General features: G+C 48.7%; 6 protein-coding genes and 1 long non-coding RNA gene across 12 annotated transcripts; 2 read left to right on the top strand and 5 right to left on the bottom strand.

Moving 5' to 3' along the window:
- The first annotated feature begins 52 nt into the window (after positions 1-52).
- PRC1 (protein regulator of cytokinesis 1) lies at positions 53-7301 on the top strand. 2 transcript variants are annotated; one of them, XM_072982172.2, is made up of 14 exons: positions 53-220; positions 366-498; positions 682-804; positions 907-1140; positions 1217-1387; positions 1500-1649; positions 2064-2211; positions 2298-2434; positions 2609-2704; positions 2810-2956; positions 3387-3497; positions 3755-3856; positions 5085-5187; positions 6211-7301. In XM_072982172.2, exons 1-14 carry the CDS (start codon positions 210-212, stop codon positions 6237-6239), a joined length of 1695 nt encoding a protein of 564 aa, XP_072838273.2. In that variant the 5' UTR covers positions 53-209; the 3' UTR covers positions 6240-7301. The 2 variants fall into 2 exon arrangements, with proteins under 2 accessions (XP_072838273.2, XP_072838272.2); XM_072982171.2 differs by having other exon boundaries at positions 5085-5264.
- Positions 4272-10510, bottom strand: RCCD1 (RCC1 domain containing 1). Its single transcript, XM_072982174.2, has 7 exons — positions 10086-10510; positions 9474-9885; positions 9252-9373; positions 8492-8602; positions 8162-8320; positions 7747-7776; positions 4272-7654 (listed from the first exon to the last, which is right to left on the bottom strand). The coding sequence occupies exons 1-7, from the start codon at positions 10342-10344 to the stop codon at positions 7512-7514; spliced, it is 1236 nt and encodes a 411-aa protein (XP_072838275.2). The 5' UTR covers positions 10345-10510; the 3' UTR covers positions 4272-7511.
- Positions 10511-10769: 259 nt separating this feature from the next.
- Positions 10770-25569, bottom strand: UNC45A (unc-45 myosin chaperone A). The gene is made up of 19 exons (XM_072982170.2): positions 25305-25569; positions 24437-24473; positions 24162-24337; positions 23113-23205; positions 22418-22585; positions 21195-21363; positions 19440-19610; positions 19190-19361; positions 18512-18812; positions 18326-18420; positions 17804-17945; positions 15889-16029; positions 15617-15744; positions 14382-14448; positions 14122-14235; positions 13866-13981; positions 13664-13781; positions 13411-13566; positions 10770-13114 (listed from the first exon to the last, which is right to left on the bottom strand). The coding sequence occupies exons 1-19, from the start codon at positions 25554-25556 to the stop codon at positions 12848-12850; spliced, it is 2883 nt and encodes a 960-aa protein (XP_072838271.2). The 5' UTR covers positions 25557-25569; the 3' UTR covers positions 10770-12847.
- A 4956-nt stretch (positions 25570-30525) lies between these two features.
- MAN2A2 (mannosidase alpha class 2A member 2) lies at positions 30526-49296 on the bottom strand. Of its 3 annotated transcripts, XM_020803791.3 has the most exons (23): positions 49060-49292; positions 48496-48762; positions 48094-48238; positions 44956-45127; positions 43069-43196; positions 39534-39707; positions 39000-39186; positions 38643-38820; positions 38068-38270; positions 37764-37946; positions 37536-37650; positions 37278-37345; positions 36939-37104; positions 36094-36330; positions 35886-36008; positions 34439-34553; positions 34196-34329; positions 33968-34109; positions 33473-33606; positions 32052-32129; positions 31648-31842; positions 31370-31480; positions 30526-31143 (listed from the first exon to the last, which is right to left on the bottom strand). In XM_020803791.3, exons 1-23 carry the CDS (start codon positions 49189-49191, stop codon positions 30988-30990), a joined length of 3543 nt encoding a protein of 1180 aa, XP_020659450.3. In that variant the 5' UTR covers positions 49192-49292; the 3' UTR covers positions 30526-30987. The 3 variants fall into 3 exon arrangements, with proteins under 3 accessions (XP_020659450.3, XP_020659447.3, XP_078237241.1); XM_020803788.3 differs by lacking the exon at positions 32052-32129 and having other exon boundaries at positions 49060-49296; XM_078381115.1 differs by lacking the exon at positions 32052-32129 and having other exon boundaries at positions 30526-31045; positions 49060-49293.
- A 4026-nt stretch (positions 49297-53322) lies between these two features.
- FES (FES proto-oncogene, tyrosine kinase) lies at positions 53323-76672 on the bottom strand. 2 transcript variants are annotated; one of them, XM_072982121.2, is made up of 18 exons: positions 76289-76672; positions 69357-69530; positions 69046-69142; positions 67649-67835; positions 67372-67509; positions 67118-67243; positions 66819-66941; positions 66092-66278; positions 65522-65605; positions 64754-64963; positions 60088-60210; positions 59929-59982; positions 58529-58647; positions 57758-57852; positions 57251-57374; positions 56760-56917; positions 56435-56557; positions 53323-53731 (listed from the first exon to the last, which is right to left on the bottom strand). In XM_072982121.2, the coding sequence occupies exons 1-18, from the start codon at positions 76499-76501 to the stop codon at positions 53592-53594; spliced, it is 2475 nt and encodes an 824-aa protein (XP_072838222.2). In that variant the 5' UTR covers positions 76502-76672; the 3' UTR covers positions 53323-53591. The 2 variants fall into 2 exon arrangements, with proteins under 2 accessions (XP_072838222.2, XP_072838223.2); XM_072982122.2 differs by having other exon boundaries at positions 67649-67832; positions 76289-76643.
- A 2655-nt stretch (positions 76673-79327) lies between these two features.
- Positions 79328-108090, bottom strand: FURIN (furin, paired basic amino acid cleaving enzyme). 2 transcript variants are annotated; one of them, XM_072982269.2, is made up of 16 exons: positions 107659-108090; positions 103565-103915; positions 101335-101433; positions 100246-100341; positions 88191-88319; positions 87099-87175; positions 86766-86854; positions 86464-86636; positions 86159-86371; positions 84552-84652; positions 84296-84399; positions 84043-84160; positions 82678-82857; positions 82469-82593; positions 81753-81869; positions 79328-81009 (listed from the first exon to the last, which is right to left on the bottom strand). In XM_072982269.2, exons 2-16 carry the CDS (start codon positions 103745-103747, stop codon positions 80459-80461), a joined length of 2355 nt encoding a protein of 784 aa, XP_072838370.1. In that variant the 5' UTR covers positions 103748-103915; positions 107659-108090; the 3' UTR covers positions 79328-80458. The 2 variants fall into 2 exon arrangements, with proteins under 2 accessions (XP_072838370.1, XP_072838371.1); XM_072982270.2 differs by lacking the exon at positions 107659-108090 and adding an exon at positions 106600-107056.
- A 22418-nt stretch (positions 108091-130508) lies between these two features.
- On the top strand, positions 130509-132501 carry LOC144584628 (uncharacterized). The gene is made up of 2 exons (XR_013538997.1): positions 130509-130647; positions 132379-132501. It is a non-coding gene; the product is annotated as an uncharacterized LOC144584628 (long non-coding RNA).
- Positions 132502-139204: the final 6703 nt, after the last annotated feature.

The following is a 139204-nucleotide window of genomic DNA, read 5'->3' as shown; positions in this document are numbered from 1 at the left end:
CGTTCCTGTACGGAGGGGGGATGTGGGCGGGGCCTGCGCGGCGGCGTCTTACGGAAAAGCCAATCAGGTGGCGGCGGGGTGAGTTTGAATTTGAGCAGCCGCAGAAGGGAGGAAAGAAACGGACCGGCGGCTGTCGTTGAGGTCGCGCGGACGGGAGGAGAAGCCGCCGCGGATCCTGAAGGGCGAAGAAGCGCGGGCCTCGGGGAGCCATGAGGAAGAGGTAGGTGGCGAGCGGGACGGGGGGGGGGGGCGGCGGGCCTATATGGCGGCCGGCGGCGGCTCTGTCCAGGGGGACCCCCCCGCTGCCCCCTCTGCCGCCGCCGCCGCCCTGACGCTCCTCTCCCTTCCCTTCCCTTCCCCGGCAGCGACGTCTTGGCCAACGAGTCGGTGGCCTGCCTGAACCGGGCGCTGAGCCACCTGCGGGAGATCTGGGAGGAGATCGGGATTCCCGAAGATCAGCGCCTCCAGCGCACCGAGGTGGTGAAGAAACACGTCAAGGTGAGTTTTGGGGGGTCTCCGGCCGGGCCCGCCTGTCGGTCTCTGGTGGAAGCTCCGGGGGTTGGACCCCGTCCTGCTCCTTCGGGAGGAAGGGGGGGAGCGGCCGGTGCGGGGCCTAGGCGGGTCTTGCCTTCCTCCTCCGCCCCCCCCCCCGCCAGTAGGGCCTCGGTGTTGTCCCCTCAGGGCCTGCTGGAGATGATGATAGCAGAGGAGGAGAACCTCAAGGAGCGCCTCCTGCAGAGCATCGCCCTGTGTCGCAAGGAGCTGGCCGTCCTCTGTCGGGAACTGCAGCTGCCTCCTTTTCAGGTGAGAGATGGGCTGGGAGTTAGGGGGAAGGACGCCGGGCGTGGCCCCCAAGCATCTTCTTGGACTGCAGGGGGTAATTGATGGGTTTCTTTCTTTCCCCAGGAGGATGAGGAGAGCACTATCCTGCAGCTGGAGAAAGATCTGCGCACCAGAGTGGAAGTTATGCTCAAGCAGAAGCGGGAGAGGAAGCAGGAGCTGAAAGGGCTGCAGGAGCGGGACCAGGACCTGTGTGATCTCCTGTGCGAGGCCCCGTATGCCATTGACAGCGAGGCCGTGCCCAGCCTGGCCCAACTGGATGCCTTTCGCCGCCACTTGGCAGCCCGGACGGCAGAGAAGGTCGGCATCTGCACACGGGAGGGGAGGGGGTTGGCAGAGCAGAGCTGGGGAGCTAATGCCTTCCTTTGCTCACCAGGAACGCCGGCGCATGCAGTTCCTGGACACAAAGCAGCAGATTGTGCATTGCATGGAGGAGCTGGAGCGCAGCCCGGACACAAGCTTTGAGAGGGATGTGGTCTGCGAGGATGAGGAGGCTTTCTGCCTCTCCACGGAGAACATTGCTGCTCTGAAGAGTCTGCTGCAGCAGGTTGGAGGGGGGGAGATACCTTGGGAGAGAGGGGAGGAGGGGGGGCTTGCCTCCAGAAGAGGAGCTCTTGCCTGCCTTTTGCTTTCCTGATGCCAGTCTTTATGTATCCAAGCTGGAGGATGAGAGAGTTCGGAAGGAAGCTTCGTGTGAAGAGCTGCGTTCTAGAATCCTGACGCTCTGGGATCGACTGCAGGTGCCTGCAGAGGAGAGAGAGGCATTTGCCCCCAACATGGTGGGATCCACAGCCAGAACCATGAAATCTGTAAGGAACACTGGAGACCATCATTCCTTGATTCTGGGTGGGATCAATGCTGCTTTGGACTGCCTGACGTTTTCGACACTGTATCAAGTGGATAACAAGGGCCGCTTAGTTCCCAGATAGGTTTTTGCAAGGCTACTCCCAAGTTTTCTGCCTTCAAATCCTAGAGCAGCAATGTGAGCAATCACCCTCTCCTTGTCTCCTTACCAAGGGAAAGGAGAAGGGAGGCTTTATGTCATACTGTGGAGCAAACAGAAACTGCCAGGAAAAATGGGCTTCTGCACATCTCTGTGTGTGCTCTGAGCGTTCCCTATGCCACATTATTTGGCAAATGAAGGAAGAGGTTTGTGGCCAGGAGATGAAGCGTGTTGCCCACCTTTGACCCTCCCATGTTCTTACCCCTTGTTCCTCTTGTAGCTACAGTCAGAAGTGGATCGTTTGGAGGAGCTGAAGCTCCAGAACCTACGGAACGTGATTGAGGCTGTCCGGGCTGAGTTGGCGGATTTCTGGGACAAGTGTTTCTATGGTGAGGAGCAGAAGCGCTCCTTCAGCCCCTACTATCAGGGTGAGTGGAGGTCAGCTGGTGGCTGTTGGCGCCTCATGACTGCATTTTCTCTGTCCTATTCCGTGATAGTGTTTTAATTTTCCTAGATGACTTCAATGAAAATCTCCTTCGGGAACATGATGATGAAGCCGAGCGGATCAAGCAGTATTATGAGCAGCACCGAGAGCTGTTTGAAGCAATTCACAAATGGGAAGAGAACTGGCACCTCTTTCAGGAGCTTGAAGTGAGTCATTAGGGTGGGGTGGGAGCCCTGTAGCTGAGGCACTGCCTTTGGTAGTCCACTGGGGCACAGCGTGGGATGGAGGAGAACTGTGGTTGCCCTCTCCAGGTAGGAGGGGTGGCAGCATCTCCCCTAGCTTTCTGCAGAGATTGCTTAAGCCATTTCTCCCCTCATTAGAGAAAAGCAACAGATCCGAGTCGATTCGCTAACCGAGGGGGCAACCTCCTGAAAGAGGAGAAACTGCGAGTGAAACTTCAGAAAACTCTTCCAAAGGTAGGTGTTCCTTCCGTTTGTCTCTGCCTGCAAAAGAGGCAAGCTTGCAAGGCTGGGGCCTCTAGAACAGCTTAGTTGAAGCTTAAATCTTTGTTCTCGTTCCAGCTGGAAGAGGAGCTAAAGGGCCGCGTGGAGCTCTGGGAGCAAGAGCATGGGCAGGCTTTCCTGGTGAGGGGACAGCGCTTTCTGGAGTATGTGGCGGAACAGTGGCATGTGTACCATCTGGAGAAGGAGAGGGAAAGGCAGGAACGAGTGAGTTATTGGTAGCTGGAGCATTGCAAGCACAAGTGAACAAAAGTGGCTTTTGTTATTTGCCACATCCATGGGAGCTGCCCATGCAGTGGAGAAGGCATCCTGGGGTCCTTTCCTGGCCTTTGTTACTGACCAGGGTGGAATGCCTTTTGCATGAAGATGTGCAGGTTCTCCTCCATCTCCACCACCTGGATTATGCCAAGGAAGTTAAGCTAGACCTGGGAACCAGCCTGGAGCTGAATCCTGCTGCTGAGCTGTCGTAAGCTGAGTTGCCTGTGCATGCCCCCCCCCCAAAGCTGGAAAGGCCACCCACCCCACCCATCCTTTGGGGCTGGCTCACTCAAAAGCTCAAAGGGCGTACACAGTTGCCATCCTCTTTCAAGGTTGTGCCAAGCTTCTATTTCAACTACTCAGCAGTTTTTCTTTTCAGCAACTCAAGAAATCTCGCCAGATGGAGGAAGAAATGAGGTACGGCACCAGCCCTCGAACCCCCAGTAAAAGGCGGGCATTGGGCCTTACCACGCCAAGCAAAGCACGAAGGGTGAGCATGGCAAACTGGGATCATTGCTGTTGTATACAAATGGTGCCCTTCCGAGATCCATGGCAGAGCTGGGAATGAATGGGAGGAGGGGAACGAAAGGGACTGAGGCAGGAACAGCTCTACTGTGACTAAGTGACTTCCACCTGAGATGTGAGGCGACTGCTGCAGTTCCCCAGCTGGAGCAGAAAAAGAACCTTTGTTCTCTCCACCCAAAAAATCTTGGGGAGGTTTCTCTCATGGATGTTTTTCCCTTGCAGTTCAATATCACAGCTAGCACCCCGAACAGCACCATCCGCTCCGTCTTGGGAGGCTCCGTGTTCAGCTCTCCAGCATCCCATCCACCCCTTTCTGGAAGGAAGGTAAGCCGCTGTGGCTTCATTTCCTGCCCAAGGCAGAGGGTCTGCTGATCCTCACAGCAGCATCCTTGGATATGCGCTTGGATATTTAAGTGCTGTCACTTACAAAGCAACATTGTGTATCCAAAACTTAGGAGCAACACAAGGTTGTTTGAAAGGGAAAGCTCACAGTTCGGTGAACGTGTCAAGGAGAGAAAACAAAGATATGTGAATGGAATGGTGTGCCCATTTTTAAAAAAAGAGGATGAACTAAATCACTAGATAATGAGATAATACTTTCTATCTGGCACCATCGTTTTCTGGTTCTCACCAAAAAAAGACTATCATTAAATAGCAGGAAGAACCATTACTGTAGATGATTGGAGAGAGAGAGATAATATCTTATCATATAACAACCACCACCTTAGAACTGCACAGCTAATTGCATTTAATTTATTTACTTAATTTCAAATGATAAAAATATACAATATAGAACAAATATGTACAATGCATAATGTTAGGGATTAAATGTGTGGTACTTGAACTAACACTGGATTCCCAGTGTGGTGTAGAGGACAGAGTGACAGACCAGGACTCTGGAGAGCAGGGTTCAAATCCCCATTCAGCCATGGAAACTGACTGGCAGAGCAGAGCTCGTAAAACTACTCTTTAAATATTTCACTTACCTTGAAAGCCCTGTTAGGGTTGCTATGTCAGTTCTGACTTGATGGCACAGAACACACAAACACACACACAACTAAGTGAGAGAGATGGCTATGTATGGATATCTCTTCAGCATGTACCTGAAAATAAAAATTGTAGGTAAATGGTGTACAAGAACTCTGCAGCGTTGTCCAAAAGCATAAAGCTTGTTATCACTGGATAGTGTTATTTCCTTAGTCCTAAATGTACGTGTTATTCATTGCGGTCTATCCTAGAGCAACAGGCTGGACTGATAATTGCATACAGCATTCCTGCAGTGCAGGAACCATCAAGAGGTGTGCAGGCAGGCTCGCAGTAATAGTGAACATTTTGAGCAGGCCTGTTTGCTACCCCACCTCCATTTCTCCCATGCTTATTATGAGGCCAGCAAGAAACCTGCCAGGTTTATGTCTCTCTCCCAATGGTTGAAGCTACACCTTAGTCTAATAGTCTTAAGTCTTAGTCATTTCTGACCAGTCCATACACTTGGATTCCAGACAGTCACCATAGGCTCTTAACTCATTGGCTGCTCTTCCCTTTGACTCTGCAGCCCCTCCGGACTCCTAGCCGAACGGCCACCAAACCCCCTCACCAAGGGCGCCTAGAGCACAACAAGGAGAACGTCTCTCAGCTCAATGGAACAGCTCTGAGCGGTGGGTGCACCTCCACAGCCCCTCTCCAGCGTCCCTGCGGCATTAATTCTGTTGCCAGCACCTATTCAGAGTTTGCGGTAATTCCCTTCTCTCACCTCATTTGCCTCTCCTTTCCTCCCAGATGAGATATTCAGCTCTGCCAGTTGCCCTGTTCCTCTGTTAATAGCTGTGCTACATAGGGTTAGTTGGCACCAGGGGGGGCATTTTTAAAATTATTGCTGAGGATCAAGTATGCCGGGGTAGGGTCCAGCCTTCAGTGGGCAGAGAAGGCAGTGTATTCCCCAGGTTACTAATTCTGGAGGCCAACAGTCTTGATAGGGTTGAAATAGAAAATGCCTGGAGAAGGGTTTGCTGGTCTTCAACCCCTTTTATTTAGCAGCAGGCCTATGCTGTCTCTCCACCCAACTGTAGGTTGCAGATCTGGCACCGAACGCCATCAGCTGACTGCCCTTGCCTGCTGAGGAAGACATTGCCTTCACCTTCCAGCAGGGTGGATAAAAAGCAATGCTTTTTTAAATAATCAAATTATTTTAAATCAAAATTTCAATTTAAATATTTTTAAATTTTAAATGTCAGAAAACCTGATTTTTAAAAATACTTAAATCATGATTTAAATAAATTTGATTTAAATCAGATCCACCCTGCTTTCCAGCTATATGACACTGACAGTTCTATACACAAACTCCACTTATGTCCAGACCTGCATAATTGTGCGCCTTCTGTGGAACAGGAGAGGAGAGGTAGAGAGACAGGAATAGGGTATCTGAAACCAGGATGTGATTAGAATTATCGGGCACTTCATTTTCAAAACTGCACATTAACGTGGGGTGGGTGTGGGTGGGGAGGGTCCTTTGCATGTGCACGTGCAACAGATCTGCTGCTTTTTCTCCTCCAACAGCTGCGAGAGCGAGGGGGCGCTTGTCGTGTAACTCCCCCCCGAATGCATTTGCTCCGAGGTTCCCTGTGCCCATTTGGTTCACTGTTTGGTGGTGACATGATGTGATTTTCTCCCTCTTTTCACAGCGCGAACTTTCAAAGGCTTCCAAATCTGAGCCCAGATCTGGCATCCTTAACTCCACCGCTTCAAACATTGAGAGCTGAAAGGGAGCCGCTGGCGTGCTGCAGGAAAGAGCCGCCCCTGCCTGCCTGTCCCCATCTTGGTCCTCCTCCTTGCTCAAGTGGGAGGGAGTTGGGAAACATTCCCGGACCAGCCCTCCTAATGCGTAGCCACCTCTGGAGCAGAGGTGGGAAAGCACTTTTAACAGTTACTTGTTTTTAATGGGATAAATTTTTGCAAACATTGTATTTTAAAGCAAATTAAAGGAGCAGAGGGATTCTGAACACTGGTGTACAGTGCACAGCAGCACCGGGTGTGGTCAGCTTGGCCTGTCCCTCTGCTATGCTCAGAACACATGCAGCATCATTCCCCTGGACAGCAGCTCTCTTCATCTTCTGCCTGTCCCATTTCCATAGAAACTGCCCTATAGTTCTCATGCACATGCATAAGGAGGGGTGGAAGGCTTTAGCTGTCTGGGAGTAGTACTGAGATAGTGTAGTTACAGGGAAGAGGGCAAGGAGGCTACGAGGGCTGGCCACTGAGGAGGGAGTGCCCCGACAGGTGGCTTTTGTAACCCTAATAATATCCCCACCACCGCATGTGCAACTGAGTTAGCACCCTTTATTCTTGGGACAAAAAGAGAGAGGAGAATGGACCTCTGCCATCCATACTTATTCATCATGATTGCATTTTTACCTTGTGTTCACTACAGCCCCCCCATTATTTATTTCTGCGAATACATGTCCACCCTTTGTTGTACTATATATTGAAAAATCAACTGTATTGTTCTAATCTGAGGCTTGGATTGAAACAGACATGTGGAGGTGGGGTGGGGTAAATGTCTTCATTGCAGGAGCAGCCCCCTAACCAATCAGCCTCCCATCTGTCCAGGCTTGAATGCCTCCTGACTGCTTGTCAGCAAGGGTGATGGCAGCAATTATTTTCTTAATGAAATGACTGTTAAACCTGTTTTGTCTGTCTTGTGCAATTTAATGCTGTATATGAGTATACTAAGATTCTGTGTTCATCAGACCAAAATATATATTATGATTCTGCAGTGGTTGTGTGAATGGTGATTAAACACTGCTTTCTTCCCATTGATGCAATGGCTGCAGTGCTCCAGTGCAAGGGTGAAGAAGCAACTGCAAGCAAAATATAAAACCTGATGTACGGGAAGGCCTTGTGGCATTCTTGAGCAAAGTTGAAGGTAGCTCGCGCTGCTAAGGAAGATGTTATCAAAGACATGGTTTTGCTGTCATTCCAGCTGTTATCGGTCCACAGCCAGTGCATAGGTGGTCCATGGTCCGCATACCACATCAACTATACAAAGGTTTCGGTCCACAAAGTAGCAAACCCTCCTTGGCTCATCAGAGCTGGCTGTTTCTTGGTGTCCCAGTTGCCCATATTTACCTATAACCAAGATGAGATTTCAGCACCATAGATACAACCTCAGAGAGGCGACATTCGTCCAAGGAGAGGCATGTAGGAATCTTTCTACTTACCCCATCCCCAGGTGTAAAGATGTCCAGTGCCTGAAAATCAAAGGAAAGGGACAGGTGAAGTGCCAGCAGGGCTCTGAGCTTTCAAAAGGCAAGAATCAGGTCTAGGCTTATAAATTGCCTGACCCCACCCCCAAACAGGAAGCACATTTGAAAAGGTGCTTATGGCACTTCTGTTATTTTTAGATGTCCTTTTGCATGTCTTGCCTCTAGTGGGTTTGCTGTGACCCAAGTGTTCATCAGTGTCTCCTGCAATTTTTTTTCTTCTGGACAGGGCATTTGGCAGAAGGTGATACTAGATGGTATAACAAATATTTAGATTCTTTTGCCTAACATAGATGGCAGAGAGGAGCTCCCAGTGATTAGCCTTCTTCCCTCACTACAACCTTGTTTTGCAAGACCAGAATTGCTGTCTTACATGTCACCGCAGCAGTATGTCGTGATCCACAGCTGATCTTGCTGATTTCTTCCCCATGAGGCATCTCTACCAAAGCAGGGAAGGCTTGGATGGAAATGAAGGTGGCTTGGTGGGTATCTTGCACCACTTCCTGCTGGTCCAAATTCTGTTCTGAGTCACCTAGGAATAATCTTATAATTAAAAGACCAACAAAGAACTCCTTTCCCCCCCCCCCCAGCATGATCCTGGAAAAATGAAGGTAAAAAACCCCTCTGTGTGTGTGTATGTGTAGGGGGAGGATAAGTGTGCATATTAGATCACAAATGGCTTTATAGACTAGTGATGTCTCACCTCTGCCAGCCTCTGCTGTCCTGGTGGCTGCTTGATCCTCAGACAAGGTTTTGGAAGGCAGAGCAAGCTGTCCAGACTCATTCCATCCCCACAGGTACAAGTCACCTGTCTCTGAAAAGCAAGGGAGGAGTGGGAATTAACAAGCTAGAAATAAGGTGGGTTTCTTCCTCCCAAAACTACAGAGGGGGGACATGCCTGGGGGGCTAGGGGCTGTGTCTTTCTAGGCAGGGTGCATTTCACCTTGAAGGAGGGGAAAGCTTTAAAGAAGAGAGCAGTGGCCTTACAAAACAATATAGAGGGGAATAAAAGCATCCCTGCAAAAGCTACCTCATCCCAAATGTAGCAGGAAATGGTACTAAGCCTGTTGTAGCAAAAGAGAAACCAGAAGCCATGCAGCACCTCTAGGCCTCTTTTCATAAGCTTTTGCTTGCCAAACACCTGTACTTGTTTGAAAAAGTGCCCTTGGAGACTGGAAAGGCTATGAAACAGAAGTAGTAGGAAGCCTTACAGCTGCTGCATGGCCTTTGGGGTCTCTATTCGCCCAATCCTCATGTCCGGAATGTGTGACATGACGGGGGAGGGGAGGGATCCCCTTTAGGCCAAGCTGACCAGGACCCTCTTCTGTGGCTCGAAACCGAGTCCTCTGCCCCCAAAGGCCGCCCTAATCTTGACGGAGCCCCTTCTAGGAGAGACCCCAGGAGGCGCCACGCAGCCCCGTCCGCCGACCCAGCTTCTCCCGCCCCAGCCCGCGCCCCCTTACCGCCCAGGGCCGCGGAATGCCAGCCCCCCGCGGCCACCTCCACCGAGGGCACGCCTTGCAACGCCTCCACCGGCTGCGGCTCCGGCCTGCTTTCCAGGTCCCCGTGGCCCAGCTGCCCGTGCCTGTCCGGGGGGGGGGGAAGGAAGGACACAGGAGGAGGTCGCGGTCCTGTCAACGCTCACACGCCCCCCCTCCGCCCGGCCCGGGGGGCCCCCTCCTCACCTGCCGCCGCCCCACGAGAAGAGCGCGCCCCCGGCGGAGAGCAGCAGCGCGTGCTCGTGGCCCAGGGCCAGCTGGCGCGCCTGCAGGGTGGCCGGCAGCGGGGTGAAGAAAGGCGGCCGGGGAGCCGCGAAGCCGCCGGGCACCAAGGGCAGGCCAGGCGGGTGCCCACGCGGGCCGTCGGAGGCCGCCGCCGCCGCCGCGTCTTCGGGCCGGAGCTCCCGCCGCCAAGCCGGCTCGCCCTCCAGAAGGGCCCCGGAGGAGGAGGAGGAGGAGGAGCAGCCCGGCACCGGCCAGCCTTCCAGCGCCGCCTCCCGCAGCACCAGCAGGTGGGTCTCCGAGGGCAGCACGTCCAGGCAGTCCTTGGGCAGCGCCGCCTCCTCCGTCGCGCCCCGAAGCAGCAGCTGCACCGAGCCTGCAAAGGGGAGGGAGATTGGGGGCGAGAAGAGGCGCGCGCGCGGTCGAGCCGGGCCTTAGTCGGAGCCTGCAGACCCGGGGGCAGAAGAGGCGCCCCGAAACCTCCCGCTTCGCTCCCCGGCCTCGATTTCCAGGCTCGGTGCCCACCCTCCTCTGCCCGGGGCCGCCCTCTGCACGCGCACAGGAGCCGCCGCTCACCGTCCGTCAGGATCCCGACGAAGCTCCAGCTGGGCCGGACCCCGCGGACGGTCCCGGCCTCGCCCAGCGGCGCCGGCTCCAGCCCGCTCTCCGTCGGGGCCCCCAAACGGAACCCGAACTGGAACCAGCGCCCCGGCCGCCCCCTCCCGCCGCCCGCCGCCGCCATCGCTCCCGGCCCGCCCTTTCCGCCCCGGAGGACGGGCGCCAACCCGGGAGCGAGCAGCGCCCGGCGCCCCCTCCTGGCACCGGGGGAGGCCATCGCCCCTCTAGAGGCCCGCTTCGAACGAGGCCAAGCAAGAAAGGGATCCTCCCTTGGCTTCCATCCCCCGCCCCGCCTGCTCCTTCCCTCTCTTCTTCTGCCAGGCCGCCCCTTGCGCTCCTTCTCTCCTAGCCCTCCCAAGCTCGGACCCTTCCAGCTGCGGGGGGGGGGGGGGAGAGAGAGAGACACCTCCCGGCCCCCCTTACCAGAAGCCCAGCTGGAAGAGGCTCTTGGGAGCTGGGGGGGGGGGTTTTCCATCATCACCGGGTCTCTTCCACAGTTAGTAATGATCTCTCTGCGTGCAATTGATTTTTCTACAGCCCCTCACGTGTGTTACTCTTGGGCAAGGGAAGTAACAATTGATCATTTTTAATGAAAAGGCGTTGCAATCCACAAGAGGTCATGCCAAATAAAAACAACTAGGCTTTTAGATAGTACAATGTATTATTGTTGCCAAAAGATGGACATAACACACACATCCCTTTCCAAACTCCCTATTTAGAATTCTATAGGGAGTTGCAGTTCATCTCTATCCCCATTCACCAAGACCATGTCCAAAAGGAGCACAAGCAACAGTAAAATTGCAGCACACGCCATACTGTATGTATATATATATAAGCACAGGCAGAAGACAACAGCAATTTCCGATGACAATATGGAATGTAACTACATTCAAAGAGCAAGAGTGATCACTAGCTTCTCATCAAAATCCACTCTCTTCAGCCGCAGTGCAGCCATGTAAACATAAAGGTAGTGCTCCCTTACAACCCATACTGTGGAAAACAAGCTATTGTACAGTTATGTCGGCAAAAGGTAAACAGCTAACTCACAAAAGCTTTTTATTGGTAATTAATGGATTACTGCTTGGATTTTCAGGCATGCAGGTTGGCATGTTGCCCAGACATTTAAGTGGGAAACCAGTAACTGCCAACAAAATGCTGCTGTGAGTTACGCTGTTTGCCTTCTCAAGGCGTAACTACGTAGCAAGATTTTGGCCACTGCCAGATAACCCAAGGACAAGTTTCAAGAAAGACTAACATAGGTAAATGGAAACTGCAAGGACAGACACATTGGGCCATTGCCTTGTAGATGCCAGGAGGCACAACTACTCTAACAGAGAAGTTACAAGAGAATAGTTCTGCTTAAAAGCAAGCACCTTTTGTTTAACAGCAAGCTCCTAATGGGCTTGCTAACTGGAAACAAGGAACCTATTGCTATTTAAAATGTATTAAGCTGAGGTCCAACAGCCGGGCTTATTCTAGGCAACCCATTCACCAAATGGTGACCTGGATCCAAAAACCCAATAATTAGTGCAACAGCTAAAGCCAAATCCTAGCTCGTATTTTAAGGGCACCTGCCCAAACACAGGTGGGTGTTCCATCCTGAAAGAAACTCAAAACAATAAAAGGCAAAAGTGCTTGCTAGTTTTTGTGCAAGTCCAGCCTTTTGGAAACCTATGCAGTTGTTGTGTGCCACCATGCCACTTTCAACTTACAGCAACCTTAGTAGAGTTTCCTTGAGTGAGAAAGAATCTGAATCCAGATCTCTAGAACGTTAGTCCAAAATTTTATCCACTCCACCACACTGGCTCTCACATTAACTGTACATATTGTTACAAATGAATAGTCTGTTATATAAACTTTTAATATATTAAAATTTTAAATAAAAACTCATATCTTAAAGTACTAGGGAGAATTATGAATGCAATGTAGTTTATTAGCCTACCATACTTTGTGCTTTCTATCTTAAGTAGCCTTATAAAACTAATATACACTTTCATGATTTAGACAGCTTCTGAAGAAGGAATTTAATGCCACAACAGCTTGCACAAAAAGAAACAGGCACTTTGTCCCAGTGTCACTTTCCAACCCACATGCAAACCCCTTTGCAATAGTTGGGGGTCGGGTGCTGAATGTCTTGTGCTTTTTGAGAACTATTGTTCATTTGCATTTTTCCCAGATTCATTGAATATGATGACTCACATTACATCCCATATATCTTTGGTTATAACGGCCACCCTCTTTGCCATAAGGAATGCTAATATAATTGAATGCAAGAAGTAGGAATGAAACAGAAAAGAGCAGTGTGGCAGTTTAAAGCTATTTCCCCTGCCCTGAAGTCATAGGCCACTGAGCAGGTACTAAGGCAGTGGAAGGCTGTGACTTTCAGCAGCAATAAAAGGCAGGCCATGCAGCTCAAGGGACCTCCAGGCCTCCCAGGTCTGTGTCAGCTCACTCCCACTGTGTTTCCAGCGAGAACATAAAGAGACGAGGAAGAGCAGCAACCCATTGCACTGGAAGGGCCTGCTGTGCAAAAGTCAGAAGATCAGAAAGTGGCACCTGGAGCTACCAGGAGTGCTTCCAGTGAGCTCACAGTGGGTCGCTTGCTCCCTCCTTCCTTGGTCCCAGAAGCCATAGTACCACGCGTCCCCCCACAGACCCCACCCGGGTGCCCACCAGCAGCAGCAGCGTGTCCACCAAGCAGAGAAGCAGCAGTCTGGCTCTCACTCCCCACGAGCTGAGTTGGGCTTGATCAAGTTGTAGGCTTCAGCTTGAGCCAGGCACTCCTTGGCGATCTGGGCCACCTGGGGCCTGTCCTTCACACCAGCCATGACAGAAGACAGGATCTCCAGCATCTCACTCTCCATGAGCTTGGCTGCCAGCTCCTTGTCGACGGCCACCATGTTCCTCACCACCACAACGCCACGGTGCTGAAGTTCTGGGCTGGGGCTGAGTAGCAGAGCCTGCAAGATCTCCAGCCAAGCAGCCGTCTGGGGGCAGGTAGAAGGTTAGTCAGCAAATGAGGGCAAAGGCAACTAGGACAACTGCTAAGAGAAATACTGTTTCTCATGGGCAAGAGTTGGTGAACTCTGGCATTTACGGCCAGCAGCACAGGTGCAAAAACAAAAAAACATGAGCAGGAGGATCCTGCCTGTGGGTCTCCCCTCGGGGGCTGCTGTTGGGGCAGCAGAAGGTCTTAGTATTCGGCCTCGGCTCACCTTCAGGAGTGTGCGAAATAAAACAGAAACGAAAAAAGGCAGGCACGGAGTTTTCTCACACGACTCACCACTTGAGGAATCCGGACACAGATCTCGGGCAGCAGTGACGTTAACACGGCCAGCATCCCTGAAGCGGCCTGCCGGAGCCGCTCATCCTCCTCCCCGCTATACAGAACTATCAGCTTGAGCCGGTCACTGCCTTCAGCAAGAAACAACTTGGCTACCTGTGTGGAAGTCAGATCTGGATGTCAGGAGGTCCTTTTCCTTCCAGATGGATACATAACATATATATCAGCCACACAACCATTGGTCTCTGCTCACCTCTAGGCTCAGGGCCATGTTGCACATGCACTCTGTGGCTGCCACACGGATCATTTCATGCTCCTCAAACATGTAGCCCTCAATCAACGGTACAGCCTTTTCCTTGACAATCTTCTGCCTGCAAAAGGAGAAATATTGAGCAGGTGGAATTCCACCTATTTCCCAGAGAAAGGAGGAGGGCCTTTTTGCAAACCAGCTGTACCTGAGGCGTTCACTAGTCCCGGCCAGGTTTGTGAGAGCCATCAGAGCCTCGAAGTTCTGCAGGCTGGTGCAGTTCAAATGCAGGAGACTCACCAGCGGCCGGACCACCTCATAGACCTGCAAAACGAAGAAGAACCTGGGAGCCTGGACTGACAGCACCCACTCAGCCACAGTATTGCAAAGCCAAGTTCTTGGGGGGGGGGAGACAGCCAGAAGCTTTTGGGGAGCTACCCAGTCGCACACTACCCTGTACTGACCCTCTCGCCCGGGAAGGCCATCTCTGGAGCCGTCGTGATGGTGATCTTGGCTAGAGCTTGCGCTGCCTTGGTCTGCCCTGTTTCAGTGCCTTCCAGGGCCAAAGGGATGAGAGCCTGCAAAGCAGGAAAACAGGAGTCAGTGCTGTGCAGTGGGACAGGTAGGGCAAGGCAAAATGTTTAAAATATTTATTTAAAATATTTCTATCCTGCCTTTCTCCCCAAAAGGACCCAAGGCAAAATACTGGAGTAATTGTGCTCACCTTTCCCCCTCCGGCAGCCACCACTGCGCCTCTGTCATCTGAATCTTCCACTAGAGCTAAGAAAACCCTACAACAGAGACCAGACAGTGAAGTGGAGTCTCCAGAGTGCCCCACACCCTCACGCCCCTGAAATTATTCATCCATGTTTACATGTGCTCCTGGATCCATTACTTATTAATGATAAAGTTCATGAAAACATTCATCCCTATTCTGTTTTCTCTGGTATGAAATGTTACAAAGGAAAACACTGTATTTTGAAAATGCTGCCATAAATGTAACTTCCGCACAATGTATTATTTATTTTTATTAAGTTCCAATACCATAGGGAGCAGCAAATTAATAAGATGGGGAGTATTAAACCAAAAAATGGAAGGGAAAGTCAGCTTTGACAAACATCAAGGAAGATACCTGAGAGCATCGCAGCATCAATGCTCCATTGTGGAAAGGACTGGGGCACCAAGACCACCCCCACAGACACATCTGCAAGTGGACTAAAATCTACCCACTCCATTCACCTGGAGAAAAGCTCTTTTTAATTTTTATTAATTTTTTCCTTTTACTACAGAAAAAAATAAAAACCACAACATTACAATACACAACATTAAATCAACTAGAGTTTACCTAGTTGATAATTTATCACAACCTCATATCTCCACCCTGTGTTAACTTCCTCCCCTTGGGACTAGATTCATACTTTTTATCCTTGCATTTCAAACTGCCCCATTTCTCTCCAGAAACACATTGATTCTTCTCCTGGTATATACTCTTTCTCTTTCCAAAACACATATTCTAAAAATCCATTCCATATTGCTTCAAATTTGTTACATTCTGATATTCCTCTTCTAATTCTCATTTCACTAGTCATTTTGTCATTTTCACATTCCACATTTCTCTATACCACTCCTCAATGTTAACTTGGTTATCACTTTTCCAGTTCTTTGCAAATATTAACCTTGCCACGGTCACCACTATAACAATTGATTCTTTTTCTTATCTCTTCCTTTGATTAATATTAACCATATTCAATACATCAATCATTGGAAGACATTTGTATATTCACTCCAATTACTTTAAAATCATCATCCATTCCTTCCTCCTCCACCACATACATAAATACATCCTTTTTCTTTCTCGCACCTCCAGAGCAGAAATGATACGTTTTTATTTAATATGTTTAACTTCACCATGTTAAGTATTATCTCCATACTATTTTATAACGATTTTCTTTAACCCACCTGGAGATAAGCTCACGGCAGGCTGGGCTGAGGGAAGGGCTCTCGTTCTTCACCATGCAAGTGAGTGCTGAAACCACACCAGCAGCTAGCAGCTTCTGCACCCGCTGGCGCACAAATTCTGGCTTGTCCTGTGCAAAATGAGAGTAGTAAAAGATAAGCCAAGGAAGCTTGGTGGGAGACCCAGCAGGAGCGGCAGGCCCAGCCATGTCCTTGGGAAAGGTCTGCAATCCTGGCACCCACGAGGGTGATCTCCTTACCCCCAGTCCTCTCACCTTTGGGTGCTTTTCAGGGATGTGTTGCTTGGCATACTTCGCAAGCTCTACCATCTGTGGGTCAGGTTCTTCTTGGTCGTAGCTATTGGTGCAGTTCACCAGTGTAGAGGCCACTGCAAACAGCGAACTCCGATTCTCAGACTGAGTGGGGAGTAAATAAGGAGCGAAAAAGAGTCTATGATGAGTCAAGAGATCTTTGTGATCAAAAATCAACCTCTGCATCACAATGACTTCAAGACTATGTTTTTTATCTTATGCAAGTAGTGGATCTGCCCTTAAAGGCTGTTCAGAAAGTTCAGGTGACAGAAGGGGGCAGCTCCCCTTCCAAAAGGCACAAGGCCTTGCTGCCAAGAACAGCAGTGTCACAACATCTCATCTTCTGGGTAAAAGTAAAGTAGCTGATTTTGACCCTGAAATGCTACACTGCACTGGCTTGTATACCTACCCTGCCTCCTCCTTAGTGGGATGATCACCCTCCATCTGGGATGCACCAGCTTTAGGCCAATATAATTGAATGAGGAAAGCATTCTCTGCCTGCAGAATTCATACTTCAGTCCAAAGGGTGCTAGTCTGTTCTCTTTGGCACACTCGTTTTTTTAAAATTTATTAAACAAACATCCAACCTAAACAGCATAAAACTAATACCACAATAAAAGAAAGAGGAAATAGGTGAAGAATGGGATAAAATATGGGATCAAAGAACATGTTGGTAAGGATAAAAGAAAATTGTTATAAGGTAATATGGAGGTGGTATTTAACACTGGTAAAAGTGAATATAATAAATAAAATGCATCATCACTATGTTGGAGGTGTAAAAAAGAGAAAGGGATGTATATACATATGTGGTGGTCACGTAAAGTAAGAAAGCAAGAATGGAAGCAAATTTTTAAAGAAATAAGGGAAATAACTGGATTAAATATTCAAATGTCCCCGTCAACGGCTTTATTGAATTTGGTTAAGAAGGATCAATTGTCGAAAGAAAATAAGGACCTAATAGTAATAATGATTACGGCAGCAAGGCTAATTTTTGCAAGAAACTAGAAAAAGGATAACCATCTCAATTTAGAGGAATGGTATAGAGAACTATGGGATATGGCAATTAATGATTAACTGACATGTGATACGAAAATAAGAAGAAGCCTATCAAAAATTATGATTTTAAGAAAATATGGAGTGTATTCTTGGAATATGTATTTCGGAGAGGGAAGGGGTATACACCAAGGAAAGAAACAATGAAGCTTTGGAGAGAAAATGGATTGAATAAAATTTTAAATATTATTAATGGTAGCCCTGAGGGTGATGGTACCATTGATGTAACATGTACGTAATTGTATTTCACTGTGGTGGTACTTTATGTTGTGTAATTTAATAAATACAATGTTTAAAAAAGAACTCATGCCTTTCACATTCCATGTTGCAAACCTTAAGTGTTTAACCATTCTCTAGTTTATTTTTTAAAAACATTAATACTAGTCCTGATTTGTGATTGCCAACTATAGTGCTCCTCCAATTATTTAAAAAAAAAAAAACTGGCACACTAGTTTATGGGCTGGGAAGCTATTTCCAGTGTGGGAACCCCTGCCTACAGTGTGAAATACTGAGGAATGGCCCAGGTCACTGAGACGGCAATGTCAGAAGGGTTCTCCCTTCCAGAATTACGGAACTCCTTAACTCAAGCTTGAACCTGAGCATTTTCTAGAAGGTGACTTTCGTCTCATTAATTTGAAAGCAAACTATCCATGAGCAATATTACTCCAAATAACTTCCCACATAATCTACATGTTTTGTTCAATGTCAAGATAGCCATTTCAAAGCAAACTCTTACTACCAGCTTTCGGGAGTTCAGAAATCTAAGCTGTAAGGATATTTTGGCATTCACAGCTTACCCACCCTCATGCTCGCAACTCAGGGTTACCTTCGCAAGGAGGAACAGAGCTTGTAGAGCTGCCTTGTCCTCCAGGAGTTCCTCTTTGACATCTGCGTCCAAGGTGAGGAATGCCAGGCCTTCAGCAGCCCAGTGCCGAGTGCCAACATCCATGGCCTCGTTGCACAGCCACCTGGAAATGGGGAGGGAGTTCTGCGTCAGTCAGCACAGCTGGATCCTCTCTCTGGTTTCTTCTCCCATGGAACTCCCCATCTTTTCCAAAGGGCAAAGGACAGCAGGCACAGAAGCCGTATCTTAGAGCGATACTCCCAGGAGGCAGGGTAACTTCAAAGCACAGTGCCTTTCAGAATACAGAACGCAGTTCGGCTACTCTCATCTACTGAAGAGAGGCTCTTACCCAGATAAAATCTCCCCTTAATGTAAAGAGAATAAGCAAGCCTCTGTATTTATAAGCATGAAGATGGCCATGGAGAAATGGCCCTGGACAGCCTCACATTCCTGAGACACAGCCTTGCTGGACACGTCATGCAGCCAAGGCAGGCAGACACTCACTTGCGGCACTGCCTGGCCAACTTCAGGGTGGAACCTTCAGCAAACTGCTTCATGCTGAAATCTGTGCCTCCAGCTGAGCCCAGTTTACAGAGACCCTGGAAACAGAAACCACAACATGCTGAAGCAGGAGCAGCCACCACCTCAATCCCCAGAACTTTCATCACTGATGGGGAGGAGGATGCTCACCACCAGGGCACGGATGCGAATGCTGTCACGCTCACTGTGCTTGTAGATCTCCTTGAGCAGTGTGACACCATTGGTAGTAATGAATGTGGCGCGCTTGGCCTTGTCAGACGCATGGATCAGGGCCTCTACAGCTACAAGCTGGTCAGCTTCCCGGGACGAAGCACACAAGGCCAGAATGCTTTCCATTATGCCATTCAGCTCCAGCACCCGGTTCCCAGCTTCTGCTGGGCCTCGCAGAAGGCAGGAAGCTGTCTGGATGGCCCGGAGCTTTCCAAGCACACCCTGGTCCTCAAACCAGTTCCTGGAAGGGAAGATATATGTGAATGAGCTGCCAGGAACAAATGCATGATGGAGAGAAATTTTGAGTTTGGAAAATTTTTGCCGGATATTTTGAAGGGCCAACACTAGCAATTATGTAAAGATGCCCACATTTGCAGACAGGCACCACCTAGCAATCAAACCATCAACAGCCCTCCTTTCTGGAATTCATACTATTGCTCTTAAACTGGCATAACTGGCCACAAGGATTCTAGCCTCCTTTGCTAGAACACACCAGTAAACAATGGCTGCCTCCACCATGCACTAGACAAGACTGTTCTACCACCAGCACTCCGTTATCTTCCAGATGAACAAGTCTTGCCCCAAACATCTTACATCTACTTGCTCACATCCACCAACCTGACGTAGTCCTCACAGAGCCGGTGGAAATTCTCCCGCTCACTGTCACACTTCAAATCCCCATAAAGCTTGTTGAGCAAGACGGCTGCACTCATTTGTGTGTTCTCTGTCACACGCAGGCTCCCTGGACTGTGCCTCACGGTGCCCCCAACATCCAGAATCGCCTTGAGACCTACAAGGACATACATGCTCACTGAAGTCTGGTAAGAGACTACAAGCAAGGCAGAGGAAAGGGAGAGGAGGTGCATACCCTGGTCGATGACCCAAAGAGTCAAGCAGTTGTTGGGGTCCTGCAGTGACTTCCGAGGCACTACAGTGATCAGTAAGTTGAGGATGCTGTCCCGGCCATAGGCAGAAATGTTCTCCCGAGTCAGGGCCTCCAGAAGGTGCTTGAGGAGAAACTTTAGCTCTTTGGACGTATCTGCAGGAACAGCAGCCAAAGAGAGCAGGAGGTGAAGGCGTGCTAAAACATACCTGCCCAAGGTTAGGGCCAGTGATCTAGCACTACCTACAGCATGTTGTCGGCACAACCTCAAATCTGGAGCATCACAAGAGCCGTGTCATTCCCCAACATAGATGCTGAAGTCCACTGGCTTTACCACTTTATAATTAACAGCTGTGTAAGGTCTGGGAAACCCAGATAGATATTGTGAGTTCACAGAGATCTCCGAAACCCATCCAAAGCTGGGATCACTTCACAGACATGCCCTAAACAGTCCATATATTAGAATTAAGAATAGCCACACCCTGAATTCCCAAGAAATATGCCTCCAACAAGTAGTCTCCAAAGTTGGGATGTACACTTGGATTCTGAAATATTCAGAATTCACTCAGTAATACTGTATTTGGATAGTTCCAAATATATCCAAATCCAAATCTGAGAGTTCTCAATATCTGTAATAATAATTTCTAATATTTAGAGTCAGAAACAGCAGTACCATCAGTTGTATTCTACAGCCTGAGTTCCTCACCCCTGCAACAAAAGGACAAGGTTTCTGGAACACTCTCTTGGCAAGCATGGCAGGGACCTGTCCTCCAGAGACACCACCCCAGAAGGACATGGCAGAGAGAGAGGGGCAAACACGCAGAGGCCCTGCCAAAAGAGACGGGACTCTTGTCTCACTTCACCGAGAAGGGGCCTCTTTGGGGAGGTCTGGCCAAGGCAGCAATGAGACTTGTCTCGCCCACCAATTAGTGTGTCCAGTAAGGAAGTGTTTGCTCAGGCAGGGGCACTGTCCACCTAGAGTGCTCACACTAGGAACTTGGAGCTGTAGAAAAATGTATCCCCTTAAGGTACCTCCCATTCCCTTAAGTCCCCTTTAATTAAGAGAGAACGACACACGCAGCACATGGGTGTGTTATGCTTCAGTTTGCTGCCACCTCTTTGTACCCCTTTCATTCTTTCAACTGCTACTCCCAGAGTGTGGTCACTTACTCAACTGTGCTGTACTCCCTGCTGTTAGTACAGTTCCTACCCACCACAGGCTTTCTGCTGCTCCAATCTGCCTGCCAATGCTTCCCAGGCTGTTTGTCCACTCCCCAGTGGAACCTGTTCTCTGCTTCCCCAATGCTGCTGTCATTTCTACTGGCATTTCCATTAGCCCTGTTCAAGGTTCAATTTGCCATTTCCTAATGCCTAGACACCGCTGGCTGCTGGTGTGCACCTTTTGTTTGGCACAATCCCTGGGAAGGTGTCAGGACACACAGAAATCCTTTAAAATGTTTTGCCTGGTATTGTTTTTTTTAAAACGGGAAAATAATGATAATGTTGTTGTTTAGTCGTTTAGTCGTGTCCGGCTCTTCGTGACCCCTCTAATGACTATACAGTATTCATATTGACTGTAGTGGAGTTCCAGATGATCAGATATTCTGAATTTTTAGGATTCTGAATTTGAAGAGCTGTAATTCCAAATCCAAATTCTGGTGCTAGTATTACTCCAAAGCAAAAAAAAGCACAGCCTGCAAGCTAGAGGTGGTGAAGACGGAAAGATGGCAAAAGACTCACCTGGCACCAGAGCTTCCTTCTTGCCATGTACATCTTTCTGCAGACCTTCCTTGAGTGCGTCAAACATGACCTGCAGCAGATTGTATGTGGCCAGTGAGACCTGCTCATCCTCCAGCTCAAGAACAGCAAAAAGGCGCTCAGGACCCAGTTCAGCAAGGATCGCCATTGTCTGCAAAAAGAGAGCCCATGACTGAGACTCTAGGAGGAAGCCAGGCTTGCCTCACCACCAACTCTCCACAGCAGAGGCAGCCCACGTGTAGCCCTGCAGGCATGGGTGCGACTGCAATTCCACCAGCCCTAGCCAGCGCAGCTGATGGGGAGGGATCCTCAAGGTTGCAGTCCAACAACGTAAGGGACATTCCCACCAACAACTATAGGACCATCCTCCTTTCACATTCTGGGTAGAAATAGGGACCAGCATAGCAGTTTGACAGCTCCTTTGGTATAACTATGAGCTGCCAAGAACATCATGTGTGTTTTTATGTTTTGTTAGAGTTTCACCAAATTAGGTACCATTATAACTGCGGTCTTAAAAAAGTAGCAGAAATCATGTCTTTAGTTAGTTACTTCTCATTAAATTACAATCATAACATGCTCATATACTTCCATTGTGAATAATTATTTTTCCCAACAAATTAATTAGTTGCTTCCAGGTTCTGAGTCCTAGAAAAGCAGACATTCATCAGATCCACAGAATTATGCAACCACCTACAGCAGATTTTTTCATTTAATTATACTCAGCCCCACTTATGCTATGTGTTAGATCAGAGATCACCTATATCTTCTCCCACAATGACAGGGCAAGGGGTTAGCCAAGCTCCCTTAAGAAAGGTGAGCATGATGGTTCTCCTAATAAAGAAACTGCCTGGGGGTGGGGTGGGGGCGGGGATGATTCCAAATGTGAGAACTGTTACTGCACCTGCTGGAAAGCAAGCATTCTGGCAATGTGGCAGGCACATGGCCTTACTACACTGCACTTTCAAGCACCTTATGAGGAATGGATTTACAGTACCTAGCCATTGAGTGGAAAATGCTGTGCCAACAAATGTTCAGTTGGCCACTAAGGTCACCCCTAATTTGGAGACCTTTATGCTGGACAATGGCTCAAGCAGCCACTTCTTCTCAGGCCGTGCAAATTTCTCTCCTCTTCGGAAGCAAACCCTTCCGGTGATCAGGATCTTAAAAACAGAACCAGTCAATTGTTTTGATCAATCTGCACTTACCCGAGAGCGATGCCCTTGGCAAAGGCCTGTCAGGGTCCGCACAGCAGCCAATATCATATCCAACCGGCCTGTATCCAAGAGTTTCAGCAACAGTCGCACTCCATCACTCTGGAAAATCTTCTCAGCGCCGGGTTCCTCACGAGCAAGAACTATCAGGTTTTGAGCTGCCTGACCAGAAGAATGACTGTTTGGCGAGTGGTTCTCCTTCACATCTACCCCCCTTTCAAAGAGCCTCTGCCTGCTCACTATAGGGGATCTCTGGAAATCCTGGCCCCACAAGAACACCAGGAGGCACAAAGAGACACTGGAGTGAAGATTCCTCAAACCCAATGCTCTTCCTATTAGACTACACAGACCATAGGGTAAATCACCCATCTACCTACAGTAGATAGGTAACTTACAGATAACTAACATGTTACAGCATATGTATACATGAATTCTGTTAGCTGCAAACAAGGAAATTACATTCTTTTATTAGGTTATGCTTTTAGAACATAATCACCAGAGGGCTCTGGACAAAACTCTCCAATGTTCACAAACCCCTTATGTAATGGGGTTTGTGAACCTATACATTGACTTAAAATACGAATGTTGCTCTTTAAAACACAAGACAGATTTCTGAGGCTCTCAATCTCTACACAGGTAAAACCACTATCAAGCCACCACACCCCATTCATTGCCTACTGGAAAACTACCTTTTGTTTCTTGTCCAGATCTTTTTCTTCATTGTCAAGCAGCAACTTAAACATCTGCTCCACCTTAGAGTCAGTACAGGACATAGCTGTCATCTGCAATAAACATGCATCTGGTGAGAAAATCGGCTATAGGTGGACTCCAGATCAAAGTTAGTTTCAACAGTCACTTCTGCAATGGAGAGAAAGAGAACTATACCAGCAAAGTGTTACACTCTGGCAACAATGAATAGATTTGGACCCAAGAGTGTCAGTAGTCCTTTGAACAAGGGGCCAAACCTCTCTGACACTGCAGCTAGCTTCCAGCCCTCCTCCATCAGCTGGAACATTGAGAGTAGCTGCATTGTTTAATTGACAGCTGATTGGGGATGTTGTTTGCTGTTTGGATAGGAGGAACTTATCAAAAGGCACATCCCCCCCTGCAACCTCAACTAGACCCTTTACAACTCAATCTTAGGTTAGGCATCCTTCAGTCTCGAAAGACTATGGTGTCGTGCTGTGTATGGAGGACTTGGAGCAGCGTCTAGTGTGGCTGAGGAGGCCGATTCGAGAGTGACAGTCTCTTCCACACTGAAGACAAATCCAATTTGTCCCCTGTCCAGCTCCCTGGTTTTGCTGCTTTTGTGACTTCCTCTTTGCCTCAGCCTGCTGGGCAAGGGTCTCTTCAAATTGGGAGAGGCCGTGATGCAATGCCTGCCTCCAGGCTGAACGCTCAGATGTCAGGGTTTCCCATCTGTTGAGGTCCATTCCTAAGGCCTTCAGATCTCGCTTGCAGATATCCTTGTATCGCAGCTGTGGTCTCCCTCTGGGGCGGTTTCCCTGCACTAATTCTCCATACAGGAGATCCTTTGGAATCCGACCATCAGCCCACAGCTAAAACAGCCAGTCTGGACAGGCCCTAAGTCGGACGGACTTGACTTAGGCAACATTAAATATGATTTCATAGAAAATAACTTCCCATTTCCAAAGGGAGCTTTTAACAGCCCAAAGTCCTATATGGAAAGCCAAAGATGAGGAGCCTGCCTTGGAGTGTACCCTAACTCTTTTCCTACCTTTTCATGCATGCTGCTGCCAAGATTCCGCAGAGCCTCCTGGAAAGCCTTGTTTCTGGGTTCCAAACTCATACACCTCTTTAAATCCATGACAGCCTGATCAAGATGACCCAGTTTCTGGAGAGCTTGGCTGCGACGGAAAAGGCTCTTGACATCATGCCCATCAGCTTCTATAGCTACATTCAGATGAGAAAGTATAAGGGAAACCAGAGAGTATTAGAAAGAATATACCTTTCCCCTCCCATGCCATGAACTTTTCTCTTGTAATTATTCACCTTTAGAAGCATCCAATTCTGCTTGCACATAGTTCTCCTGCAAAAGGAACAAAACACACAAAAAAGGAAAGTAAGACTTGATGTAGAGGTAGCCCTCTCTGGTGGCCATTCCAGGAAATAAGTTCTCTAAATATTTCTGGCACAGGAAACAGAACAACACATTCTCTCTTATGATTCTTTGTTATGAGAACTCAAAGGATCAGGCTGAAGAACTCACAAGAATTCTTCAGGATGAATAATTTAAAGAAAATTTGACATTGAAGGGAAGAAGTTTTTTTTTTGCTTTGAACATAAAAAATCTGAGCTTTATTTGGAAAAAAAAGATATGCAATACAATATATAGAGTGCTTACTATGAAAATTTAACCGGCTCAACTACTTTAAAAGCATACAACATTTTGATTAAAATGAAAAAAAAATTGCAGCCATTGTATGTATTGAAAGAACTCAGTTTCGTTTTCCATCTCTAACACTGAATTAACTTGCAAGTACTTGAATAAATCAAATGCAAATTTATTCACTGGTAGAGATGGAAAAGGAAGCGGCTACACTCTACTAAAAATAGGAAAATACTGTACTGAAAAAGAGAACATTACAGCAAATTACTCCCAATTATTCGGGCTTATAAAGTCCAGAAAGGCAACCAGCAACCCACACTTCTGGGAGGACAACGAGAGGGGGGGAGAGATCTGCCCTGGGGCGCAGAGAGGGCAACCCAACACACCGAGTTACTCTGGACTGCCAAGGGTGTGGAAAGGGCAGCCCACCAGCACAGCAGCCCTTTCCCTGCCTAGGCCCCTCGTTCCTTTCGCCGACCTTTGCTAACCGCCCCCTTCCCCTCCCGCCCCCCCCCGAGGCGAGCGACTCACGAGCTTGAGGTGGCAGGCGGCCCGGTTGCGGTAGAGGACGGCGCGTTGCGGACTGGGCTCCGAACAGAGGCTGAGGGCGCGGGTGTAAGCGGCCAGAGCCTCCTCGTAGCGCCCGGCCTGGAAGCGGTCGTTGCCCTCCCGGCGGAGCTCCGAGACCTGCTCCGGGGAAGCAGCGGGCGAGGCGAGGACGGGAACCTCCTGCTGGTCCGGGTGCGACGCCATTTTCTTCGGCCGGGCGCGGGGCGGTGACATCACGCGGACGCGACCGAGGCCTTCCGGCCCGGCAGGGGGCGGAGCCATCGCCGCCCCTCGGGCCCTCGAGGCCCCGCCCCCCGCGCCGCCGTCCCGCCTCCTTTTCCCTCCGCTGGTTGTCCCGCCTGGGGGCTCCTCGGGGCCGGGCCGTCGGGGGAGCCACCGCGCAAGGTGGCGGCGAAGCAGGCGGCGGAGGCGGCGCCGGTGGAGGCGGCAGAAGTGCAGCCCGTCGACGGCCAGGAGCGTGAGGACGAGGCCGCCGTACAAGCCCACGGCCAGCAGCGGCAGCGGCACCCCGGGGCTCCTGCGGGGAGGGAGGGAGAGAGGGAGCGGCCGCTTTGGGAGACCCGCTCCGGACCCGGTGACCCACCTACCGGCCGGCGCTCTCGGCTTCCCGCGCGGGTGGGAGGGGAGCGCCCCTTCGCCTCGCCCTCGCCGTCCCCCCGCCCGCCCGCCGGGCCCCCCACCCAGGCTTACCGGCGGAGCGCCCCGGGGCGCGGAGGTCCCGCCGAAGAGGCGTTGGAGCCGGGGAGGCGACGGCCGCCGTCATCGTCGGGGTCGGGCCGCGGGCAGCAGGACTTGAGGGCGCCCGGCCGGCAGCAGTAGAGGTGGGACGGGGGGTCGGTGAGGCGGGGGCAGTAGAAGCCGGCGTGGGGGCGGCCCCCCTCCGGGCCCTCGTAGTAGTAGCCCTCGCAGAGCCTCCCGTTGTGCGCCCCAGCTGGAAAGCCGAGAGAGGGGGCGGTGAGGGGCGGCGAGCAGGGCGGGAGGACCCCCAGCCCCGCGCTCGCCCCCCCAGGCGCCGTCCCATTGACTGGCCAGGCCGGCCCTGCCAAGGGGATCCCTCCCACCCCCGAGTGGGCGGCGTGGGGGATTTCGTAGGGCCGACCGGCAAGAGAGGGGGGGGCCCTGCTGGAGTGCTGCTCCCTCTCCCCCCTTAATGCCAGCTGATCCTCTAGGCTGCTTCAGAGAGGATGGAAAGAAGGAAGCCATGCGAGCAGGGAGGGAAAACTGTCCCAGGAGAGGAAGCTGGTGGTCCCAAACCGCCTCTCCCTCCCCCCCCCCCCGGAGCTGGGCAAGGCAAGAAGAGCCTCTCTGTTGTCGTCTCCCAACACAACCGGGATGGCTTCCTCCAGGAGGAGAGAAAGGAAAGTGCCCCTGGGGTGCCCATTGCCCTCCAGTGGCCTCTCGTGAAGGACCAAAGATGGGGCTACCGGTTGAGGAGATGCAGGAAGGGAAGGACAGGTTTGGAAAGTTCTCCCACCCTCAACTGCCTGCAGGCAAACAGGGGCTGGATGTGGAGGAGGAGGAGGAGGCCTTGCGTTGATGTCCATAACCAAGGACTTCTCCACCACCTCCCCTTCGCTGCCCAGAGTGAACAGTTCCCCACAAGCAGGGCTTGGCCCAGGCCCCGCGGGAGGGGACGGGGGAGGACAGGCAAGTGGTTTTGAAGCTGGTTGACTCTGAAGAGGGGGCACAGAAAGTACCAGGTAAAAACAGCATGTTGGCACCCAGATTAAGATCTTTCAGACAAGGCTTTGCATTGCAAGCTGGAGCAACAGCAGGACAGCCCTTGGGGAAAGGAGGAGAACCGGAGGAGAGGTGCCCTACCTGTCCCAAGAAAGGCCAGCAGCAGCAGCAGGCTGAGCGAAGGCAGCATCTTCCTGGCAGCAGCACCACCACTAAGGGCGGAGGCAGCTCTGACGGTCTCCTCCCGGGGAAGGAAGGAAAGCAAAGAAACCACATGGACCTGGCTGGCTCCCGCATCCATTACCGAGCACCATCAAGCACCTCCCGGAGCTATTAGGCCTGGCTGCACTTACAAGCTTGCCTCCACGGGGACCTTGCCAGGCAGGGGGTGGGGAGGATCCATTAGGGATGGGACTCTGCTACCAGACGTGGTGCCTCAAGTGTTGCAATAGGGGAAGCAGAGATCACGGATTGAACACACATATTGAGTTTCTGCTTAGGACTTTTCAAAAACCACAATGGTCCTGGAGGCCATGGCCTCGCCTTGAACGCACCTTAGCACTGGTGTCGCTAGTAAAGAAAGTGTCTCAGCTCAGCAGCTACTCCAGAAGGAGGGAAGCCGCACAGGGAGGCAAGGATTTTCATAACTTGAGAGCCCACTTTGTCAGAAACAATAGATGGGCTTCTCTCCATAAGAGTTTGATTGCCTTTGAAAGGTTCCACGAGGCTCTTGGTTGTTTTCATGACACGGAAGGGGCGGCACTGATCTATGCAGTTGATTCAATCTGTTCAGATCTGAAAGAGTAGCTTCTTACTACATGACAAGGCAGAACCTCTGAAGAGCCCTGCTGGATCAGGCCAAGGGCCCATCTAGTCCAGCTTCCTGTATCTCACAGTGGTCCCACCAGATGCCTCGGGGGGCCCACGAGACAATGAAATATAGCTGTCTCCTGATACCCCTCCCCTGCATCTGGCATTTTGAGGCACCTTCCTTTTAAGCCTGAAGATTATACATCCCCATCATGGCTTGTAACCTGAAGACATGAAGGGAAGGTTAGTTTAAGTATCGGGGCATGGTTGGCTTTTTGGGTGCCTTCTCTGCATCCTTCTTGTATTCCTCATTATACAGTGGTGCTTTGCTAGACGGTTACCCTGCTTGACAACAAATTGCTTTAAGATGTTTTTTTGCGATCACTAGCGATCGTGAAACGATGTTTATATGGGGTTTTTTTACTTGACGATTAATAGTTCCCTGCTTCGGGAACCGTTTCTTTGCTAGACAACAATTAGAAACAGCTGATCGGCAGGTTGCAAAGCGGCTCCCCACTGTTTTCAGGACCGATTCTTCGCTTTACAGGCATCGCAAAATGGCCGCCCTATGGAGGATCTTTGCTGCATGATCAGGTATTTCTCCCATTGGAACGCATTGACCAGTTTTCAGTGCATTTCAATGGGGTTTTTTTGCTTGACGACAATTTTGCTGTACAGCGATTTTGCTGGAACAGATTATCGTCGTCGAGCGGGGCACCACTGTACCGACTTTTCTATAGTGGGTTTTGCTTGCTGGTGTTTCTGGATCCAGTGTGGTAAGCAAGCCAGCAGTGAAAGACTCATGTTTTGAGAGAATCTCCTGTTGCATTGTTCTTGCCAGAATAATCTTACCATCACATATCTCTGAATCAAAAATTAATATATTAACAATGCCTTCTTTTTAACAGGGTGCACCTAACTCTGTGATAGCCAGTGTGGTGTATGTATTGGATAGAGTGTTGGGCTAGAACTCAGACTGGGGTTCAAGTCCTCATAAAGCCACAGAAACTCACTGCAGGCTGGCAGTGGCAAGCTACCCTATAAACAGCTCATGTAGCTCAAAACCCAATTAACAGTAATCATTAGTCAGAACTAACTTGAATCAACACCTAGATTTGCATTTCTTTTTAGAATTGCTTTCCGGGGTGTCAAGCAAATGTTTTTCCCTCTCACTTATGAGAAGCTGGGAATTATTTAGAGGACCTTCTGCCTTAAAAGCATCTTACCCTACCCTTGCAGGTGCATAAAGCCTCATGGAAGTTGTGGAAGTTTCTCCAAAGTCCCTTCCCGGTTTTCATACACTTTACAGCTTCTGCAAGAGCTTGCATTGCTTTCCTTCTCTTCCCTGGAAACTGACTCTTTGGGAGTCATTCCTTTTTTCCTACCCTAAAGAATCTGCCAGGCCATTTGCTTTTGCTCCTAGATGGCCCACTGACTTGTGTAGCTGGCAGGAGAGGTGGGCTTCCTGGCACATGCTCCAAGCAGTTTAAGAAAAGCCAACAGCAGCCACTTCTCATTGTGCCCTGGCGTGCATTCTTTGCTAAAGGCAAGGCCCAGGCAGCTACATCCAAGAGCGACCTTCTCCAAGGGGGGGGGGGGTTCCCATCTCCATCCTGCAGGAGTCAACGTTTCTTCCATCCTCAGTGGCTCAACCCAAAGCTACCATTCCTGTGGCAAAGCATACAGTAGGAGCCCCAGCATTCACACCTACAGAAAGAAGTGCCCTGGCCTCCAGTCTTCCTAGTCTTGTTTCTGCAGGCCCAGACTCCAGGATCTGTTTCTGACGTCTGCAGCATGGCATCACCCACTGTTTCTAGTCTTGAGCAAATCTTTAACTTGCTCTCTGGATGGGCTCTGCCAAGATCTGTCTTGCAAGGTTTACAGCTCTAGGGCCTAGAAAGCCTGTTCTTTGTGCTGCTTCTGCCCCTTCCAGGCCAAGAGGAGTTTTACGTCTCTGATCTGAAGATGGACACTGGCCTGGAGGGACGAGGTTCCTAAAAGTTCCTCTGCACTTTTCAAAGTCCTTCCACCTGGTGGAAAGGTTTGGCACAAAACCCTCATCTGTACAGCCTCAAAAACTGGGCTGTATGCTTTCGGGTGTTCCTAAGTTCATGTGCGTTGCTTGAAGCTAACAGGTGGGCCAGGATTCTCTTGCAGTGAATGCCAATAGGTAGGGAGGGTGAAGGAGGAGAATGTTGAGCCCACCTTGGCTAGGAAGCAGAACAGTTGAGACAAGCCATACTTTCAGCTTCTGTTTCTTGGTCTGCAGAAGGCACCTACCTGTCCAAAGAGCAACCCACTGAAATTCTGAGTCCCTCAGACTGGAACAGCAGCAGAGCCCACCGCTGCCACATGGCTCCGTCACAAATCCTCAGGCAGGATCTTGAACAAAGTGTGTTTTAGTTCCTACTGAGACGACCTCTGCCCCCCAACCACCACAAACCTCTCTGGGATAAGACAGCACCTTCCAAGTATGTCAGGCACTTCCATTGAGGAAGAATGCAAAGCACCTCCAGATTTGTAAAGGAGCTGTGACAGGCCAGCAAACCCTTGTGAGCGTGGGCCTCTGGGCGGACCGGTCAGTAAGAAGGCCTCCCCATTCCCCAGGACCCGCCTCCCATCCTCATTCACCAGCAGCATCCTGGCTAGAGGTTACAGAAGGGCCGTAAACATGACTCTAGAGACAAAAGGCTTCAAAGGAGGGCTTTGTTTTCTCAAAGTTTGTCCAGAGCTCTTGGAAGCTCACACATACCTTGCCCCCCCCCCCTTCCAGTGTTTGCTACCTCTTCAAGTCCTGGTTCCCTGCTTGTGAGGCATCTGACGGGGCCTCCAAGGGCAGGCATGGCGAGAACACACATCTCATTCCCTGAGAACGGGAGGGATTCCCGCATCCCCCACTTCTAGGGACCAACTAGTTCGGAGGGTTGCGTGGTGAAGCCTCTGCGCATTGACCACATAACCTCCTGGGTGTCTTTTTCTGCAGCTTCTTGAAGGGTGGACCAATAAATAAGAAGAGTTCCACTGAGTCTTATCAGGCCTTGTGAGCCCCTGGCCCGGTGTCACAGCCTACAGGGCAACACCAAATGGGCTGGGATGCAGGCCGAGTAAGCCGTGCTGATGACCAGTCCCACTCCCAGAATGCCCAGCCGTGGCACTATCCAAAGCGAAGACGGAAAGTGGCAATCTCCATGGGGTCCAGGTGGACGATGGTGCTGTTGGGAGATGAAGGGGCGAGGGGGTACATCAGCGTCAAGGAGGTGGGCTGTAGGGAGACCAGCTCAAGACCCTGGAACAGGCCACCGAGGGATAGCTAGGAGGCAAGAGAGGAGAGGTAAGGGCAGGAGCCAAGGCCAGCCCACTTGGAAGAGTCCCTGCTCTTCCCGCCCTGCTTCCAGAGAAGAGATTTCACTCCTCAGTTCGCAGAGCAAAGCCAAACAACAGGCTCTGGAAAGCCCCCGACCTAATGCTCACCCCCAATGATCCTCACTCTTGCCCCCTCTCCCACCAGGCAGAGACACCAAGCTTGTTAGACCTACTATGCCCTGGGTGGTTGTGCAGTTGAAGCCCAAGTTCCTGGCTTCCAGGCCGCAGTCAAAGCCCTTGCGGTGCAGAATTAGAGCGCTCTCAGTTGAAGGCAAGGAATCATCCTGGACAAAAAGCAGAGATGTTCCATGGAAGATTATGCACACACCCTCCGCCACAGACAAAGTTTAGGGCTAATAGCATCAGCGGCAGCCAAGAAGGTGATGGATGCCAACAGCGGTCCTCCGAGGACTGGCTTCGTTTGCTCAGCTCCGCTTATGCTGGCACTCACCTCTCCTTGTAATGTGCGCAAGTTGAGAAGGTGGAAGTCGCAGGGTATGGTAGCTGAAAGGGGCACAAACGACCTCAGGGTGGGAGGAGGTGGCTTTTCCTGGGAAACAGGCATCACCAGCACCTCCATGTTTAGGTACATGGAGGTCATGTGGCTCAGCAGAGATGGGAAGCTCACGAGTGGGGTCTCCTGCACCTGCATGGACAAAGAAGGCGACGGAGATGCCCCCAAGGGCCTGTGAGTGGAGGAGGCTGGCCTGGGCTCAGGTACCCCCGAAGACATTCAAGTCTCTCTATGCTAGGGCCCCAATCTATGAGCTGGACTAAAATATATACACACACACAAGGCTGCTGGACCCAGCTATGTCACCACCAGCTAACACACAAGACAGGGCTCAGCGTTACCTCTCGGCTGTCAGCCTTGTTGCTGGAAAAGACCAAGTCTCTAAGCACGGAAGTCAGTTTGGAAAAGAAGCTGGAGCTCTGGGGGGGGGGGAATCAGGGAGAGGGGCAACGAGAATAGCCACATTATCAAAAGGAAAGGTCACCCCCTCAGCCCTGCAGACTGGAGACTCTATGCAAGAGTGCCACTAGCAGGCCTCCCCCTGCCACTGCACAGGGCTTCCACAGCCTGTACAGTGGTGCCTCGCATAACGAGCGCACCGTTTAACGACGGATCCGCATAGCGATGTGTTTTTTGCAATCGCTAATGTGATTGCATTGCAATGTTTAGAAAACAGCTGATCAGCGATTCCAAAATGACCGCCGGATCAGCAAAATGGCCGTCCGCAGCATTTTTGCGCCCTGCCCTCGCTTACCGGGCAGCGAAAATGAGAGCCGGATGGGGGAATCTTCACTTACCAGTGAGTTTTTCCCCCGTAGGAACGCATTAAACAGAGTTCCTATGGGTTTTTTCCCCCCGCATAGCGACAAATCCGGATAGCGACATTAATCCTGGAACAGATTAACGTCGCTATGCGGGGCGCCACTGTATCTCTCTGTCCTGGTTGAAGCTACATGAGGCCTCTCATTTCTGCATAATAACATTTGGTGGCTTCTCTGCCTCCCTCTTGCATCTCCTTTCGTGTTTAAGCTTTCCCTGGACAATCTGTCATTTCCCCCCAATTCTTCCCTCCTGTTGTGGCTGTTCCAGAGAAACACCTTGGGATTTGCTTCATCTCCAACACTCCCATTTGCAAAGAAATCCTGTTCACTGGATGGATTAAATGAGTATTGTCTTCTTAGGTTTTTCCAAAATCGGTAAACAGAGTAAAGAGTAAAGCTATCCTTAATTTCTCCTCCCAACACCTCTATGCAGAAGAGCAGCTGACACTAACTGCGGGGGGGGGGGGAGGCAAAAAGTTCTAAGAAAAAGAAACAAAATCTGGCTCAAGCTGCAGGTTGTAGGAAGAACGAACAGGAGGGCTCTTCGCAGATTCAGGGGACCCTCATCTAGGTCAGGACAGGGATCCTGTGAGAGGAAGCCCATCTTTCAGGCCCCTCAAAGAGGTCTGACCTGCTTCTTCCAGTCTGTTTTGCAAAAGGAATGGGTGCTCTTCCCTTGGGGAGGCTTATGATGGCCAAGAAAAACTGTAAGCAGCCGCCCCCCTTGAGCAACAGGACCGAGACCTGTGGGGAGGAGAGGCCTCCGGTGTGTTGCAGAGGAGCTTCTGTCTGTCCCAAAGAGCTCTGGATCAGGTCAATATTCCTGTTCTTTTGTTTGCTGGATTCCCGTGGGAAGGGAAAGAAACCCGTTGGAGATGTTATGAGGAAGGAACCGTTTCCCACTGGGGGCAGCTGGCCCAGCTTTCGCCCCATCTTTATACCTTGCTAGCAGCGCTATGTCGTTCCAGGAGCAGCCGGAAGCGGTTCCAGGTCCGTTTGTTATCCTTCAGGCCTTGCCCTAGGCCGCGATTATCATCCTGCATGAGACGCCGGTCCAAAATGACCTCCAGCTGGCCTGCAGGGGGAAAGGGAGAGGACATTTCTCACGCAGGATGTCTTCACACGAATCTCAGCCTCTAAAGCCTGCTTGGCACCAAACGGAGGGCGCCCCCCCCTCCGCCCAGAGTACAGTCAGCCAAGGTAGCCAGCACCTCTTCTCCGCACTCCACCTCACCGACGTGGCCCTGTCACACATAAAGGCTCTCTAGTGCCAATTCCCCATCTGGGACATGAACCAGGAAGGTGCCTCGCTTGCCCACGGGGAAGGGGGCCTCAAGACTCCAGCTCGGATGCTCCCCCACCCTCCTGCCAAGTCTAGCCAGCCTGGGTGTCCAGGGGATGGACTCTATTCCAGCTATAAGCGTCCCACTACTTACCACCGCCGAGGCTGGAAACGCCCAAGGCCTGGGCTGTGTGCAGAGTCAAGCGGCTCCGTGCATCTTGGATGTAGGCCATGGTTGGCATGGGATAGAAGTTGGCCTGAAGCGGCAGCTTCTTCAGGTGCTGCCGAGGCTGGATCTGCCAGGACACAGGAATTCTGAGGAGTCCCTGTCGGTCTCGACAGTCGGCTTTTGCCTCCTCTCACCTCTTTTCCAGTCCCCTACCTGGAAGCCATTGAGATCCGTGAAGAAAGCACCCTTGCTCTCGATGTCAGTACTAAACCGCAGAGCCAGCTCTTTGTTGATGTGGTCTCGGATGTCCACCAGGCAGGAGATCTCCAGGGACAGCCCATCGACACCTGGAACCAGACAAACCCCATTGAGGGTTGGAAGGAAAGTCCCTTCCGGCTTCGTGCAAGCACCAGATCCCCCCTCTGCGGAGTACTGTTGGTCTCCAGAGAACCTCACCTGGCACGTTGTGGAGCTGGACCACTTCCTGGACATGCTGGTAATAAACAGCCACCTCTGAGAAGAAAGGTCCTTCTGTCACCCGAATCAAGGGGGGTTCCTTGGGGACATAAGGCTGCAAAGAAGGGGAGCATGAAGGCAGGCAGGCAGGCAGATGCTTTTTGTAGGGGAAAGGAGTTAATTCTGCTAGAGCATTTTTTAACCCACCCACTCTGTTCCAGAGCAGTGCATTTAAAGGAATCATTTAAATAATTTAAATACTCTATAAATACATAATACTGGACATGTCATTACAAAAATGAAAAAGTCGTTAGAAATGTCCTCCAGAAAAGCCGGACCTCAAAACAGAACATTGCTACGAAGCCTTCAAAACCTACATTGCAGATGTCAAACTATTTCAGCTAATCCTGGAAGGCATGAGCTGAAAGAACCACCCAAACACAAGAGAGCGCATGGCGCATCCTGCAGAAGGCTCAACTCCCTTATCCTTGCTCCCAGCCTTCGTCCACTGCAGGAAAGCAACCTCAGCACATCCTCTCCTATGCTGCAGACCAGGAACACTCCGCCTTTCCAGGGCAAGACCATCTGTCCAGAAGATCATCTCCACATCCAAGAACACCACAGCAAAAAGGACAGACAGATGTCTCTACCTGCCTGTCCCTTGAACGGCAGCTACAAAATCAGACCCTGAAGACAGCCAGGGAGACACAAAAAGGCTGTTTTGCTGAACTCAGTGGGAAGGGAAGTCTGAGCATAAAATTGACTCAGGGGCACTATTGCCTCTCCATGTGAGAGATCTACAGGGATGACATCTTTCCCGTGAAAGAGTAATTCCAGAGCCTAAAGAAGGGCTGGGCAACTTCCAAAAGTCACGGCTATAATAGCTGCCCACAGGACGTTTACACATTGGAGATTTACAGCCTTCTCCTCTCCCCTCATATCATCCACATGATCTTCAGAAGCCCTTCAGAGTTGTGACTGGTTGTATCAGCTTAAAAAAAAAAACCCACAAACCTTGTTTATTTAATAATAGAGAGTACTTCTGATCAGTTCCTGTTTTGAAAGGACACAACTGGCCATTTGAATGGACAACTTCACACCCACCCACCCCAAGATTTAGGGGGTTAGTGAGGGTTATGCAGCCTGTAGGCAACACTTCGCCCACTCCTGCCTTGAAGACCAAGCATAGCCACAATGGAAACACGGTCTCGTTGAACTCAAGTCTGTGCGGATCGTCGAGAAAAAAAAGGAAAGGATTTGCCCCTCGGAACAGCAGCTGAGGGAGGACTGCCAATAATATCATTCCCACACCCCTCTGCCAAGCTCAAGTGTTCAGTTGCCAAGGGCCACTCCCCTATATCGGCCTTCCCATCCCCTACCCAACCAGGGCAAGTCTGGGGGGGGGGGCCTACAAAACCCACCCCACCCAGCCTAGCCCTAGCCAAACCTTGGCTTCTCCATCAGGCAGAAAGAGGTAGGCTCCACTTTTGTCCTTCGTGGTCCGGGTCCCATAGACGAGAAACTGGCTACTCAGCTTCTGCTCTTGCTCACCTCCCACGTGAGAAACGCTCTGCCAAAAAGCAAAGGGAGACCAGGTAAGGGTGACTCTTCCTGCCCACCATCCCTCCTGCTCTGCCTCCTGGCATCTCGCTCACCTTGAGCGACCCACTGGGCCCCGAGAAGCACGCCTGCATGTGCTGGTTCTCTAGGCAGAAGTCGTCCGTGGCAGTGGGGATGACTTGCACCGGGAAGGCCTCGTACTTGTGCACAGGAAGGTCACGCCCGTGCAGGAAGAGGCGGACAGAAGACTTGAAGGTATTGTGGCTGTCAAAGGACTTGCTCAGCTGCAGGATGCTAAGGCCCAGCGCTGGCAGACGTAGGATGATGGACACCTGCCGGTCAAAGCAGAGAGAGTGAGGACAGCAGTCTCCATGGATCCGGACCATGCATGGCTGATAGGCCAAAGGGCCATTGACAAGGGGCCTGTCCTAAGCAGGTAAGCAGAGGAGTACCCCTGGAGAATCTATGGAACAGGAATGCATGGATGAGGTTTAGTGAGGCTTTAACAGGGGTCAAGAGGAGAAAGGGATGACAGAGGACGAGATGGTTGGACAGGGTCACCAAAGCGACCAACATGAATTTAACCCAATTCCCGGAGACAGTGGAAGACAGGAGGGCCTGGCGTGCTCTGGTCCATGGGGTCACGAAGAGTCAGACACGACTAAACGACTAAACAACAACAAAAAACAGGGAAGGCAGGTGGCTCCATCCATCGTGGCAATGGGGCAGCTGGACCCACTGCAATCAACCCCGGGGGGAAGACGCAAGGCAGTCTTCTGGCAACTGTGGCAGATGACTTTCAGCGAGTGCACACATTTTTACGACACAAACTGTTGTTGTGCATTGCTCTGATGCAACAGCCTCGCGTGGCTTCCCACAAAAAAAATGCCGCCCCTTCCCTCAGATACAGCCTCCCTGCTACCAGCCTGCCGAAAGCTACCTGGTAGACATCAGGGGCCATGTCCATGGCGGAGCTCCACTGGGCACTCAGCTGCACCGCCAGGGGCTGCCCCTCCTCATCGAGGACGCGAACGCGAGGGGTGTTCACCAGCAGGGTCACCAGGCTCAGCCGTTCTTGTTCCAGAGGGTTGAAGACAACCACAAACCTGCAAGAGTAGGGATGGTATGAACCAGTCAGAAAGCTGGCTGGCCCTTTCAAGCGCCAGCATTCCACGCCTTCTGCCCATCACGCCAAAGTCCAACCTGGAACCACCAACCCACTGGGATTCAAAGGTCCAGGTTCCTCCCGTCCCTCCAGCCTTGGGCTTTCCTTTCCCACCTGGGCGCAGCCTCCAGCTTGATGATGGTTTTCTCTGGCAGAGAATCTTGATTCAAGCGAGTTTCATCCTGGAAGAAAGAAGCTGTTCAGAGCCCCCGAGGGGTCAGGAAGGGCCGGCAAGAGCCTGGTTGAGCCCAAGAAAGCTGTGTCCCCCATACGTGCGGATGCACGCACGCACGGAACCAGTCCCTGGTTCTCTCTCCTTTTCTAGACCAGTTCTTCCGGCCACAAAGGGGAGGGGGGCAGACAGTTGCTCACTGTGGCAAGGAAGGGAGCTGCCAGATCGTAGTGGTAGACCTCCTTGTCCACTAACACCAGGTAATGTGCAGCATTGATGATCACACGCTTGATATTCATCAGAGAATGGAGCAGCCTGGAAGAGGGAGGATAGGAAGGGAAACGGAGCTCAGGGCCTGAGGCACACGGCCTGGCTAGGAAGGGCTCCTTGCTGGCCTCCCCCTTATTCAAGTTATTCCCGGCACACACCTGATGCCGTAGTCCACCACTACTGCCTCTTTGGCCGTGCCTGTGATTGCATCATGATGCTGGAAGAGCCCCAGGTTGCGCCGTGCATCCGTGAGCATGGCGTAGTCTGACAGCGGGTACCGGCTGTCCATGCCTGCATGACGAGCATGACTCAGAGCTAAGCTGTACAAGATCTCAGCACCGCTGGAGTAGAGAAGAAGAGGCAGACGCTGTGAGCCTCCTCTCCCGAGCCGGGCTTAAAGCCTCCTCCCCTTCCCTCTTTGCCTTGGCAGCTGCCCCAGCCCCTCTTCTGGAGGCTACTCACCGGAGATGGGCCTCTAGCACACGGCCCATGCTCTTGTAGAAGGGTCGGGAAGTGTAGTAGCCTGTCCAGTAGTGATCCTCGCGGTCTGCGTAGGAGAAAAAATCCCCACTGACTACTGGGAAGCCAGGCGGGTGCATGCCTGGCACAATGCCCATCTGCTTGTACAGCGCATCAAAGTAATCTGAGAGGGTCCCGAACTGTGCCTGCAGAAGAATGACAAGCGGAGCATCAGAAAGCGCAAAAAGCACACCAGCCGGTGGGAGGAACGGCCGAGCGAAAGGGAGCCCCCCCCAAGGCCCTGGCCTCTACCCTGTGGTGGAGGGAAAGGAGGCTGCTCCTTTTCCTGGAGCAACCTGGCGCTCTTCTCATATTGTGACTAAAACTCCCATCAGCCCCAACTAGGACAGCTGGTTGGATCAGGGTTCTGGGGGGTCGTTGTCTGAAAGGTGTCAGGTTTCTCAGCCCTTCCCTTAACTGGACAGTCTCTTTTCCTTCTCCCCTAAAGCAGCCATCCCAGCCCTCATGCCCGTCCAGGCTCAACCCCACGTCTTCCCCACAGCTAAGCCTAGCCCTACTTGCACGTGGAGCTCCGGGTGGGCGTTCAGGAAGTCAAAGAGGCGCTGGTAGTTGAGGAACTGGGCGTCCCATTCCTGGGGCTTGTCGTAGCGGAAGTCGTCCCCCAGGGGCACCAGCAACACTTTGGTTCGGTAGAGCTTGGATTTCTTCCGGTACTGATCAAGCAAGAGTTGTGCCCTGAAGGAGTCGGAGGGAGAGTCGAATGAGGAGCCCGGAAAGCAGCAGCAGCCGCAGCCGCCGTAGCCACTCCACCAGCCCCTCGAGGGCCACTGCCCGCAACACAGGAGGTGTTGGGAGCCGTCCCAAGAGGCCGGGAATGATGGGTGGGAGGACCGAGCCCAGCCAGGAGAACTCACCGCTCAGCCACGTTGAAGCTGGTGATGGCTTTGGGGGGCACTTTCCAGGGGCAGTTGATGCGGCCGCCCGGCAGGCGCTTGAAGTCAAACTGGCAGCAGATCTTTGGGTCAGGACCGCAGGTATGGGGCACATCGTAACTATAGAAGGGCATCATGTGGCAGAGGATGTCGGTGCTGGAGTCAGGATCTGAGGAGGCCAAAGCCAGCATCGCTCTGTGCTCCTGAAGGGGCCTGGGTCAGCCTCCACCCCCTTCAGAGACAGGTGCCTCAACCAGCCCTTCATCAGCCCTCGGCAGGCCCCACGGCGCCAAAAGACCACAAAAGGGGCCCACGGGGGGGGGGGGGGTCACAAGCCCAGCCAGATCCTGCAGGGAAGGGAGCACCCGCCACACCTCCTGGTCTCTGCACGAAGGCACTGGCCGCCTTCTCTAGGGGCCAGGCCTGGCTGCCCGCGAGAGCCGTGCCAGGCAACGCAGGGCAAAGAACTGACGCCAAAGCCTCCCCCAACCCCCCCCGCCTCTATCCCCATCTCACCCCAGCTCTGCCTCCACATGAACTCCAAGTTCTGAGTCGCTGCAAAGTGCTTCTTGATGGCATAGTGAATCCGCTGGATGAGCATGCTGGTCAGGTTGGCGCGGCGCAGAAGATAAGGCATGGTGGCACTGTGGCCAAAGGGATCCACGGCCCAGCCAGAGCGTGGCGTCACCCCTGGGGAACCAGGAATAAAGAGGGATAGAACTTCTTGGAGCAATTCCAGCATTTGCTACCTCCTTTACCTCCTCCCCAAGCCGGCCACAAAAAGTCTTATTCTGTGCACAGGAGCCAACGAGGAAGGCCCCCACCCACTGGTCTACTCTCTGAAGGGTAACAAGAGGCCACAGCCATTCTTCCAAAATCCTGACTCTTCCTGGGAGGGATTACATCACTGGCCTGCCTGCCTTCCTATGCTGGACATGGCAAAGGGAGTTTGGCAGAGAAGCCAGCCCTGTTCCTGCCAGCCTCTTCTCGTAGCTCGACAACATGACCAAAACCCTTGGCTGGAAATGGAAGAAGGCTTTACGTTTTTTAAAAATTAAGTTATCTATAATAACACTTGGTTAAGGAGACGCTGTGAATGGCCCTTCCCATCCTCATCTCTTTCAGTTCTGTTATTTGCAGGCAAGTGTTGTATTTTGGAAACTGCTGAGCAAAACAAGACAGTAAATGAAATGTGTGAATTTCAGACTGCAGAGCAGAAAATCCAGAGCCCGCCCCCTACTTTTCTTCAGCCATTCTGCAATTACTTGAGGTCTCCAGAACACTGCTATGTGTAACTCGACACCTGCGCGTCTACCGGTGACTCATCAAGGAGGCCGGCGCCATCTTGGGGAGGAGTCACTTAAAGGTCTAGCCAGTCTTCAGGCCTCCTTGTTTCTCCCTTACCCTCACCCGAGTCCCATGTTTTCACCATCAGGATGCAGAGGTCTGGCGAACTCAGTGCTTGCACGCTATGTTGGGATTGTATCTGGTCCTATCAAGGGAAGGATGGGAAATCTCCAGAGGACCAAGGACCACACAGGGCCATCCTTGGCCCTCCGAGGACTCTGCATGTGGTCGCCATGCCCCAATCACCCCAAATTAGTTTTTTTGGGGGGGGATTAATGGAGGAGGGGATTACTGAAAAAGCTTCTTCAGGCTCTCCCCATATTAAAACACTGCTTGCCTATGGATTTCCCTTTTCTTCTGATGGGCCAATACGGCTCTCTCTGTTTCTGTGTAAATGGAAGTCAAAGAGGCGCTGGTAGTTGAGGAACTGGGCGTCCCACTCCTGGGGCTTGTCTGCAGTCTCGCCGGACATCTTAGAAATGCCAGCCTAAGAGCCCACGTGGGGCAAAGCTGTGGGCAGGATCTGTCTGGCTGGGCCGGAAGCAGACAGACATCACATCTCCTATTAATCCAGGCTCCAGCCGCAGCCAGTCACAGCAGCCTCTGATCGTGCACCCCTAATTTCCCTCTCACTGAATGGGTGGGGTGGGGCAGGAATTCAAAGTGGAATCCCACAGTGCCTATAACCTCTCCATCCCTCTGACACGGCATAGGATGCAGTACAACTTATTGCCAAATCAATAGACACCACAAGCGGGACACCATGCCCAGAGAACGAGACCACGGCTTGACCACGGCGTGCGTGGCAGAGGGCTGCGCCTCATTCAGAGCTCACAGCAGGTTAGGGAGTAGGGAGAGAGGAAGTGCCCTACACAACAGACTAGAAAGCCCAGGAAACTATACAAATAAAAACACTGCTGTGCCTAGAAACCCCTCGTCTGGCCCTGGGATTCCAGACACAATCAACCAGCAGCATATTGCCTCCTCTCCTACAAGCAGGAGGGCTAAAATAATCCTTCTGTCCCAAAAGGAAGAGGGGGCAAACCTGCCACAGCTCAGAAAGGCAACCGTCTCCCATGTTTTCCCTCTCTGTTCCTCTGCATACTCCCCCACACCCACCCATGGATGGTCCTATCAGGGGGCTTTGTCCCTACTGGCAAAGACCGGGCCCTTCTCTCAAGCCACTCCTCTTCCTTGCCAACCTGTCCTCCCCCCGAAAACCTTGGCCTTGCAGGATCAGGAGGGGATAAGCCCCAATGCAGGAGTGCTGGGTGGGAGGGGGGATTCTCTCTCTCTAATCATGGAATAATGGAGTTGGAAGGAACTTATAAGGCCATAAACCCCAACCCCCCCTGCTCAATGCACGAAAACAAATCGAAGCAGACCTGACAGAGGGTTGTCCAATTTTCTTTTGAATACCTCCAATATTGGAGCACTCCCCACTTCTCGTGGTCACTGGTTCCACCGTCGTACTGCTCTAACTGTTAGGATGTTTTTCCTGATATTCAACCGAAATCTGGCTTCCTGTAGCTTACGTCCATTATTACGTGTCCTGCACTCTGGGATGATCAAGAACAGATCCTGGCCTCCTTCTGCATACCCGGTCCAAGTTTTGCTTTGCCTCCCACTGTGACATCAGTGGGGGGGGGGTTGAGAAGCTCTGAGGCCGCAACCTATCTCCTTTTCCCTCCCTTGGGTTCCTTGGGTAGGGAAGCAGTCCGGGGGGGGGGGGGAAGGCAAAATTGGGATAGATGCTGCTCTGAAAACATACAAGCAGGCAATCTGGGGGGCCGGGGGGCAATGGGAAGACAGGAAGGTGCCTTCCATGGAATCACACCCGTGGTCTATAAAGCTAGTAATCCAAACTCTGATGGGCAGCAGCAAAAGCGCGCCAAGGTTTTCTGGCAGAACTATTTTGTTATTGCAGCTGGAGAAACTGGTGGGGAGGAAGCCTGGGGTGGCAAGTGTTTGGGGGCAAGGGATACGAGCAGCCCTTGCAGCAGGCCTGAGCAACGTGTGGCCTTCCAATGTGCTGGACTACAACTCCCAACACTCTCCACCACTGGCCAGGGCTGGTGGGAGGTGTAGTACAACAACGATGAACTCCCACCACTGCCTTACAGGAGGGAGTGGCCCCCAGACTGGAAACAATAGAGATGGCCCATATTTAGAACCCGCTCCTTCTAGGTTTGCTGTGAAGGAGGTCGTACTCCATCCAATGGGATGTATTCCACGAAAGCCAATTGCCATCTATTGTCACTGGAGAGAAAGTTCCATGGAACACACGGCGTTTTAATTAAGAATCCGGTTAGAGGCAATTACTCATTTCGCCTTGGGGAAAAACAATACTGAAAAGTTCCTGAAGAAATTAACGTATCTCATTCGCACAAAATGAGATACAAGCGCGGGAATTTCGGATTTTCAAAAACTTAACAGACAGTGGCTTGTGGCCATTAAAGCCAATCTCCAAAATCGTCTCGGTTCTGTAGGGCAAATGTTTCCATCACTGTAACCCGCCTTTTTCGATATACACCGGGGAGCCTGCTCTTTAAGGCTCTGCGAAACGGAGATGTCTTGAGACTCAAAATCAAGTCCAGTCTGGTTCAATCAAAACTATTTCCTTCAGCCTCACCAGTGCTTCTTCTGCCTGGTCAAGTCACATCACAGCTGCTACCCTCTACTTGACTAAGGCCAAGGGACTCACCAATATTCTTCTCCAGCCACTGGTGACCCTCAATGAGCTGGTCAATCATGGCGAAGTAGTGGGAGTTCGCTTCATCTGGCATCACCCAGCCTCCTGTTGCCATTTCCAGCTGCCCGTTGCCTACAAGCCTAGGGACAGGAGGCAAATGTCAGGAACGGTAAAGCAAGGGTCATTTATTTTCACGTATAGCTCTCTGTACTATTAATTTATTAACTGGATGCTTTATTTTAAAAAGTTATCTCGGGTCCCAAAATATTATAACATTGGCTAGCATTTTTTTAAAAAAAAACAACAACCCAACATGTGACTCTTTGGAAATCCTGAGACCCAAACTCAAAACATGAGTACCAGCGTTGAATAATACACAAATAACAGGAGTTAAAAACAAGCAAGTGGCAGGACATGTGCTCAGAAACTTCAGCAGGTCTGAAATGGCAGGCTGGATTGTTAACTGGAGATGGTTACAGGGCTAACTCCCCTGTCACAACAGCTCCGCTGGTTGCCTGCGTGTTTTGGGGGCACAATTCAGCACGTGGGGTTTGACCTATAAAACCCTAAATGATTTATTTGGGTCCAAGTTATCTGAAAGGCTGTATTTCTCTTTAAGAGCCGGCTTGGGTTTTTAAATAATTTATTTTATTTTATTTATTTTATTTATATCCCGCCCATCTGGTCTGGTCGACCACTCTGGGCGGCTTCCAATAAGGTGTATAATGAAGGAGGCCTTTCTTTCTGTTAGGAATGTTTGGTGAGGACATAAGAGAGAGTCTTCTCTGTTGCTGCTCTCAAGCTATGGAACTCCCTCCCACAGAAGCTCATGTTGGCACCCTCTTCGCTGTCCTTCTGCAAGCAGACAAAGGCCTTTCTGTTCAGGTAGGCTTCTTCTCAGTAATTGGCTGCCTAAGGGGAAATGGAGGAATGCTGTTTGTTTTTTCTCCATCCAGTCTTTATATGTGTTTTAATACTGTAAGTCACCCTGAGCCTTCTTGAGCAGAAAGGCCATGCATGCATGCATGCATGTATGTGTGTGTGTGTGTGTGTGTGTGTGTGTATGAATGAATGAATGAATGAATGAATATTATAGGAACTAAAATATACACAATGTAAACACTGCAATATCTTCAAGAGATAAAGTACATAAATAAAAACAGCTCTTAAAAGATCTGGCATAATTTTTTTTTCCCAAAAAAAATCCCCACTCAAGCAACAAAACAAGATTTGGCATCAAGGAAGCTTTTCTAATGACATGCCATAATTTGCGGAGCCACCAGTGAGAAGGCCTCTCATGGCTACCCTTCACACTTCAGATTGAGGAAGGCAGGCATATGACTTCAAGGCCGATTTCAAGCATAAAAGGGCAGTCCATGAAATGCTGAAATCTCACGTCATGCGGAGGTCAATGTTAGCAATGGATACTCCGTTTCCTACCCCAGCAATATGTACTTTCTACCCCTTCTATAGAGTTTGAATTCAGAAATGACCAATTCTTACTGTCTTTTGTCCATTTCACTAGAAATGTCTCTTCCTTTCTCTCATCTTCTGCATTTAAAAGTCTAAAATTTCAGGGCCTCCACCTTTGCTCAGAGACTTCTAACGCTAACAACATACCAATGTGAACAGTGTGGAAGCAAAGCTTTCCTGCCGATGCCTGTTCAAACGCCTTTATTTCTTTCACAGGGGAGTTCAACAAATGTATAAGTTCTTCTAGGATTACTACCATCTTTGAAAGGCAAGTAATTTTTTTCTTGACAGCTTTCTCTTTAAAAAGCAGGAGGCCAGGATGCATGGCCTCATTGCGGAAATTCTGCTATACAGTTCTGATGTCCTTGGCATCTTCACACAGGTAACAGCACAAGGCATGGAGCCCCCCCCCCAAAAAAAAATTACCTGCGCACAGCAGCCCGTTTCTGGGCACTGATGTTGTCCCACCACTTAGAGAAGAAGGAGATTTCAGACCAGATGAAACGCCGCCGTGGGTCCTCCTGCAGCTTCACCACCATGCTGTTCAAGATGTGCTGTGTCTGGTCAAAGTAATATTTGTCAAATGTCTTGATCCAGCCTAGAGGAGTGTGCAGAAAAACAAGCATTACTGCTGGCTGAATCCAGTGACCGACTGCTGTCTAAGAGCTCAAGCTCATGATGCTTTTAGCTCTGCATCCTCAAGGGGTCAGGTTTCTCTCAGAAAAATATTTTCTGGCGTTGACAACGGGCTCTTCTCAATGTAAAGGATAATTCAACAAATATACAGTATACCATATCCAAACCTGTGGCCTAGATACTGTGCTACCAATGTGTCAAACAAGTGGATTGTAATTCACAAAAACTCTTTCTGAAGTTATGTTTTTAATCTTTAAAGTACTACTTTTTGTTTGGGTTCTTTCTTTCTTTTTGGCTTAAATGTATTAACATGGCTACCTCTCTAAAAGATGTCAGCGCTGACAGCAAGGACGATTCATTCAGCATGATCGCTCACCTCAGTCTTTTCCTTTTAATCTACCAATGACATTTCAGCAACAACTCCAATTAGATAGTAAAATTAACATACAGAATCAGAAATGATTCTAGCATCTGGAACTCAAGGAAAGCCACTGTGATCCTTGACGACTCATTTCTCTTGTTAAATACAATTCAAAAATAAACTCTCGTGCAATTCATACGAAGTATTGTTCTGAAGGTATTCTTGTACTGAGGCTATGATTGCCTTGTAAGGAACTTACACTGATTCCCATATGTTCAAGAAATATTGCAGGCACAAAGCATAGTTTTGTGAATGCTTGGAAAAATAACCAAGCCTCTACTGCACACCATCGCAAGAACAACTGAGCCCCCACGCTTCCTGAATCAAGGCGCCTGGGCTCCGCAGCACTATCAGCTTTTCTTTAATATTAGTTTCAAGGGGAGGTCCTGGAGACCAAGGCATGATGAGCTGTCAACTGTGTTCCAAAATAGACAACCTCTGAGATTACCCTTCCAATCAAAGCTTGGTTCTGAGAACCTCCTCTTGGCACCAACATTTAAAAAAAAAACATACACACACAGAGAGAGATTGGAAGCAATGCTTCTCTTTTCTCACTGCAGAAACCCTTCAGGTCTGTGTTTCTCCTTCAGGGACTGGGCATCATCATGGAAGTAGCTGAGAGGGTAGCACTTTGCTTCCTGCTGCAGGCCACAGGCATCAGGCAAGCTTGAACAAAAGGGCTGCCTCAGCAGACTTTAGACTTCTACATTATTTATTTTATTAGATTTATACCCCGCCCATCTAGACCAAAGGTCTACTCTTGGGGCACAGCCCCAGTTTTCCTGCCCCAGTTACAGCCCTGCCTTTCAGCTATAAGAGTTCCATACTTTCACTTCCAATCAGAAGACCGAGAACGAACAAATTCTAATTTTACAAATTCTACAAATTTTTAAATTTCGACAAATCCAAGGAGGACAGGGGCACTCGAAAGCAAACACCATCAGTATAAACACAATGCCTTTTTAAGCGGACAAACTGATACTTTTGTGCCGGTGGGAAGTTAACTGCTGTCGTAACATTTTTAAACAAGTGCAGAACTGCTTAGAAAATAAGTTGCCATAGTGAAAGTGTCAAAGAGCATTAAAGCAAAGCACTGAACCAACAGAACAACAGACTAATCTGACCACTCAGTTGTGACAGTTCAAACTGAGTTACTGTAACAGGTTAGCAGCCAATTTGCCTCATTAGTCTTGTGTTTTACCTTTGCACATGATTAATTTATAAAAGTTTGTGGTCACATGGAACAAAAGTCAACATCTTCTTGAATAACTGTAAACAATGCTGTGTTGGCACATCCATTTTTTAAAATAATGGTGCTGACATCACCAACTTGACTCTCCTCCATCTATCCAATGTTTAAAAAGCCCTTGTTTGCCTCAATCAGCAGTACAACAGATTGTTTCTCATTCTTCATATATGGTTTTCATATGACAACAGTAACATTCCCTCCTTCTTCTAAAATCAATTGCTAGAGACTTTTCTCTATTGCTGGAGATCTGAGATATTTTCATGAAGAGTTCCATATTTTGTGGTATCTGCTTGATCCTTTTTAGTATTTGTATACAGTTTCTAGCTTGAAATATTGTCTTTTAATGATGAATGAATAAATGAATGAATAATAATGAATGAATGAATGAATGAATAAAGGATAGCACTATTAGTCAAGAAAATTATAGGATGACAGCGGGCTTGGTGCCTTCTATAAAGTACCAGCTGTTGTTGGTCTGCTCTTCCTCCCATTTCTCTCTCTCTCTCTCTTTCTCACTCTCTCTTTTATAGCAAGTGGTTTCGTTCCATGGATGATCCATAGATGCTACCGAGCATCTCAGCCCTATGGCCCTATGGCCCTTCCTTCCTTGTTGTTGGAAGTGCCGAGCTTTTGATTCCAAATGTTTGTAGCTGCTCACATTTGTTTGCTCTGGAGGGAGCTTCCTGGTGCAGTGGTTAAACTGCTGTACTGCAGCCAAGACTGTGCTCATGACCTGGGGTTCAATCCCAGGTAGCTGTCTATGACCCATCCTTTCGAGGTTAGTAAAATGAGTACTCACCTCATTGAGGGGGGGAGGGGGTAAATGTATAACTTGTAAACTGTCCACAGGGTCCTGTAAGCATTATGGGCTAGTATATAAGCAGAACACTTTGCTTTGCTATTTGCTCTGGTGAAAGCCCTGGAATGTCCCTCTTGTACAGAATACACTGAGGTCTTTTGCCAGCTATCTGTCTCTTCCTCATGTACGCAGTGAGTGCGCTCTGAGCTTCTCTGTTCTGATACCTTCCCTGTACGGGGGCACCATTCACAAGTGACTGTCCAACAGCCGGCACTTAAAACTGTTCGATAGTATTCCTGGCTGCGGTCTGATCCTGTAGCCATTATGCATCTTCCTGGCTTTGGTGCTCCTGCAAACTACCCAAGCTGTCAAGACAGACGTGGCACAGCTACGCCTCGACTGAGAAGTGGGTTGGAGGGAAGGCGAACCATCCGGGCCACCAGCCTCTGATGTGCTTACCTGGGTCATTGTGAGAATGTGGCACCACAAATACTTGCAGTACTTCTGTGTCCCATTCGTGGGGCTCATAGCTGATATCAAAGCCTTGCTTCCACACCCCACCGTCCTGGTTGTCATAGGGGAGCAACGCGGACACTGCCAACATCTGGGAAAGGAAGATTGAGCAGGATAAATGGTCCCTTCATACCTGCATCTGGCTTTTCTCTGCCACTGCCAACTCGCCGCAGGGGAAATCCCAGCTAGGACCCTCACTCCCACCCCGCCATCAGATTCTGGGCCTCTCCTCTCCTGCCTTAACTGCTGGCTGCCCTCATCATCAAAAGCACCGCTCAGCTTGCAACCCACCTCTTCCATTCTACCCCCTCTCACTTTTTGCCCTCCCCCCCCCCGCACTCCCCTTACCTGCAGATCTGCTTTCTGGTTACTGGGCTTGAGTGCAAACTGACAGTCCTGAGAGGCGACAGAGAAGAAGCTGGGCCGGTTCTCCGCGGGCAGCACCCAGGAGCCGTTGGGCAGGCGGAGGGGCAACACCGCCGCCTGGCCGCCTTCCGCGGCTGCGTTGGCCGTCAGCTCCAGCACAGAATCCTTAATGTGGCTGATGATTTCATGGTTCTCTTCCAGAAGTTGCTCCAATTGTTCAATTCGGTTCTGGAGCACGGAGATCTGGCTCTGTTGGAAGGGAGATGAGGAGGGGCATATTCGGGGGGGGGGGGGAGGAGAGATTAGACCGCTAGTGGGTCTGTTGCCTCCATGGCCCACTAGGCGGGCAGGTAGCTAGGCAGGTTGCACAGGAGGGAAGGAAGAAGGCCCAGCTTGGCCTGAAAGGGGCAAGGATGCTCAGCCTGGAGGGGAGCTGAGGCCCTCCGGGGGATGGGGGGGAGGAAGGGGCTGCCTAGTCCCAGCCGGGCAGGAGATCAGATGGATGCTCGCCCAGGTGCCCCAGGCCTGCCTGCCTGCCGGACTCACCCGGGGGAAGCTGGCGCCGTTCTGGTGGCGGGCCGGGTCGTGCTGGACGCGGTCCAGCATCAGGTAGAGGGAGAAGACGGCCACGCAGAAGATCGCCGCCCCGCACACCGTCACCTGCTTCTTCAGCTTCATCCCGCGGGCGGGCGCCGCAGCGGAAAGAAGGAAGGAAAGAAGGAAGGAAGGAGGGAGGGAGCCGCGGGCCGCCTCCCCCCTCGCCCTCACCGCGGGGGCGGCACGGGGAAATCTAATGACCCCCCCCCCCTAAGGACGGAGGGCAGGCGGAAGGAAAGCCACCGGGCCCTTCTGGGCCAGGCCCTGCTCTGCCTGGCACGGCCCGCTCGCCCGCCCGCCCGCCTCCGAGCTTGCAACCGGGAGCTCGGGAGGGTGCGTGGGGGGGGGGGGTGACAGCCACGGGGGGGGGGCTGGCTGGCTGGCCTCGCCTATTGAGCGCCGCCTCCGCCTCCGCCGCCCCCTCTGCCCCCAGCCCCCGGTCTCCGCCCCCGCCGCATCCTCTCCGCCTGCCTGCTAAGGCTGCCCGGCGGGAGCGGGGAGGGGGCGGAGGGGGGGGCAGTCGGGCCACAGGAAGGGCTCCGGCCGAAGCCCCGCTGGCGTGCGCGGTCGGCGGCCTCTTTCCCTTCCCGGGCCCGGCCCTGGCGCGCCTCCTTCCTTCCTTCCTTCCTTCCTTCCTTCTGGGGCAGAGCTCTCCGGCGAGGGGCGTCTGCGCTCCCTCCCCTGGCTCGGCGGCGCAGGAGGAGGAGGAGAGGAAGCCGCCGAGGAGGCCCCTCCGTCCGTCCGTCCCTCCGTCCCCCCCTCGCTCCGGGAGCCCCCGCGGCGCCCGAGGAAGCCCCGGCCCTGCTTGCAGCGCAGCTGCAGAAAGCAAGCGCTCGGCCTCGACTGACTGCGCGCGGGGGGTGGGCCGGCCGGAGAGGGAGCCCTTCGCCTTCGGAGCCGGAGAGGCCTCCCCGAGGGCGCCGGAGCCGCAGGAATCCCACGCTCAGGCCGGACGGGCGGGAGGCGCTGGTCGGTGCTCCGGGGGGGGGGGAAGAGGAGCCGCGGCGGGCGAGGAAACAGCGACCGCAGCGCCCCCCCCCCCCCGCTCCCTCCTCCTCCTCCTCCAGGCCCAGCCTGCCACCCCACCCCACCCCCGCAAAAAGGGGGGGGGAATTGCGACCACCACCGGCATGCCCGGCCCCGCCCCCGTGTTCAAACCGGCCGAGACCTCCCCCAAAAGCACCCGGGGCCCCCGCATCATCCTCCGAGCAGCGCGGCGGGAGTCACCTCCAAGGCTCCCCCCTTTGGGACAATCGGAAAAAGAAGCACCGAGAGCAGCAGCAGCAGCAGCAAAAGCGAATACGATTCAGTCATCTGACGGTTCAGAAATGGTCTTGTTTCGGAAACCGGCCACTTTTAAGCAGCCCTTCGACGGCTGTCCCAGCAGGAAAGCAGCCTTTCCAACATTTGGGAACCCGTGGCTTACACATACCGTAACTCAACTTTTGTCTCTTTACAAGTTAATGAAGGACTTCTTGGCTTTTAAAAACAAACAACCACGTAGCCACGATCTTCCTGGTGGTTTAGAATCTGCCTTCCGGTGGCCTTCATAGACCGAGTTGGTAGGAGGGCAACCCCAGGAGCTTGCCAGGTTGCCTCCAGTGTTAAATCCCCTCCCCGCCAAAAAATCCGGCTTTTCTGAAGAGACCTACTGGGATGAAATATTTGTCACTTTCCTCACTTGTTAATGAATGTCTTGTACAGAATCAGTTTTGTCTAGTTCTAACCTTTTCTCTGTTCTGCCCCGGAGGTTGATTTGTGAGATTGCACCTATTGCCATTCTTCAGGACTTTCCCGGCACTAGAAAGGCCGTCCTGTGAGCTCCTTGCACTGCCCAGGTACCGCCGGTGGCAAGGTGAGGATTGTGGCCATGCGTCTGGCCTCTTCCCAAACTGTCACTGGTCTCGGCATCTCCCAGGGCCAAGGGCGGCCTCACCCCCTTCTTCCAAGTCGCCCTCCCACCTGCCTGCCCTTTTTGGAGGACATTTACCTCCCACCCCCCACCCCAATGCAAGGCGAGAATCTAACGTGATTTCAAGAGATGGCTTGCAGTGCTTCCAACAGAGGAGACCCTTTACCCAGTCTTTGAGGAAACTTGGTGTCCAACCCACTTGGGTATACCTTGCCCAGTGAGGTCTCCGTGGGACCCCCTTGCCCGAGGTCAGGTGGGGACAAGGATTTCCAAACAAGCCACTAGAATTTCCAAGTCACTCCTGGGGGCTGTTGCCTCTGATCCTGAGGCTCAGGAATCCCCTTCAGGTTTGAGTCCTGAGGCTGAGGCAGGAGGCAGAATGTTGTCTGAGGACATGGGGGGGGGGGAAGCTGATGGAGAAGAGGGTCTGCCCCAGTCATGAACCCTCACTGGTTTTGCCACATACCTGTTGCCTCTTTCTCTGCTTTCTACCTTGTTTGTGATCCAAGGCAGCTGCATTCTTGGGGGGCTGCTTCTGCCAACAGCCCTCTTCCTTCACCCTCTCCAGCACCCACAGCACTGCTGCCTTTTTTGTCCTGTCAAAGCTCCACCCACTGTTCTTCGCACGGTGGGACCTTGATTTCATACACTCCCGGACTATTGGGCAGGGTGGTTTAATCTTCCATAGTTTAATCTTCCAATGGTGTCACCGGGAGTCTATGGATGAAGGTTGGGTCTGGATGCGGTGCCTCCCTTGGTTTCTTCCAGGACACATGGAAGGCCTTTTTTGCTGATGTGGAAATTAGCCTTGGCCATTGAACCTTGGAGCTTAAAGACTATTTCCCCCCCCCAAGAAATGCACATAGACATTGTATTGTTCATCATAACTCTCAGCCTGCCATCCTCTGAACATCACACCTTAGCATCTGTCTAGCCGAAATTACCACAAGGAGATTTCAGAGTACAGAAGGCATGGTGGCTCCTCTGGGCTTTAACCAGATTGACCCTCCCACGTCTATTGTTAGACTGAGATGTTTAGGATCTTCCTATCAGTATCCCTTCCTTGCTTTCTTTCCTGGGGCGGGCATACAGTTGCTCTCCTCCCATGTGGCCACTGGGTACATGTCTATCTAGCTAGGATTAGAGTTTAAGCTTTTCTCTCTTGCTACTCAGACCCTATCCTGAAGACATCTAGATCTCGGGGAGCTACGGGAGCCAGAAGGAGGTTCAGTTGGACCTACAAGAATGAGTTATTCGCATCCCTGCAGGCAGATAAGATATGCTAGTTTCTGCTTTAATCTTAATTTTGATTTGCCAGCTTTGCTGCCATAGAGTTGGGAAACTTCTCCAAGTCAGGATGGTTGGGAGTTCAGGTAGCGCTAGATAACACTTGAAGTGGGTACACATTTCGTAAGTCTTGAGTTTGCATGCCACAGATACTTCATTCAAAGCATTAGTTTGTTCGGGATCATATCTGTTTAGACAGCAGTGAGAGCAGAAAATGTCAGTATGTAACCACTGGTTTTCATGAATGTTATCGTTTTCTTTGTGGAATGCTGCTTTTCTGATTTGAAAATGTTCCATCCTTTTAAAACTAATGAAAGGCACTCAGCATTTCAAACTTATTTGAACAATTGTACGCTGCCTTTGTAGCACTGTGGAAGGACAATATATAAATATTATAAATTATTATGAATAGAAAGAAAAGTAAATATCAGAAGGGCATCAATATTCACATTCTATTTTTCTTCCCTTTTAAAAGGAATTCTTGACTCAAAATTTGCTTGTCTTCTTACTCCCACCCAATCATGTATTTCTGTGACCTTTAGATGTCAGTAGTATATACATGCATGCGCGCACACATACATGCACACAGGCGCTTGCACACACACACATCCCTCCAATTCTATTGAATTCTTCCTTCTTTCAAGATTTGTTATATCTTTGTCAACTCTGGATTGTACACCTATGTTCAGCTCACAGTCACTTGCTGCTTCTGGTAAATTTAAAGTCATGCCTGCATACTAGGTTGTTATAAGAGTTGTCATGAGACTTTCCTTGTGCTGCACACATTTTAAAGGTACAGTCTATGATCATATTTACTTATTACAATTGTTACTGTTGTTATTGATCTTCAGATTCCTTTCTTAACTTTTCTTCATCTTTGTAGCTTTCTTTAGCTTCGGTCTCTCAGTCTCCTTTACTCTTTTTATTTTTTTTAATGAGGAAACCATTCAACTGTGCTTTTAGCCAGGTCTGTATTTTGGTGACTGGTTTAGAAAGGGGACAATACCTAAACACATATTTGACCCTTTATTATAGTGTTTTTCAGCTGCAAAGAGGAACTGATATAGTCAAAGTCTAGGCTGCCATATAAGGGGGGCATTCTTCAGGGTACCGAGAATGGTAAGGGACAACGTCCACGTGAAAGATGAGTCAAGAGCAAAGAAGATGGAGGAGTTTGAAGATGCAGTCCTAATCAGGTGAGAAGGCGCCTCTGGCCTGGCTTTGGTGGGGCACACAACATTCTGCCTTCTGTCACTCTGATGTCCCAGCAACAGGGCCCTCCCTATTGCCTCTTCTGAATGGCAACCAGCTGTTGGTGTAGGGTGCTGAAGTTTGGCCGGTTCTGTGGCTCATATTCCCAGCACCACAGCATGAGCTGGTACACTTCCTCAGGACACTGTGCTGGAGCATGCATACGGGTTCCTGAGGAGGAAAAACACAATTGGGTCACAAAGGGACACGGCAAGGGAGAGAGTCAAAGAAATGTTCCATTGCACCAAGCATAAGGCAAGGTCTTGAATCTCAGATGAAATGTAATCTAACCAGCCAGTAGAGTTATACTGATGTTATTCTGTGTTATCTTCCCCCAGTGGTGTAGGCCGCCCCCACCCCACCCTTTTCGCAACCTTCTTATTTTGGCTGTAGAAAAAGGGAACAGTAAACCATTCTGAGTACTTTGTACCTAGGAAACCCTGGAAAGGGTCACCATAAGTTGGCATTGACTCGATGGTTCATAATGATTTACTATTATTTTATTATGGCTATTATTCACTGATGTTGCAGTACTGCTTCTGAATCCTGACACTCTGAAAGCTTACGTCTCTACAGTACAGTATTTCTATGTTTCACTTACCTGGACAATGTAGATTAGCCATTATGGGGTAAATATTGTGGCTTTATAGTCCAGTACCCCCCACTTTGGACAGAAGTAGTTTGTTTTGTGATCCTGGAGTGTGTTTTCCAGCACCATACCAACACCACGGATAGCATATATATGGGTAATACCATATCATGTGCAAGAACTATATTTTTTTTACGAAAAAAGGCTCAAATGGCAGCTCCTTCCCCTTTGTAAGATAGTTTGCATAGAGATCCAGCTACAACTGTTTGGGAGGAGTTGATCTTTTTTGCATAGTAAAGCCGCCTAGAGTGGTCGTAATTGACCAGACAGGAGGGATATGAATAAAATAAATAAATAAGTAAATAAATAAATAAATAAATAAATAAATTAAAAAATTAAAAAATTAAAAAATTAAAAAATAAATAAAATATAAGGTGTTGCATTGCTGTTAGCATCCATTACTTACATGATGATGTTTAAAATGTTATTTAATCCTAAATTGTTCAGTACTGTACAAATGCACATCATTTTTGACACCGATGCAAAAAAATTATATGGTTTGAAGTAAAAAGTTATAGTTCAAGCGAAACTCCCAAAAGCAAGGAAATTTAGACAACAGAACAATATCCTGTTCTTCATTCAAAACACTTCTTGTTAACTGTCACCCCATACAAACATTGCAACATAATCAATCTGGCCACTCCACTCCTTGTAAGAGCTGGAATGAAACACCTGCTTTGACAGTGTCATTATCTACAAACAGCACATTTCTCTCACAGATCTGTCCACAGTTCTGTCATCTTTGCTAACTCAGTCCAGTTAATCTATGTTTCAGAGAAGGAAGTCTTCTGCTCTATGGACTTTGTAAGTAAGCAGAGGTTTTTATTTTTTCTCTTCAAGGAATCAAATATACGTAAAACTCATGCTTTGTATTGACTTGGGGTGGACATTAAGGTACAAGAGGACTACTGTATGGAAGGGTGTCCGTGTTTTGAGTGAGGCAGGGGAATGATCTGTGGTCTGAATGTTCTTGCTTTTTAAGACAGAGTTTCAGCTATAATCTTTTGTATAGTGTTTAATACATGCCTATAACAGTATAATGACACCATTATCTGCTAATCAAAATAGGCAAGAGTAAAATCAAGACTACAATGGGACATTATAGATATTGGGGAAAAGGAAAAGCTGGTGTTTACTTGAAAAATAAATTATATTAGGAAAGGGAGCCATAATTGCTCTCTCTCTCTCACTCCTCAAGAAGAAAGGCGAGAGGCCTCCTCTCTCTGCTCCTAGAAAGGGTCAGGAAGGACTTGTGAGAAAGAAGAGACATAATGAATCCTAAGATTAGCAGTCTTGGTTAAAGGAAGGTTAGTGCACATCAAAGCAGGTAAAGGATTGTCTAGAAAACCTGAGGAGACCCTTCTTCCTCTCTCTTCCTCTCTGCCTGTAAGACATCTCCTTCATTGTAAACTGAGCTGCTCCCAGTTACCTCCAAGTAGTTTATAAACTGTCCGTACTAAGAGCAGTGTCTTAATTTGGCACCTTTTTAAAGGTAAAGGTAAAGGTTCTCCTTGACAATTTTTGTCCAGTCATGTTCGACTCTAGGGGGCGGTGCTCATCCCCCTTTCCAAGCCATAGAGCCAGCGTTTTTTTGTCCGAAGACAATCTTCCGTGGTCACATGGCCAGTGCGACTTAGACACGAAACGCTGTTACCTTCCCACTGAGGTGGTCCCTATTTATCTACTTGCATTTGCATGCTTTCAAACCGCTAGGTTGGCGGGAGCTGGGACAAGTGACGGGCGCTCACTCCGTCGCGTGGATTCGATCTTACGACTGCTTGGTCTTCTGACCCTGCAGCACAGGCTTCTGCGGTTTAGCCCGCAGCGCCACCACGTCCCTCGGCACCTTTTTAAAGCTTTTTAAATCCTGAGACTCCATCTCCGGATTTTGCCTCTAGGTTAACTCCTGAAGCCTTTTCCATGAATGGATATAGCATTCTTGTTGTTCTGCCAACTCTTGCGACGTTGCTGGAACCAGTCATATTGGCTCTTGCCTTTCCATTGGACCATTTCAGCAACGTGGAGAGGGGGGATCTGCTGCTTGGGTAACAGCCTATCCTCCATATTACTTTACCCAGGCTTCATGCTCTGGAGGGGGCACTCCTCAATTCAGAGCATGTTACCATAGTCTTTCGAGACTGAAGGATGCCTATGATGATGAAATCCTGAGACATGGAACTCATCCAGTTGCCCCATCTCACTACAGCTATTCTGCCAGGTCTTACCCTTTTCCACAGCCTCACGGGTCTGCTGGTTGCTCATGTTAGGATATGGAGTAGCTCCGAGGCTGAAGGCTTCCCACATCAGGATCCCAAAACTCCAGACATCGCTTTCTGAGGAGTACCTGCCTAGAAGGGAGGAAGAATGGGCATGAGGTGCTATATGAGCCATACCTGGCCCCACACCTCCATCTCCCGCTGACTGGCCATTGAACCTGGGAGCCCAGTTGGATGAGAGCCTCTGGGCCTCTCCCCTTCGCCTGCCTCCTGGAGCATCCATTCGGGCGTGTGAGCCTCAGAAAGTCTGCTCCATTCTGATGGCTGTAGCTACCGTAGTTCAGGGCCTCTGGCGCCGTCCACTTTACAGGGATCTGCTTCATGCCACCCGTGGAGGAGTAAATGCCATCTTCCTGTTCTCGTGACATCCCAAAGTCACTGATCTTCAGCGTGTTCTTCTCTGTCACCAGACAGTTCCGTGCTGCGAGGTCCCTAAGAGGCAGGAGGAGGCACAAAGGCACAATGGCTGAGACCATCCTGCTCTTCCGCCCCGGCTCCAGTGCAGTCTGGCCAGTGCCCATGGCTACAGGTTTGAACGCTGGCCAACCAGCTGCCATTCTTGCTAGAGTAAGGAGAGGCAGAAAAAAGCGCACGGCAGCTGCTTTGCCGGAGAAGGGACTTCTGACCAGCTGATCCACATGGACGCTACACTAATTGATGACAGATCCCATGCAATAAGGCCAGGAGTGGGGCCAAATCGTAACTTGTGGCCTTGAAGGAAAAGGGCCCCAGCAAGAAAGCTAGGTTGGACTAGGGTCAACTCACCGGTGGATGCAGCGCTTGCTTGCAAGATATTCCATCCCAGCAGCAGCATTTCCTATCATTTGCAGAAGCTCCTTGACTTTGAGCCGAGATCCCTCATTCCGTAGGAAGGTCAAGAAATCACCACCTGAAGAAGGAAGGAGGGAGGGAGAGCTGGAACCAACCTAGCTATGGCTACCTTCTTTAGGGCCAGAAACTGGGGGGGGGGGGGGGAATGAGTCACTGCAGGATAGGGACTGTAGAGTGACTTTTCAGAGCTGCTTAGGAAACACAGCCCTCCTGGACAAACTGGGAGTGGGTTGGAGAAAGGGAGAGAAGAGGAACACCGAAAAACGGGCCCCTATTTAGCAAGAAGCTCTCCTGCCACTTTTTACCAGTGGTAGAGCAGGACAAAGAGAACCCCCTGATCTCACTCATCAGCACATATACCTTTTTGGGGACTTTTACATCGAGAACCACCACCCCAAGGCTTTCCCAAAAGAGCGATGGGCACTAAAGCACCGGACTTACCCTGAACTAGCTCCATGACAATGTAAATGGGGTGCTTCTGGGTGCAGACACCAATGAGTCGGACAATATTGGGGTGATTGTATTGCTTCAGGATTCTGCAAGTAGAGTCAAAAAAAGAAAAACAGAGGGGGGTGGACCAGGCGGGAGAGACATTGCTTCCTCAACACCTGACTGAGACGGCCGCATGCTACAAAAGACATGGAAGGTGGGGGCCCCATGTTCAGAATGGCAGGCCCTGGGCGACAGGGTAGCTGCCTTGCTGGAAAGATGAAGAGGATCCCAAGCTCTCTGGGCTGGAAAAGGCATCGTTCTGTAGGTGGGGAGATGGGGTGTAGGTTGCCGGGTCATCATCACCTTTGGAAATCGGGAACCTCTTCAGGCTGCTTTTTCCAAAGAAGACAGCAAGGCGTGTCTTTGAAAAGTCTTCTCCCCCTTCCCAAGCAAGCAAGAATAGTGGGATTCCCCACCCTCCCCTTTCTTACACTGCCTTGTTTGCAAACGGAGGGGAAGGCGGCAGAGAACAACACTGTGCCTGCAGGAGGTGCCACCTCTGGTTCCTGCCTTATCCAAAAAGGGCTGAGCAACATTCCTGCCCGAAACCCCGGGCAATAGTGGTCAGGCAGCATATTTTAAGGCCTTTTGATGGTGTAGGAAGGAAGGGAGGGAGGGACCATAGTCAGGACATTAGCGAAGGGACCTCGCTGCTGCTAGCACATCATGCTTCCCAACAGGCAGACTGTGCAAATTGGAAGATGCTTGCTGTATACACACCTGGCTTCCTGGAGGAATCTGGCCTTCAGTTCTGGAGGGAGAGTTTCACGGCAGGACTTGACAGCCACAGGAGTGTTGTCATAACGCAGGCGGCCACTGAATACCTCTCCAAAGTTGCCCTGGAGGAAATAAGTCAAAGGCAGAGGAGGAAAAGGAAGCAGGCCAATGGCGCAGCCTGCTTTTCTTACTCCTGGTTGACTCCATGGAAACAGACGCAGTGAGAGAGCCAGGGCCTTACTAAGAATTTCTAGGGACCCCCTGATGCTGTTGGTGCCTTGGAATTTAATTTGTGCGACAAACATGCACAAAGGGTGGGATGATAGAGGACCAGTGGTGGTGGGGGACTAGCCAAGGCTTGCCAACAGCAGGGGCTAGACAGCCAGTGAAAATAGCTCTGGCTGCCTCCCATTCAAGTGAAGGAGTAGGAGGAAGCCCCGGGACTCTGTTAGGTCTTTAAGAATCAGAAATGGAATTAAGAATTGGTTAGTGCAGGTGGAGTTATTTAGTCACTGCCTATGTGACAAGAAGGACACAGCCCTGTGGAATTAACTACCATGAGGTGAACCACTAATCTGATTGGTTAGAGGTACCATGTTTGCCCGAAAATAAGACCTAACCCCAAAAATAAGCCCTAGTACGATTTTTCAGGATGCTTGTAATATAAGACCTACCCCAAGAATAAGCCCCAGTTAAGTGAAACCCTGCCCTCCACCCTTGTGCAGCAGCCAGAAGAAGATGACACAACTCTATTTGAATAAATGTAGATCGTTGTACATGGAAAAAATTAAACATCCCCTGAAAATAACCCCTAATGCATTTTGGAGCAAAAATTAATACAGTATAAGACCCTGTCTTATATTTGGGGAAACACGGTACTGTAGTATAAATTAAGAGCCTGGTTTGTGTGCCCTTCACACTTCTATTTTGACTGTCATGCTTACGTTCTGTCCGTTTGACTGCTGAATGCATTATGTAAATATGTACAGTAAGTAAATATTTTCTGCACTTATTCCTGGTATCTTCCTGTGTGCCTTACTACGATGGAACTTCTGGTCCAAACCTTCGTAAGGAAAAACCTTCTGCTGTGACTTTAAATGTTAACAGGCTGTCCTCAAGCTGAGCCTCCCAAGGCCCACTCTTCTTCCTACTTGAGAGGGCCTAAAACGGATCAGAAACAGAATAATGCTCTGCTTTCTTTAGCAGCAGGTGAGCAAATACAGCTGAGAGCCGGCCAGTTCCCCAAGGCTGTTGCACATCTTGACCACTAGAGCACAATGCACAGAGCATCACCAGTGCCACCAGTCCTGTATTGTGGGTCCCATCGCAAGAGGGCAGAGTCCCTTGGGTGCTCGCTGGCCACTCTCTGCCCTCCACCTCCATCATCCCGGCGTTTCACTCACCTGCCCTATACGTTCCCCCAGCAGAACATCCTCGTGGTCCAGCACCCATTTGTCCTGGAACAAAAGGAGCCAGTTTTTTAGGGCAGAATCTATCACACAATCCTCCTCCTTTGCCCAGCCCAGCCCAATGGCAGTGGAGGGTCAGGTTGTCAGCAGTACCTTCTCAATGGGCTTTGCCAAGACGATGCCACTCTTCTTAGTGATGGGCTGCTTGGTCTTCACGAAATGGTCGATCAACAGTGGGATGGTGGGGAAAGCTTCCCCTTCCAAACGATATAGGTTCTGGGGGGGGGGGGGGAGGAGGGAAATCACAAGATTGATCTGGAGCAGTATAAAGGCAAGCGGTCGCCACTCTGGCATGTCTGTTATGGGAAGGGGCTAAGATGTTAAAAACAAACAAACAAACCAAAAACCCTGATACATTCATTTTGTTTATCCTCTATCCTTTCTACATTAGTGCACAGATGCAAAAAGACTAATGGAATCATTCGGTGACTCCTTCAAGAAGATATCAGTGCTATTAGGATACTTTCACATGACCCTAGTAAAGGTGATTGCCGGAAGAAATATCAGCAACCTCCAGTATGCAGATGATACCACTCTGATGGCAGAAAGTGAGGAGGAATTAAAGAATCTCTTAATTAGGGTGAAAGAGGAGAGTGCAAAAAATGGTCTGAAGCTCAACATCAAAAAAACTAAGATCATGGACACGGGTCCCATCTCCTCCTGGAAAATAGAAAGGGAAGATGTGGAGGCAGTGACAGATTGTACTTTCCTGGGCTCCATGATCACTGCAGATGGTGACAGCAGCCACAAAATTAAAATACAGCTGCTTCTTGGGAGGAAAGCAATGACAAACCTCAACAGCATCTTCAAAAGCAGAGACATCAGCTTGCCGACAAAGGTCCGCATAGTCAAAGCTATGGTTTTTCCAGTAGCGATGTGTGGAAGGGAGAGCTGGACCATAAAGAAGGCTGACCACTGAAAAACTGATGCTTTTGAATTGTGGTGTTGGAGGAGGCTCTTGAGAGTCCCTTGGACTGCAAGGAGAACAAACCTATCCATTATGAAGGAAAACAACTCTGAGTGCTCACTGGAAGGACAGATCCTGAAGCTGAGGCTCCAATACTTTGACCATCTCATGAGAAGAGAAGACTCCCTGGAAAAGTCCCTGATGTTGGGAAAGTGTGAAGGCAAGAGGAGAAGGGGATGACAGATGATGAGATGGATGGACAGTGTCATCAAAGCGACCAACATGAATTTGATACAACTCCAGGAGGCAGTGGAAGATAGGAGGGCCTGGCGTGCTCTGGTCCATGAGGTCACAAAGAGTTGCACACAACTTAATGACTAAATAACAACAACAAATGAAAGGTGACACTTTCAAATGTCCCCGACTGGTGGAAAAATCTGAAAGGGAGATGTTTCATCTTGATCACTGGTGCCTGTCCTCCATCTGGGAGAATTTCTTATTCACACCAGAGAAAGTTATCAAACCTGGAGTTAGGAGCATGAAAGAGAGTCTTAGGCTCCAACCCTGTAGTTGAGGGGCTACAACATATGATGGAAAGCCTTTCTAGCCCAAACAACAGACAATAATGCCACTACAATGAGAGACGTGCTAGCAAAAGACCACAGCAGAACAGTTGTGCCCACAGAACCGATCCTCTAATGAAGATGCTCTGTTGGAATGGTCAAAATAGGGAGAGTTGTGGCAGCTGGGGAGCATGCCACCTCTTATATCACTTTACAGCCACATCACCTTGTGGCACTCCATACCCAGATCTGGTACATACAACTGGGTGTGCCAGGGGAGAGCCCTCACATAAAGGTGAGGAAAGGGAAGGGGGAGAAGCAGACCACACACGACTCCCTTCCCAATCCCCCAGTTTGCTGCTCCGACACACTCCCCGATGGCATAGGAAAGAGCATTGTTCTCCCAGGAAGGGGAGGGGGCCGTCTCTTGGGAACGACCAGGCCTTCATCTCCAACCACTGCCCCTGCTGTTCGAGCTGCTCTTGCAAAGCCCCTCTGCCTCAGAGCCCAGCACATCGGTGGTCGGCACAAACTCTCACCCCAAATATTGTACACAGCTTCTTGAGGAGTAGGTATGACTCCCTGCTCTTCCACCATCCACCATCAGGTGAAAGAAGGGCACTCCGTTATAGCCGGCGCGAGGGGTCACAAGCGAGATGGGCATATTAAGGAGGCAGGAGGGCATGGGAGTGGGAAAAGGTGGGGGGATTATTTTTCTTAAGCTGCTACCTATCCTATTGGGCAGAGCTGGCCATAAGGCAGGGTGTCTGGGGATTCTGTGTAGAGCACAAAAAATTGGTGTTGGAGAGTATTTTCTGGTGGAAGAGTGCAAACCAGCCTTCCTTGAGTGTAGGACTTCCAGCTCCTCCTCCCCACGTGGAAGAAAACACGAAACAGGAGAGCTTAGCTCTATATATATATATGGCTATTGTGCTCTCAGACTCTTGATTCCTATGTTCTCTCCCCACGTACATCAATTTCATGCGACCCAAGCTTATTAGGATGGCAACAAAGCGCCAGGTGCCAAAATTGCTAGTTAGAGCTCTGTTACTGGAGGTTGATCACATGGATTTCTAGGGGGAAATGAATTTAAAAGGCTTGGTTGGCCCACCCAGCAGTCAGTTGGCCTTCATATCAGTTTACAAAAATTAGTTTATGGGGTGAAGAGGGGTGCCCTAAAAATGAAAACTGCTTTTTAAAAGGTGCTTTGGAGATTCATTAAATGTGAAAGTACAAATGAAAAACGACAACTTGGGAGACAATTTATGTTACAGTACAGCTTGTTTACGAACAAAGCTACAGATAAGATAACAAGGCAGAAGCAACTCATTCAGTTTCATGACGGTTTTTGCAAAAAAAGAGAGTAAACAATAAAACAATTATGTGATGTGAAACAAAGAGGAAAAAGTGAAGTGCATTTTGAAATGCTGCTTATTTTGTATTTTACCTATAATATTAATTGACAAAGAAATACCACAAAATAGATGTGGAAACCAGTGTTGAGTAAATGAGAATAACAATATATTGTGCAATAGAAGCATTTGCAGAATCATGTAAAAGGGGAACAAGATTAATGTTATTTTAAGCTGCGTGTGCAATAACAAGCAAGTAGAGAAGAGAAAGAAATGTGTCATTTGTTTTATAAGGCTTTAGCCTCATAATTAATAAGTGTTTTCAAAATGGGCATAAGATTATATGTTATCCTGTGGCACCATCTACCAGCATTAATATGACCCACACTCCTTGGCTACCCTAGAGGATCAGTCTTCTAGCGGATTGCTATACTTGCCCTACACAGGAGGGCCAGAACACATCACAACACAGTGATGATACGCTCTAGTGCCGATAAGCTCTAACACCAGATGGCTTTCATAGCAATGTCCTATACCAGAGACATCCTGGCCTTCCTAATAAGGCCGGTTGTTTCGGTTTGGTTGGACTATAAATATCGGGTGGAAATACACCTTGTTATGAGACGTGATGGGAAACACACACTGCTACTTAATGGAAAGACATCCTGTCCAAGGAAGAAGAGGGAGCATGAGACTGAGAATGGAACTGATGCCTGGCAAATGCTCTTAGAGCAGCGAAAAGGCAATAGCCTGGCACTGAAAACCAACAGTGGATTCTACATATGGCTAGGTGAAAATATGTTTTTCTATTTGTGTTTTTCTTAAACATGCTTAGAGCCAAGTAATGCCTTTTTGCTTTATATATTTTCAAAATTTACCTTTACAGATATACTTTCTGTCTTTTGCTGTTTTAATGTGCCTTATTATTAGGCTGTAATCTATTTCAATTTTTGGAATGTATTTGAAACATTCTCATTGTTCCTTTGCTGTTAAAACATGCTCTTGTAATTTTAAAGTATTTGCTACAAATCAAGATTTTAAACCTGTGGCTTTTTATAAATTGCATGATTTTTTCTTCTTCTTCACAACTATATGATTGTTTTCAGTATTTCAGTACTTTGGATTTGCTAATTTTGAATTATGGAACTGAGAAGCTCTGTAAAATAAAACTTGTACAAAAATAGGTAAGTTTGAAATTGCTTGGAATTATTGCAACAAAGAAAATACGTATAACTAGAACCCCAGATGAGTCTGGAAATGCTTGTCACTGATTTTCTGTCATCATTCTGGGATTAACCCTTAATCCTGGGAAAGTCAGGCATCCTTCTCAGGGAGCAGGGAGCTACCCCTCTTTCCTAGAAAGCATCCTATAACCTAGATACAAACTCTGTAGCTCAATTACTTGCTTTTCCCCAAAACTAAAGCTCTTCATTCAGCCCATAGGCAGCCCCACATCTCCTGACCCTCAGAACTCCCATTAGAAAAATTAGACCCTTTTGCTCAGAAAGTCTCTTTTTGCCGTTTTTGCCCTATAAGCCCCTCTGCCTGCCCATGTCCCAATTTGTAATTTTTAAAAACATTTAGTACTAGAAGTAAAAAGGGGACATTTTCAGTTAAAAAAAAGAAGGAAAACAAGAAATATATTTTTGGGGTGAGTGCAGGAATGAATTTGGCCCACCAAGGTCTCGGGTGGCTTCGTGTGCCCCCAGAGAAGCAGAAGGTTTCCCACCTCTGCTCTAACAGACTGGAAGGCTTTTTAAAAGGGCGGGGGGAGGTTCACAAAAGCAGGCAGGCCACCTCTGTCCTGGATCAGTGGGGCACCAGCAAGGTGGCTGGGAGATGTGGGGGGCCTGACCGTTCCCCAAAGAGCCGCAGCAGCAGCGCCGCCGCCACCACCACCCCGGCGGCTGCTTCTCCCACCCTCACGGGCCACTCACGTCCGCCGCTTGAAGGATGAAATGGCGGGGCTGCTGGTCCCACAGGACGGAGAGGACGTACTCTTGCTTGCCCTGGCTCTCGCGCACCAGGAAGTCTCCGTCGCTCTGCAGCAGCTGCTGGACCTCCGCGCGGGGAATGGCGCCATGATACCAGCTTTGCTGGCCCAGCGGCTTCTGCACCTCAGGCAGGAGGGTGACGGGGGGCGGCAGCTGAGGACAGAGACAGGAAAGGGCCATGCAGACAGACCACCGGGCCCTCCGACGGGTACGTTTCCCAAAGGGCGTAAGCATGGCCCCCATGAAAACAGGACTCATGGGGCTGAAGCCCCCGGACTTTCTGAACAGCAGGCACTGCGAGGTCCTTTACCCCCCTCCCTTGGTCCCTCTCAGCTTAGCTACAATATTGAGGAACGGGTACTTCTTGCAAGCCATCCCTATTATAATGAAACATATTTGAAGATCATTTGCCTTTCAATGTGCAATTAAGAGCCATTCACTTTACAGAAGGCCTGCTGCTCATTTATTGACATGGACCAATCCCTCCGCCTGCACTTTTAGACTCTCTTTGTGAGGGCGCAGGAGCTGCTGCGATTAGCACCTGCCCTTCCAGATTGGCCACTATCCTACAGGCAGGGCCTGGTTAATCGTGATGGGATATAGAGTAGACCATTGGTCTAGATGGGTGGCGTATAAATCTAATAAAGTAAATAAATAAAATTTAAAAATACAGTTGGGCAGGGGTGTCTCAGCAAGGTGTGGGGCCCTCACCGTGACCCGCGGACGGAAGATGACAATGAAATGCTGCTTCAAGACCTCCAAGGCTGGGGTCCGACCTCCCTCGCGTTCCTGCTCCTGTGAGAGAAAGAAAGGACAGCAGAGCAGCGGTAAACGCTGGCAAGGCCGGCTGGGCTTGAAAGCGCCGGCTCAACCGCAGGCCCGAAGGCCAAGGCTCTGGCCCTCCAAGACCCACGGCCCAGCAGCAAGAAAAAGACATTTCGTGAGGGCCCCAGAGCCCTGGAGTCTGTCCCACGGCATATCCCTCCCTCCCTCCTTCCCTAACAAGCAATGAACCGAAGCTGGCATGAGGGACCGCTTAGGTAGAGGATGCCTTGGCCAGAATACAAGTGAAAAACTATGCCAGGGTCGCTGTGTCAGGGCCAATGGTGGCTGCAGTTGAGAAGTGAGGCTTGCGCTCTGAGCAATGCAGTGGGTCTGCAGCCGCAGACATCAGTCTTCCCTTCTTAGCTTGTGGCCGTGTCCAGCTGCAGCTGGGGGGGGGGCTGGTTCCTCACCCTCCCTCCCTCCCCGCACTGAGATACACGCAGGGCCTCCACACACCCCAGAAGACAGGGACTGGCTGTCGTCCTGCAGGGCCGGGGCGGGTGGTGGGTCTTGAGCTCCCAGCGCGTCCAGCTTGTGCCGCAGCAAGTCCCGCTGGGCCTGCAGCTTCTCCTGAGTGCCTTGGGCCAGGTGGCAGAGGTGCTGGGCTTCGTGCAAGGCCTGGCGTTTCCCCAGCAGCTGGATGCTGTCAAAGAGAAAGACATGGTGGGCACAGATGTGCCTGATGAGGCTGGAAGGGTCACATCCTGGCCGGTGCCCTCATCACAGCTGTGCCCGTGTACGTATGCCCGTGAAGGCAGGCCCTCCTCTTCCCCATCTTCCCGCTGGTTAGAATACTCTGTGCCATCGCGGGTGCAGGTGATTAGATCATTTAGCAACACAACGTAAGACTTCACGAAGCCTATGCCAGAAGTAAGGAATCTTTGCCTTTGGGCACCTTTGGATCCAGCCAGTGGTCTCCTCTCATTAGATCCCACACATAATCAGGTTGGGGGCAAAGCATCCGTAGGTATGAATGGGTAGTTTTTTTTCTTCTATAAGCCTGCTTGTCTGCACCAAGATCTTGTGTGAAGGCGAAGAAGCCCGTTGGGAAAAGCTAACCCGTGCACTTTGATCCCTTCCTTCTCCCCCCTGCCCGCTTCCCTTTGCATCTCCTTTTGGGGTTCCTTCAGCCTGAACTGCCCCGGTTCTCGTCTCCCTCTCCCAGGTTTGCCTCCGGCCTCACCGTTCTCCAGGTATCCCCACTGCTTCTTCCTTCCGGATTTCATCCTTCAGAACCTCAACCCGCTGTAGATGGGCGTGTGTGCTCTCCGTGGCACTAATCAGCTCCTCCTCGAGTGTAGTCAGGCTGGGGAAGAGAGAAAAAGAGAGAATGAGAGATGGCCTCTGCAGAGTTCACAGACACATCCGCTGAACGGAAGGGGCAACGGCAGGCTTCCTTTCCCCGGCCGCACAACGACAGTGGGCCAAGCTGGGTTTGCTCCTCTCTCAGCCCACAAGGCAGCCCCTTTTCCTGTCGCTCACGTGTGCTGCATGCTCTCCAAGGTCAACTCATTCAGCTGGAGCTCTCCTGCTTGCAGGCCTTCGTTCTCTATCTCCTCCAGCAGACTCTCGTCAAAAGTGACCACAGCTGGGGATTCTCCTCCGCACCTGGAAAGACAGGGCCCCGGGGTGTGTGTGTGTGATGCAAAGGCTTGTCTGGAGACTCCAAGCCACCAAGCATCTCAAATCTACGTAGCGATTGCCTGGGTGAGGAGAAAGAGCCCTGCGGACGGTACCTGCACAGAGGAATGAATCCTTGGTATTCCGTGGCCGGTTGGAGGCGCTCAATGGCTCTGCTCATGGCTTGATGCACGGTCACCATCTCCTCCTGCACCAGGCTGGTGATGCTGGCATATTCCTGGAAGGTCACCTTTCTGTCGGCACAGAAATGGGACACTGGACAGGTGCCCCCCCCCCGGTGCTTCCAGGGGAGCCGCAGAACCCAAACCCAAACCACCTGACCTCCAGCCCTGATGGGATCCCTTGCGGCTGCTCTTCAGCAGCCCATCTTACGTGAGGTAGGCCATCTCCTCAAGCAGGCAGTGCAAGGACTCCAGCATGCCCGGCAGGGTCCTCTGATAGTGGGCCAAATGTTGCACCTCGGCCGCCTTGAGCGCCAACACATACTGGTTGTGGAGGGAATAGAGTTTCCAGAGGCTCCGGACATATCTGTCTTTGGCCTTCTCGCGTTCTTTTTCTGCTGAGACAGCAATGCACGCACAGGGTCAGGGTGGGAGCAACTGCACACGAGGCAGTTGTCTTAGGCAAAGCCCTGCTGCTGCCAGAGACTGAAGGACTGAGTCCCACTACCAGGTCACTGGGGGCACAAGGCTGCAAAAGGCTGGAGCTGCCCCTTTGCAAACCAGAGCGAGGGCTAAAGAATCTCTCCACATAGGAAAAATGAATGGCACCTAATGGCAAATACATGGCTTCATGCAACTGCAAAGAGAGTCACCATGGGCCAAACAAACAAACAAACAAACAAAACAACTGATTTCACAAATACATTCAAGGGGCCTGAATCAACTGGCAAGGAAAAGGGTCTAGGGGCTGTGATGATAACATTAGTCCTATGTGTGGCTGCCGGGAAAAGGCAGGCTCCATGCTGTGGGTCTCTGGGAAAGGGATCAAAATTAAAATCGCTCATATCGGAAAGCGTTTACATAAGTCTGTGGTTCAACCGCATTTGGAAAAGAGTGCAGAGTTTGCATAACTGCATCTCAGAGAGGACACTGGAGAATGTTTATTTATTTAGAAGGTACAGGAAAAGGCTGCCCAAATGATCCAGAGGCTGGAGCAATCCCTGTCTGGAGAAAGGCCACAATATCTGCAGCTTTTTAGTTTAGAAAAATGGACTAGGGGCATGTGTCCCCCCTCACCAAATTGTGCCATTAAAATTCTGTGCCAAATTGCTGAGATGAACTTCAACAGGTGCCTGTAAGACCCAACTTAAAGCTAGCAGATCAGTGGCTCAAAATACTCTGTCAATGGTCTGCTCCTGAAACTCCAGCAGTAAACTGGGAAAACAGCAGCCCATGCTAAAAATGTATGGCTGGGGTCGAGAGGAGAGAGAGAGAGAGCTTTCCGTAATGGAACAGTATGGAGTCATTCAGTGAAGTTGAGTGGGGGAAATTCAGAGGTAGACAGAGCACATGTCACAAGAAGGAAGGTTCTTCCTTAACAGGTAGTGCTAGACGCCAGGTGTGGCCAGCTTTTGAAGGGGCCCAGACCTATAGTCAGGGTAGGCTTTATACCCCTGTGACTTTCAGCTGCTGAGGAACACAAGCAGCAGGAGGTGGCCACCCGGCCCTTAGTGTGCTCATGGGCGTCCCCTCCGGGCGGCTGGACTCAGGACTCAACTCCCCACCGGAGGCGGCGCTTCCAGAAGAGACGGCGGCAGCCACACTCACCTTTGCTGGCCTCCTGGTATTTGCGCTTGGCCTGAGTACTATCCCGGACACACGTGCGGTACTGGGCCTTCAGGCGCTCGGGCTCCTGTTGCGTGGTCTAAAACAACCCATGGGAAACAAGGAGAGCCTCTGATTCACCAGCAGCCTCGTCAGAAGCACGCCACAGAGATGGGCCCCTTTCCCCAACCCGAATTCTTGCCGCCTTTGGAATGCATTGGGGAGGCCGAGAGAGAGAGCGCGGAAGCATCAAGCGCAACCCCAAATGCCCGGTAGGAGGCAGGGCTGAGACGTAGGGGAGCAGGTAAGTGTACCCGGATTAAGTCCTGGCTCATTTGTTGCCACTGCTCACTGTAGCTTCGGCGCAGTTGCTGCTTATCACGGATTAACAGGTTTAGCTTCTGCAAGGGTCCGGAGGTCAGGGCTTCTGCATGGCGCTGCAGAATCTGGCTCAGGGCCTCTGTCTGTGTCACGAGTGACCACCAACACTGCAAGGAGGAGGAGAGAACCATGTACAGAGGCACTACTAGCTGAAGGGCAGAGGGATCTTTCCCCTGGCAAGGTGGATATCTTCAGCTTCTAGTACTACCCACAGTGTACGTTGTGCCACAACACAGGTGTGCCAAGGCAACCTCTCCTTCTTCCCAGGTGTGGGCTACATCAGGGCAGATGCAAGGGCAGAGTCTGGGGCCCGGTTCTGGGTCGGGCTAATAGAGGTTGAGCAGCTAGTTCCAGTTCACACGAGAAAGTTTAAAATATATAAGCATAGTTTGACGCAGCTGAGCTAACTAACAGAGGTGAGCAGTAAGGGCATGAAACAAAACAAGATTAAGAAAACAACAAGGTGCCAAACAAACAAATCCTTATTTAATTTGAACGGTTTCATTTTAATTGTACCCTCAGAGACATATGCAAAATGGGAATCTAACCTGCTGTTCCCCAAGAGGCGGGCAGAGTGCTGCAGTTTAGGAAGGAGAATTCCATGCATGGCAACTGTATCCCTCCTCTTCGGTTTTCTCCCACACGTGAACCTGAAATCCTAACGTGTGTCACCTCTTCTCCCATAATAATTTGTCTTCTAATCTAATAATTTAGACAAACCCTGTTTGATCTTTTTGCTCTTTGTTGTATATATGTATATGTAATGTAGAGCAGGACCTCCATATCTGCTGGGGATTGGTTCCAAGCCGCCACACCCCCCCCCCCACGGATACTGAAAACTATGGATAACAGTGAACACCATATCCAGGGCTTGGTAAAAGGGGGGAAAAACTGGAAAAAATTTATCTGCATTAGGAGAACTGGCCACTAGAGGGTGTGAGAGACCATGCTATGTACCGTAGTCTTCACTAATAAGTATTCATAGCAGTCTCTGGCCCCCTTTAGTGTCTGGTTCTGGTAATACATGTGGAAACAGTTTTTTTCTGGATTTTTTAAAAATATATTTTTAATATTTTCAGACCATGGATCAGTGAAACCGTTAATACTGATCCTGGGGATACAGGGGTCCTACTGCACAATGCAATGGTGTAACCAGAACACACGGGCAAAGCCCTGGCACTTTCTGATCAGAAAGAACTATACCAACATCTGCCACCAAGCCCTCGCCCAGATCTTTATGTTTTTTCTGAGCTTAGCTGAAATCCTCAGAGCAGCTGGAAGAAAAATGCATTTTTTCCAGAGGCAGTAAATTGTTCCTAAGATAGTTCTGTTCTAATGCAAAGTATATGAGGATATGTATTCTCAAAGGCTTTCACGGCTGGGAACACAGACAAGAGTTCTGACTCCTGTCCTCTGAAGATGCCGGCCACAGAGACTGGCGAAACGTTAGAAAGAAGAAAAACCTCCAGAACACAGCCAAACAGCCCGAAAAACCTACAACTATATGAGGATAATTTGTTTTTAAAGGGCTATTTAGAGCCATTAGCTTAACAAAATGTCTGCTCCTCATTTGTTTTTATGGGCTATTCATTTGCCCGCATTTTGAGGGGGGGCAGGTGGGTGCGATGGGGCCACAGTTTCGAGATTATCACTGGTGTAATGAGAGAAGGGGGTGCGGGGAGAGGCCTTTTAGCTAGACATGGTAATAAACCTATGAGTTGGTCACGGCTTAGTGCCTGCAAGGGGTTAAGATCACCGAAGAGAGCCCGGGGAGGGAGGACCACAAAGATGCCAGCTGTGGCTTTCAGCTGGAGATCTTCGTTCTTGAGTGTTGAGAGACCAGGAGACAGAGTTGCCTTGCTTTGAGTGGCCACAATGCAAAGGACAAAAGTGCACTAATAGTAAGAGGAGAGGAGTGTTGAGTCAGACACACTTGCTTTATTCTCCTGTTTCTCCTGAGCTGACCACTTTGCATGGTCTTTGCATCAGCCAAGCTGTGACCGAAGGTTGAGTCTTTTGTCGGTGGTTCCCAGCATTTGCGATCTGGCGGAGTTCCCCTTTCTCCCTTAGTTGGGTCTTGCTGGAGAGATGACTCAGGGGCATCAGCAGTTTCTAACAAAAAATCCTTTATTCCTTTGACAACTTGCTCAATTCAACATTAACAACCGACTCCGTCTCTTGCTTCAGGGACAATCCACCTGGAGCCTTCCCCATCCTCATTCAGCCCTAACAAGCCCCCTTCTCATGGCATCCGGGCAGCAAGAACTCCGGCCTCTGCGACCCCTCCTCCGTGGAAGGCCCGATCGATCAGCTTGGCCTGCAGCTGACCTTCTTGGGGAGGGTGGAAAACCCAGCCCCCCTCCCCGGTGGCTCCCCATATTTTCCTGCCCGGGTTTGGCCTCATCCTCGCAAGGTTTCCCAGGACGGTCTGGACAGGGTTTGGCCTCCCTTCTCGGTGCCTCGCGCTGCTCCTCCCTGAACTTTCTCCTTCGTTCTCTCTCTCTTCTGTCTCCCCCCCCCCCAGCAAAGTGGCTTTCTATAGGTCTTCCTCCTCCATTCCTTCTCAGCAGAATCCCTTGGGACTCCATCCATTCCCCTGTCCAGGGGTCCTCCTGGACTCTCCCTACCCGGTCCTTTTTCTCTCTCCTCCTCCTCTTCCTCCACCCAACACGCTTCTCCTCCTTCCATTTGCAACGAGCCCCTTTCCCCCTTTTTTTACTCCCCTCTCCCTTTCCTGCAGAAAGGACGCCCTCTGGTGGTTCCTTCTCCTCTTGTCCTTTCCACCCCTGTTCTTCCAAATACAGTCCCTTTAGGTTCTTCTCCAGGGTGGGCATCTGTCCCTCAGTGTCTTCAGCCGAGGAGGCGGACAAGTACGCTCTGAGGGGTGCCCCCTTAGCTTAGGGTACTTTCATCCTCACAAGCATCCAGCAGCAGCCATTTGCAAATGCACATTGTGTTGTTCAGAGCCTGCAAATGTTACTTTTGCGACTACAGCCCCCAGCATCCTCCAGTCTCCTAGACTGCTGATCAAAAAAGTAACATTTCCAAGCTGTTTGTTTTTTTTTTTAAAAAAAAAACTTTTTTGTAAATGAGTAAGAGGTTTGTCTCCTGTGCCTAAAATTGCAACATTGCTCCCAATGACAATTACTATACTCCCTTCAGATACTGAGTGGTCCGTGTCCTCAAAAGTGTGTGTGTGTGTGGGGGGGGGAAAGGTTAGGAAGGCATCTTATGCAGGTAGTGTTACAGATTTTCAAATTTCTGGTTAAATTTCCCTAGCTGGTCAGCAGAAGTGCAGGAACTCACCGAGCAGAATTAGCTTCAAGTCCAGTTTAGTTTACCCCAGTTTTATATCATCTGGCACTTACAGTCTCAATAACTTACTTTCTTTACTTACAGTGGAAGAGCGCAAACAGCAAACTAAGAATAAATATGACTGCCTTCTACAAGATACCTCAACAGACTGACTGAGAGGCTACTAAGGCTACAGGCTACTAAGGGGGGGGGGAGAGATACATGTGCGAGGGGAAACAGATAACATCTAACCTTATGAAGTAGGGAAATGGGTTTGGAGGGATTTGGGATGGGACCAGATCAGAAGATCACCTGATGTATCCTGCGTCCTATTGTGTCACTTCACACGGCTTTCGTGCATGTAGCTTTTTCAAGAGGACACCAGCTCCTTATTAATGCTTCCCAGGCCCAGCAGAATACAGAATTTAATGACTAACAGGAATATAGGAGTCTATATAAATCTTCAAGATTCACAATAAATAAACAATACTTTAAAAAAATTGACTTTGTTTTTGCTGAAACAAATCGACAAGACTCTCTGAAACCAAGTAATTATGGCATTAAATATATATAATATCTTAGTTGATATCACATTCTTATTTGGGTTCTTAAACTTGAGAAATCATATCAGGTGTATTGTTGCTGAGATAAAGACTCCTTTGAAAAATGATAACCCACATTTCTCTGAAATTTCTGTTTCGATCGAGTTTCAACAGAGATCTTCAGATTCTAGTTCAGGGGGATAAAAGGCTCACTCCAATTTTAGTTTCGAAACCAGTTTCAGTCCCTGTTTTCCAGGGTGGTTAAATTTTTTTGTTTTGTTTTTAATCAAATGTAAATTTGATGTTAGGGATGTGGTGGCACTGCGGGCTAAACCGCAGAAGCCTTTGTGTGCTGCAGGGTCAGAAAACCAGCAGTCGTAAGATCGAATCCACGCGACGGAGTGAGCTCCTGTCGCTTGTCCCATCTCCTCGCCAACCTAGCGGTTCGAAAGCATGCAAATGCGAGTAGATAAATAGGGACCACCTTGGTAGCAAGGTAAACAGCATTCTGTGTCTAGTCGCGCTGGCCACGTGACCACGGAAACTTGTCTTCGGACACACGCTGGCTCTATGGCTTGGAAACAGGGATGAGCACCGCCCCCTAGAGTCGAACACAACTGGACAAAAATTGTCAAGGGGAACCTTTACCTAAATTTGATGTACATTTTAAAAACTGCTTTTTTATTTAAATCGTCAAAAAATCTGATTTTTATAATTTAATTCGCAATTTAAATCCATTTGATTTAAATCAAACCCACCCAGCTGTTTACACCGAAAACTAGGCGTGGTGCTCATCTTCTCTCACAACAGGACTAAGCAATGGCCAGGAATGCCTTTGCCCACTGAAAGCTTTCACTTTCCCAGTCATTGCTGCTTTCTGCCACTAAGATGGTGTCATTCCTTGAGATGTCCGATCTGGCCACCGTGACACATGCCTTAGTTGCATCTCATGAGGATTACTGCGAAGTGCACTATGTGGGCTGCCTTTGAAGAACATTTGGAAACTTCAGCTGGTTCAAAAGGTTGCAGCCAGACTGCTAACTAGCAGTCGTTCTAGGGAGCAAGTTCTTGTTGATATGTGCCACCAAGGTGCCTCCGATTTATAGCATCCCTATGAATAGGCAAACTCCAAGATGCCCTGTCCTCAACTGCCTTTCTCAGCTCCTGTAAAATCAAGCCTCTGGCTTCCTTCAGGAAGTCAATCCACCATGTACAGTATTTGGCCTTGCTCTTTTCCTGTTCCCTCCAACCTTTCCCAGCATTATTGTCTTTTCCAGTGAATCCTGGCTTCTCATGATGTGCCCAATATACAACAGCCTTAGCTTCAACATTTTTTGCCACCAGGAACAGTTTAGGATTTATTTGCTTTGGGACCACTTGTTCATCTCTCCTCCAGCACCACATTTCAAAGGCTTTCAGCTTTCTTTATTGTCCAGCTTTCACACCCATACATAGTGATCAGAAACACATGAGTGTAGATGACCTTAGTTTTGGTCTCCATTGTCCCATCCTTATGCTTGATGATCTTTTCTCATTCCTTCACTGCTGCTTTTCCTACGTCTCAGCCTCCTTCTGATTTCCTGGCTGCAGTCTCCTCTTGAATGGATAATTGAACTTGACTTAGGCATCCTTCAGTCTCGAGAGACTATGGTAAATTGAACTAATTGAACGAAGGCATCCGAAATCTCTGTTTCATCTTCATTGTCAATGTTTCTGTTGTCATGGTTTTTGTCATGTTTTAAATGTTTGGTTGCAGTGGCACTTTCATCTTTCATCATAAGTCTTTTCCAGTCGCTGCTGCTTTCTGCCAGGAAGACGGAGTCATTTGCATGTCCCTCCCTGGTTGCAACAACTTCACGGGCTGCTGGCCTGTTTCCGGGCTTAATTCAAAGTACCGGTTATTACCTATAAAGCCTTGCACAACTTGGCTCCAGGTTTGTATCACCCCTATATGGGACTAGGTAAAGGTAAAGGTTCCCCTTGACAATTTTTGTCCAGTCGTGTTCGACTCTAGGGGGCGGTGCTCATCCCCGTTTCCAAGCCATAGAGCCAGCGTTTTGTCCGAAGACAATCTTCCGTGGTCACATGGCCAGTGCAACTTAGACACGGAACGCTGTTACCTTCCCACCGAGGTGGTCCCTATTTATCTACTTGTATTTGCATGCTTTCGAACCGCTAGGTTGGCGGGAGCTGGGACAAGCGATGGGCACTCACTCCGTCGCGTGGATTTGATCTTGCAACTGCTTGGTCTTTTGACCCTGCACAGGCTTCTGCGGTTTAGCCTGCAGCGCCACCACGTCCCTTGGGACTACTTGGCAATTAAGATTTTCTGAGCTCCACCATCTTCCCAGGCTTATTTGGTGAGGACACGTGAGAGTGGCTCAGTAGCTATTCCCAGGCTTTGGAACGCATTTCTCCGAGAAGCCGTGTGTGTTAGACAAGGAGCACTGTTGTCAGCTGCTAGCGGACCCCTCAAAATGGGGACTGAGGGGAGAACCTAACTAAGGAAGGTGATTCAGAGGGAGCATCAGGGGTCATAGGGTTCTGGCCTAGCAATGCAGCTGGAGGAGACTGTGGGCAGATGATGCACCTGAGCGGAGGGGAGCGGTCTCGATATATAAAATGGAAGGGAAGGAGGATTCATGCAGAGATTAAAAGCAACAGAAGGTTTTGTAGCACTTTAAAGACTAAAATATTTTATTTTGCATAAGGCTTTGTGGACCTCAGCCTGCTTCATCAGATACAGGTGGGTTTAAGCCAAATAAAGCTTAGGCCAAAGAAAACTGCTTTTCATTAAGATGCCACCAAACTCTTGCAGTGGAGCCCTGTTGCAGCAACGTGGCTGTTATTCCCTTCCCTGAAAACACCCAGGCATGGCGAAGAAATACAGCGCTGTACGTCTGAGGCGCTGACCCCCAGCAAGGCTCCCGCTCTTCCCCTGGCTGCTCCCCCACCCCCAGCACCCTGTCCTGGAGCCCATGTGCCTCTGCGCTCCACGCGGCGTGGCCCTGGCCAGGTACGGGACTCACCTGGCTGATCTGGCTGCTTCTTGGCTGCGCACTGCTCTCCTGCTTCTCTGCCAAGCAGAGCATCTGGTGTAACATTGCCGCATACTCCCGGTCGCTCTTGGCTCGCTGCCCCATCCACTTGCGCAGCCCCTCCAGCAGGCGCAGCTCGGCTTCCTGCAGCTGCAGCAGGGCGCTGTGGCCTTCAGGGCACCCAAGCTGGAGCCCAAAGCCCATGGCGGCCAGGCGCTGGGCGGGCGGCAGGCTGGGCCTCGTCTCCTGATGCCAAAAGCTAGTGAGGCTGTCGCCCCTCCCGCAGGAGAGCAGGGATCCGGGCCCTTCCCAGGCAGCGAGGCGAACCGAGAGGGCAGGAAGGGAGGGCGCCTGACCTTTCAGCCGGCAACCCAGCTCTCATCTCCTTCGGACACTGCTTTGATAATGGTGGCTTGTGGCCTCTCTTCCCTTTCGCAGCTCGCAGCCTGCGCTTGCTTCCTCATTGAGGTTGGGGCATTTCCTCAGAATTTCAACAAGGAACTCTTTGTCTTGAGAACCAAGGCTAACGCACGGGGAGGGGGGGGGCAGGGCAGGAATGAAACACCTGCCTAGCCACTCCGGAGGTCCCACAAGCACTTCAGCGGGCTTGGAAAAGCCATATCGGTTTGAGGCGCTCACTGCCCATACACCCCATCAGTTGGACTGAGGAGAAGCTTCAGTGGGACTGAGGGGAGGGCTGTTTGCGTGAGTGAACGCCCCTGTTGCAGTCTCAAAGCGGTCCTGGGGGCCGGGCGACGATGAGGGCAAGGGTACAGAGGGACGTTTGCTCTCCCCTTCAGACCTCACGGCCATTAGTGCGAGTGGCGTTGGCAGCCTTCCCTCTGTGTGGGTTTTCTGGCTAGAGGGCTCCATGCTGGAGTGAAGCGGACCCTTCCTCACCAGCAGGAAAGCTGGGCACAATTTCCACACACACCACCTAAAAAGAATCCCTTGGGTGTTGCTATGCGGAGTCTGCGTTGCCAAGCTCCGTAACAGGAACAGGAAGGCCCGCTGGTATTGCAAGAATCCCTCTTCCTGTGTTTTGTTTTGCTTCAGCCCCTGAAATCGGTGTCCAGAGACAGAAAGAGGCTGAGAAAGAAAAGTCCTTGCTGTCTCTCTGTCTCTCTCTCTCTCTCACACACACACCCTCCTTCCCACCCCCTGCAGGACAATATAGCATCAGCTCTCCCATCTTGGGAACACTAGGAGTTTGGAAGCCCCCGTGGCCTAGAGAGCCCACTAGCCAGCCCAGACATTTGGAGAGGGCACTTGGCCAGCCCTGGTCTTCCCAAATGCAAAGGCAACAGAGACTAGAGACCCCAGAACAGCTGGCAGGATGAGGGATGAGCCGTGACTACTTGACAGAAAGCTGGCAGCTCTTTGTCCTTTGTTCTCTTCCAGAAGCTAACCCAACAATGTGGTCTCCCGCAAGCCTGCTGGGTGAATGGACACACAGCCCATGCTGGACGTGAGCAGTGGTTGTCCAGTCCCGACTGTGACCTGGGCTACGGACATGCCTCCGTGCCTGTATAACTGGGAGACCGAGCTCTGCCCTGCCGCAAGGCAGTGAGTGGCATTCGTCCGTTCTTTCTCCTGGCAGAGAGGTGGGTTTGCAGCAGGGGCCTATCCTGCCTTTTCCCAGATATGGAGAACCTGATTCCTGTCCTCGTGTGACAGACTAGGGTCTAGGAACCCCATGCCTGTTTTAGGCAGGTTCCTCCCCACCCTCCAGGGAAGCTTCCTCTTGTAACGTGTTTTCCTGGCGCAGAAGCGGGGAGAATGACACTCTTGGAGCCAAACGTGGCCCAGACTCCACCAAATCCTGGGTCACAGCAAACAGTCTCCCAGCCAGCCAGTCACAAGAACATTCATGTTAGAACCACACAGACCATAGGCTTATTTCCTCCCACATCACTTCCTCTTTCACACAACGGCCAAACGCCACCAGCAGCAGGATGTTTGGGCAATAGGCCTCTTCTTCTGCTACACAGCAGCATGTTGCATGGGGTCTAGGCACACCCCTTCCCATCATTGGTGAGACTTGCACGCATCTCGCAAACAGAAACAATTCCACACAATTTGACTCTGCGTCATACACACAGGCAGCAATACACTAATTTTACTGGCTCTTAGGCTCTCTGACTACTCAGCACTATAGGCTTCTGAGTACGTGTGCTCTTTCTGCATGTTCAGGACACAACAGTACCTGAGAAACAGATTATATTGTACTACTGAGGATCACAAAATAAAAGATATTTAAGTGCCCCCTTTGTTTTTTTAATTATTATTTAAAAAGTTGTTCTGGCTTACTGAAGCTCTCTAGTATGTGGCTCAATTCATTTGCAAATTTTTGGTTACCAATATTATTTTGCTCTTACCATGCTCCTACTTCACTTTATTTACTAGAGCTAAAGAAATTGAAATAGTGAGATATTTTGTATACCTTGGTTCAATCATCAATCCAGATGCTGCAGCAATCAAAAGATGTCTGTGAAGGGCAGCAATGAAGGAACTAGAAAGATAATCGAGTGGAAGAATGTATCACTGGAGACCAAGAACATCCACACTTGTGCATTTCCAGTCACCACGTATGGGTGTGAAAGTTGGACAGGAAATAAGCTGGCGGGGGGAAAAACTGATTTATTTGAAAGGTGGTGCTGGAAGAGAGCTTGGTGGATACCCTGGACTGCCAGAGAAACAAACAAGTAGATTCTACATCAAATCCAGCCTGAACTATCTCAGGAGGCAAAAATGTTGAAACTGAAGGTGTCCTACGTCGGGCACGTCTTAAGAAGGCAGGATTTTTGGGAAAAGACAATCATGCTGGGAAAGAGGAAGACCAAATATGAGATGGACTGACTTGTTAAAGGAAGCCAGCTCTTATGAAAGACCCCAAGACATCATTTCAGTAGCCAAAGAAGGCCAGGCCACGGACGTGATGGGGAAGCTCCCCACCTGGGAATACGTACTTCAGCACGCGTTCCTTGACCCCAAGGTTCTGTCTAGAAAACACAGCAGGCAAAAGCCAAGTTTGCATAGTTCCAACATTTAATAAACTTTAATCTCTCTAGCGTTATATCCACATCCATTAAATTAAAAAACACTGGCCACAGGAATCGGCTCCTTGTTTAAATTACAAGAAATAATTTGTGCACCAAAAAGTTATAGAAAAAGAGTCCTGGGCAGCCCCATTCTGCCCCAACGGCACAGCCTCCCTCCACCAGGCAGCTCCCCGGGGGGGGGGGGGAAGCCAGCAGAAGCAGCGGCAACCGCCCAGGGGGAGGGCGGGTGGGCAGGCCGGCCAGCAGGCAGGCAGGCAGGCCAACTGACCCACCCCAGGACCAGCGACCGATTGTCATCGAAGAGGACAGAGGGCAAGAAGGCACATGAGGAAAGGTGGAAGCTCCAGTGACTTTGGGCGGATCCAGGGAGGTGCTGGGGACGGCTCAGTGGGTGGGCAGGCAAGCAAGAAGACCCCCTCCCTTCACAGCGGCCCTGTAGGAATACTGCACCCAATCAGGAAGCAGGAAGGAAGAGGGCCCTGTGGGCATCTCCCCCCGCACCCCATGTGGTGCTGCTGGGGGGGGGGCAGACAGGCCAGCCTTCATTCCTCCCAACCCCACTGTCCTGTGTGGGAGAGAAGCCCAGCTCACTTGCCCAGGCACGGGGGGGACAGACAATCTGGACTGAGGAGGTGCTGGGGGGGGAGGCAAGGAGAACTCCAGAGTCCAGGGAGAGAGAAACCTCAGCAGTTATTGCAGGCAGGGGATGGGAGCTGGCATCCTGCCAAGAAGCATGGTCTCCCTCACACACACACCCCCGGCTGCGCCAGACAAGCCGTGGACCTGCAAGAGGGGGAATTCCCCTGCCCGCCCCCAAAGCCACTGCCCTCCATACCCCAAGCAGGAAGGAGGGAGCTCTGCCAAATGCCCCCTCCTACCACAAACGGGGACCCACTGGTCCAGTCTAAAAAAATCACTTTGGTTAGTAAAAACCAGAGGAGGAGTGAGGGGGGAGGCTGAGCAAGGTCTCCAGTAGCAGCAGCTGGCCCCCGACTGCAGGGCCTCTGCCCCGGGTCCCCACACAACCCGAAGCAAAGGGGCGCAAAGATTCATCGGGCCCCTCGGTTTCCCCCCTGCTATGCTGGGGGCCGCAGGCTCATCAAAGGGCACTTTGGTCTCTGATGAAGGCAGTCCTCTCGCCGGCCACCTCCTCCTCTTCCTCCTCGGGCCCTTCCTGCCACACCTCGGAAGGCAGCCCCTTGTAGGCGATGAGGCCCCCGCTCTCCAGGGAGCAGACCTTGACCCCCCTCAGACGGAAACCCGAGCGCAGCTGCAGCACCAGGAACACGGTGACGAACACCAGGACGATGAAGAAGCAGCTGAGGCTGGCCAGCAGGACAGGCAGGTACGAAGAGGTGCTGGCCAGAGTCACGCCCTCTCCCAGGGCAGGAGAGGCCCGGCTGGTCTGCATCTGGTGGGAGCAGCTTTGCTCCTGGCTGTTGTAGTGGGCGTGAGCCGGGCAGGACAAGCACTGGGTGGAGGCCGGCCCCAGGCAGGTGGCACAGGACGGGTGGCAGGGCACGCAGAGGCGAGGGCGCAGGTGGGGGTCCAAGGTGTTCTCCAGCACGGGGGGCTCGGGGTCCGGAGCAAAGCCAGGCGGGCAGGTCTTGAGGCAGCTCTTCTGATGGAGGAAGAAACCCTCTTCGCACACTACAAGGAAGGAAGGAAGGCAAAGAGAGGACGCCCGTCAGCTTCAAGCAGGGCCAACGGGAGCCCAACAGCAGCAGCAGAGGGAGGCAGCTGGGCTTATCTGATGACGCAGGAGGACAGGACAGGACGGCTTGCAGAGGGTGGGGGTGGGACAAAAGAAGTCTCTGCCACGCAGCAGACCTGGATGCACTTCCACGGCATCCGAGACCAGTTCCTTTGCCACCCAAGCAGAGAACCAGCTGAGTAGGAACACTTTCCCCCAGCCGTTCACAAAGAGGGGCTACAGCCAAAAATAAGTGAGGAATGTGTACCATTCCTTTAGCCCTGGATTTAGGCATTCCCGCCTGGGCCTTTCATGCTGAGATGAACTCTATCCAGACAAAAGTGGCAAGCTAAAAACACTCCCTTCGCTTCTGAGAAGCCTCCAGAGGCTGCAATTTGTTGTTCGGGGGCCTCTCTTGGTCCCCCCCCACAAATAGTTTTAGCTACCCGTCCCCCCTTTTTTTTTTAAATCACAAGTGTCTCATTATCCTAAAAAAAAGGTGGAGTGGGAGGGGGCGATACACCATGTTCTGGACAGATTAAGTTAACTGACTCTATTTTGCCCCAAACGAGGGTTTTATCGCTCCAGAAAGACTGAGCACAGTCTGCATCATCCCCATCCCGAACAAGGGCCACATGGATTATTTCAGGACAAACCAGGCAGCCCTGCTTGGCAAGAGTGTTGCTTCCTTCAGACTTACCCACACAGGCCTGGCTAGTAGCCAGTATTTTGCAGCCACTGCCCTCAAACTGGTTGGAGAGGCTGGGGGGCTCGGGGGCTGTCCCGTAGAGGACCAGCGTGAACTTGGTGAGAGTCCCTGTGAGCAGGAGGACAAAACGAAGTCAAGCCAGACGTTATTCCTATGCATGCTCCATTCCGCTCTCCACTTCCCTTTGCCACTAGTGCCCTCTGCTGGGGAACATTTTGGGACCTGCACCACATTCCCCCTACTCTCACTGAAGGCAGCTAAAAAACCCCCAAGATTTCCTAGGATCCCTCTAGCAAAAGTGCTACCTTCACCTAGCTGGATATTTCAGGGCATGACTTTCACCCTCCCCTCCCTTCAAAAGGCTCTACAACAAAGAGGCAAACCACTCCCAGCTCCTTCACCCGTTCCATCCCACCATAAGCGAAAGCAGAGGATTGATCAAGACTGGCAGCTGGCCAAGCTCCCCCCCCCCCCATTTCCAGATGTCCCCCGCTCCACCAGCCAATCAGTCTGGGGCCTCTCAGTGGCAAGGAATTAAATATTGCAAGAGGGAAGAAAACAGCGGCCGTTGGGTGGAGGAAAGCACGCTGCTTGGCCTGGGGGTGGGTGGGTCAGGGGCTGGGAAAACCGACTCCTGGCTATGGGCAGGGGCCTGGAAGGCAGGATTGAGGGCGAGGCGCCGAGAACACTGGGGAAGGAGGGGTTACCGTAGTTGTTGGCTTCGCTGGTGTTCTCGATCTCTAGCACCCACTCCCCAGCGGGATCCTCATCCCACGAATGTGTCGTCATGAAGGCCCAGTCGTTGAAGCCGTCCGCCGAATAGTCGTGGAGCCTGGGTGGCAAGAAGGGCAGGGGGTTGCAGACAGCGCCAGAGGGGGAGGGAGGTGGGCCCGGGGGGGGACTGGAGCAGACCTACCTGGCTGCCAGCAGGGTGGAGCGGGTGCCCATGGGGCTGACCAGGTGGATGGCCAGGTCCCCCCGCCGGTTGTACGAGAGAGTGAGCCGAGCCTGGACGTGCTCCAGCCGGCTGATGTAGCTTGCCTTGCCGCGGCAGGCGTCCACCTTCTGCCGCACCTCGAGACGCTTCCCAATGTCCCTGCGGGGCAGAACCACAGTGAAGACCCCCCTCCTCACAAGGCGCTCTCGGATGGGCAGTCCAGGCGGCAGAAGGGCTGCCCGTGTGAATCAGGCCCAGGCCAGGGCAGAGGAGCACAGGGTTCGAGAGCCACTGGAAGACTGCTCTGTAAGGGGAGGCGAGCTGGGCATGGCTCTAGAAAGAGGTGGGGGGGGGAGAAACACACCTCCAGCTTTTCTTGCCTACTTTGTGGAGCATCAGCCCTAATGCTCTGTTTCATGAGAAGCTGCTTTCATGGCAAGACAGTATGGCACACAAAGGGAAATCACAGAGACGGAGACGGAGCCTCTGGCCTCCAGTTCCTACCCAAGACCCAACTGCAAGGCAGACCCAAAGCAACATGGCCTGTCCTTCTGTGTGTCCCCCCCTCTACGCAAATACACCCTTCCCGTATAAATAATGTCAGTGCCACTCTAGCCCCAGGACTGAGCACAGCTTGGAGGACAAAATGGGCAAAAAGAAGGGAGCGGCCTCTTTCTCTTGCCTCCCCCCCACCAGTCGTATCAACACAGTGGGGAGAGAGAGAGGAATGGCCCACCCAAGTACTTGGAAAGCTCTTCTCTCAGCTCAGGAGGCTGAGGGGGGGGTTGGGGCAGGGCTGGGATGTCATGAGCAAATCCTGCCCAAACAACTAATGCAGATTCACATTCCTAGAAAACTTCAGAAATCATGATTTTATCTATAAAGCATGTCTCATAGCCCTCGGGCACTTTTGTTTTTGCACGGAAAAGGTGGTGAAACGGAAATGAAAAGTACACCTCCAACTACTTTCAGTTCTGTTGCGAGCAGGAGATACCGCACGTGGGGTACGTCTCAGAGGCAGGCAAAATTGGCTGCAGACCCTTCAGAACGGCCGAACCCATATCAAGCCAAGAGGCAGCCACCCACCCCCCACCCCCTTGACCTAATTTCCAGGCCACGGTCTATTTTGGCTGGTCAATGTTGGCTTTATAACTCCGCAAGGAGAAGGGCACAAAATGAAATGGCGTATACAAATCCACGCCCGTAGGCCACGCCTCAAGAAGCCCGGCCTCCCAAGCCGGTTCCAGCCTCTGAAAATGGAGCCCCGTCACTGACACAGAAGGCTAAACTAAGAAGACAGGCTTCTCAGCTCCCGACCCTTCCCTCTCCCCACGTGGGACGTACTTTGGTTCTGTGAGAATGTCAATTATGCACTTCCTCTGAGGTCCCACCGAGGTCCAGTTCTTGGCCAGGGCCACCATAGCTCCAGCATCCAGGAGGCCGTAGCCATAGGAGTGGCTGACTGCAAAGAGAGGCAAACTGGTGGGTACGTGACTCTGTTGAACCTTCTCCCCTCCCACACACATCCACACACACATCCACTCCCTCCCTCTTTCCCACACACAGTCTTGTTTCTAGTTGCCATCTCTCTACCTACCTTTACGACCCACCCCGTTGGTGGCCCAGTCATTCGTGTTGAGGTGGGCAGGTTTGGAGGTCCGAACCACGAGATGCTGCATGTCCCGCCAGGTCAGGTTCTTGCTGCAGAGAGCAGAGAGCTTGGTCACGGGTGGGGACAGGGGCTCCCTTCTCCCTTCCCTGCATGCATCCCCTTCCTTCTCCCCAGCACAGAGGCGGTTAGGCTTCTCCCTGCCACGGCCCCAAAGAGCTCCTCTCGAGCAAGCCCCCCTTACTTGGCCTCCAGAGCAAGCGCGATGATTCCAGCGGCCAAGGGGGCAGACGCAGAGGTCCCCGTGTGTGATTCTGTGCACTTCTGCCGGAGGTCGGTGGTCACCTGTGGAGGCAGGAGAAGAAGGGAAAAGGCCCAGAGTGAGAGGCTACAGCTCCCTGGAGGGCTTGAAAACTCTGAGCTTCACTCCCACTCTGAATATTTCTGTCGCTCCTTGGCTTTTAGAAAGCCACCTTTGTCTGGAAAGGTCTAGAGAAACAGGGCAGAACTTTAGAAAAGGTATCCTTTGCTTACCTAGAACCGAGCTCAGTAAGAGATCTAGGCAGGCAGGCACAGGACATTTCTGACTTTTGAACCCCTACCCATACATGAGTAACTGTGGCAATTTTCGACTTGGACTAGAGTAGAAAGGCTGCAGAGCGGTATGTGTGCATAACTTGCACACGCTGCTATGCCTTGTCCTAGCTTTGTCCCTTAATGTTATGGTGAGTGACATTTAAACTGCTGCACATGGTGAGAGGCTCAGAATAGCCCATTTTACTTTTCCCATTGTTGTTAGCTAACATGGAAGAATTTTTGCATTACTTTAAAGTTCAATTGTGTGACTTTTCTTCTGGGAATTCATACATTTTATGGATTTTTTAAAAAAATGGTAGTGTGAGAAATCACAATTATTATTTCCAACAGACTGGGTTCTAAGAAATCTACAAACACGACTGGTGTCTGGAAAATGTCTTTCCACCTGTCGCCAAAACCTTCATATCTTTCTCTGCCTCCCTCGGAATAGGCTAATAAATTACCAGCAGAGGGAGCATACAGTACTCATCCCTCCTACAGTCCACCCTTTGGCTTTGCTGAGTGGATATCAACTCCAGAAAACTAAGCATAGAAAGACTTTTTGGGTCAACTCAGAGGTCACAATGAATGTGGCAGCCTTCACCTTTCTTTATTAGGTTACAGACTGTGGAAGGGAAAATAGTAAAACTGACTCGACTATGAAGTCACAAAGTTGGCATCATCATTCTTCAAAGGAGAGGCTTGCAGTCTTGTTTTGAACTACAGAAACGAACATGCTTAATGCATTGAACTGGTGCTGTTACAAATTCCATAGCCCCTACCTTTCTGGGGCTTCCCTAGAAAAAGCCACCGCCTGACTGCACAAACAAGGTTTCTGCAGTCAAGAGTCCAGTTCTTCACTCACTGAGTTCATTACGTGCCTACCTCTGAGTTTGTCCCTTGTTCCGCTAGAGAGGCCTGCCACCCGCTTCCTGGGTCTGTGTCACACACCTATATACCCATTCAGTCTCTTCATGTATGGCAGTTCAAAGGGCCAAGAAGAGCCTTGGTCTAGGAATCAATGCTCCAGGGAAACTGGGTGGGTCCAGTCTGTCTCTCCTCCCTCCCTCCCTCCAGCCTGCCTTCCCCCTGGGGGTGTTTGTAAGGAGCAAAGCACACCTACTTCCTCATGAGCCAGGGGAAGTTCAGCAAACCCTCCCCCAAGTTTGCAAAGAGCCCTCTCGGCACCATTAGAGACAGAACGAGCCCCATGCAGCCGAAGAACAGGGCGCCCCTAACCGCAACCCCTAGCCTTGGGGTGGGGACGGGACTCACAATCTGCTTCTCGTTTTGGCTGCCGCTGCTGTAGGTCGTGGCCAGAGTGGAGGAGCAGGCCTCGCTGTACCAGGGAACATTGCCGTACTGGGTGGTGCTGCTGATGGAGAGCGTGTAGATGCTGTTCGTGTAGCCGTCGCAGTTGCAGCTGTCGTGCTCCCGGCCGCCGTTCCCAGAGGCCCAGACAAAGATGGAGCCCAGCCCGTTGCGGCCCTGTGGGAAGGCGACAGTGAGGGGTGGGAAGCAGGGGGGCAGGCAGGGAAGGGGACCTGGGATCAACACTGTCATCGGCCCTGCTCGCTTGCCTGGCTGACCCCTCGGTAAAAGGCCTCCTCAGCCAACCGGGCTGGGCCATCCACCGTCTTGCCATCATCCTCAGGGCCCCAGCTGGCACTGTAGATGTGAATGTGGTTGGGGTTCAGGCCCAGCGAGCGGGCTTCCACAGAATCCGTCACTTCCCCGTCCAACATCCGGACACCTAAGAGAAAGAGAGGCCGTCACGGGCGTCCCAAGGACCCGGCGGAAGCCGGCTGGAGACCAACACCCTCTTCTTCATCCCCGCCCCAAGAGTGGCGGAGGGAGCTGCTCCTCCCAACTGGCCGCTTACCTCCAATTCTGGCATTGTACGCCACGCCCACGCCACAAATGCCATTGTTGGCCACGGCCGCTACCTCCCCCGCACACCGTGTGCCATGCCTACAACCGGAGAGAGGGACATCAGAAGGTAAGAGCGGGCCTTTGCAAGGCAGCCGTGGGGAAGGGGCCAGCCCGCCACCCCTTCTGCCTCCTGACTCCCTAAACCTCCCATCTCACCATTATTCAGGAGGCGGCACCCTCAGCGACCCTGGTATTCCAGTGACAGCAGAGCATCTTACCCGAGCCGCCTCCTCAACAAGCTCCAGGGGCTCACAGACTCGACCCCACCCATCCTCCCCCTCACCTGTTGTCGTTCATTTGCGTGTAGCGCGGTTGAGGGTCAGAGTCTTGGTCATTCACGTCAAAGCTGGCTGCTGGGTCCTGCAGAAGCAATAGCCCAGGGTCACCTCGTTTCCTGACAGAAATGTGCTCCTGCCCCACACACCCAGCTCGGGTGGCAAGAGGCCTCCCAACAGCTCCAGCGGCAGGGCCAGCCCCCAAGAGTCCAAGGCTCATGGCCTTTCCCTCGTGGGGTCCAAGAGACACAGAGAGGGGGCCACAAGCTGCCTGGAGCAGACACAGACACTCATGCACCCCGTGAACACTGGTCTATTCAGAAGGACTGCCGGGCCTTTGGGGAAAACAGAGACCAGGCCATGGGGAGAGGCAGGTCAAGGAGCGTCTGATGGGGACACATCTCCGAAGAGGGCCTTCTCTGTGGCTGTGCCCAGACTTTGGAACTCCCTCCTACAGGAAGCCAGACTGGCTCCATCTTGGCTGTCCTTCCACAAGCAGGCAAAGACCTTTCTCCTCAGGCAAACTTTCCCTCAGCGACTGGCTGCCTGAGTGGGATTTTTTGATGAATTGTTATGCATTGCTGCTTTGACCGTTTTTAGCATTGCTTGTGTTTACCATTTCTTAGAGTGATATTTGTTTGTTCCTTTTTAATATTTGTATACTTATTGTTCTTCTATGTGGCCTCTGTGAAGCCACACAACTGGATTTAAACTAAACCCAGTTGTGTGGCTTCCCAGAGGACCACTAGAAGAACCATAGTTACAGGTAGGTAACTACCCTTTTTTAGCTTTAATATTGTCTTTTAACGATGTAAGCTGCCTTTTTATACTCATTATTCTTAGCTTGAAATATTGTCTTTTAATTATGCCAACCACCATTGTATACTCATTGTTTTCCTCTTTAAATACTGTATTTCAATGATGTAAGGCACCTTAGGTTCTTTTAAAGGGGAAAAGGGAGACAAAAATATTAAATAAACAAAAATATTAAATTAAATAAATAAAAAGGAGAACACGACATGAGGGCAGATCCTGGTGAGGGCTAATTGTTAGGAGCAGCCTAGAGAAGCTTTGTTTTGCCCTTTCTTGTCTCTACTCACGTAGTTGGCTTCTAGATCTGGGTGGTTCTTCTCAATGCCGTCATCCAAAATGGACACTACGATGCCACGGCCCGTGTAGCCCTGTTGCCAGGCCTCTTCCACATTCAGATCTCTCCGGTTCCCGTTGGACTAAAAGGGGAAAAAGAGCAGGGAGCTCTTCACCACAGCCACGGCTATGCCAAGAACGCCAGCCTTTACTGGAACTGCTGAAAAAGGGGGCCCTTCAAACATGTCTTACTCTAAAGTGTCAGATGAAGAATAACCAAAACTAGCTGTCACAATAAAAGAAAAAAATGTAAGAACTTGGGAATCTAACAAATTGAAAAGTGTTAATTGTATTTAACAGAAGATACATGAATATACAATGACTCTACACAATGATTCTACTCACTGGTCAACCAGCCTTTCAGAAAACTGGCAACATGACCAGGGGAGCACCCGACAAAAGAATAATAAATTAAAGCCATTAAACTCTGATCAAAAAGTGATTTAAGTCACGGAAAAGTGTGGAATTGAATTACACAAAATGAAAAATGTCTCTGAAGTTTTTACTTAGCAAAAATAATATATAATATATATATTCTGTGGAAGACAGAGATGTGCAACAGGAGTGGAACTTGGTGCCAAGATTTTGCCCCCAGCTGCTGTCGGGGACAACTGGAAACGGTAAAAAATTGAGGGTGGGAGTGATGGTGCTGTGTGCCTCAAGAAAAAGATGTAACGGGACAACCACTTCTGATTTTTTTTCTCTGTTCCTGCTGGCCCCCAAGTGCAGAGAAGCCTCCCCCCACAACAGTCCCCCCCCCCGGGGGAAAGGCTTGTCTCTGGGGCTGGGACATCTTATGGGGCCACTCCAAATTGGATTAGGTTACATGGTCAATCCCAAATTTAAAACCTATGCATTAAAAAAAAAGTAATACAATTCCATTTCATTGGAATATGTTACAATGTTTTTTTCAAAAGCATGATCCAGCATTTATCTAATTATGCATGAAAGGTTGAAGCTTTGTGTTTATACTTGGGGTACAGCGTGGTCGGATTTGCTAAACCCTATAAATAAATAATCTGTTAAATCTTGATAAGTAAGGCTGTAAACCTAAATTTATGGGACAGCTATTAGCATTAACAACATGATAATCTCACTACAAAAACGTACAGAATTGTCTTTAAATTTTTATGTTCCTTTCCCATAATGTTCACTGATCAACATTCAACCACCATTCAAACCCCAACTTTTAAAAAACAGATGTTAGAAAAAAGTTTAATTAAGTAGTAGAAAACTGCACACAAGTACTGAAATGAGATTATTTGTCAACAGATGTTCAATATCACCTTCTTTAAACACAAAAGGCCCTGTTGTTAGCAGCCTTGCTCTAGCCAGTCTTTCAAATAAGATGCCATGGCTACTTTGTTTGAATCAATCCATCAGTTCCTACTTCCTTCAATTTTTCCTAGCGGAGTAATTTCTAAACAATGACAAACGGCAAACAATAATGAAAAAAGAAAGAAAGAAGGATTTCTGTTCTTGCTTTAGAAGCATAATAAAATCACACATGAACTTGAGATTCCACTGAATATCCCTTTAAAAAAATCGCTTAACCGAAGCCCATTATGAAACTTATAATTCTGAAATTACAACAAAAAATTGAGTTAAAAACAGTAATGTATCGTTTTCTTTTTTCTTTCTTTCTTTTTTTGTTTTGCAACTCCCTTCAATTCTGATCAATTGATTATAGCTCCATCTTGGCTTCTTTTCTCATTCTTGTTTTTTTAGAAAGCTTTTCTAAGGCAAGAGATTTCTTTCAGATGTCTTCTTTTCTTCTTTATGTTCATATTTACTCTACAGTGGACGCTCTACTTACGGAATTAATCCGTATTGGAACAGTGGCTGCAAGTCGAAAAGTCTGTAAATCGAATCTCCATTGACCTACAATGCATTAAAAACCGATTAATCCCATAACTGGCGGTTTTTATTCTATTTTTGTTCCATTTTGGGGTTTTTTCTGGTCTGTAAGTCGATTCTCCGGCTGCAAGTCGAATCTAAATTTTGCGGCCAGAGAAGTCTGTAACTCGAAAAGTCTGTAAGTCGAGCCGTCTGTAAGTCGAGGGTCCACTGTACTCAGAGTCCCTGCAAGCTTGTGAGCAGATCGTGAACAGGAGTAAACAGGGGTGATTTGCATAGAGCTGGTAGAAGAGACAAAAGAGAGTGAGGCTGATGGTTTGTCCCAGCTGTTTGGAGGTTTATTTGTACATTTGTAGCTCTTCGTTTGACAGTACCTGCATGCTCTGCCTCCAAGCCCATAGGACTGGAGGAGGGGCTACAGAATTGAGGGGAACTGAGTCACTGACTTGATTGAAGGAGGAATTAGCAGCTGTCAGGTGTATAGAGTCCGTGCAAATTTGTGGGTAAGCAATTATGAATGGATTAAACAAATAGGGGCATACTCCATGGCCATTCAAAGAGGAGGTCAAGAATGTTGTTCCAACAAATTTATACAGACAAGACAGATGAACATCAACAGAGCTTTTGAGATGACCTGCAAAATCTGTGGCATGATTCTCTTCCTGCCTGAGGATGTAGAAACCTACACCTGCAGTCAGCACAAGCTCTACGCCCTGCTCGGGAAAAAAGGTGCTGCAACTGGAGGACGGCCTCCAACAAGTCCCATCACGGAAAATGAACCTTTCAGGCTGAGCTGACCAGATTCTCCTAGGAAAGCAACAGAGGGAAGAAGCCTCTGAAGAGGAAGAATACTAAGTGTAGGTCTGATGGCAATTTTTAGAATATATATTTTAATTGCATTTTAATTATTTTGCCCTTTTATTTTGCCTTTTTATTGTATTTTAAATGCTGTAAGCCGCCCAGAGACCTTCAGGTAGTGTGGGCGGCATATAAGTTAGTTAGTTAGTTAGTTAGTTAGTTAGTTAGTTAGTTAGTTAGTTAGTTAGTTAGTTAGTTAGTTAGTTAGTTAGTTAGTTAGTTAGTTAGTTAGTTAGTTAGTTAGTTAGTTAGTTAGTTAGTTAGTTAGTTAGTTAGTTAGTTAGTTAGTTAGTTAGTTAGTTAGTTAGTTAAGGAAGGAAGGAAGGAAGGAAGGAAGGAAGGAAGGAAGGAAGGAAGGAAGGAAGGAAGGAAGGAAGGAAGGAAGGAAGGAAGGAAGGAAGGAAGGAAGGAAGGAAGGAAGGAAGGAAGTGTTGTGGCAAGGACTTGGAGGAATGCAACACAAAAGAAGCAGGACAATGGCAGGTTGTTATGTCCTTGGAATTACAGAATTAACACCCTACTCTCCTCACAGACAGCGAGTCTGAACTGCTGAAACAGGGACAAGAACAGGACACGGCACAAAGCAGCTGCAGATAATGCTGTGGGTGGGTGGGTGGGTGGGTGGAAGGAAAATCAGTAGGCTTGAGGAGTCCTGGCAAGATCTCTGTCACATTTTTGAGTCTTCACCTCAGGGAGATGGCCCACCTTCTGTGGGAACAAATGTTACACTGCGATTATGAATCTGTGGGTGGGAAGGTGAAGGACCTTGGCATTTTCACCACTTCCACCTGTTGAAATGACTGTGGGTGGCGCAGGAAGAAACCAGCGAACTGAAGTGAACAACTGCTGTCAAGAAAACGGTGGTTTCCCTGAAGTCCATGCTTCCCTGAAGGACGACTCATGGTGAGTGATGGACAGCATCTTATGGCTATTGGGGAATATGTATTTGTTAGGAGTCAAGCCGACTTGCTCAGAAGGATTTTAAACTGAATCCTGCAGCAGAAGGGGGGGTGCTCTTCCAGAGGACAGAAGTTGCCAAAAGTTAAGACATGCAATAGAAACTAGGATGGTAAAACATGAACTCATCAGTGAATGGGAAAATATGGCAGTAGCTATAGGAAATGACAATGCCAATACACGGATCATGGGAAACAAACATGTTGAGCTTGAATGCTTCACACTGGCATGATTGCAGAAAGCTGGTGGGGGTGAGACCCATGACCGGAATGTAATTATTGAAATGTAACTTATTCAAAACAGAGTAAACAGGAAGGACAGAGGAGTAGCACCCTGTTAAGTAGAGGATGTGCATAATTGTGAGCAGATTGATGATTAAGAGCATAGATAGAACACTGGTGGTGAGCATTTGATAAAAATGAGGGGAGGCAAAACCAACATTAACATAACTATGGGGGTCTGCTACAGACCTCCTAGCCATCACAAAGATTTTTAGACAATGCCTTTTTAGACCTTGCCGCTCTGGAAAGATGCAGTAGTAATGGGAATATTCAACTACTGTGATAATAATGATGTGCTTTCAATCAGTTCTGACCCTTTCAGGATTTTCTAGGTACAGAGCACTCTACAGTGGTTTTCCATTCCCCTCTTCTAGGGGGCACCCTGGGACTCTACAGCTTGCCCAAGAACACACAGGCTGGCTCTACTTCCAGGAGGCAACGTGGAGAATCAAATTCCCAACCTCTGGCTCTGCAGCCAGATACTTCAACCAATGGGCTATCAAGTCAGCGTCAAGAATATAAGGTCCAACGAATTCCTCCCTGGCATAATTTTCCTCAAGGTGGAACAAGAGACAAGATCAGCTATCCTGCAGAGAAGAATTGGCTGAATGAGATGGACATCGTGGAAAGTTGTGAATGGCAGTGACCATACGCTTCTAGGATTTATTACATTGAGGAAAAAGAAAGCTGAATTATGTCCACTCCGGACTTTCAGAAATCTTATTTCAATAAATGTAAGGAAATATTCGGTCAGATCTCAGACAGAAAAGCTCATGAGGAAAGAAGTCCACAAATGGACGGAGTTTCTCAAGGGCAAGATACTGAAGGCACAATCATAAGTAATTTCCGTGAGAAAGAGAACTGAGAGACATCTAAAGTAACCAGGGAAGCTGCATAAGGAGCTTTCAGACGAGTTAAGCCTTAAAAGGGGGCATGTATAAGAAATGGGACAAGGGGTAAATCACCAAGTAAGATTATAAACGAGTAGCCAATATTTGTAAGGAGACGGTGAGGAGGTTTAAAGCTCTCCAAATGAGCTCAAACTTGCAAGAGATTAAAAATAACTAAGAGGGATTTTTTTGGTTATGTTTGGAGCAAGAAGAAGGAATGGGTAGGTCTGCTGCGTGGAGAGGATGGAGAAATACTAATCGGTGTTAGAGAGAAGGCAGAACTGCTGAACATTCTGCCTCCATTTTCTCTCAAAAGGAAAACAATGTTCAATTTAATGCAAGTAGAATGAAGGAGGCAGCAAGTGGGTTGTTGCTCAAGATAAGAGGTGGTAAAGGAACACCTAGCTACTCTGAATGAATTCAGGTCCACAGGGCCAGATAAGTTGCATAATAAAGGAATTTGTACATCTAACAACTGAAGTCACTGAAGCCTAAAGGTGGGCAAAAGTTCTTCAAAGAGGAGGAAAAAAGAGGATCCAGACAACTCCTGAATGGGCAGTTTGACTTGGGTATCAGGAAAACTCTAGAATAGATAAATGGTCTGTTCAGTTTAGAAAAAGCACTAAAATCTAGCATATTTTGCTCAAAAATATGTCATGCCAAACTAATCCTATCATTTTCTTTTTAAATAAAAGCTCTGTATATCAGAGGAAAGTTTTGGGCATAGCATATTTTGTTTTCATCGTGCATGTGCCCAAGAGTGCACCTCCGCATGGCACCTCCCACCTTCCTCAGAGGCTCAGCCAGTCCGCGGTCCCAAAAAAGGTTGGGGACCGCTGGACTAGACCAGTGGTTATTAACCTTGGGTTACTCAGGTGTTTGTGAACTGCAACTCCCAGAAACCCCAGCCAGCACAGCTGATGGTGAAGGCTTCTGGGAGTTGTAGTCCAAAAACACCCGAGTAGCCCAAAGTTAAGAACCACTGGGCTAGACGATACTTATTGCTGGGTGGCCTTTGTGCCCAAAGAGTACTCACCAATGGTTTCCCATCACCCTGGAGAGAAACGACAAGCAGGATACCACAGGGGGTCTGTCCTGTGTCCAAAGTGGTTCAACTTCTTTGTAAATGAGGAAGATGTGGGGCAGAGGGCATATTTAACAAATTTGCAGATGACATCAAGATCGGCACCAAAACAAGATCTTATAGAGAAGATACAAGAAACAGCGGAAATGGACATTTTATCAGAAGTGATGAAGGACTATCCTCTACAAAAGGCAACTGAAAGATGGGACTTATTCTACAAATGGTTTGAGTCATCAGACATCGCTTGAAGAACATGCGTTAAAATGAGAACTTAAATCTGGAAGGCAGAAAATAATAAAAAGAGCAATTTGGAATTTTGATATGGCAATATGTATAGAATGGATGTTAGTATGTCATTGTTTCTCCTCTTCTCCTTTTCCCCTTAACCTCAATCCCTTTTTCCTTGCTGTTACCCTTTGTTAAAAATAAAATATAAATTAAAAAAGAAAAAAAGATCAGTTAATACATCGGAAGACAGATGCAGGATTCAAGGTGACTTCAACACATGAGGGAACTGGGCCAAAGCATCCAAAATTATTTATCAACAGGGAGAACTGTTTAGGCAGGAAAATGTGATCCACAAATATAGCTAGGATGACAGGATTCCACACCTGCAGCAACATGTCCAATTCTGGACACCACAATTTAAGTGAGATATTAACAATCTGGAACATGTCTGGAGGATGGCAACCAAGATAGTAAAAAGGTCTGGAAACGAAACCACATAATGAACAGTTGAGAGAGCTGGGCATGTTTGCTTGCAAAAAAGAAGGCTGAAAAGTGATATGGCAGGCTTTGTATTTGAAAGGCTATCACTGGGAAGATGGAGCAAGCTTGTTTTCCTTAGGCTCCAGAGGCAATAGATCCAAATTACAAAAAAAAAAAAAAAGTACAAATTCTTAAACATTAGGAAAAACATATTGACAATAAGATCAGTTCTACAATGGAATGGACTCCCACAGAAGGTGGTGGACTCTCCCTTACTGGGAAAACGAATTGTGGAACTGATCTCATTGACAGGAGTGCTTTAGTTGTGGATTTCCTACTTTGTCAGGGTGCCATAATCCAAGACCGTTGGAGTCCCTTCCAATTCTACAGTGCTATGATTCAATTTCCAAGAACTCCATGTACCACGAAGCAGTGGCAAATTCGCAAGTGCACATCCTCAAAAGTCTCCCTCCCCAAACATGTGCAGAGTTCAAAAATACAGGCAACGGGGTCAGATGAAAAAAAAGGGAAAGGCAGATCTTTTGCAAAACTAATGACTGTTAATTGCCATTTATGACTCTTAATTGCCCATTCAAGATCAAACCACCTGCAAATGTTTTACACTAAAACAGGGACAATTTGCAGTTTCGTGCTATTCCTGGAAAAATCCACTTCTCTCCCAGTCACTGGGAGGACCACAAATAAGCACACAAGGAATAGGGACTCTGGCTGCATGGCAGATCATGCTGTAGCCTGTGCTACTCAGAAAGCCCCAGAATTTTGGCCCTAAGAGCCCTGGGTACCATTAGACCACATGCAGACACACCTGACTGGCTACCATCAACAAACTCTTCTCACTTATATCAAATTTCAGTCCTCCCAAATGTAAGATGGCATTGCAAACCAGATGTTGAGAGGTGACAGCTTCTTCATTCAAATTCCCTGTTAACATCAGCTCATTGATGCCTTTCACCTGAACTTTGTACGTGAGACAGGATGAGGCACATTTTACAATACATCATAGGTCTCAGAAGAAAAATGTGTCCTATCTCACTTCATTATCTTGCATTCACTGTGGGCAACTACAGGTTTAAAGAGTGTAAAACATGTTTGCTGTGGCTGTTACAACACCAGCTGAATCTCATTCATGCAGCAGTCCCCATTCTTGTGGTTCTAGGGTTGTGTGTTAAAGACAACAAAGGCACTGGTGATAATCCAAGAAATATATTGAATATCAAAGGCCTTCTCTCAATCAATTTTTCAGCAACTGCAGCAACTTTTTAGGAAAAAATTTAGCCACTTCATGCTCACTTACGATAGTTTATGACCTCCGCTACGCAGCCAAATTTGATCTTCTTTCTATCAAGCTCTCAGACAATTCCACTGTTAACAAATGGGATCCAGATGACAATGTCTGCAACGGTTCTGATTTTATGCAATGACTCATTAACTTCCTGATTAATTCGTGAAGCCATTCGTTTCTGGCTTTGAAAACTTTGCAGAAACGCCTCCCAACTTCCAGCCATTGTCTTCATCCAAGCCATTTGGGATTTAATGAGTGGATCTTGCCTGGCAACTTTTATGCAACTTTAACATTTTTTGGAAATTTGCTTCTTCAACATGCTTTTTGGCATTGTAAAATAGTGTGCCAGCTCTAAAAATACACGCAACATTCTACAATGACCAAGGATGGCAAAACTCCTGAGCAAATTGTATGCTTCCAGGCATAGCAGTGTATAATGCCTATCTATCTAGGGGAATGTCTTTCATCAGATGGAATTCAGGTTGCATTTCACATCATATATAATTCTGTTTTAAAAGACCTTCATGTACCCATATGGTCCCAAAGACTACATGGTCTTCTCAGTTCCTTTTCCTTCCCTCTGCAGTTAGTGTTGCTTTTCTTTCTCCCCCCACCCCCACAAAGAGAATATTTACATTTGACCTTCTAATAGAAGCCTTGCAGTAATTTTCCAAGTGGTGAAAAAGACATTCTTGAATTGAAAGTCTTCAGCAGCACTCATCTGAAGAAAGCCATTGGTCAGGCACCGCCATGGAAACTCACTGGCAGTATTCGTCACCAAAATGAATGGCTCAGTCCATCTCACTCTTGAATCACCTTGTTCAGAGGATTATCAAAACAAATAAATATTTGGCACTGTTTCTGTTGTTTCAGTAAAAGGTCAAATTATGGTGCCACGTCAAAAATGACAGCACATATTACTTTGTTTCTCCAGGATGAAACTGTGGGGTTATTTGTCTGAGACCATTCAGTAGGATAACAGAATGAGGTCTGCCACCGTATAATATTTTGATTATATAAGCAACCATATTAGTTTTTCTGGCATCTGGTCCTTTGCACTCTTCACCTTTCTGAATGTGTTCTTTAGAGGCTCTCTCTTCCTCCTTCACACCTTTACTACTTCAACTTGTACTTGGTTTTAAATCAAAACATGTTGCAATCAACCGTTGATGCCATTTAATTTTCAGGTTCTTCTGATGCAACAGTCCATGTGTCTCCACTTACATGGTTCAAAAGTTTCCTGGCACACTTTTTCAATGATCTTTCTGTTTGCAGTCCAACAGCTGGTGAAAGCCATCGAAGGACATCTGCATGAAGTTTGACATCCAGCCACTGCATGTTAAAAACTGCCCTCTTAAAAGCCATACTTAAACCGTGATTCCAAACACAGTTTTCCACGAGTGTCATGAAATCATGGTAGAATCACTGGGCAAGTACAACTTTCTGTGCCAGCGGTTTCAATGGTTTCCAAAACGGATAAATTAGGTCTACAACAGGGGAAGAGATGGAGCATGAATGTTTGCAGCAATGAGGCCCCATTTGCAAGCTTTTCTTTGCTTGGTTCAGAGTGCAAAGTGTTTGTTCACTGAAATCCAACAGCAGCATACTCCACTGTAATTTAATTCAACTTCACTGGTGGCAAAAAAACCAAAACTCCATTTCCTGTCTTATCCTTCCTCTCACCCCATAGCTCCATCACACAGGGTTATGTTTGTACACTCAGGGGTGGGAGAGAAAGCTTCCAGTTACTTTCTGCTCTTCTTGAAAGAGTATAAACTCCTTGAATTGACTCCTTGAATTAAGAGCAGTACAAGGACAAATATTGTGGTCCACTGGGTAAATTGCAGGTTATCTACTACCGGTACATGCCGTACGCTGCCGCCGCAGGCTGCTCCAAACTAATCCCAAAATGAGCCACACGAAGTAGGAGTGCCGCCTTGAAACTATTTATTTCGTCCCAAACCATTCCCTAAAGATCTATTTTTGCCCCATCCTTTCATCCACCACTGTTGTAAAAACACAAATTTCACCATCAAGTTTGCGCCAGTTGTTAACAATATTGACATACCAGTGCAAAGTCTGAAATCCATGTGCAAAGTCTGAAATTATACACTGACTTCCGAGAACACACATAAGCTTTAGGTTGAATAGCCCATAAGAAACACACTTAGACAGGACGCTAAATTGACTGAAGTACATTGTTTTTCTGAGCATCTTAGAAAACTGGCACAATAGGTTTTCCATAAGTTGTTTATTTTTGTTCTGTTTTAAAATGTAAACTTCTAATATTTGATCCAAAGATAATGCTGTTTTCATTTTGTAGTAGAGAAGAAAGTGTTCCATGCTAAAGTGTTCCTAATAATGAACATTACTTCCTATGTCGCAAAAACAAAACAACAAAAAGAACCCCACCAAAATAAATGTCTGAATACAACTTTATTAATGTAGTTTTGCATTAAAAAGTCTGATTTCCAAACCAATCTCATTTTTGTTTTTGGGAGTACTGTGTCAGGACCGCGCTCGACAGTGGCTAGAAGATATAGCATCTGGCTACTAGCCAGCCAGCCACAATTTGCTGACCTCATCAAGATATTCAAATCAAATGCAACTGTTTCCTCTTTGAGCCTATAAGGCACCCAGTTACAAGTCAACTTCTCCAGAATAAAATAATGGTATCACCAACATATTTGTTTTACTTTATTTTACTGTTAACCACCAATCAATTTTTTGCAACAGAACATAACTGTTTATGGCATAAGTATTCCCCATTACATTACACTTATATGCTTCTCTGTTCAATCTGCAGCAATCGGAGTGCCCTCTTGAAACAGCCTCTCAACAATCCGCTACAAAAATATATCTTAATTACTATTTTCCTAGCTCTCCTTGACCAATTTCCACTTCCCTGACACTACCAAAGTACCAACCAAATCTGGAACCAGGCAGCTTCTACAGGTGTAAATCACTATGTCTGCATTCTTGCCTGCTGAGTAGCTTATTATTCAAGAATGAAGGGAAGACAAGGATGGCGTTTTCAAGCCTCTCCCCAACTATCACAGGACTAGAGAAGCCAAGGCAGCAGAAATGCCCACAAGGGCTCTAGAGGTCCGGATGCTCTGGTCTGAAACCAGACAATTCAACTTCCCTCCTTCCCTGTGTTCTTAAACAGGCGAGAACGAGCCTTCTGGAGCTCCTTTAGGCAACCACTGCCTCTTTTGCCCTGCCTCCCTTCTTCCAGCTGGGGCAGAATGCAGGCCACCTGTCTTAGTGATCCATTCTACAGATGCTGTATTTTGTTGCCAAATTCCGTGTCTGTTCATGATTTGGGGAGTTCTTAACACCTAAAGTATTGCCAGTATACTTCCTGTATGGATACTTTGCTATCATTTCCAACTGGTTGAAATATAGGGTGGCCAGAATCCTATCGGCACTTTACACCTGTGTAAGGGAAATTACATAAGCCTCGGGGCAAACTGCCACTCATTCACAGGGTACTGGTTGTGTTTCCCAGGCACACATGTGCCCAGGAATGCAACCAACACCTCGTTAATGAGCTGCAAGTTCTCCCCGTGTCTTAAGACAATTCTTGTCATGCAAATGTTACATTGCCAACAGGATTCTAGCCAATGTATTTCATTTTACCTTACAGTGGATTCATCTGGCTATTACGACTCCAAAAACGTGGAGATTGAGAGTAAGGAAACTCCAACTCTCTTTGTGCCCCAGTAATGTCTGGTGGAAGGCCTGTTGTCCTCAAGAAGGCTTCAGTCTTCCTAAGGTAGGGCAGAACTGCCAGGCAGGGGCTGAACCCCCCCCCCTCCCAGGCTCCCCACACAGGTCAAAGGCACAAGAACGGCTGCAGCACTGCTGCTTTGCAAGCTCAAGCAAGGGGGAAATTGTGCTTGGCAGCTCACCCTAATCCCCAAGGCAGAAGTGATTAACTCAGCCAGAAGGGATTAGCAGCCAACAAGCAGTCACACCAGGGCACACACACACACACCCTCAACAGTGGCATCGTGCCCTCAAGACAGAGCACACTGGGGGGGGCTTTTTCTTTTTTAAAGTACTTACCAGGTACCACTGTTGAGGAAATTTAGGATCTGTGGGCTCCAGAAATACATCCCGTTTTGTCCTGCGTTTTGCCACCTGCTGTTCCAGCCAGTGCACCTGAGGCAGCAACGGGGAGAGGAGAGAGAGAGAGAGAAAGAGAGATGGAGACACAGGATGGAAGGTTGCCAGCCTCCTTCCCTCAAGGTTTAGACCCCAGAGCCCAGTCAAAGGTCAGGCTGGGCCAGCTGGGGAATTGGCAGGAGAAGGGGCAGGCTGAGGTGGGAACCGGCCAGTCAGGCCTCCATGAGTCCAGGTCAGGATGGGCCCAGCTTCCTACAATTCCACAGTGGCTCAGCCATTCCAAACCCCACAACAGGCTGTTACTAGCAGAAGGCCTGCCCCACAGCACACAATATACTGGTATTTATATTGTGTCTTTCTTTCCTGTCTCAAAACAGGTTGGGAAAAGAGATACAAATAAAAACACCAATGACTAGAATGTTAGGACACAAAATATTAAGAGTCAATAGAATTAAAAGCCGTTAAAAGCACAAAGAGAAGCATGGGGCTCCAGGACTCTGGCTCAGGGCGGTGTGGCAGAGGGCACAGCTCAGAGGGGCCCTGGCCCACAGCAGCTGGCACAGGGGTTCCCAGGAACGTCTGCGCAAGAGGGCAAGACGACCGTGAATACAGATATCCTGAAAGCCAGGCTCTTTGTGGGCAGGAAACTAGGCCCAAGAGCCGGGGAGTCCCTGGGACCTCTTCCTCCAGCCTCCAAAACGAGACAAAGTGGTTCAGAAGCAGCCTCACGCCTGCCAGAACAGATGGCAGAACCATCTGCGACATAGAAAGTCAAGTAAAACCTTTCCTGAGGCAGGGGCTGCCCATTGCAGGACCCTCCAATGAAGCCCTCCTAGAAAAGTGTTTGAAACCTGAGGCATCGGGCAGTTTGGATCAACCCAGCCTGACCAGACAGGCACTCAGGTCCTCACCTGCCCGGCCACCCAAAGACAACAGCAACTCCGTTTCGGACCTCCTGAGAACCCCTTCCCCCCCCCCCCACACACAGGCAGCTGAAGGGGATAGTGGGTAGGGATCGCCTGCACTCACCTGCGGCTCCCTCTTCAAGGCGGTGTGCCAGGAACGGTGGGGTGAGAGAGAGCGCTTCGCCACTGCCCGGTGGGAGAAGAGGTAATAATCTCCAATGACCTAAGTGGGAGAGACCAAAAAGCCTCAATAAAGTCCACACTGGTTCCAGCAGCAAATTTCCCTGCCCATCCCAGGAGTGGGGGCTCTGTTCTCTGGTGGCAGGTAGAATCCTGGGGGCGGTGGGGGGGGGGAGGGAATCTCTGACCCAAGTGCTTCTCCCTTCCCCTTCCTCTGCCCAACAGCTGGCCCCTTCTTATTCCTCCATCTCCCCAGGCACCACCTCAGCTGAGATTCTAAGGCAACTCTAATCTAAATCCCTAATCTTTAAAGAAATAACCCCCCCCCGGAAGAAATATCATCTCCCAGAAGTGAACAGGAGCACCTTAAATAACCTCGTGGTTGTTAAGAAATGGAAGTGGGTAGTGGGGGGTTTACAGGCCAATTGGTCTCTGCTGAGATGGCACAAACTGCCCCTCTCCCTCACCTGAAGGACCGACCCAGCAGCCACTGTCCCTACCTGACCCTCGCCCCCCAAGGACAGTCTCTAGGCTGGTGTGGGGAGCCTTTTCCCCTTCGAGGGCTCCACTGTCTTGGAGAGAGTTTATCTAGCACAGGGTGCACAAAGAGGGAGGAAGTGCCACCCCCCTTCTCCTTTCCTACTTGCCCTTCTTCCTGTCCACTCTCACCTGTGGCCATCTCTAAGCTATTTAACCTAAAAGAAAGCTGAACAAGGGAAGCCAGGACGAAATGTTATGCACGGGGGGGGGGGGAGCAAAAGAGGGGGGCTCTCCCACAGGCAAGACACAGGCAGTTGGACGTATGCTTCTGCTTGCCCTCCCACCGCCGACAACCACGGTGCTCCACCTAGGAGGTGGGAGATACAAAACAGGCCCGAGCATGACCTCATGGGACCCCTGCCTACTCCTCAGCTCCTGCCCCACATTAAGTGGGACTATGCAAGGGCACATACGGTTAGAGGGGGAAAGTTAGCCAGCCCCAGCATCTGCCAGCAAGAGAGAGCCTCGTTCCCCCAGATGCAAATGATCTACCTGTTCAAAAGAGGCCGATAACCTAGACCCTGCTCCTCCAGGTGGACTCTTCCCCCCCCCCCGGCGCCAGACTCTTAGCCTCATTTCACTCCCATCCCTGTTCAGGGGTTCTGCAAGAGCCAACAGGTGCCAATGGTACATCCCCCCCCCACTTCCAGAGCTGAGATCCAGCGATTCAGAGCAGCAGTAACGTGTGCGCGTGCGTGCAGAAAACACCTGCATAGATGAAAAAGCCCAACCTCCACAACACAAATAATCTACACAGTGGGGCTCCCTCCAGGGAGCACAAACCCACTGACACCTCCGCTGCTGATGTGGCCACCATCCCCGTGCCTGCTGCCAACCAAGCTCCTTAGGCACTGATCCTGCGTCAACACGGGGCAGCTGAGACCTTGTGCTTATGCCCGCATGGTTACTCTCCAGATAAGCACAGCGCCCACATTTCACTGCCAAGATAAGCACCTGCTGGAACAGGGAGTGATGACCAGTCACCACAACAAAGGGGGGGCGGTCCTCCTCTCCCCCCTTGGGGCAAGAATAACAGAGGAGCAAAGTGTCCCGACTCTAGCTTGATGTGGTCCCCTTGAGTGCCATAAAGGGGCAACTGTCGTCCCTGGAGGCCATGCAAACGCCACCCGTAAGGAGAGGCCTGCAGAGCTCCACGAATCGCCATAAAGCAAGCAAAAGTCCTCTTCAACAGGGGAGAGAGACAAAACAATCCCCAAACGTTGGGCCAGAGTCGTCGAGAGGAAACTCCCGGCGGCCTCTCCTTCCGAGCAATGCTTTCCACGGAACGCTTCCGACCCCTCTGGGCCTTTGCGGTGTGACTCCCCTGTGCTGTTCAAGAGGAAAAGGAACAGAAGGAGCCATGCCGGGGGGGGCGGGAAGCTACCCCTCCCTCCCGCCCACTCCCATCTGTGGCCTGGCAAGGCTCTTCCTACCGGCCGCTGTTTCACAGAAATGGCAGAAGGACACAGGGGTCCTCTGAAACCAGCAGCGCTACCTTCTCTCCCCTTTCCTAGGCATGTGCAGAGGTTGTTCCACCCGGCTCTGTTTCTCCCCCCCCGTGCGCCCCCGTTCTCTGAGACACGCCAGGCCAGTGCTTGGGTGACCCTCTGCACAGGGGGAAAGCACGCACTCACCGGACCCAGGTTCCTGAACCCATGCTTCCTGGCCATCCGCTCAGCTTCCTGCGGCCCTGCAGGCACCAGCACCGCCCAGGTGTTGGTGTAGACGTGCTGGCCGAGCACCTCTCTGCCCAGGAGGGCCAGGCAGGCCACCGTCAGCGTGCACCAGAAAAGCAGCAGGGGCCGTCTCAGATCCATGAAAGCCAGAGAGGAAGGAGTCCACGGAGCACCTTTAAAGGAGGCACTCGCTCTGCCCAGCAAGGCCCCAGTCAGTCCGAGGGAGCATAGGGGTGGCGGTGCTCAGGTGGACCAGAAAGCGTGGAAGCCTCCGGGCTGAAGATAACTCCTGCACAGCAGCAGCACCACCTAAGGACAGAAGGGGAAAAATTAGCCAGCTCATTGGCACATCCACGCAAAAAGCAAAGGCACGGGCCCGCAAGGAGCCCCTCGACACTGCCACACGTCTACGGCCTCAGAGATGTGCCAGAGCCCAGGCAACTGCCCTATGGGTCACCCTCCTAGCTCTTCCACCCAGCCGACCACCCTAAGGCCCCCTCCGGGCCAATCTCCTTTCTGCAGGAAGCGCTCCACGGTAAAGGCAAGAGAGGCCCAGCAGAAGCCCACAGGCGGAAGAAGGAACCGGAGTCCTTCTGCCATTCACTTCGACCTGGACGGTCTTGTGACAAAGACATGGCAGCAGGACGCTCACGGATGGGACGGGCCAGTCTTTGCAGCCCAAGAGGCCCTTCATTCCCACTCACCGGGCTGTTAAAACACATGCATCCCTTGGGAAATTTCTCTTTGGGATGGGGCTCAGGTCTATGATGGTGAAGAAAGATAAAATGAAGCAGGCAACAAGAAGCCCACTTTGGGAAACAGGCTGCTTGCCAGCATTCCTCACAAATTATCCCTCCTGTCACATAATTCTGCCCTGAATCATCTGCCTCTGGCCACATCCTGCACATCGGCAAAAGCGGTCACCCTTTTCCCATCTCCTCCGCCGAGGCTGCTCTGCTGTCTTCTGCATCCTCCTGGTAGACGCAGCCCCCCACATCCCCACATGGACATTCCTAGGAGGGCTGGATCAAGGGTGCCTGAGAAACATACTTGCTGGATGGATCATATGGAAGTGTGTGTATGTGCGCACGCACACATGGGTGCATGTGCATGCATATATACAAAAGGGCTGAAAGAACTGTTTGCCTCTGGGAATTCCAAGTCCAACACCATAACATGCAGCAAATGTGGGACCCAAGCCCTCAGCTGTTGCTTGAAAAGGGGTCAGAGTGGGAACGTTAGACTTTGGAACAGAATCTGAAGAATCGATTACAGCTCTTCCTGCCTGGCCACTGTTTACTCTCCTCCTTCTCCCCCCTGCCCCAAAAGTTCTTCCTGATTTCTGTCAGCAAAAATTTGCCAAAGTTCTTGCCGACAGAAATCAGAAGCCAACTCAAATCAGACCGTCTCTCAACTGTCCGACACTATCATTTCGACTGTCTGCAATCGCCTTCCAGAATCGCAAGCTGAGAAGGCGCTTTCCCTTACCTCCTACCAAAGGGCTTTTTCAATGAGATACTGCCAGGGTCTCTAAGGCCGAGGCAGCCTCGGGAAGGTAAAGCAAGTGGGTCTGCCTAAGGCCAAGCTACTTCAGACCCTCCCTGAGGGCTGAGGAATACAGACATCAAAAGGAGAACAGGAGTGCACCCACCCACCCACGTCATCCCTTGGCTTCACAATCCTGTATGCTCCCAGAAACAGCTACAGGATTTCAAAGGTGGGGGACAGCACCAGCCAAACCTGCTTTGCAACAACCAAAAACCTGGCAGATCAGACCTGAGGTGTGTGAATAAGCTCTCAGCCTCCCTCTCCCTCGACACGCTCATTAGCTGCCTACATAGACTCCAGATACCTTTTTGGGAGCCCAAGCGGAGGCAACAGAAGCAGCTCTTGAACTTCAAGCATCAGGATTCTGAAATGCCATAAAGGCTAGGGAGTGGCCCATCTATTTACTGCCTCTGGTTGAAAAATGAGAGGAATGTTTTTCCCCCAGTCCAGGTCACAAGTCTCATAGAGCAGATGCACATTCATACGGGGCTGAAGGAGACAGACTCTTCTTACACACAGGCAAAAGCTTAAGCTGAGCACGGGTGCATAAAAGCACCGCTCGCAGCAATTCATCTCATGGCTGAGGCAGTCCCAGCACTGCTTGTGGAGCTGATCAGACCCCACTCTGTCCTGCATACTCCTTGGCTAATCAGGGGACACAGCACTGGGACAAGGCTGGCCAAAACGTTGTGTCCGACATTTTGGGTCTAAGAAGCACATTAGGGAGGATCTTCATGAGCCTCTGCCTCTCCCTTGCCCTGCACACAGCCTTGTCACCCCTTAAACACAGCCCCAGCAGGGCATCGGAGGCAGCCCACGGCTTCCAAGGGGCAGCGACACCAGCATGTAAGTCGGGGACATGTCCCTCGTAGAGTAACTGGGCCTCAAAGACAGCCTACTGCTGCTCCGTATTTTAAACACCTTTTAGGAACACACTCGGCTTCAGGAAGCACTCTGCTGAAGATCCATAGTCCAGGCCTGAACCATCGTTCAGCCTCTGTTTTGGACAACACTCACAACTTCTTCTGGTCTGTTCAGGAAGTATTTCTTTTCACAAGGCTAGGAGTCCTGCCCCACTTGGTCCTACAACAATGCAAACAACAACAACAAAACAAACAAACAAGTGGGGGAGATTCACCCTTGCTCTACCTCCAGGGTAGCTTTTCCAAAAGGCAGGTCCCCTAAAGTCCCTCTGTGGGTCATTGCTGAGTTGCCAAGATTTGATCGATCCCTACCTGGTGCCCCCTCGGGCTGATTTCCCTTTAATCAGTCTTAGAGGTAGGGGCAGGACCAAGCAAACCAACGGGGGGGGGGGGGGGGCAGATTCTCTGATGCCTTCCTAAAAAGCACAGGAAACAAAGCCAGCCGCTCCTTTCCATTCTGCCTAGGATGACCATATTCATGTATTAGAAGCCCTGTTTTACAGTAGCAGAGAAAAGGCTCACCTACTCTCCACTCACCAAACCGCAACCAGGAGAGACCCCAAGTGGCATCTCTCTGCCAGGGGGAGTGCCTATATCTCTTGGTTTCCACCCACTTGATTTCTCAAACACTGGATTTATTTTGATCCCGGAAGCTCAGAGGTTCTTGGATGAGGCCCAGTTCAGCAGAGGCTGGCAAGGACTCTTAACAGCAGGGGAGGCCTTCAGGAAGTGCTTCTCTCTCCCCCCCCCCCGCCCCGCAGGTCCAAGAGGGAGCCCTCCCGGGGAGGGGGGCATCCTCGTCTTATTCGGCCGCTTCCCCGCTCCCTTTCCCGGGAGGGCAAGCTCTCTTCCCCAAGGCCCGCTTCGGAGGTCACACGAACACCTCTCGCCCGGCCTCTTCCCCCCTGCCTTGCGGGCGCCCGTCCCGTCTCAGAGGAAGGGGGTCTCCAGGCCCGGGACAGGAGCCCCGAAGGGCAGCCTGCCAACCGCCTCGCCCCCAACCTGGCAGCCCCCCCTCCCAGGGGCGAGCTCCCCCCCCCCAAAGGCCGGCAGCGGCAGCGGCGAACCGAGCAGGGGGGTCCGGGGCCGCCGCGCTCACCGCGCCCCCTTCCTCCCGGCCCAGCCGCCCCACACACAGCCCGGGACAGGACGGGACGGGACGGGGCGGTCCGACGGCTCGCCCAGGCCTGTCTGGAAAGCCGCGTGAGTCACTCCGCCTTCGCCGCGGGGACTCTGGCTTAAGACCCGAACCAGATGGCCGCGGCGGCGGCGGCGGCGAGAGCGGACCAGGCGGGTCGGCGGCGGGGAAAGGGCGACGCTGCGTCCGCCCACGCAGGCAGGCAGGCAGGCAGGCAGGGGAGCGCCTTCCGGGGGGCCCAGCCGGCGAAGGGCGGCCCACGAGCGCCACGCACGGCGAGGGCACCGCCAGGAGGAGAGCCCGCCAGGGGCTGCGCCTCCTCCCCGGCCCCGGGTCTCTCTCGCGCGCCCTGTGGGGGCAGGCGGGGGGCGCACCTGGGGATCCCGCAGCGCCCGGCCACCGGCGGCAACGCCAAGCCTCCCCCCCTCCAGCGGCCCTCCTACCTTCTGCCCCCGAGAAGAAGCGCCGGGCTGCTCGCTCGCCGTCCCGTCCCGTCCCTTCCCCGCCCCGAGCGGGCGATCCTCGGCTGCGTGCGGCGCTCTCGGTGCCCACCGGCCCCTTTATGGGCGGCCGCGGCGGCGGCGGCGGCGGAGCAGCAGCAGCAGCAGCGTCATCTCGACGGGAGGGGAGAACCGGGAAGCCCAGCCCGAAGGAGCCCCCGCCCCGCAGGCGGCGGCAGCGGCGGCGGCGGCGCGCACTTGTTTACTCGCCAGCTGCCTGCCGCAGGAGGAGCGGGCGCGACGGACGGAGGAGGAGGAGGAGGAGGGCGGCCTCTTGCTCGGCGGGCGGCGGCAGCAGCACCAGCACCAGCGCCGCCTCCGCCTCCTCGCGCTCGCAGGCCCGCCCGCCCTGCCTGCCTTGCCTGCCTTGCCTGCCTTGCCCGCCTGGCTGCCGCGGGGCCCCGAGAGCGCAGCGTCGGCAGGGCGGGCGCCTCTGGATGCCGTCACTCCCGGCTGCAGCCGCGCCCGGGAGAGGCGGGTCTGCCCGCGCCGCTCGCACGCGCCGGGCCAGGAGGAGGAGGAGGAGGAAGGCCTTCCGCCCCGCTCAAGGCCCCGTCCCAGGGTCTCCAAGGAGCCCGCCCGGCTCTCGAAAGTGCCCGCCGGACTCCCAGGCCCCGGTGGCCTCCTCCTCCTCCTCCGGCCGTGGGCTCTCGGGACGGCGGTGTGGAGAGGTGGAGGTTTCCCCGTGGCCCTCCCGCCTGGTCCTTCTCACGCCGCCGGGCCTCCTTGTCCACTCCGAGGTCCGGCACCGCGTCCCCCCGTTAGGCGCCCCGAGCGGGCCTGACGAACCAGCGGGCGCCGGAGGGGAGCGTGGCAGAGCCGACGCCCGGTGGCCCAGAGGCTCGCGGGCGGCGCTAGCAAAAAAGCCCGAAAGAGCCAACACCGGTCTGCCGTTGCCTCCCGGGGCCTCGGAGGGCCTTCCCGGTGTCCTCGCAAGGATCGGGGACCACCACCGCCCATCATTCTGCACTGCACACACACACACGCATTGGATGCGAGCCTGTCGGGCGCACACCCGGACCGACCGACCATCTGGCTAGCTAGCCCTGTGTCTGAGTAACTTTGGACTAGACCGGACTCCAGCCTTGGAACACCAAAGCTTGCCCCCTGTTTTTCCTCCATAGATTCTGGTCTTCCAGCTGTTTTGGACTGCAGCTCCCACACTTCCTTCTCACTGACCTCACTGGACTCTTTGGAAGCTCAAATCAGCTGGAGGACCAAAGCCTATAAGGAATCAACCTTTGTAACTTCTCAGTGATCCAGTAAATGTTTGCATTTGTTAAAGTGTAGATGGTCCAAACCTCAAAAACAGGGCTTTTGGTGTGTGCACACAAGCAGCTTTGCCTTGCAACCCCAGCAGGATTTTCAAGATGTATGAAATGTTCAAGGAGTTGTTGACCTTTGCCACAGCCCAGTCAGTTTCCATGATGGAACAGAGATTTTAACCCAGGTCCTAATCCATCATTCTGTCCACTATATCATGCTGGTTCTCAAAGACAGACTGAAACAACTTTATCATATTTCTAAGTGGGTGTACCATGAATGAGTGATAATAACCCTTTGAGGCCCACAAGAATTTAATGCAGTCACAACTGTTCGTCATCATCTAGTCTTTTAGTCGTGTCCGACTCTTCGTGACCCCATGGACCAGAGAACGCCAGGCCCTCCTATCTTCGTCACAACTGTTACTGTTGCACAAATACTCTTTACTTCAGATGAGACTTACAAATAAGGTCCAAACTGCATTTCGCGACACTCCAAGCCATGGGATATGTCCTTGGTGAGACGCCTCGGCATTGCATGCAAGCCAAATCATGGAGAGTCGCTTATTTAAAACATAGACACGTGTGCACACACCGTTTGCAACAGAAAAAGTAGTTTGAAAACTAACTTTTTATCCAGGTACCTAAAAACTTCAGCTCCTTATTACAGAAGTTGCTGATTCAGCTCTGTGGGGGAGATGACAGGAAACGAGAAACCAATATCCTCCTCAGGTGGTTGCTTTCCCCTAAATCAGAGAGTGCTGCAGGGATATATGCATGTGCTCCTTCCTTTGGGCAGGGTGAGGGGCTCCTTCCTTTGTCTGCTCTGGGAGAACATCCCCTCTCTTGACTCTACAGGGACTGTGGCCTGAAAAGTCTGCAGCCCTCCTAGGTGGCCCAGAAAGAAACCTCTTGCATAACTGGCTTCTTTTTGCCTCCCTGCCCCGTTGCTTCCTCTGCTGCCTGTTTTGGCTTAGAAACCAAGCTAAAGTCCTCGGCAGCTGGACTTGAACTCCCCTGGGCCGCTCCTGTGTCTTCTTTGGTTCGCCTTCATGGCAGCCGGGAACCCTGCAAGCGCTTTCTTTGGAAGTGTGTAGTGGCCATGAACCATGAGGCTCAGTGCGTTCTTCTGCTGAAGATCTCAGACTCTGAGCAGCTAGCCGTGTGTGTCTCTTTCAGACAGCCTGTCCGGCCCCAAGGCTTTCTAGGCGGATGGGATTCCAGGCAAAATCTTGAATCTGGCTTGGAGGCAGACCGGAAATGTTTGAGTTGCTGCAGGGCTGTCTGATCTCATGAAGTACCTACCACCCACCCACCCGTCAGTGGAGCAAAAGAGAGTGCCAGGAATCAAGCACAGGCCAGAAGGAAAGTCAGGGAGAGTTGTTTCAGGGGAGGTCAGAATTGGTGTGGGGAGCAGAATGGAGGTCAGCTGATGTGGCGAAATGTAAGACCCAACTGATGGAAGTGACTGGCAGGTGGCCTCCCTCGCAAAGAATGGCAGCCTAGAGCCACGCCTGAGAAAAGTCAGTGTGAAGTCCCGAATTTTTCTGGGAAGGACCACCCCCTAAACAAACGCAGAGTTGACACCCGGGGGCTGTAAAATAGACAGGAAAGGAAATGGGTTGTTGATTTCACACCAACAGAAAAATATGTCCCAGATTTAAGAAGGTGTCATGATGCAAAGAAGGCTTTCTGTCTGCAGAGAATGAAAGAATCTCCCACCGGCTGCCTTATTGGTAAGACTCCCAATATGTGCTTCTCGCATAAAACTCATGAAAGGCAAAGTTGGCTGTCCTAGCTACAAGAAAAATCTCCAGATCCATAGTAGTACAGTCCCCTGATTAGGCCAAACCAAAGAGCACAAAATGTGTGTGAGCTTTTAAGGTCTCTAGAGTTCTTCGCCCATCAGGTTGTCATAAAAGGCAGATGGAGGGGTTGGGGGGGGAGGCGGGGGACCCACTTGCTGTTTGTGGTGTCTTCAATGAGTTGACTCACAGAACGCAACCAGAGGCATATCCAAATGACCAGTTAGCTCTTTCTCCTCTTCTTCCTGGCTCTGGACAGTGACTGGCCACAGCAGAGTCATGAGCAAGACACAGGGGTAAGAGCTGCTCCTTTGTTCTCCCACTTCTGGCCTGGTGTCTGCTTGTTCAAGGTCTTTAGAACTGATGTGGTTTCTGAACATTTGTGTATGTATTTGTGCCCAATTAAAATAGGCTGGGGGATGCCTGACCCTCCAGATAGGGTTGGATGGCGACTGCCAGCATCTCTCTTTCATTGTTGCTGCCAAGGGCTGCTCAGGCTGACAACCCCAAGAGCACCTGGAGGGCTGCATTTGCCCTCCACTGTTTTAACAAACCCTGCCTAAAAACGCCACCACAATAGTTTATTTGGGGGAAGTGTCTGGCCATATATATGTATATGGAACAACATGACCGGTTCAAGATGATCCTTTACTGGATGGGTGAATAGTCTTACCTGGTAGAAGGCAGTTTGTCACCTTGAACTGACCATGGTGTTCCAAGAACTTGGGCGTTGCTTTATTCATTTCACCTGGTATCCAACCCTTTACCTGGAGATACTGGGGGTTAACTCTCAGATCTTCTACATCAATGCAAGCAACTGACTTCAATTTCCACCCTTTGCAATAGTGTAAATATGAACAGATGGAAGTTATTGCCTCATAAGAGTTGCTGTTTTGGGTGTCGCTCCTTCCTGAGGATTACTAGCATTGCTGTCCTCTTGCTCGATGTGTGTCTTCCAGCTTTTGTCAGGGGTGGATTCAGAAATTGGAGCTGTGTAGGTACAACCCAGTGGCCCAGCATGGCTTTTATTTCAGAACCTACGAAGTCAAAGAGGATGGAGATGGGGGAGGGGGGGAAGGGACACCATGGAATACAGCTTGCCAGATTCCAGGAGAGGGTCTATGTGAGCTTCTCACAGTGCACAGGAAATCAAGCAAGTGCCTTTGGTGTCACTGAAAGAAACTGCAAGCTGGCAGGAAATGATCACCCTGATAATTCAGTTCTCTAGAATAACCAGAATTAACGTCACTTTTTGCTACTGGAAATTACCGAGATCTGATTATTGGTTCTGATAAACCAAATTCTGGTTGAAGGTAGTTTTCCAAAAAAAAGACAGAAGTATCTTCTGGCAAAAGTCACACAAAGCACCTCAGTGTATTCTTAGTCCTCTCCTGGTAAGGCTCTTTCTGAAGCTGGCATCCGATCGCCTTGGAAAAAAGGAGCAGCCCTTGAAGAAGTCCTGCATATTCTCAGTTTTGGTGGTTACAGCCCTCAGTAGCCAGGACGGTGGGCCTGCAAGGAAGAGGGCTCAGACAGGCCGATGCCACCTGGTTAAGGAGCCCCCGGCAGCCTATCCACAAATGCCACACTGAACCCCACAGAGCAGGCGTAGTCAGGACACTTCAGGTGATTGTTCCTTTCTGTGGAATTGGGAGGTTTGGGCTAGCCACAATCGTGGTCACCCTGAGTATTGATGAAGTCAGAAAGCCAGTGGCGCCTTGAGAGTTTTCTTGTCTGAACCGTTGACACCGATGGGGAATGATGATACAAGATAGCAGAGGAAAACACATGAAGGCCATCACAGGCTAAGATGCCCTCTGAGTCCATCTGGTCATGATTCTTTAAGATCTAGCACTTCATAGACGGCCAGCCTTTCTTCCCATAATAGACAGGCCCCTCTCACTTGGTCAACAAAGGCTCTCACACCTTAGGCTCCCTATGATGAAACCGGCAGAAAGAAAGATAAGACAATACTGTAGCTGTCCACAGTATCTGTGGGAGGATAAACTGTTATGTACTGTGTGGCACTGACTTCTTGTCTGACCAGGTCAGCATCTTATCACCTTGATAAGATAAGCTATTCGTAGAACAATAGGTTTGTAAATAAAGCCTGCAATATGTGGTTTTTTCCCCTGTACTCACAGCTCCCAATAAGGTGACATGAGATCCTTGAAATAGTATACAGATGTGTTTAATACAGTAAATTTCCCATACAATACACATCACTCCCTGGACTTCTGTGTTGGCTATGACACATTCAATACCACGTCCAAAACCAGCTGTAACTAGATCAAAATGGAACTTCACAAATATTGTTCATTATGTCTTTCATAACTATCAGTTCTGCTACTAATTACCAAAACTGGCCAGTTTGGTTATTTTATAGACTTGGACGACTGGCAAACCAGAGATACAAGCCTGGAAGGCATTAGAATGCCTCTTTCCATGCAAGGATGCATAACACAGCAATAGTGCCAATTAGAATAGAAATAGAATAGGATGCACACAGTTGCACTTTTAGCAGTGTTACAATATGCAGACATTCAAAGAGCAACATGAACACCCTAGATTCCAAAGATCAACATTCAAACTTTTAAAAATCATTTCGTAATCAAATCTCTTCATGGTATGAAGTGGTTTACTCAAACTTGCTGATTGAAACAGAGATTCAGATTAGGTTCCTCTGGTTTAGGCCATTCTTATCCATATCTCCAAAGGTGAAATTTGAAATCTACCACATCGGAGCGGATTCTGCATCCCTCATTTTGGAACTTGCTTTAAACAAAGAATTTTGCCCATACATTTGTACATCTAGCCTTGGATTTCGGAGTGTGTGTGTGTGTGTGTGTGTGTGTGTGTTTTGTTTGCACTGCTCTTTAACACCCAGCTTGATGAAGGTTCATATGGAGTTAAAAGCTGGCATGTGAGATTGTAGAGGTTTAATTAATGTACCACCCACCCTTCTCTTGAGATAATATATGAAGACGGCTTTTTTCTTCTTTTGCTCCTAAACCGTTACCTTGCACATTGCAAACAACGCTTACGTGTTCATTTTAGCTTCTCTGTATCCTGTGGGCTGGGCTCATATTAGATGACATAAAGGCAAAACCATATAATTAAGGTGGCAGGCTGGAACAGAGCTTTTACACAACAAAGTGGCTGGCAAGCTCTCTGTGGGGATTTATTTTATTTTATTTCCATACTGCCCCTTTAGTGGAAACACTACTCTGGGTGATTTACAAATGAAAACTCCACATGATCCCATAAAATAATATCAGTTTGGTGGTACATCTGTCTAGATCTAAAATTCATACCAAAAAAAAAAGAGAACTCAAGAAAAGAAAATATTAACAGTATCTGGGGGAGAAGTTACTGAGGCAGTTTTATATAATTCTGTCTTCACTAATTTCCTGACTATCAGGAGGGAAGGATCCTGGCATACCTCAGTTGGAAGGTTATTCATAAGTCTGGGGGGATGGAATACCACCAAGAAGGCCCGATTCCTTGTTGTTGCCTTTTTGGCCTCTCTTGGTGTGCCCTGTGTTAGCAACATGGGTTGAGGGGAGCGGGTGAAACGGGTAGCTGATTTCTGAGACCAATATTCTGACAAGTATCGAGGTCCTAAACTGTTAAAGGCTTCATAGGTCATAACCAGTACCCTGAATTACGCATGGAAACTGACAGGAAGCCAATTAAGGCGAGTCAAGACTGGGGATGTATGATCGAATTTGCTAGTCCCAGAAAATCAGTCTGGGACTAGTAAATGACACAAGCCATGTCATTTGTGGTTCACGGTGGGGATTACACAAATCACTTCAGGGAACTGGTTCCCATTTTAACTTCTTCAGCTATTGGTATAAGCACATAGTAACAACAATTTCTGGCATAACAATACTTTGCTTGGCCATTTTTTTTACCAGTTGTCACCTGTGACCAGTTTATGGTCATCTCCTCAGAAAACACCTCAGAACAGGCTTCCATTCCTCCACTTCTCCCAGAGTTAATAGCAACAGAAAGGGGAGTGTTTGCAAGCATCACATGTGAACAGAGCGATGGCAAACATGGGATTCTAAGACAAAACACTTTCAAATCACCTGTGGTGATGCCACATGGTTTATATTGCATGTAAGCATGTATTGGTATGCATGGTGAAGGACAGGGTTTTGACTGGCAGTCATAAATTGGCTATGTACCAGGTGCCGTTGCTGTCATGGGGATTAGGGGATCCTTGTCTATGACAATATGGCTGCCATGTTTTGGACCCACGTTTCTGAGTCCAAGAGAGAAGACACCATGAAGTAGTTAATAGCTGGGCTGAGTGTATCTGTTTTCTGCAGAGAAGCTGTGGAAATATAGTGCCTTGTATGTTTTAATTGGAACCTGTATAAAACCAAAAATTTATACAGACATATAAAGAACCAATTCTGTAGAATGTATGAGAAAAGAGAGAATGTATAAGGAAAGAGGCAAGGTTGTGTCATGGAAATAACATACATAGTGTGTGTGTGTGTTCTTATCCTTCAGAAAAGGGCAGTATAAATTCAGGCCTTAGCTGTGACAGCATTTAAACAGTAGTGGAAAAGAAACACTGGTTTTTGTAAACGGAATATTCTAGGGCAGTGGCTGCCAATCTTGGGTCCCCAGATGTTCTTGCCATTACAACTCCCAGAAATCGTGGCCAGCACAGCTGGTGGTGAAGGATTCTGGGAGTTTTAGTCCAAGAACATCTGGGGGCCCAAAGTTGGGAACTACTGTTCTAGGGAAAGAAGTGCTTGTTGCAAGTTAAGTGGCAAACTTAGTGAAGGGGTCTGTTGGTGGCTGTGGTTTGCTGGTGGCATGCACTAGGGTGGGCAATTAATTTCTATAGGGGGGCAAAGGAAAAATTAGAACTGTGTCTGGGGGCCGAACCAACTTTACTTAAAAATAAAATGAAACAGTGGTGTTATGATTGTTTTTATTTTAAACTTGTTAATCTTCACAAATACTAAAGGGGTTTTTGTGGTATGTTAAAGATAAGCAACTGATCAACTTTAGACAAAAAGCTATAAATGGTTTTGATGTTCAAAACTGTCCGCGGGCTAGACAGGAGCGGCTTGCAGGCCATATGTAGCCCTCGGGCCGCAGTTTGCCCAGGTCTGCACTAGATAGAGGAAAGTAGGGGTGGGTCACACCAGATCTATCACATCCATCGAAAGCCAGTTTGATAACCATTTTTCTGCAAACATTTCATGAATACATCATATGGAAAAGTCCTTGTTGTTGTTTAGTCGTTTAGTCATCTCTGACTCTTCATGACCCCACGAACCAAAAACTCGCCAGGCCTTCCTGTCTTCCACTGCCTCCTGGAGTTGGGTCAAATTCACGTTGGTAGCTTCGGTGACCTTGTCCAACCATCTCGTCCTCTGTCGTCCCCTTCTCCTCTTTATCCTACTTCTCACCTACTCTCCTTGCTTGTTAAGATACAAGACTTCCTGTTTACAATATGACATAGACAAGATGTCTGCCATGAGAGGGCCAAAATGACCCACACAGCAAAGCACTACATCATACAAGACAGGGTACGTAACAAGCAGCGTCCACGACATACGTGACATAGGGCCAAAACACACATCTTTTGCTGAACCGTAATCTCACAACAACTTCTCCTTAAGTGGGGTAAGGTGGGGGCAGGCAGATCGTCTCGTCTCTCCCTTCTTCTCCAATTGCTATTTAGGATGGTCAGTGCTTAAGGCAGTGGTTTCCACCTTGTGGGCGGTCACACTCTGGAGTGCTCCCAAGCCCAGCCAGGGGCGCTGTGGAATCCCATCATCCTTTGTGGGAAGTAGAGATGGGCATTGACTGCAGTTTGATGCTTGAGCAGATCGGGCCCACAGGTGTTGTGTGGGCGCCCTGGATTCCATGCCTTGCCTCCTCCCACAGGTGCCCGTCAGAAGCAGCATTACAGGCTTCACTTCCCCGCATCCTCTCGGTGGGTGGGAATTCCACCCTGGGGTCATCAGTAATTTTGACAGGTGCTATGCTACCCTGCAACTGAAGGACTAATCAGGCTGGGCTTTCCCCTCCCTTCTCTACCCACTAACCCAAAGTATTGTATTGGGGAGCTGCGGCCAGTGAGCCAAGGAAGCCATGTGTCAGAAAGATTTGGGAACTACTGGCTTAGGGGAAAAGCATTCATGTTTCCTATCCCATATGTGGCTTTAGCTCTTGGTTTGTGGAACACCAGGCTTTATCTGGAAGTCATAGGCAGCATGGATTTGAAACAGTGTGCTCCCATGAGGGTCCCCATCTGGGAGTATGCAGCTGCTTTCCAGGTAGAGAAGCGAATGAGCTACTATTCATTCTCCCCACTGCAGCTGGCTCCAGACTCCAGGTAGCACCAGCAATGGCCCTGAGGGGCAAGGAAAACGCAGGCCATTGCACTACAGTGACAAACCTGGCCTTTGCCCAGCAACAGAGAGAGCTTTCTACTTTGCTCCCAGCGGATCTCCCCATGGTCCAAAGGGGCTGCACTCTCTGGAACCTGCCGGCTGCTTACTCACCGGTTCCCATGGACCAGGCGTGGTCTTTTCCTCATATACAGGATGGCTCTCGTTCCTTGCTGGCAGTAAAGATGAATTGAGGGGCTTTCTCAGAGAACTGCTAAACCTTCCCCTCAGATCTCTTGCCTGACTGGTTTGGTTGGTTTCACACTTTTAAGTCTCACTTGAAGCCACCAAGCAAGCAGGCTGGCAAGGAAAAAAAAGTTTTCTCTAGAGTTAGCTTTTCTCTTGGAGTTTTGCAATTGGCCAGCCATCGATCACCCCTAAGAGCCAGCCAAGCTTCCCTTCTGTGTCAGCACAGCTTGAGATTAATTTTTAAAAAAGCCAAAAAGCTGTGTAGCAGCAGCTCCTTTGGAAACTTCTCGGGCTTTTCTCTGGATCAGGTGGGGTGGGTGCCTCTCCTCCATAAATCTTAATTCCAATTATTGGGCCAGGGATAGTGTGGTCCAAGCTCTCTCAAGGACTGCATCTCCCTTCATGAGCCTGCTGGAGTGTTAAGATCCTCGAGAGACACCTTTCTCTCGGTCCCACCACCTTCACAGGTGCATTTGATGGGGACACAGGTTGCGGCTGCTTTCAGACTTTGAAATTCCCTCTAACAGAAGGCTAGGCTGGCCCCATCTTTGGCATAAACTTCTTCTCTGACCAGGTCTAAATACACTGGTAAAATAAGCTACTCAAAAATAGCTTGGGGAGGGGGGGGGAAAGAGGTATTTCCTTTTTGTGCTCCTGGCTCCCACTAAGATGATGATATGACATCCTTTAAATAGTACATAAATGTGCCATGTATATCAAATTTCCCAGCCATTACATAGCTTGTTGATGGTGGAGCTACCTTTGAGAGAGTTGTCTCCACTTTCACTTTGCAAATTCAACAGCTTGCTGTAGAGCTGATCAATGCAAGCAGCTGGGGAATTCCTGCACTTACAACTCATTAGTAGGTCAGTACAGAGAGAGGAAGAGCAGAGGCCGTTCTAAGAAATTAGCCTGCCCACATCCTGCAAATTCCCATGCAAGAAACACCCCAGGTAGATACTATAGAGCAGTGGTTCTTAACCTTGGGTTACTCAGGTGTTTTTGGACTGCAACTCCCAGAAACCTTCACCATCAGCTCTGCTGGCTGGGGTTTCTGGGAGTTGCAGTTCAAAAACACCTGAGTAACAAAGGTTAAGAACCACTGCGTATAGAGCAGTGGTCTCCAACCTTGGGCCTCCAGATGTTCTTGGACTACATCTCCCAGAAGCCTTCACCACCACCTCTGCTGGCCAGGATTTCTGGAAGTTGCAGTCCAAGAACATCTGGAGGCCCAAGGTTGAGGACCACTGGTATAGAGGACTTGAAATACTGTGTTTCCTCTCTAGTATTAAAACCCCAACCCCATCAATTAGCACTTCCCTTTGTGACATTTCCGTGCTCTGCTGTTCGGCAGGTACTAGCTGAACCTGCCTGAGAATAAGTAGAGTCCTAGCAAGCTGGTGTAGAACATCACTCCAGAACAGTTTTGCAGCAGAGGGAGATTTTGAAGAGCAAGGCCAAGAGAAGCTGTCTTAGCAAAAGTACAAACTCAAAAGGCTCAAATGTCTTCCAGGGCATCCTTTGGCCCAGATTCCCTTTGCTACTCAGCAGCATTCCCACAAGGTTATTGAAACCAGCTTTCTTAAAAACTCGACTGCATGTTATACTACTGTCAGCTTTCCCTAAAACAAAATCCTAAAACAATGCACAACTTCCACCCAGATTTCCATTCACTATTTCCATCTCATCAACCACTTGCCTGTAGTGAGGACCAGGTGCAAGATAATTGGCCCACGTGTAACTGTTTCCACCTTGTGGAAGATGCAGTTGTCAGCAAGACAAGTGAGGAATTTGTTGGACTTGACCTTCTGAATGGAATTGGATTTCCAACAACTGTCAGGCTAGTCCAAGTCTCTCATTAAGTCCTGTATGTCTCCTTTTTGCATGTTTGGTAATCTGATCTAGGAGAACATAATCCAGAACTTCAGACTGGCTAGGAGGCATATAGTTACTGCCTATGATGATGTCACTGTCTCCTTTAATTTTTACTGGACTGCCCTCAACCCAACAGGTGGTATGGAAACATGTAGCTACTTTAAATGAATTCAAGTCTGCATGGCCAGAACTGCTGCATCCAAGGGCAATAAAGAAATTTGCAAATGTGGTCTCAGAGCCTCTGTCTAACATCTTTAGAAGTTTTGAAAAACTGATAAAGTCCTTGAAGCCTGGAGGAGGGCATATATTGGGTCCATCTTCAAAAGCAGGGAAAACCCAGATAGGCCAGCTTGACAGTGACACCAGGAAACCTTGTAGGAAGATGATCAAACTGTAGGTTTGCAAGAATTTAGCTGGCTGAGTAGCTCAGTGAGTTAGGTGTCTGGCTGCAGAGCCAAAGTTTGGAAGTTCAGTTCCCCACAGTGCATCCCAGAATAGGCAGCCTGGGTGGGCTTTGGCAAGCGACCCAGTCCTGGGATGTCCCCAGAAGAAGGGAATGGTAAATCATTTCTGAGTACCCTCCACCAAAGAAACCCTAAAAATGGTTGCTATAAGTTAAAATTTACTTGAAGTGAGAACTTGGAAAATAACACTGTGATTTCTATCACAGTTTTCTCAAAAACTTTACATGCCACACTAATGTTCTTTCTTTGATAAGCTTCATGGAGTAGAGGAAAGCAATGGCAATAGCGTACCTTGATTTCAGCAAGGGTTGTGATAAGATCCCTTCTGATATTCTTACAGCCTAGCAGCCAAAATGGAGCTGAGCAGGTTGGACTATGCAACACTGCTATGTGGTGGATTGAAGATGGTAGACAAGTTTGTACTTAAAGAGTTCTTCCCAATGGTTTGTTGTCAACGTGGAGAGTAGTGACTAACAGGGTGTCACAGGGTATCTGTGCTGGGCCTGATGTTGTTCATCTCCTTTATAACTATCTTGGATGAGGGTATGGAGAGATGTTTAATTAATTTGCAGATGACACCAAATTTGGAGGGTAGGTAATGTACTTCGGAATATAAAATCAGGATCTAAGATAACAAGTTGAAGAACTGCTCCAAAACAACCAGAATTGAGTGCCATAAGAAAGAAAAGGGACACATTTGAGCAAGAAAAATAAGAGGCAAAGGATGGAGGACAGCTGGCCTGGTAACTAGTACATGTGGAAAGAATCTAAAGATGTCAGTAGACCACAAGCTAAACATGAATAACTAGTATGAGTCAACTGTGTGATGTAACAGCAAAAAAAGCTAATGCAGTCCTGGGCTTTATTACCAGAAATACAGTGTGCAGAACAAGAGAAGTAAAAGTACTATTTTGATGAGACCTCAGCTGGACTACTCTGTCAAATTCTGGGCACCACAGATTTAAAAGGGTATGAACTGGACCATATCTAGAGGAAGGCAAAAATGATAGTAAATATGTTGGCATATATATAATTATCAAACACAGTATGTGTATGTGTATATGTATGTTTAAATGTGTTTGCTATGAAAGACCAGAATGTTGTATTTGCATAGCATAGATTTTGACCAATCAGAATGTTTATGCAGTTAGCCAGGCAGCTACCGCGTTTCCCTGAAAACAAGACAGGGTCTTATTTTAATTTTTGCTCCAAAAATGCATTAGGGCTTATTTTCAGGAGATGTTTTATTTTTTTCATGTACAACAATATTTTGTTGTTGTTTAGTCATTAAGTCGTGTCCGACTCTTCATGATCCCATGGACCAGATCACGCCAGGCCTTCCTGTCTTCCACTGCCTCCTGGAGTTTGGTTAAATTCATGCTGGTAAGCTTTGATGACACTGTCCAGCCATCTTGTACTCTGTCGTCTGCTTCTCCTCTTGCCATCACTCTTTCCAAACATCCCTTTTCCAGGGAGTCTTCTCTTCTCATGAGATGGCCAAAGTATTGGAGCCTCAGCTTCAGGATCTGTCCTTCCAGTGAACACTCAAGGTTGATTTCCTTCAGAATGGATACATTTGTTCTCTTTTCAGTCCAGAGGACTCTCAAGAGTTTCCTCCAGCACCACAATTCAAAAGCATCAATTCTTCGGCGGTTATTCTTCTCTATGGTCCAGCTCTCACTTCCATACATCACTACTGGAAAAACCATAGCTTTGACTATGCGGACCTTTGTCGGCAAGGTGATGTCTCTAATTTTTAAGATGTTGTCTAAGTTTGTCATTGCTTTCCTCCCAAGAAGCAGACATCTTTTAATTTCGTGGCTGGTGTCACAATCTGCAGTGATCATGGAGCCCAAGGAGGTAAAATATGTCACTGCCTCCATATCTTCCCCTTCTATTTGCCAGGAGGTGATGGGACCAGTGGCCATGATCTTGGCTTTTTTTTAATGTTGAGCTTCAGACCATTTTTTGCACTCTCCTCTTTCACCCTCATTAAGAGGTTCTTTAATTCCTCCTCACTTTCTGCCATCAGAGTGGTATCATCTGCATATCTGAGGTTGTTGATATGTCTTCCGGCAATCTTAATTTCGATTTGGGATTCCTCCAGTCCAGCCTTCCGCATGATGTATTCTACATATAAGTTAAATAAGCAGGGAGATAATGTACAGCCTTGTTGTACTCCTTTCCCAATTTTGAACCAATCAGTTGTTCCATATCCAGTTCTAACTGTTGCTAACTGTCCCACATATACATTTCTCAGGAGATATATAAGGTGGTCAGGCACTCCCATTTCTTTAAGAACTTGCCATAGTTTGCTGTGGTCCACACAGTCAAAGGCTTTTGCATAGTCAATGAAGCAGAAATGGATGTTTTTCTGGAACTCTCTGGCCTTCTCCATAATCCAGCACATGTTAGCAATTTGGTCTCTAGTTCCTCTGCCCCTTTGAGAGCCATTTTGCTTTCTTGCATTTCCTTTTCTTTGGGATGGTTATTGTTGCTGCCTCCTGTACAATGTTATGAGCCTCCAATCCATAGTTCTTCAGGCACTGTGTTCACCAAATCTAGTTCCTTAAATCTGTTCTTCACTTCCACTGTTTATTCGTAAGGGATTTGGTTTAGATTATACCTGACTAGCCCCGTGGTTTTTCCTACTCTCTTCAGTTTAAGCTTGAATTTTCCTATCAGAAGCTGGTGATCAGAGCCACAATCAGCTCCAGGTCTTGTTTTTGCTGACTGTATAGAGCAGGGGTGTCCAAACTTTCACCTTCCCTGGGCCACATTAGAAGATGAAAATTTGGTTTGGGCCGCACATACATTTGGTTTGGGCCACATGGGGGGGCAGCCCTAGCCGTCCTCCACAGCCCCACTCCATGCGCATTTACCGGCAGCTGCGATCCCAGACAGCAGAGGCTGCCAGCTTCGACTCCAGCAGCTTTATGGGGCCTGGAGGGGGTCCACCTATTGACGGGGATGGCGCAATGCAGTCACGCAGCCCCCCTGTCCCCTCCCCTCCCACTCCTTCCTTCCTTCCCTCTCTCCTCCTCAACTGTTGTGACATGCCCCGGCCACATTCCGGCCGCAAGCGCCGGCAGTGTAACTTAAAACTTTGGAATTTCTTTAAAAATAAAAAATTGTACTGGGCCACATTATGAGCTGACCTGGGCCACATGCAGCCCTCGGGCCGCAGGTTGGACAAGCCTGGTATAGAGCTTCTCCACCTTTGGATGCAGAAAACATAATCAATCCGATTTAGGTATTGCCCATCTGGTGATATGTTTAGAATCGCCTCTTGTGTTGTTGGAAAAGAGTGTTTGTGATGACCAGGTTGTTCTCTTGACAAAACTCTATTAGCCTTTGCCCTGCTTCGTTTTGAACTCCAAGGCCAAACTTTCCTGTTGTTCCTTTTACCTCTTGACTCCCTACTTTAGCATTCCAACCCCCTATAATGAGTGTCAGTTCTAGAAGGTGTTGCAAGTCTTCATCGAATTGGTCAGTTTCAGTCTGTTCAGCATTGGTAGTTGGTGCATAAACTTAGATGACTGTGATGTTGAAAGGTCTGCCTTGGATCCATATTGACATCATTCTATCATTTTTGAGATTATATCTCAGTACAGCTTTTCCCACTCTTTTGTTGACTATGAGGGCTACTCCATTCCTTCTATGGGATTCTTACTCACAATAGTAGAGTAATTCAGTAGTAGAGTAATAATCATCTGAATTGAATTCACCCATTTCCGTCCACTTTAGTTTAGCCACTGGACTGGCTGGGTGTCCCTGCACGGCATAGCCCATAGCTTCTTTGAATTACTCAAGCCCCTTAATCATGACAAGGCAGCAATCCATGAAGGGGTACAACAATCTAGATTTATTCAAATACAGTCATGTCATCTTCTGGTTGCTGCAGAATGGTGGAGAGTGGGGTTTCCTGTAACTGGGGCTTATTTTGGGGGTAGGGCTTATATTAGGAGCATCCTGAAAAATCATACTAGGGCTTAATTACAGTACTAGGGTGTAGTTACATACTAGGGCTTAATACTTAGGTATTTTTTTCAGGGAAACAGAGTATATAAGGCAGGCATCAGAAGTCAACCAGACAAGAACCAGACAATATGTAAGTCAGACAGGAACCAAACATGTGTCAAACAGTGACAAGGTCCAACATGAAATAAGGACTAAAATATGTAATAGGGTTTACGATCTGTTCCAGAATTTTGCCTGGGATTGATGTCAGGCTGACTGGCCTGTAGTTCCCAAGTTCCACTTTCTTGCCCTTTTTGAAGATAGGGACATTGGCCCTTCTCCAATCCTCTGGCACCTCCTCCATTTCCCATGATTTCAAGAAAGTAATGGGTAGGGGTTCTGAGAGTTCTTCAGCCAGTTCCTTCAGTCCTCTTGGATGCAGTTCACCTGGCCCTGGAGAGCTGAACACATTCAAGGTGGTAAGGTATTCCTCAGGCTCCAGGTATATCATCAGGCTCCAGCTGCAATCCTGTCCCCCACCCCCACTTGCCCTTCCAATTTGTTTGGAAGTTCATAGTCTGCCTTATGGGAAAAGACAGCACTAAAATAAGAATTGAGCACCTCTGGCTTTTCTTTGTCCTCTGTTATCATTTTTCCATCTCCATTGTGGAGTTGTGCCACTACGTCTTTTATTTGTCTTTTGCTACTCACATACCTGAAGAATGCTTTTTTATTGCTTTTAGTGTTTCTAGCTAACCTCAGCTCATTCTCAGCTTTTGCCCTCCTAATGCCATCCCTGCATTTCCTTGCTACTTGTCTGTACTTTTCCTTGGTGGCCTGGCCTTCTTTCCATTTCATGTACATCTCTTTTTTGGTTTTTAGATCCTCCCTGAGCTTTTTGTGAAGCCACACTGGCCTTTTTTGCCACTTCCCCACTTTTTTTTTGTTGGAATTGTTTGTAGTTGTGCCTTTAGAATGTCTTCTTTTAGAAACTCCCATCCTTCTTGGATTCCTTTTCTTGTTAGGTTCTGCTACCATACCATGGGACCTTACTTATCCTTGTTCTGAGACTATTAAAATTGGCTTTTAAAAAATCCAGCAGACGTGTGTGGCTACACTCTGCTTTCGTTTCCTTTGAAATCGAAAATTCTAGAAGGACATGGTCACTCTCACCTAGACTTCCCCTTACTGCCACTTCCCCAACCAAGTAATCTTTTTTGGTCAGAATCAAGTAAAGGATAGCAAATTCTCTAGTTTCTTTCTCCACTTTATATAGGAGAAAATTATCAGTCACACAAGCCAGGAATTTCTTGGAAGGGCCATATTTGGCAGAATTTACTTCCCAGCATATATCTGGATAATTGAAATCTCCCATCACTACTATGTTGTGTCTCTCTGAAAACCCTGCAATTTATTTTTCAAAAGTTTCATCCACTTCCTCTTTTTGATTGGGCGGCCAGTAGTAAACTCCAGCTACCAAGTTCCTTTTGTTTTTTGCCCCAACTAGATGGATCCAGATGCTCTTTATGGGACAGCCAATCTCCTCCTCCTGTATTTCTGTGCAGGAATGCATATTTTTGACATATACTGCAACTCCACCTCCCTTTTTATATTCTCTGTTCTTTTTGATCAGCTTATATCCCTCAATTGCTATATTTCAGTCATGAGAATATCCCACCAAGTTTCAGTTATTCCTATCAAGTCATACCTACCCTCCTGAATTAAAATTTTGAGTTCTTCTTAATTGTTCCCCATACTCCTGGAGTTTGTATACAGACACCAGACAGTGTATGATTTGTGGCCTGTTTGTCTTTGTACATTTTGATTATGGTTGTTGTTGTTGTTGTTGTTGTTGTTGTTGTTGTTGTTGTTGTTGTTGTTGTTGTTGTTGTTGTTGTTGTTGTTGTTGTTGTTGTTGTTGTTATGTTTATTTTGTGATTATTATTGTTGCCCTTTTGATCAGTTTGGTCCATTCCTCTTATTGTGTGTAAAGCTTCATCTACCCTTAACTCTATGCTTGCGTCTCCCTCCCCCTTCCAATTCAGTTTAAAGCCCTCCTGATGAAGTTCCTCATGCTGTGGACAAAGACATTCTTCCCAGTCCTGGTTAGATGCAAGCCATCTCTTGCTAGCAGTTCTTCTTCCAGAAAGCTTAGCCCGTGGTCCCAAAAACCAAATCCCTCTTGGTGACACCACCTTCCTAGCCAGAGGATCTTCCTTTCTCTTTCAGTTCCTCTTCTGAGCACCGGTAGAATGGAAGAAAAAAGTATCTGGGCCCCAAAGTCCTTGAGTTTTCTTCCTAAAGCTTCTTGAAGCTTAACATTATATATGTTTAGCTTCAAGAAAAAGAGAATAACCTTCTTCATATATTTAAACTTCTGCCATGTGGAATATAGAGCAAACTTGTTTCATTTGGCTCCAGAAGGTAAGACCGAAAGTAATGTATATTACTATTATATATATATATATTCTCTCAGATGAGAGCGTTTTGACTAAACCAAGGTTGGGTGGACATCTGGCAGAGGTATGTTGGTTGCTGATTTCGTGTGTTCTACCCTTTCAACGCTGTCTCTGCTTTATCTGAACTGCCAATAGTTCATCTGGCTTATTGCCTCTGTCAATCATTCATTGCCTTACAAATCTTCTTCAGAACAATTTAACATACACTGAGTTCTCAATGTTTTACAAAGCATCCCTGTTCTAAGCCAATACAGGGAGTTTGCATGCCTTTCCCAAAGCAAAGGGAAGATCTGTAATAGTTGTTGTCTTGCTTTTGTCTGCAGAGAAGAGAGAGGCTGTAAACTGCAGGACTTCTTTGTTCCCAATTGAATCTTTAATCCCCATCTTGCAAATCAGTCTGTCTACAAAGACAATAGCATTTAGGCTTGCCCAGAGTTTTGAAATTTTTGCTTCTTTCCCAATCTCCCCCATCAAAGTCTATAGTTAGGATAGTTATGGCAGACTTGAAAGCTTTCTATGTTTGCAACATTTTAGTGATTGAGTAAAGGTATTACTTAACCCAGGTTTTTGTTTCTGCTTCATTGTCAACACAACTACTTTCCCTCAACATTATTGTTAGTTTCTGTCCCAGCTGCTCTGTAGCAACCTATTTCTCTCTCTCTTTTTCTTCAGATAGACTTTTAAAAGAAATAAAGCAAGAAAGCAATCAACCTCTTGATGCTTTTGAAGTATAGCCACTCAATTTAACAGGACCACTTTCCTTAGTCTTTCCTAATGTAGCTTCTTGCATCAAAATTACAGAAGCTTTCTCTCTCTGTTCTAGTAGTTTCTCAGTCTATTATAATAACCCAAACTTTGTATACTTTTTGAAAGTATCTTCCTTGTCCATCTCTTTAAAGACGTCCTGCCCTTCTTTACATCAAAGAGGGCTGGGGAGCTTCAGCAGGCTTTAAGTTCTTCTCTTTCTATGGAGTTAAAACTCTGATTATTTCTAAAAGAGATTAGCCTTCATTAGCCTGATTCCACAGACATTTTTTCTCCATGGATGCCTTTACACTAAAAGGTTCCTTCAATCTGTACCTATGCTTTTTCAGTATAAATCAAATAAATAAATAAAAATTAAAAAAATCTAGTTGAAAAATTTTGACATTTTATCTTTTTCAACATTTCTGAATGTGGATCAGCCTAAACTCACATTTTCTTGCCTTATAGTTTAAGAGGATGTCACAGCAGTAGAATGTATATGGCAATGCAGTTATATCAGTTATGGTTTGTGACAGAGATGCCCCTTTTTCTTTGTTTACTCATGCAGGATGCTCTGTTATTGCCACAGCACGGAACTTTTTTTAAAAAGAAAGAAACCTAGCAAGGTAACAATAATATTGCTTTTATCCTTACCTTTAATCTGCAAAGGCAATTTGCTTTGAGCATTATTATGCTTGTGGCATTAATGACACAACACCAAAATTACAGGAAATTACTCTCTGATACCCTCTGATGGCAAATTCTGATATTGGACTTTGGGAATAACTAGAACAATACCTCCTTTCATATTTAGTAGTGCTAAGAGCAGGACATGTGGCTTTAAATTTTCATGTCAAAATGCCTCTTAATTATGCCTTAAAATGCCAAAAGAATTCCTACCCTCCCTCTTTCCACTTTTGACTCTGTGATATCACAAGGATCCATCCCCAAGAACATCATTTACTGCCCACTCCAGATTCCAGGTTTTGACGCTGAAATCTCAGGGAGCTGGATGCTGTTGACCGGACAGCCCCAGATGGTGGGAATGGTGATTGATTTTGACAGTTCCTTGTTGTCATTATGTGATGTCAAGTTGCTTCCAGCTTGTGGTGGCTCTGCCAAGGCTTTCAGGTATGTGAGATGTTCAAAGAGTGGTTTGTGACTGCTGCCTCCCAGTCAGTTTGCACGACCATTCAGGGATTTGAACGCAGGTCTCCTAAGCCCAGTCCATCACTCTATCCCCTGAACCACACTGGCCCCGTGCTACCGGCTCTTTGTAGACTCTGACAACAAAGCTTAATGTAAACATCCCGGATACCAAGGATTCTGCCTTCTGCAACAGCCACAACCAAGGCAGTTCTACCCATGTAATGAGTGTCCCTAGGAACCTTCGATCTGATGGACTTTTCTGTGAGATATTACTTGGTAATGAGAAAAATATAGACTTCATGAATTTAAATGCAAAATGTATAACTCCCTGAATCCCCTCGATAGCCCCAGAATTCCCCAGTCAATGGGCATGGTGACTGGGAGATTATGGGAATTATAGTCCAAAAAAGTAACTTTTTCCACACCTGTGGGCAGACAGTCGAGATGCAGTTTCTCACAACGACTCTTCACATACTCAGGGATGTTGGTAAGTCTTTGCGGCTAAGCCCCCAGTCCAAGTCTTTGGTACCAAGTGCCAAGTGTCAAGTCCCAAATCCAAGTCCCTATTAAAAACAAGCTCTTTTCCCCAGAAAAAAAGGGAAGGGTCGGTGGGTTCAGAGTCTCAAGTCAAGTTCAAGTCATTTGGGGGGGGGGGAGAACCCAAGTCGAATCTGAATTGAGTCACCAGAAAATGCCAGCAATACATTTATTTATTTACTACACCAAACATATTTCAGAATTACACCCTAAACTCAATTATTCATCCCAGTCAGAGCAGAGAAATATAGATTTATTGTTCAGAAAATTGATTCACTGTTTCTACTCTAGCTAGAATGAGCAACTGGACATATGTCTGTCATTTCTTTTCCAGGCGCTCCTAAAAGCAAAGAAAAATATGTGGAACACATTCATAAAAAAGCATAAATATCTGTCCTTGGCAGGGAGGGTCCCACGGAGGGCTAAAAGGACTTGGACGTAGACACTTCCTGTGTGCCCAGACTTACCCACTTGTACATACATATGTGTTCAGAATATTATATTCAGCCACTTCTTTGAAGAGCAGGTACCATCCATATCCTGATCCATTAATAACAGATTCATAGACCTGCTTGCATCTAACATTCAGAATACAACCAAATAAAACCCACTGCACTAGAAACTCAGGGTGTGATCAGATAGACAAAACTTCTGCACCACAGTCCTCTGGGGGCTTCTGTTATTTGCGTCTGTATTGCAGTGCTCCTTTGTCTTTGGAGTGTTTTTAAATTTTATTTTTTTAAGCTAATTAAGTGCTAATTATAGGACTTGGAAATGAAAACCCCTTGGAAAGCATTGTACTGCTAAACGCTGTCTACCAGAACAAATCCCGGAACAAAAAGAAAGCACCCTCTGAACGAGAACCAGAAAGCACAGGAAGGCAAGGAAAAAGCATGAATCTCATGCTGGATGGAGCCTCCTGTTGCCTGGCCAGCAGGCAAACACACACATGCACACAAGGACCCACAGCTAAGATGTAACTTACAGTGCCACTACACAATAGGAAAAATATGGAGTCAAACACGGAGAAGTTGTGCCTGGGAATTCAGGTTTCCCTGGGGGAATTTGCTATAGCAGATCACACAGGAATCAGCAGAGAGAGAGCAGAATAAATTACCAATCTGAACATGTTAGCACCTTGTTAAAATGGCTGTACTGCAGTCATCTAGATTTGCAGGAGATGACTGCTCCCTTTTTCCTCTTTGGTCTCCAGCTGCCCTAGCACTGGCATCAAGACTTTGGTGGGGGGAAAAATTAATCAATTTTGAGATAAAGAGGTGCTTGATTGAGGGGTCCGGACACCCATGAGTCACCCTCTGCTTCCTTTCTCCTTGCCTTAAACTAGGAATCAAGGAGTGCTAGCTTCTGTCACCCATTACATTGGCTCAAGTAATCATACTGCCTTAACTGGTGTATTTGTTTATTTAAAAAAGTAGAAGTTCCAGCAATAGGAGGGATTTTGGGGGGGGGGGGTAGGCTCTGGGCTGATTTGCATTAACTCATCTATCATGTAGTTAACAGAAAAGAATGCAAATCGGACCATCCCATAGCATTTCATGTTTTATTTGTTAATGGAGTTGAAACCTTAGAGAGGAGAAGGAAGAGTCACAAGACTGCTTCCAGCAGATCTTCTTTGTGGAGGAGGCTGTTGTAGGAACATGAGAACTAAGAAGGGAGAAGAGCAGGGAAGGGAAGAGAGATGGGAAGGGTGTGTATGTGTGCATGGAAGAGCACGAAACAGGTAACCACAAGAGAGCAAGCAGATGTACAAAGTCCATGAGAGCAGGTCGTTGTGTAAGGAGGAGCAGGCAGGCACTCACAAACAAAGGACAGCGCAAGAACAGATGGGTGTGTGCAAGCGAAGAGGAGCATGGAGGGCCACCGCAGATGTGCAAGAGCAGGTCTCATTGAGAGAGGGAGAGTTGGAATCGGGCAGGTATGCATGCAAGAGAGCATGCAGAAGAGCGTCAATCAGCAGCTGCCCACACATGCAATGAGAGTGTGAAACGAAAGCAGGCACACAAGCTCATGATGGCTTCCTGGTCATGAGAGACCAAATGCAGGTAGGTGGACCAAGTGTGTGAGCAAAACTTTGAGAGCAGGCAGCCGTGTGTGTGTGTGAGTGAGAGAATACAAGGAAGATCCATCAGGAGAAAGGTAGCATAGAAATATTTTTGGGAAAAAAGAGATGGTGAGTGAAAGTGGGTGAACTGGCTTCACATGTGTGCAAGGGGGCATGCAGGAGAGCAGGTGCACGTAAGAGAGAGAGAGAATAAGTAGGGCAAAAAATCCACACAAGAAACAAAGTGGGTCCAAGAGACAAAGGGTGTGTGTGTGTGTGTGTGTGTGTGAGTGAGAGAGAGAGAGAGAGAGATTAGGCTGCATGGTTTGCTTATAAAGAAAATAGATCAACTGAGGATGCGATCAATACTGTGCTTTATATGGCTTTATCCCACTTGGAAACACAAGGGAATTATGTAAGAATGCTGTTCGCAGACTTTAGCTCTGCTTTTAACACCATTATACCCCACAGATTAATAGACAAACTTAAAGATCTTGATTTTCCAGATTCTATCTGTCTGTGGATTTTGGATTTTTTAACAAATCGTCCACAAAGGGTTAAACTGAATGACTACATCTCTACTGACAAGATACTCAGCACTGGCACTCCACAAGGCTGTGTCCTTAGTCCACTACTGTTCTCCATTTATTCATCGGATTGCACCAATAACCATCCCAGTAATAGGATTATCAAATTTGCAGACGATACTACACTAGTAGGACTTATCTCTGGGGATGATGAGTCTGCATATCGGGACGAGGTATTACAGCTATCCCGCTGGTGCAAAAAAAACAATCTTTTATTTAACATCCAAAAAACCAAGGAATTCATAGTGGACTATAGGAAAAAAAGAGCAGACATTCAGCCACTGTATATAGATGGAGTTTGTGTGGAACAGGTGGTTGAATGTAAGTTTCTTGGGACTATCATAACAAATGACCTGACTTGGAGTGCAAACACCGCTGCGTTAATCAGGAAGGCACAACAACGGTTGTATTTTCTAAGGATTCTTAGAAAGCAACAATTGATTGAGAGTTTGTTAATCACCTTCTATCGGAGTTCGATTGAGAGCATATTATCCTACTGTCTCTGTGTATGGTTCACGAGCTGCACAGTGGCAGAGAAAAAGGCAATTCAAAGGGTGATTAAGACGGCCCAAAACATCATTGGCTGTTCACTCCCCTCTTTGGAAGAATTGTATAAGAACAGATGTAAGAGGAAGATATCTAACATACTGAAAGACTCCTCTCATCCGGGATATCAGCTCTTTAAACTATTACCATCAGGAAGGAGATTCAGGGTATTGAAAGCAAGGACAAGCAGATTCAAGAACAGTTTTTACCCAAGTGCAGTATTGAGTTTAAATGTGGGGCCATAGGTTTTTGGTAGATTTTAATTGCTGAGAGAAAACGGGGTATCTATATTTGGATGGTGAAAGTTGTGTATATTTTAACTTTTTTTTTTGTAGTGTTGTCCAGTTTTACCTTGGGGAAGAGCACCTCATTTCGTTGCACCCACTTGTGAGCGCAATGACAAATAAATTTCTTATGTCTTATGTCTTATGTCTTAAGCAGGTACTTCTAATTCATAGATGGGAAAGGCTGTACACAGATGCAATTTTTATATCTTAATGTTCATCCTATTAAATATAATCAAAATGTGCCAGGTGGGTGGGTTTCTATGGAAAGGCATTCTTTTCCATTTGTACACTAAATCATTGTATTCCTTTTAGAACTGCAGAGCTGGAAGGGACCGTACGGATCAATGAGTCCAGCTCCTATCAAGGAGAACTGGCTCCACAGCTGGATTCCTAAACCACTGAGTGATCTTCTGTATAAGATAAGCTTGCCCACAACAAGATACTAAACAAGATACCAAGATACTAAACTTCCTTGATGTATTTTCTATAGGTCTCATTCTATCTCCAACTAGATTATGTGCATCAGGATTGTAGTTTAAGGCATCTGGGAAGAAAAGCTTTATGTTTTAATGTGTTTATAAAGTATTTTCAATCTGCAGTAAACAGAATTGGCCACTTGGGGGAACCAATAAACATTTTCATTTTTTAAAAGGCTGCTCCAGTAATGATAACATGTTACTTTTGCAAATTACTTTTCCAGATGAATAACTGTAACAATCACAGTCTGCTGTGGATCCAAAGTGGTAACAGAATGACCTCTTTCTAAAAAGTAACTTTCCGAAATCAGTCTGAACAAACCCTCAGTCAGACACACATAGAAGAAACAGAAACTCCAAACACATTTTTAAAGAAGAAAAAAAGAAACACTTCTTTATAACTTGCTTACATACCCTGTACCCCAAAGTACTTTAATTCATCTTTCTCTGCTGAGACAAGGGGAAAAATGTTTTCTAAAACTCAGATGGTTATAGGTGTAGGAAGATGAAACTAATTAAGAAACTGTTGGTGCTAATTGGATTTGCTGCCTGTTTTGCTCCCAAATAATGCTAATGTATTCTTCCCACAAATTTGCAACAGATCCACATATTCAAGTTCCTCATCCATATCCCCTTGGGGACTAGGATTTGAAGTTTTATACACTCAGCCCAGTGTCCTGAAACATCGTTGTCTTGTGTTTCTCTTCCACCTGAGATTGAACATCATCATGCACTCTGGGTGCATCATCTCTAAAGAATATATCTGTGAAGGTTCTCTAAAGAATGATATTGGGCTGCATTCAAACCAGATTCTACAGCTAAAAAAATTTCTTTTTCTGACACCACTTCTCCCATTTCTTTTTATTTTGAGTGATCAGGCATAACAAGCCCTAAGAAACAATTCTATTAAAGAAGCAGGTAAATCAGGTATGGGAGATACAACATCCAAGAACAACTCAAAGTCAAGCCAGTCCAGCAATAACCATCAACAAATGGAGAGAGTCCAAAAAAATTGTAGTCAGGCTAGTCCAAAAGCCATAGACACAGCAGGGCACTTAGATAAGTTCCATTGCAGGATCCGACCCACTGGTTCCTCTGGGAGAAAGGATTTTTCCTCACAACAACCCTTTACCCCTGAGGAATCTCTTTTTTTTCCAAGCAGTTTTTCCTTACAGCCTAGCATGCCACCTGAGGACCTCTTCCTGGGCTTGTACCCTGGGCTTCATCTTGCATCATTCACATGGGCTAGGAAGAAGTCTCCTCTCATCTTCATTGTGGGCTCATAGAGATGCTGCCTCATGGACCTCATGGAGATGCCGTCAGCTGGAGGGTGAAGTCTCCTGGACTTCTGAGTCTCTCCGGCTGGGTTCTGGCTCATCCTTCTTGGAGAACTTGTCCAGCCCAATCACAGCACTAGGATTCAAAAGCTTGTATTCTGAATTCTGGCTGTGTAAATATAACCCATACTTTATCAAGGATGTGCCCAAATGGCATATACTCACAGTCCATGTTGAGTAAGCTGCAGTTTTATTATTGTTTCCTTAGTATCTGGGTGTTTTATGTGGTGCAGATCCAAGCAAATGTCCTCTCTCAGTGAAGGGCAAAGGAAACATCTTTACTTTTAGTTTGCTACTTTGAACTTAATCCTACGAGGCTTTGAATTCTATGCCAGTATGACACCATGAAAGAATAAAGCAGATCTCATAAAGACATTACTGTACTTTGGTTTAACACAAATGTAATTTTCTCCTAAAAATTACAAGTCTCAACTGTATTAATTATGCTTTTTTGTGTTTCTCTACTAAACAGAAAAGCATTCAACCCCTTTAAATGGCTTGGGCCCACCCACCTTCTACAGCTTCTTTTAACTTATAGCGTTCCCCCCTCCCCCAACTCATAATCCTTTGTCCAATATGCAAATGATCAGTATAGAGGCTGTATGATGCAAAAAATGTTTGCTTTTTACATTAGTTTTTAAATTTTACAAATCACATGTGTATTAACATATCCAAGAGCTTATTTGCTGGCAAGCCCGTTTCAAAGCTGACCCACTCCAGCTTTCAGTGTCCTCCAGGTAGTAAAGTTCTATTGTATTTGCTTTAGCCTTTAAACCAGTGGTTCTCAGCCTTATGTCCCCAGATGTTCTTGGACTCTAACTCCCAAAAGCCTTCACCACTAGCTGTGCCGGCCAGGATTTCTGGGAGTTGTAGTCCAAAAACATCTGGAGAGACAAGGTTGGGAATGACTGATTTAAATACTTCTCAAATATCATCAACATACATCCTGACACTGCAACTGTCTCCTGCTGTGGGTTCTACCTATTGAGTCATTCCTGGGTCTTTGATGGATTAATGAAGAGCTTGGTCTGAAACCATAAGATCTGGTTAAGATGGTTTCTCATTAGAACAAAGCTTTCCACATCTGCATGGAGAATGGCTAGTGGAATGTAAATGAACGTGACATTGATCTACATCAGTGGTTCTTAACCTTGGGTTACCCAGGTGTTTTTGGACTGCAACTTCCAGAAGCCTTCACCACCAGCTCTCCTGGCTGGGGTTTCTGGGAGTTGCAGTTCAAAAACACCTGAGTAACCCAAGGTTAAGAACCACTGATCTACATTTAGGGATCACACCAGACATTACTCTTTTGTTCTACCTGTGTCTCTTAGCAGAATCTTTGCAGTGGCTGTTTAAGAGACTGTTCTCAAATCAGTGCACCTATTTATTGTTAGGGATGGCCAAGATCAGCTGGTGATGCTTACCAGGTGGAACTACCTGCCAGGTCTATTGCGAGGTCTGTTTTAGGGAATAAATATAAGCTCACACAAGTTAGCTATCTTATTTGGTCCTGTTAGTATTTCCAGCTTATCATCATCATCATCATCTTAGATCTGCAGAGCTGGAAAGGACCCTATGGATCGAGTCCAGCCCCCATCAAGGAGGCACATTGTGGGGAATCAAACTCCCAACCTCCGCCGCCAGATACCTAAACCAACATTTGGTCTCTTTTTTGGTGCATTCTGTTTTAAAATAAGCAATCCTTCTTTGCAGGCTGTGTGTGTCTCCGTTAATATGGGAAGTCACCTGTACTAAATCCTACTTGTTACTGAACTTGAGATTTACCTGCAACTCTGTAGAAGCAGAATGTTCAAGGTTTGGGTCCTTGTTTTCCTGTACTGTAATCACAGAGGCATTCAGGAAGACCTAAGGGTTCCCTGGTTCAAGCTGTTGGACAAGAAAAGGCATGAGGCAGTTACTGTACTTACCCAGTGAGGTTGTTGTTAGTCCTAATAAACTCATCCATAGCCAGAGATATGTGGCCAGTGTTCCACTCATGTCAATTCCCTTTTTGTTTCTTACAATCTGTGGGGCTGCCCTTGAAGGTCATGCAGAATTTGTAGCTAGCAGTTGCTAGGCTGCTGACATGAACACCATATGGAAACCAGTTGCCACCAGTTTTAAAGGAATCACACTGGCTGCCAGTATCTGTCTGGTGAATTCCTGGTGTTGTTGATGACTTGCACAACCCAAAATGACTTATTTGACACCCAAGGGAGGGCCTTTTCCAATACGTACAGTATTTACCTGTCTGAGCCTTGGGATCTGCTTGCATGACAGCATTCTGCATCCCAACAGTGGGAGCAATATGCTGTGAGGAGACAGGGAAAGGAGACAGGGAAAGGAACTTTCTGTGCTCTAACACACTGGTTTTTTTTTTCATGCACTATCTTTGATGATCTGATTGGCACCAACACAAGTCTAATTTCAGCACCAAGGTGATACTTAACTTTTCACCATGGTTGGACCATGGCTTGATTATGACCTACTGGGATGTGGAGTCCTATACCTTATTTTATTTTGTTGAATTCTTTTAAATTAAATTGTCTTAAATGAATTTGTAATTATTCAGTGCTGTTTTTCAGTATACCCTTCCCTAAGAGCTATAGATAAGGGAGTAAAAAGCATTCTAAAAGCATAAAATAAAATAAATATGTTTGGCCTACACACATAATTATATACACTCCAGATAGGCTGTTTATTGAAAAATATAGCATATAATAGCCTAAACTGAATCTTTAGACCCAACTAAAGCCATTGAATGGCTGAACAAGTGTGTAAGCACTTGTGATGGTGAATCAACATTCATGTAAATCCCAGGGACTGAACAGGTCACACCTAGTTGGAACTACCAAACAGATTTATATGTTGATGCCAGTGTGTCTGTGAACAGCAGGGCCTTAAATATATATATTCTTCTTCTTCTGCAGGCTAAGATCCTTGAGTGTTTTTTCATAGAGCCTGGTTTCTAGATCTTTCACCATCTTGGTTACCTTTCTCTGGAAACATTCCAGCTTGTCCACATCCTTCTTAAATGATGGAGCCCAGTCCCGGACACAATGTTGCAGGTGAGAGCTGTCAAAACCAGCACAAAGAGGTACTACCATTTGATTTGAAATCTATACATCTGCTGACACAGCCTCCTGCTGCATTAGGTTTTTTTAAAAAAACTTCTGACTCTAACTGTTGGCTCAGCCTCTGGAGTTCTAGATCCTTCATACTCTCGTCAAACCATCCTTCACCTATGTTTGTGCATCTGTTTTTTTTTCTTTATAAAGGTAGAACTCCTCATTTATTCCTACTAGAATTCTTTTTTCTTCTTTTGGGGCAGTTTTCCAAACTGTGAAGGTCATCTGGAATCAGAATAAAATGTCAATGGACTTTGGTCTTGATCCAATCACCCTGTTGCTGTTTGAGGTTTATCTTTTAGCCAAGTCTATGATTACCTGTTGATAACCTTTATTTTATTTTGCAACAAACTAAGCTTTTGTCAGAATGATTGGACAGATGAGCAATTGTTCCTTGCACTTAAATCTTACCTATGTGCATCTTACGTGAAGAATAAAAGCTATTCAGAAGGTTTTATCAGTCAATTATCTACACACAGTTGGAGATAGATTAGTGTGGTCCTTCACTATCAGGTTATCATTTTTAAAAAATTAATCTTGTTTTCATTTGTGTTTTACCTTGAATTTTATGGCCATAATTCTACTAGGGAAATGCAGAGTACAAAAACAGTCACACAAGTGCTCCCTCCCTCCCTCTAGTGAGCTCTCCTTTGTACAATGGACTGTTCACTGGTTATGAAATTGTGCGGATCATCAGTTGCACAACTAATTCTGGGAAGGACAGCGCACTAAATGGGAAAAACCACTCTGCAAGTGCCCTTATTCATAGTTTTTATAGATAGAAATTACCAATATGGACCTCCCTAAATGCACATATTGGAAACATTACTGTTTTGCATTATAACTCCCAGAAGATTAATTGGAGAATTTTTTGATGAAAGAAAGGATAAGCTGGGTCATTTTGCCAAACGATGAATGCATCTCTACAGCCTTATTACCAGGTCTGACCAAAATTCACTATGCTGAAAAACAATCGTATAAAGTGCATGAATTTTCCACTTTTGGAGACAAAGCATGTCCCACAACCACCCTTTGATTTTTGTCTGTAAAACCAATGTCTTTGTTATGTGCTGTCAAGTTAGAACCAACTTACTGCACCTTCATAGGGTTTTGAAGGTAAATGAAATATTTAAGGAGTGGCTTTACCAATCTCTCACCCCCATAGGGATTCAAACCCAGATTGCCTGAGTCCTAGGCCATCACTTCATCCACTACACCACACTGGGTATCAATAAAACCAATAATTAAACAAATATAATTGGTCCAGAGACAATATGAAAGGGAAGAGGGGAGAAATAGTAGGAATGCTGTCCTAGACTCTTCTTAATTTATAGTGGCCACGTCTGTGGGATGCTTATATACAGGGACTTAACATCTAAAGTAACTATATATGTTGTATTGTTTAATTTGAAGCTTATAGTTTAAATCAGGTACAGTGGGGTCTCTACTTAAGAACTTAATCCGTATTGGAAGGTGGTTCTCAAGCTGAAAAGTTCTTATGTTGAATCTGCATTTCCCATAGGAATGCATTGAAAACCATTTAATCCGTATCTGCTCTTTTCCGTCCATAGAAACTACAGTATGGGTGAAATATAACACCTCTGAAACTTCAGCAGTCCTACACTTATCAAAATGTATTTTTTTAAAAAACAAGAAAATTCATATATGCCTTCTAGAGGCATAGGAGTCAATTCTGCCCATCACCCATTCACCCTGCTAAATTTTTAATTAAATATGTTTCACCATTAGAGGACACAACAGGGCGTTCTGGTGTTTTTTTGTTTAAATTAGCAATGTGAGGATGGAGTAGGCATAGCTCTCCAAATTCTATGGGTGGACATGTGCAGCTTCAAGACCTCTGGTGGTTGCTTGATGTAGACCCCCAAAAATCCATAGAATCCTATGGATTTTTCAGAATGAGACGTTTTGTTCAAGTACAAATATCGCAATAACAATGCCACCTTTCCTCATGGCACCTGGCCATATGCTGGTATGTATAGATTGTTGGAGGTGATGAAATGCAACTTAACTTGCATGGAAGAGGAGACACGTCTTTACATGGGGAGAAATAAACAGCAAGAGAAGAATCTCCTTGAGTTTTCTAGACTGTTGGACCTACGCTGGCATTTCTTCATCAGGACTTACTGCTGTCAAAGAAGAAGCAGAAGCAGAGCTGCTGACCCTATCACACAGAAAT

Source organism: Pogona vitticeps, chromosome 12, assembly GCF_051106095.1.
Source record: "Pogona vitticeps strain Pit_001003342236 chromosome 12, PviZW2.1, whole genome shotgun sequence".
Classification (NCBI taxonomy): Eukaryota; Metazoa; Chordata; class Lepidosauria; order Squamata; family Agamidae; genus Pogona; species Pogona vitticeps.
This window is presented reverse-complemented; position numbering and strand designations above follow the sequence as displayed.

Bases quoted from the DNA above. Each gene is read 5' to 3' on its own strand.
- PRC1 (XM_072982171.2), top strand. The intron at 1,388-1,499 runs GTTGGAGGGGGG...TATGTATCCAAG, and splicing joins TGAAGAGTCTGCTGCAGCAG to CTGGAGGATGAGAGAGTTCG. The intron at 2,957-3,386 runs GTGAGTTATTGG...TTTTCTTTTCAG, and splicing joins AGAGGGAAAGGCAGGAACGA to CAACTCAAGAAATCTCGCCA.
- RCCD1 (XM_072982174.2), bottom strand. From the start codon at position 10,344: ATGGCCTCCCCCGGTGCCAGGAGGGGGCGCCGGGCGCTGCTCGCTCCC. The intron at 8,321-8,491 runs GTGAGACATCAC...GATTATTCCTAG, and splicing joins GACAGCAGAGGCTGGCAGAG to GTGACTCAGAACAGAATTTG. The intron at 7,655-7,746 runs GTAAGTAGAAAG...TCTTGGTTATAG, and splicing joins TCTTTACACCTGGGGATGGG to GTAAATATGGGCAACTGGGA.
- UNC45A (XM_072982170.2), bottom strand. From the start codon at position 25,556: ATGTCACCGCCCCGCGCCCGGCCGAAGAAAATGGCGTCGCACCCGGAC. The intron at 14,449-15,616 runs GTGGGTTAAAGA...TCTCTGTTGTAG, and splicing joins TGCCGTGAGCTTATCTCCAG to GGTTTTCTTAGCTCTAGTGG. The intron at 13,567-13,663 runs GTGAGCAGAGAC...ACTTCCACACAG, and splicing joins ACATGGCCCTGAGCCTAGAG to GTAGCCAAGTTGTTTCTTGC.
- MAN2A2 (XM_020803791.3), bottom strand. From the start codon at position 49,191: ATGAAGCTGAAGAAGCAGGTGACGGTGTGCGGGGCGGCGATCTTCTGC. The intron at 36,009-36,093 runs GTGAGCGAGATG...GCTTTTTGGCAG, and splicing joins GGCCCAGTGGGTCGCTCAAG to AGCGTTTCTCACGTGGGAGG. The intron at 34,110-34,195 runs GTAGGGGACTGG...GTGTCCTGGCAG, and splicing joins CGGATCTCAATGGCTTCCAG to ATCCAGCCTCGGCAGCACCT.
- FES (XM_072982121.2), bottom strand. From the start codon at position 76,501: ATGGGCTTTGGGCTCCAGCTTGGGTGCCCTGAAGGCCACAGCGCCCTG. The intron at 66,279-66,818 runs GTGAGGCCGGAG...TCTCTTTGACAG, and splicing joins GTGGGGATACCTGGAGAACG to CATCCAGCTGCTGGGGAAAC. The intron at 60,211-64,753 runs GTGAGTGGCCCG...CCCCCCCCCCAG, and splicing joins TCATCCTTCAAGCGGCGGAC to AACCTATATCGTTTGGAAGG.
- FURIN (XM_072982269.2), bottom strand. From the start codon at position 103,747: ATGGATCTGAGACGGCCCCTGCTGCTTTTCTGGTGCACGCTGACGGTG. The intron at 81,870-82,468 runs GTAACCCCTCCT...TCCTGCTCACAG, and splicing joins CAGCGAAGCCAACAACTACG to GGACTCTCACCAAGTTCACG. The intron at 81,010-81,752 runs GTAAGTCTGAAG...CCTTCCTTGTAG, and splicing joins TACTAGCCAGGCCTGTGTGG to TGTGCGAAGAGGGTTTCTTC.